Here is a 141,077-nt window from a genome sequence, read left to right on the forward strand (position 1 = left end):
ATGTATACGCGTGCTCACCTAGACACAGAATGTGTGCACTAACACAGGTGTGCCAAAACAGACACACACACACACACCGCCCGCAAGGTACTCCTGACACGCTCACTCACGCTCACCTAGACACATGTACGTGAACACACGCATCCACAGGGAGGAGGCCATGAACACAGCCGGGAGGTGAGGCCGGCACAGCTGGCCCGCATTTAGCCGTGGAGGCGAGGCTGTGTGGGGGGTGGGGGCGGGGGTGGGGTCAGGAAGCAGAGGTCAGGGGCCAGGCGGGGCTGCGCAGGGACAGAGAGGGCCCTGGGCCGGGAGGTCACACCCTGCTGCCACACGCCCTTCTGATGAGTTTGACACCAGCAGGTGACGCCTTTGCCGGGGGCCGGGCGGGGGCCGCATGACCTCAGCCCCCCCAACCCCGGCCGTCAGACTGGCTCCGCGGCCGCCCTGTCCACCTGGCAGCTGGAGGCGGCGGCCCAGTCTAAGGGCCCGCCGTCTCTGCTCGACCAGAGGCCAAGAGCGTGGCGCTCGGGGTGGGCACCAGAGACCACCTCACGGTCTGCGGAGACCAAAGCTGGGGTGGGCTGGGGGAGAGAACTCGAGACACGGCTCTGCCCTGGGGGGCGAGGGAGAAGGAGAAAGGGGCACGGTCTGTCCCCTGGCTCCCCAGCGCTCGGCATGTGCCTGGCGCAAGCGGGGAGCTGCAGGTCACCTTCCGATCTGATTTCCTCTTAGATTTAAAACCTGTAATTTGCTTTAATTTAGTGGTTGGGAAGATCCCTTGGAGAAGGCAATGCCTACCCACTCCAGTAGTCCTGCCTGGAGAATTCCACGGACAGACGAGCCTGGCGGGCCACCGTCCCTGAGTCTCGAAGACTCGGACACGACTGAGCGACTATCACAATCACATTCACAGCGACTGAGAAATTTTTCAAAATATTCGGAACAACTTGAGTGTGTAAATCTACTTCCTCCAGTTGTAAATTTCATGAAACAAAGGCAGATCTCATAGTTCCAGTGAAAACTTAGTAACTGAAGGGAAACGGTCTGGATTTCAAAAACAGTCTATGAAAAAAATGTGAAAAAGTCTTCGTCATCATGACATGTGGATTACGTATCGGAATGATCATCTTTTTTAGATATACCGGGTCACCTAAAAAATGTTAGTAAAAATCATTCCTCTTGTAAAAGGGGGCTAAGGAGGAAATTTTAAATGATACCGGTGGCTCGTATTATGTTCCTACGGGACAGCCAGGCTCCAAGACAAGAGGAGCGTGCGTGCAGGGGTCCAGGGCTGTATCATGTCAGGACGGCAGTTCTGCCTTTCTGGACCTCAGTTTCCTCACTTGTGTAATGGGCACCCCCACCCAACACCCCCTCACAGTTTTCTACAAGTAAGTGGGAGGTCCTTGTGGGGGGGGGCGGTGCTGGGACAGGGAGGGGAGGAGGGCGCCCGGGGCGCCAGGCACTCACTCTGGCCGTACTGGCCGTACTGGTAGCCAGCCACGGGGTCCACGCTGTAGCCGGTGGTGCTGTAGGTGGGCGGACAGTACGACTGCGAGGTGGGCAGGCTGTCTCCCGGCTTGATGGGGTCCGCCCGCTGGCTGCAGCTGGCCGAGATGGAGGTGGCGGAGTCCAGGCCGCCGTGCAGCGGCGAGATGGAGAAGTCGGCCTGGGGCTGCGGCGGCACCGCGCTGGGGTTGCTCAGAATGCTCATCACCTGCGGGGGGGAGAGTGTCAGGGTGGGCGGGGCGAGCGGGGCCCCCGCAGGGGCAAGCAGGGCGCAGGGTCGATGCCAGGCTGGCCTTGAACGGCCTTCGCCGGACTGTCTCCCTTGAGGGCCCTGCAGCCTTGTGATCCTCCGTTTACCTGGCTTGCTTGCCTTTGTGGGAAGATGGTTAGGGGTTTGTCTGGTTAAATCCCGCCCCAGGAGCGTCCCTGCACTGAGAGCTTTGGGGGCAGGGCAGGCCCAGTTCCCTTCTCTGTTCCCGGGCCCTGAGGGGCACCTTGTGCCTGTCTGAATGAATACACATGTGCATGAATGAATGAATGGACCAGCTAATTATGTCTCTTCCATCGGACAGGGAGCTCCCCCAGGAACTGCGTCTCCCCATCAGCCTGGGACGCCCCCATCTTCCAACACAAGGGTTCAAGGCTCTGCATCTGTCAGCGTCACCCCCGGTCCTGTGCTACGCCCACTGCACTCTCGACTTGGAACTTGTGCCCCTACACGGCCGGTGCTTCCAAGTGCTTCAGGTGTCTGTGACCATCACCCCCTTCTCCGCTTGGCACGGTTTGGCAGACAGGAAGTCACTATCGGTGATGGCAAGCCCAGTTCGCGCGGTGAGGCTTGTCTCTAGAAACTCAGCTGAAAGAACCTGGTGTGGGTTCATTGGGGTGCTCACTTATTCATTCAACAAACACAGACGGATGGTGACTATGGCTCCAAGCCTCAGGCCAGGCTCCGGGTCTTCAGAGAAGGAAGAGCCCTGGTTCCTGACCTCAGCCCGGGGAGAGGGTCTGGGTCTGCGGTGGGGGCGGTGTAAGTAGTGTCAGACCATCAGGATCTGGAGTGACGAGGGACATGACAGAGGGGGCTGTGGGTACCCGCAGGAGGGCACTCGGGCATCCCGGGGTCCAGCTCTTGGAGAGAGGGTAGTAAAGGCAGCAGGGGAGGGGAGGGGAGGGGCCAGGGTGACCTGGCCAATCCAGAGAGGAGAGGAGGGGAGGGAGAAGCAGTCCTTGTGGACCTGACCTGCCGGGGGACCCTGGTGACCTCCTGGTAACGCCACCCTTTATGGGAGGGAGACCCCAGGCCCAGGCGAGGTCCGCCTTGCTGACAGCCTGCCCTGCACAGAGCCAAAGGGGCACACTGGCACCCATGCTGGGCACACGGTGTGCTCTCTGATGCGCCCACCCGCCCCCTGGGGAGAAAGCAGACTTTGCACGTTGGAGCGCTGAGCTTTCGGCCGACTGGACACCTTGTGAAAACTTCACCTTCCCGGGTCTGACTCATCCCTGCTCCAGACAGGAGGCACCGATGTGGAATCCTCAGGCCAGGGCCAGATGCTGAGCTCCTCCACATGCGAACCTTTAACCCCTACGATCACCTCTATCCTCAGAGCGGGGCCGGCAGGCCGGGACGTGCTCAGGCATCAGCGGCCCCAGGTCCTCTGATCCTCCTTCTCTTTCCCTCCTCTTAGCAACAGACTCGGCGTGACTCTGCCAGTGCAGAGCCCTCCAGAGACGTGTGGGGCGGAGTCATGACGCCCATTTCTCAGATGAAGAGACCGAGGCCCACCCAGAGGTGCGTCTTCCCCAGATCTCACAGCGGGTGCGCCAGGGCTTGACCCCTCTAGCCTGATGATGTCAAGTCTGACTCTCAAGGATGGGTTTTAGACACGTGACCATGATAGAGGTTCTCACTCCAGATGGGGGTTCCCTGGGGGTGTGGGGTGGGATCCCAGGCCCGCAGGGGGCCTGGCTCCTCAAGAATACCACGAGCACAGCCTCCCCTGACTCTTCCTGCAATGCACCCAGTGTGCACCTCTCAGCCTTTCTCTCAACCCCTCTGTCCTTTCCTCACCCCACCCCCAGAGCTGAAGTCAAGGGCACCAGGCCTACTGGGGCTGGACTTTGTCTCCACCGCAGCTGGTGAGGTTTGGGTGGGACTTTGCAGGGTGCCAGCCCAATGAGATGGCAGAAACACAGGTGGAGCTGGGTTTGTTCTTTCCTGACTGTTGCGGTGGGGTCCTGGGCCTGAGGAGTTTGCTGGGTGTGTGTGTTTGGTGGGTCTGCGGGGCCGGGGGCACTCAGGAGGCTGACACTGCCCTGGGGTTAGGAGACCTGATTCATTGCTAACACTGCTCCTCCTTCAAGGAGCCCTGGCCCCAGGAACAAACTTAGAGGCTCAGGGAAAACACACAGGTCCCATTTCTCTTTCTTTGAAAGGATCGTTGTGGGGTGGGAAGCCTCTCATGAGGGTTTGTCAGCTCTGATGAGCCTCTGGTATAATCCTTCTCTTTACATACCACCAAGATGCCAGGCCCAGCAAGGATGGGATGGAGGAGACAAGTGGGGAGGTATTTGGGGAGAGGAGAAGGATGCTTTGGAGGACAGGCTGGAAGGTGTGCCTAGATCCATACTCATCCTGCAAGGCAACAGCCGCCTAACAAATCTGACTACGTCGCTCAAGAATTATCCGTGGCTCTTTGGAACCTCCCAGATGAACAGGGCGAAGCTTCGTGGGACTGGACCTCCACTTGCCTGTCCCAAATCCCTGCCTCCTTCCTACCTTGCACTTTCTGTCCCAGCTGTCCCAAACCACATAGTGTTTCCTAAAGACATCCTTCCTTCATTCATAAGACACTTCACAGAGCGTTACTATATGCCAGGCGGGAGACAGGGCTCAGCTGTGAGCTCTCTGAGGGCAGAATGAAATTGTGTTTCATCCATCACTGCAGCCCCGGTGGCTACACTGTACCCCCTGCAAACTATAAGCTCAGAAAACCCTGTCAAATACATGCATGTTCACTTAACAAATATTTATTGAGCACCTAATATGTGCCAGACACTGTACCAGGCATTGAAATTCAGGAATGAAGAGTAACAGCTCCATGACCTTCAGGAGCTGCCAGTCAGTCAATTGTAGGAAGATGAAAACAGATAATATAATTTCCAATACTGATAAGTGCTATGGAAGAAAAAATATGTGGAGTAGTCAGGGAAGACCTCACTAGCAAGACCAGAAAGAATCAGCCAGGGGAAGAAAGAACAGAGAGTTGTCCAGGCAGAAGAGCCAGCAAGTGCAAAGGCTGGAACACGCCTAGCAGGTCTGAGACACAGCAAGAAGGTCGATGCTAACCTTCCGGTAATGCTCTGTGAGAAGGTTCGTGTGGTGCCCAGTGGCTTGGGGGGGCTTGGACCCTGCGCCATTAACAGACAGCTCAGAATCTGCTCAGGCCCGGGGAGCTTTCCCTGTACTGGGATTTGTTCAGTGGGATTTGCCCTGCAACATCAAATCAGGTCCACATCTGGGCTGGGTGTGAATGGGGGGTGTGCAGCATCTGCTCGCTCTCTTACAGGGTGCCCGGAAGTCTGGGGATCAGAGGCCTTTGCCTGCGTCCAGCCTCCTGTCTCAAGGCATGCATGAGCGCTTCCAAACTGATGGGGTCAGACCCCTCTAAAGAGAGGTGGAGCGTGGAATGACTTCTCCGGCAAATGAGCTGTTTTACCCCCATTCTACAGATGGGGAAATCAAGGCACAGGGACGTGAAAAGGAGTGCCTGAGACTGCACCGCCAGGTCGTGGCAGACTGGGACTTGAACCCGTGTCTCCTCACCCCTCGCTGTGATCCCTCCCCACAGCAAGCTGAGCCAGAGAGCATGGGGAGAGAGGCCCACGGCAGCCCCGCAGGGCAGAGCTCCACAGGCCTACACGGCCCTCGCCAGTCTCGGGCGGCTGACAGACCCCCACGGGTCCCCCTTCGCCCAGGGAAGCAGGAAGCATTGGCCCACAGTTAGGGGCCCACCAGAGGTCTGGGGCCTGCAAACTTTTGAACTTGAGGAAGTCCTGATCTGATGCGGTCATCACCCCTCTCAAGAATGCCCTGGCCTCTCCCCCAGTGGGTTTTACCTTTTTCCCAGTGACCTTGCTTTCACTAATGTATTACTTCTTGGTACCTTACCGTTACTAACTCAAAATCAATACCGACCTCCACATCTGTAAGGTTTTATCTGAAGGCCGATCTCTGGGCTGTCTGTCAGGCTGAGTGACAGCCGTCCCTTCCTCCCCCTCACCTGCCCCCCCCCCACCCCCGGCCCCTTGGTCTCCCTCTGCTCTCAATCAGTCCCAGCCTCCACCGGACTAAATCAATGAGGGGCCGGCCTCACCTCCCTGCACCCCCACCTTCCGCCCGCTGGGGAGAGGCTTGTAGGTTTTGGGGGGTGGGGGCCACGGGAACCCAGCAGCAGCCCCCCTTCCACATCCTTTGCTCACCGCCCCCTCCCCGGGGACCTGCCGGCACTCCCCTACTTTAAAAGAAGGGGATGGGAAAATGTAATTAATTCCCTCCGTTCCTGAGCTGGCCCTGAGGGCCTGGGACCGGGGAGGCTGAGCTGTGAGATCTGCACCCTCTGTGATAACCGAACGTGGCTTTGGGAGCGAGGCTGCAATTAGAAGGGCGATCACCATCGTGGGCGCTCCATGGCCCGGCTTGGGGTGGGCGAGTGGGGGCCGTGGTGGGATGCAGGCGGGCAGGGAGGGGCAGGGGCCGAGACGCGTCTGGGCAGGACGGCGGACCTCGAGGTGAGACTGACGCCAAGGACCACAGGACCAGCAACCAGGCAGTAGGTCGAGCGCCCCATCTCCTCCATGCCAGGAGACCGAGGCCCGAGGCCCTGGCCGACAGCAGGTTCACCAAGGGCACTCAGCCAATCAGGGCTCCAAGGGGTCTCCCTGCAGCACGGGGAGGCCAGGACGTCTGCATGAGCATCCACGCTCTGCCCCTGACTAGTTCTGACCCTGGGCAATTTCTGTAACCTTCTGTACCTCCGTTTTCTCATCTGTATAATGGGAGTGATAATAACTGTCGCTACCCATAGGGTTATTGGAAGGATTAAATGAGTAAACTCACATAGGATGCTTCAGCCAGTACCTGGCACGTTACTGATTCTTGGTAAATGCAAGCTCTCCCCCACCTCTCCTTCTCCCCGCAACTGTCAACTGGATTATGTGCGCTGAGGCTTGAGAGAGGGCAGATCCAGGAACTCCTCGCTGTCAGGGACCCTGTCTTTTGCCTCTCTTCTGCCCCATGGCGCATGGCAGCCAGCGGGTGCTTTCTAAATGAAGCGCCACTCTGCCTGCACTCTGGAAAGGGGCAAGATGGGCCTTTCTTGCCCAAGGAAAGGCCACACCCGCTCTGGGGGATGGTCTGGGCGGGGGAGGGCAGTTCATGGCCTGCCTTGGTCCCCGAGGGTCCTTGAACCTGCTCACTTGTAGAGAGTGACGGCGAATCCTGAAGTCCCAGCGGAGAACTAGCAAGGCCCAGAACTTACGTTCCTGCACAGCACACGCCATTCACAGGGACGCACGCCTGAACCCCAGAAGGTGAGGCAGCTCAGTGCTTCTCCAGATTGCCAAAAAGCCTTCCATCAAAAGCCCAATAAACCGGCTTGATACACCTCGCGTATGCCCTCCTACCTTTCTTACTCATCAGTGCGCTTGCACAAGGCACGCATGCACGCAGATGCACCCAAATACACACAGGAAAGCCGGGAGACGCCGTGGAGACGGGCCACGGCTTCAGAGGTGGGGAAACTGAGGCTCAAACACTCAGGCCGAGTGTCACAGCCAACGCGCGGCAGGGTGGCCAGGCCCAGGACCCCCACCAGTCACTCCTTTTGGCCCCGGGCTCCAGTCTGGCCCCAAAATGACCAGCTATCTTGGCACACGGAACACTTTTGTCTCCAAGTCTCAGAGCCGACTAGACCTCTGCCTGGCCCACCCTCTTACTAACTCATCCCTCTGACTTCCACAGGAGCTGGGAGGGGCGTGTTTGGGGGGCAGCCTCTCCCTCTGGTCCGGCAGAGAAGGTGAGGGCACAGCTTGCCGGGGAAGCAAAGCAATTTCTCTCTTGGGGCCCCAAACTGACCCGGCTTGGGGCTGAGGTGGGGAAGCCCGGCTCACGACCTGCCCTGGTCCCGCAGGGCCCTGAGTCCATCCCCGTGTCCCGCTAAACGCCACAGGGGCAGGTTAAAGGCCGGGGAGCAGGCACAGGGTGGCCCCACGGGGGTTTGTCTGCTGAGACAGCTGATTCTTCACCTTGGCCGCCCAATGCAAACACCTGCAGAGTCTTCTAAAACACTGATGCCAACATCCCATCCCTGAGAGCTGCGGTCTCCAACCTCTTTGGCACCAGGGACCAGTTCCATGGAAGACAATTTTCCCACAGACCAGGAAGGCGGGTGGTTTCAGGATGATTCAAGCGCATTTGCATTCATTGTGCACTTTATTTCTAAACCAGCGCCTCCACTGATCTGACAGGAAGTACCAGTCCACAGCCCAGAGACTGGGGACCCCTGCCTCAGAGACGCTGAATAGTTGACCCAAGGGTCTGGGAATTGAGATTTTTAAAAGCTCGTTCCCCAGGTGATTCTAAGGCTGCCAAGTTTGAGAATCACCACTCTCAGATCATCACTATTATTGCTACACACACAATATGACTACACACCCACACTCACGTGGGTGAAATCACGGGCTCGCACACAAAACACACTCAGACACGCACACTGAGATAAGCATAGCATTACACAGACGAACCAACACGGACACGCGGAGAAGGACCCGCGTGAACAGCTGCCTGCCCCCGTGCCATCCACACGCTGCACAGACGCGCACGGGCCAACAGACCTGAGCACATTCGCACACGGCAGCCTCTGAACCGCCAGCTCACTAAGGCCAGCTTCCGTGCCACGTTCGCCCCCGCCCCCGCCCCCGACGGACGCGCAGACACGCATCACAGATGTACCCCGCCCGTCCGCCGCCTGTCCCCAGCTCCATGCTGGGATTAGCGCAAGCGAGAAATCACCCACCCAGGCAGCCGCCCCCCACCGCTCCCCCCTCTCCGGAGCTCAGTTCTCCACTAAGAGGATCGGGGCCCCTCCCCGCTCCCTGCCCCCTGTGGACAGCGGTAATGGGCTTCGGGTGCTGACTTTGAGCTTCCCAACAAGATTTCCTGCAGGTCTCCTTGTCCCCACCCGCCTTTCGTTTCCTTCCATCTCTGCTTTATGGCCCTAGCCCGCCACCCCCTCCACCAGACACAACTCACACGGCAGTCCCCCCGCCCCAACCCGGGAGAGCTGGTACCCTGGCAGGCGCCCCTGCCCTGCCCGACTCCGGTGCCCCTCTCAGTTGCCCCACCCAGCCCTCCAGCGAGACCACTCTCTTGCACAAGCACAGAACGTACAGTTCCCAAAGCCATCTCCCTGTAAGCCTCAGGACTATTCTGTGCAACTATTAACCCCATTTCTCAGAGGAGGAAACAGAGGCTCAGGAGGCTCTCAACCAGAATAACCTAGGGGATGAGCGACAGCCCTGGGGCAGGAACGCTTGAGCCCGACTTCTGCTCCAGTACTCTGGCCCTGCACTGCTGTGGTTGTCGTTTACCAGAGATGATTCTGGGTCCTTCTTAACTCTGTGTGTGCTATACCGGCCCTCGTGGGGATACTGCGTGTTTGAGGGCAGTGTGGGAATGCACACGTGTGCGTTCACACGGAAGTACTGTGTGTACGTACACTTGAATTTTGTTCGTGTGTCTGTGAATCCGTGGGCACATATATGTGGGTGTTCTGTGTCGTGTGTGAGTGCCGTGCATGCACACACATGACCCCATGAGAGTACGTGCAGGGATGAGTTCTGTGTGTGTTTGTGAGCTCATGTGAGTGTCGTGTGAGAGTACTTGCGTGCATGTGTGTGAGCACAAGTGAGTCTCATGTGAGTGTTGCTGTGGATACTGCCCGCGTGTCTGGGCACACGTCCAGCCTGCCCCACAGGTGACCTCTCCGAGGGCGCACGCTGGGGTCTGGAGGCCTCAGAGGCTCCCGCGTGCTCAGGAGAACGCCGGGCCATGGAGTGCCACCTCGGGCCCCGCCCCCAGAGCCCAGCGGCTTCTCTCCCCCTCCATGGGGTAGCTCAACATACGTGAGAGTCGCTCAGTCCTGTCCGACCCTTTGTGACCCCATGGACTGTCCATGGGATTCTCCAGGCCAGAATACTGGAGTGGGTAGTCTATCCCTTCTCCAGGGGATCTTCCCGACACAGGGATAGAACCGGGGTGTCCCGCATTGCAGGCGGATTCTTTACCAACTGAGCTATCAGGGAAGCCCAGTTCAACATAGAGGACGCGAAAAGACTTCAGGAGTCAGGCTCTGTTTGATTGGAGAGGAAAGCAGGGAGGGTAATTTCTGCAGAGCGAGGACTCAGCCAAGACCTCCTGTAAGAGCCTCCTGCTGTGTGGAGGGGGACACGCGGACAGAGGAAGCCAAAAAACGGCCTCTCTGAGAGAGGACTTTCAGCCCGACTGGGCTCCCCGTTTCTGCCCTGGCCGCAGAACAACCTCGACCCTGGGTCGGCCAAGAGGTACTAGAGGCGCGCTCACTGTCCTATTCCCACTGCCCGTCGCCCCACTGCCCGTCGCGTGGCGGTGCCCAGCCAGGGCTCTGCGTGTGTGTGTGAGTGCCGTGTGTGTGCACACGTGTACATGTGAGGGAGCGTGCGCAGGTATGAGTTCTGTGCATGTGCTTGTGAGCTCGTGTGAATGTCGTGTGAGAGTCCTGTGTGTGCAAATGTGTGTGAGCATGAATTCACACCTGTGAATGTGTGAGTGACTTTTCTGTTTATCCCCAGCACAAGGCCTGGCATAGACAGGATGGATGAAAAGAAAGGGAAGCTCCCTCCCCTCCCCTCAGCTCTGTGGGTGTCAGAGCCCCCTCTTCACCTCAGGGGTCCTGCAGGCTTAGCTAAAGGCTGTCTAGAAAACGGGGGGTACACATATAACATGGGCAGTGCACATAAATGGGGGTACTCATAGAAAGTGGGTGGGGTGCACAGAATGCCTTCCAAGAAGCTAAAGTGCTCTCTCTCTCACACACATTTCCAATGTTTGGTCAATAAGATGTCACACTGTATCTCTGGAAACATCTAGAAATACCGCTAGGGCGGGGCCGGCTTGGGCTTCCCCCTCCCTCGGTGGACCCCGGGTTGGCCCCAGCCTGAAGGCGCTCGTTGCCAGGATGGGTGCGCGGGCCCCGTGTTCCGCGCCCCGGGCCCCGGCGGGTGCTGGAGCCAAGCGGGTGCGGAGGGTTCAGACACTGTCTCCGATGGCGCGATAATGGGGGGCCGGGATTAGCGCAAGTCCGCTCGGAGCGGCGGCGGGGTTGGAGAAGGAAGGGGCCGATCGCCGGGAAAGATATGACTATTTAAAGATAATGATTGCATAAATTTAATTAGCACACTTTCACGCGGCAAATGGCCGTTTTGTAATTAATGTATCTGGCCTTACTAAGCATGAAAGATGCCATCTCCTCCCCCTCCCCTCCCCTGCTCAGCAGCCCTAATGAAAGACAGAGAGCAAGTGACAGAAGCAGTTTGTCAGCGGCTCCAGGTGTTGGGGGCCTAATTGGCTGAGCTGGGGGGCGGGGGGCAGCCGGGAGGGCCAAGGGGGAGGGGGACGGGGCCTCCCTGCCTTTGGCCGGCGGGTTGGGAGAGGAGGTAGGGGACAGGGTGGCTTGGGCTCTCGGCGCCCCGGCGGGGTGGGGGAGCTCCCTCGCAGTAATTACCCGAGACTGGACGCAGATTGGCCATGGCAGGGAGTGAGTGGTGGCAGGGAGGCCTCGTTAGAGCCTGGGCAGACAAGCTGGCACGTATCACAATGCGTTAGGGACTCGCTGCCCTGATGGCTCAGGCCCTGCTGGCCCTCCGGGAGCAGCAACGCCCTGAACGCGGAAAGAGGGAATGAAAAGAGGAGCAAACCTCAATTTTCTCTTCTACATAAAGCAACCCTTCGTGATCCAGAGGCTCACAAGGAAACCTGATCCAACCCTTCCATCCTTAAGCACCTACTATGTGCCGAGCACCTACTATGGGTGCGGGCAGCACTGCCATTCACTCCTTAGCACAGCTGTCGAATGGTGTGACTTCAGTCTTGGGAGAACTGGAATGCATTTCACCACCCACGGCACCGTGCTACGCCTATCGTGGCAGCCAGGATGCTGGTTCGCGTGAAGCATTTCTTGAGGCCTTCTGAGAAGCAAAAGAAAGGGCCAGCCTCAAATTGTCTTGTTGTTGTTGAATCGCTAAGCCATATTCAACTCTTTGCGACCCCGTGGACTGTAGCCTGCCAGGCTCCTCTGTCCATGGGATTTCCCAGGCCAAAATGTCGGAGTGGGCTGCCATTTCCTCCTCCAGGGGATCTTCTGGACCCAGGCACTGGACCTGTGTCTCTTGCGTTAGCAGGCAGATTCTTTAGCACTGAGCCACCAGGACACCCATCAAACCGTTAGGTTCAATGAAATATGGGTATTGGCTCTTCCGTGTTACAGCCAGGAAACTGAGGCTCAAGGAAACTAAAAAATTCACCCAAGTCTGCACAATCGGGAAGTGGTGGGCTGGGATATGAACTCAGAAAGTCTAACTCCAAAGTTGATTCTCTTTCTAGCATTTTCCTCCTGCAGGGCCAGCTCGGTACCTCGCCCCCACCCCAACCCCATGGTACCATTCTTTGCAGGCTGCCTAAGACGCTTGCGTGGTCCCATGGGAAGCCTGTTTGTTAGAGGGGTACAGCAGTCAATTGCAGTAATGTTCCCCAAAGTTAGAGCTGCCTGGTTTTCTTGTCAGGGGAGCAGCTGATGGGGTGAGAGGGTGTCAGTGGCCCTAACTGAGCCTTGGTGGCTGTGCCGCGCCCACCTCTCTGACAACGACCCTCCGCCCGCTTCATCAGCTGCCCTCTGCCAGCCTCCGCCACCAGCCCCTGCCTGGTTTTCTTGGAGGAGGGCAGGGCAGAGAGGCCTTGAGTCAGCCTCGTCTGGGTGGAGCAGGGCCCAGCCAGCCCTTTCCCGGACCAAATTCAATTTCGAAGCTTAATGAGTTTGCAGAGGAGCCGGGTGAGCTCACGGACGCCACTCCTTGCCGGCTGGGTGGTTCCCGGCCGGGCCACCGAGCGCGCAGCGGCCCGAGCGGGGAGAGCCCTGGGCTCCGTCGAAGAGTGGCGGGGGCACTGAGCGAGTGAAAAATGTCAGAGCAAATTGCTCTTGACAGCGTTAATATCTGCACCTCATAGCAATAATTACATGTAAATAAATAGCAAAATCACACTCAGCTGGAGGCAGCTTGGGGAGGACAGGCACTGCAAAGGACCAGCTGGGGACCCTGGTCGCTCTGCTCCATCCTTTTCTTCCCTTCTGAGAAGAGTCTCTGCTCCCCGCCCCCCTCCAACCAGACTGCACCGCAGCACAGAGCAGAGACTGCAAGATCCTGGCCACCACGCTAAAAATGGAAGGGAAACGCAAACGTTTGGGTCTCCCCATGTCCTCCTCCACCTAGGGGGACAGCTGGACCAAGCGTCCTCCCAGCCTCTCCCTCCTCTCCCTCTGAACATACATTCCGTCTCCTGGTCTCTCTAGAGAGAAGCCGCTGAAATCCACATCTCTGCCCCAACCTCTCTCCTGGGCACCGCCTGCCTCCCCTGAGCCTTGACCTCCACACGTCCGCTTGGACCCAAGTCGTTCTTCTGCACGCCCTGTATCTGCTAGGATTACATTAGCCTCTTGGTCACCCAGACTCCACACGTCCAGTCATCTTTGCTTCTCTCCCAGCCTCGACATCCACTCTGTTGCATGGCATCACATGCCATGCCAAGTCACAAGATGACATGGCACAACTTCCTGGAGCATCGACTTGCCCTGGTGCTAATTAATTTTATTATGATGGCCAGTAAATATGGCTCCACAGTGGCAAAGCAGACAAAATGAGCGTGCATTTTAAAGGTAATCATGAGCAGTCTGTGACATGTTGCACACCACTCCCAGGGCCTTCTCGCGGGGGCACATTTTGGACTTTGGAGTGAACCTCCAGAAGTCCAGTGCGCACCCAGAGTTGCTTCTTGTTGCCATGTGTGGGGACCTCTGGGTTTGGTATGGTCTGTTGTCTATAAAAGCAAAGACTATGTCTCATCTACGACTGGATTCACAACACTTAGCAAAATCCCTTTAGAGGTGGTTGAGGGAAGACAGAAAAGAAATGAAAAGGAAGTAAAAGGCTAGGAGGAAAGGGGGGAGGGAAGAGAAAGGTGTCAGAAGGTGGAAGATGGCGAGAAAGCTGCTGTCCAGGGAGGTGACAGTCCCCAGATGGGCCTGGGGCGACAGGCAGCGGAATGGAACTCAGGGGCCCACCCTCTCCTTCCCAGAGGACCCAGAGGCTGCTTCTGCAGGGGGACCCAATCTCCCTCCACTTCCTGCTCGTGCTGTAGCGAGTTCCCACGAGTCAGCACTCCCCTGCCCTGGGAGAAGGAGCTCAGAGGGCCGGCCCGCCAGCTACTCCTCCGCCCTGCCTGCCTTGCTGCACAGGGCAGGGACGCAAGCTCCATTCTTCGAGAAACAAATATCTTCTCTGGAGCAGCCCCCACGTCCCGCACCATCTTGTTTAGCTCACCGACTAATCCACTTATCGAGGATAAAGCGCCTGTGAATCCCCATTTGATAAAGGCAGCCACAAAATTAGCAGAAACGTGCCCACGGCTCCGATGTACCAAACAAACAAGAGGCTGGGGACGGCCATGGAGAGATGTTGTCTCTTTGCTGGCCCCAGGCTGGGAGAGATGCAGGATGAGATAGGAGCTTTTCGGCTGGCACTCGGGGCCGGGAAGGCGATGCCGTGGGTTGTTTGAAAAGGGGGTGGCGGAAGGAATCAGAATGGAGTGCCCACCCCACCCTCTAAGGCACGCACGCCAATGCAGTGGGTTTCCCAGCTCCCAACACAATCCAACTCCACGACTCTGTGCTGACTGCACTTCCAAAGGTAACCATCCCAGCTAATGCGGCTTCAGTGCTGACTCCACGCCAAGCAACATTCTAAGCGTTTCCTGTGTCAACCTATCTACTGCTCACAACATCCCTGCGAATCAGGCACTGCTGTGATCCACATTTTATAGACGAGGAAACTGAGGCCCAGACAGGTCAAGTCACTTGCCCAAGATCACACAGCTGTAACCTCTGCTCCCACCTGGAGAGTTATCATCTAAAGCACTCACATTCACCACGACCAATCGGAGCCCCACCTGCGTCTCCAAGAAGGGTCCCCGACTCTGACAGTCGTCCCCAAGCCACCGGGCAGTACCCCCAACCAGCCACAGTCCCCTCCTCGGCCACTCGCGTGAGAGCCTTCAAGTGCCTGGAGGCCGTGTGCTCCCAACATGGTTCGACGACTGTCAAGTTGCCTCCTGGGGTAACTGCCAGAGCCACACTTGTTCTTCCACCCAGGCTCAGCTTTAGTGCCTCTGTCTTCGGGGCTGTAGGGACCTCTCCGCAGGCCCTCAGAGGTCTCTGTGCCCTGCCCCAAGGGGCTCTGGGCACTTTGCTGACATGACCTCCTAGCCATGGTTGCAGGGTTAAGGATATCACAGAGACCGGAGAACAGGAGCTTGGATGAAAAGTCGGCTCGTCTGAGTTTAAGTGGCTCCTCCAAGGGTGGCCTTGAGGGAGGGTCTTCCCTGCTCTCGGGTCCAGGAGGAGGGAGGACCAGATGGGGACTCTGGAAGGCTCAGGCCCTGTGCTGCCCACACACCCACCAGCTCTGGGGTGGGGAGCGGGGGCAGGTCCCAGCCTCGGGAGCAGGGAGATTAATCACAGGGGGGCCCCCTGTCAGGGTGGCATCTGGAACTAAAGAGAAACACTCATCAGAAGGCCAAGACTTTTCACCCCTGGTTCCGGGGGCTGGGAGACCAACCACCGCCAGGCCAGGAAGCCAGGGCTGGGAGCGTGGCATTGGGGGCTCAGGCCGGGGCTTGGGGTGAGGTCCCTGCTATGGACATCTGGCCCATCGGTGTCCATGTGAGGGGGAGAGGGAGCCTGGACGGCAGCTGGGCTCAGGCAGGTGCCCACACCCCCTGATGTGGGAACCCAAAGTGCAGCGCCTTCCTTCCCCAAAGCTACGCAGCTAGCAGGTGGCAGGGCTGGGAATCAAACCTGAGTCTGGCTGCAGGGCCAGGTCGGCGCTCCGGCACGCCCTCTGCACCTGCCCCCTCCAGCTCTGGGGTCCCCCTCCTGTCTGGGCTCCGGGGCCCCATCCCACTTCCGTGAGCTCAGCTCCTGCAGCTGCGTCTCTGACGCCATCACTCCTGGCTCCCCGTCATCCCGGCCTCTCCTGGTTTCTGCCTTCTGCTTCCCGTCCTCTCCCCTCTCTGCACAGCTCTGTCCGTGCTATTCTTTCTCCTTTTCTTTTTCTCTCTCTGTCTCCAGGCGTCTCTCTTCCCGTTTCTATTCCTCTGTACTCGTCTCCCCCAGATTCTCTTACCGTCTTCCCACCTCCCTCCCTCAGCCTCCCCTCCTCCCTCTTCCCGACCATCCTGCCTGCCTAGCCAAACCCACCTCCCCTCTCTCCATCAGCATCTCACACCCCGATCCTCTCTAAGGGTCTGTCCACTTCCTCGCCCCTGTGCCCACACACCTCCAGCAGGCAGCGCCCTTTAATCAGCCCTGGAGCTCAGCGTGCCAGAGTCGAGGTTACCAGGTCGGAAAGCGAGGTTTGAACCTGGTCCAGCAGGTTGTCCGCCCGGGCTGGAGGAACCCTCAGCCAACCTCCCCTGCTTCTTCCCCTGAGGGGTTTTTGGCAGCTTTTCCTCCAAAGCCCCTTCCTGTCCCCTTCCTCTGCCGCCCGGGGTGGACCATTCTGAGTCACTCCAGAAGCTCAGGAGGCATCTGAGAGCTGGGAAGGCACAACACGGTCATTTCGGTCAGTGCTTCTCAAACTTGCCTGCACGTGGGAATCCCCTGGGAGCTTGTCAAGGTGCAGAGCAGACCTGGAGAGGCAAGAGTTCTGCTCTGATAGCCTGGCATGGAGGGAAGAATTTAATCTCTGGGATCGGGTGGACCGGGCTTTTGAATTCCGACACTGTCCTTTGCTGCTGACCTTGAGCTTTGCCTCTCTGAGTCTGCAAGATGGGCATGACAATTCTGGGCCCTCAGAGCTCAGTGAGGACCAAACAGTTAACGGGGGTGGAAGCACATCACTGACCCCTCTGCTTCTGAACAGAAGGGGGATTTCTTGTCATTATTGAGGACTGTATAAAGGTGCTGGAAGAAAACCCCATTTCTTTGGGGGTCAAAGCAGAGTGGGACCTCAGCTGGGACAGAGGCTTAGAGAGGGAGACTGGAGTTGGCTGGGGGTGGAGTCAGCATCCAGGGTGTTCAGGGAAGGACCCCCCGGGGGAGTCAGGGGTGGGGATGGGTGTTATGTGTGATGGGGAGGAGAAGGCAGCCCCCGGGGGAAAGCTCAGGAACTTCTGCCCCGGGGCGTCACGTCTCAATTTCGGCCTGGATGCACACTTTTTGTGTAAGATGCTTGCCAGTGTTCTCATAGGACCTTAATCCTCTGGTGCCGCAGGTCAGACCCCCGTCTAGCAGGAGCGTCAGCCTCACACTGAGCTCTCATGCTCTCTGCTGGCCCCCAGCAGCCCAGCAGGGTGGAGGGACAGGAGCTGGGGAAGTGATGGGTCTCCCTGTTCAGTGTGCTCGAAAAGGCTTCCCAGGGTTTTGTGCCAAAGTGGGGATTGTCCATGCAACTTGACTGCATACGCTGTCCATTGATCAGATCTGAAAGGATCTGGGCATGGCCACGCTCACTGTGCCCTAGGAAAAGCCCGGCTAATTCCCGAGTCTTTCTAGGCAGTGACAAGTGTGTAGCGCTATAGCACGTGTCTATCGTAAAAGGTACCGGTGGGTTAATTACTTCAAGGCAGTCGCCTATCCTGGAGACTGCTGAGAGGGGTCTCAGTCCTGCCCCTGAGTCACTTCCTAAAGAAGGGGGCCTGGGGGTCAAGGTGCTGACGAGAGGTTGACAAGGTGAAGGCTCTCTAATCCACTGCTCAGGATGTGCCAAACCTCACAACAGCTGCCTCGGACAGTGCCTTCTTTAAAATATAGACTCCTGTCCCCCTTGGACTGCAAGGTGATCAAACCAGTCCATACTAAAGTAAATCAGCCCTGAATATTCACTGGAAGGACTGATGCTGAAGCTGAAGCTCCAATACTTTGACCACCTGATGCAAAGAGCCAACTCATCGCAAAAGACCCTGATGCTGGGAAAGATTGAAGGCAGGAGGAGAAGGGGGCGACAGAGGATGAGATGGTTGGATGGCATCACTGACTCAATGGACATGGGTTTGAGCAAGGCTCCAGGAGATGGTGAAGGACAGGGAATCCTGGTGTGCTGCACTCCATGGGGTCGCAGAGTCAGACATGACCAAGCAACCGAACAACAACAATTGATCTATCAGGATGGAGCCTGGGAATTTCTATTTTTAACAGGCATTCCCAATCATTCTGATGCACAGCTTTGGGAACTACTAATTGAATCTGCTACCCTTCCAAGAAGCCGCTCTCCAACTTGCCAAAACCAGATCCTGCCTGTACCCCCAAGATGAGGATTTCTGCTGCTGCTGCTGCTGCTGCTAAGTCGCTTCAGTTGTGTCCGACTCTGTGCGACAGTAGCCCACCGGGCTCCCCCATCCCTGGCATTCTCCAGGCAAGAATACTGGAGTGGGTTGCCATTTCCTTAGATGACAGGTTGCCTCCCCTCAACTCTGCCCAGCACCCCCTTCCTGCATCACCTGGGCCCCGGGGGCTCTCCCTGTCCCAAACAGACCAGACAGCCCTGGGGGCTTAGGATGGGATTGTGAAGGTTCCCTTTTGCGCTCAGGTTACATAATCTGACCTCTTGTCATCTCCTGGATTTCCACGGTGGACCGGGGAGCCAAGGAAGGCGGTGGTCCGTCCAGCCCAGCCTGGCGGCTGAGGAAGGCGTGTGCTTGTTCGGTGAGTGCGGGGGCCACAGACGCTTTCCCGCCACCGCTCCCCCTCGTCTGGGGCATCCCTTCCTCTCTGGGGGCTTCTGGCTCTTGTTTTGCCCGCTGGACTATTGCCAAACTAACTGGAAAGCCTCTGAAGGCAGGGGTCACAGAGACAGGCAAACCCGGATGGATGCCCAGCGTCCAGTGCAGCTCCACCCGGGTTTACCGGACCCCGCCACGCGCCAGGCTCTGTGCTTAGCACAGGCCCCCAGAAAAACCTGGTTCTTGCTTAGGGAGAGAGCACAATCCAGAAAGTTAGCATCCAGAGGCAAAAGCGCTATCCCGGGAAGGAGTGCAGGGCACTCGGACTAGAGGAGGGAGGCTTCCCGGAGGAAGTGAAGAGGGGTTGGTAAGTGAAGGGGGCGGTGAGAATGTTCTAGCACGTGCGTCACCGGCTACCCGGGGACCAAAGGAAAGCAGGGTGGGGGAGAGAGGAAGGGAGAAGGGCCCGTCTGCCCGGCGCGCTAACTGCCGGCCCCGGTCCCCCGACCACCGGCCGCCCCGCGCGTTCCGGGGGCGGCTGGGCCCGCCGCTGCTCCCCGACGCCGGCCCCGGCCGCAGGAGTTAAGCGGGCCGCCGAGCCCGCGCGCGTCCTTATCTCGGGGAGACAGTTGTTGGGAATCACTTTGACTGAGTGGTTTTGTCTCCCCGCATTTTCCACTGTCAGGCGGCCTCGGGCCATGGATCAAAGGCGCGGCGGCGGCGGCGGAAGCGGCCGCGCGGATCCGCCGGTCCCCCCTTCCCCGCCCGCGCCCCGCTCCACGCCACCCCCGCCCCCGCCGCGCCCCAGGTCCGCTGGGCCCGGGACGGCGCCTGAACCGCGCGCAGCCCCTGCCCGGAGCCCGCCATCGGCGAGCTGGGTACGGAGAGATGGGGGGGTGGGAGACAGAAACGGGGAGGGGGGCTGGGGGAAGGGCAGGGGAAGGGAAGGGGGTGCAGAGGGGGGAGGGGAGGGGAGGAGCAGCGGGGGAGGAAAAAGAGGTGTTTGCGGAGAAACCGGGAGAGGCGGTGGGAGATTAGGAGTCAGAGCATGGGGGAGGGTCTGGGGGAGGGGGAGGGTCTGGGGGAGGGGGAGGGGAGGGGAGGGGCGGGCGGGTGGAGGATCTGGGGCAGGGGGAGGGGAGGGGGTGCAGGGGGGGAGGGGAGGGAGAGGGGCAGCGGCGGAGGAAAAAGAGGTGTTGGCGCGGGGGGGGGGGGGGGCGGAAACCGGGAGAGGCGGTGGGAGATTAGGGGACAGATCATGGGGGAGGGTCTGGGGGAGGGGGAGGGGAGGGGCGGGGGCAGGGTTTGGGGGAGGGGCAGGTCTGGGGGACGGGGAGGGGAGGGGAGGGGAAGGGGAGGGGAGGGGAGGGGAGGGGCAGCGGGGGAGGATAAAGAGGTGTTTGCGGGGGAAACCCGGGAGAGGTGGTGGGAGATTAGGGGACAGAGCATGGGGGAGGGTCTAGGGGAGGGGGAGGGGGGGAAAAGGAGGTGTTTTCGGGAACCCAACAGGCCTGAGAGATTAGGGGACAGAGCATGGGGGAGGGTCTGGGTTTGAGAGAAGGAGAGATGGAGGAAAGGAGAGTGGGACGCACACAGGGCCAAAATGGGGAAAAGAGCCGGAGAACTAGGGGCTGGAGGGGAGACATGCAAGGCGGAAAGGAGAGCAGCCGCTAATTTCCCATCCCCTGGGCCCGAGGGAAAGTTCTCGGCTGAGCGTGGGCGGGGGGACCTGGAGACCACTCTGGCGGGAGGAAGGCAGGGGGAGGCGGCCTGCACGGGCTGAGGGTGGGGTCGGGGCGCCCTCCTTCCAGAGACCCGGCTGGCCCTCCTGACTCACAAGGACACAGGAGCAGAGTGGCTGTCTCTGGCTAAATCACCCGCGGGAGGTGGGGGCCACGCTCGGGCCTCCTGGGGGACCCTGGCCCAGGTCTCGGATGCTCCCAGAAGCCCCAGGAGCCTCCTCCCCCTGATTCCTCCCCATCAACCCCGAGCCCACAGAAACCCCCCCTGGAGCAGCTCAGAACACCTGTCCCAAGGACCAAGGTATTGGAGAAAGGTTCCCACCTGGGGAGAGGGCTCAGCCAGGAGGGTCTGGAGGCGCGGGAACCCTGGGGCTGAGGTTGGGGCAGGTCAGGAGTCTAGACCCAGGTGCAGGGAGGAGCAGGAAGCCCCAAAGGTGCTGGGAAGAATTAGCCTGGGGCCCCACACCAGCTCCCCCTATGGCCTTGGGAGCCCCCATCTGCAAACAGCTACGCCACAAGGCACCAGATGCCGACTTGCTGTGTGTCTATCAGCACACTTATTCCTCAGACTAGCTCTGAGATGGGAACTATTCATTAGCCCCACTTTACAGAGGGGGTAAACTGAGGCAGAGAAAAACCTGTTCGGAATCGTCCAGGCAGAAGTGACAGTGCTGGGTGGACCCAGGCCCGGGCGTCCCAGAGCTGCTGTCCTGGCGGCTCTGCCCTCCTACCTCTTAGGGCCCCAGGAAAAGCTGAAATCAAAGGGTGTAAGGACCTCAGAGGTCTCACCAGCGAGTGGAAGACAGACCACTTTTGTGACGTGTACTGGCCAACAGCATGGTCTCTGGGGCCAGGTTCCAGTCCAGGCCCCAACACTTGTTAGCAGCTGACCTTGGACAAGTGAATTAAACTGCTTGGTGCCACTGTCCCCCACCTCGTCTGTAAGACAGAAATAATTCCAGGTCTTCCCCATCCAAAGTAGATGTTATGACCATTAAATGGGATAATCCGTATAACGGGCTTATGACAGCATCTGGCCTGTGGTTTAAGTGCCCCCCAAATTGAATTATTATTACTGAATATTTGTCTAGTGACACTTGGCTGACAAGGGTCTGTAAAGTCAGTCAAAGCTATGGCTTTTTCCAGTAGTCATGTATGGATGTGAGAGTCGGACCATAAAGAAGGCTGAGTGCTGAAGGATTGATGCTTTTGAATTGTGGTGTTGGAGAAGACTCTTGAGAGTCCCTCGAACTGCAAGGAGATCAAACCAGTCCATCCTAAAGGAAATCAGCCCTGAATATTTATTGGAAGGACTTATGCTGAAGCTCCAGTACTTTGGCCACCTGATGTGAAGAGCCGACTCACTAGAAAAGACCCTGTTGCTGGGAAAGATTGAAGGCAAGAGGAGAAGGGAGCAGCAGAGGATGAGATGGTTGGATGGTATCACCAACTCAATGGACATGAGTTTGAGCAAACTCTGGGAGATAGTGAAGGACAGGGAAGCCTGGCGTGCTGCAGTCCATGGGGTCGCAAAGACTGAACAACGTTTTTCTAGTAATACAGGTACTTTTAATACCCTGATGAAATGTGGTAAATGCACAAGGAAAGCACAACCAACCCAGCATGAGGGGTGAGGGAAGGCTTCCTGGAAGGGGCCAAGTCCTAAAGTGAGTAGGAGGGGGTCTGAGATGATGACAGGGTTGTGGAGGAGACCCGGGCAGGGGATGCAGCAGGTACAAAGGCTTGGAGGCAGGAGAAGTCTGGCCCTCTGGGGACCCTCCAAGTCTCCCCTGCCTCTCCTGTCTGGGGGCTTGCCTGGCCTCCGAGGTCTAGTATTGTCCTGCCATCTCAGAGTTCTCCTACAGCCAGGGATCCCAGGGATGGACCGGACCAGTCCTGAGTCTGCCTGCTGTATTCACTGCTGATCTCCCTTATTTTCTTCCCTCTATCGGCTGGGACGGTCTGGTTCAGCGCACTCCCTGTGCTAATCAGAAAGAAGGACAGATCCCTCTCTTTGCATTCTCTCCCACCATGCCAGGCAGGTCTGGTTGGCTGAACCCCTGGCCTGGTGGGAAGCCCGCCGGCCTCAGGCTGGGGCCCCAAAGGTTGGGGAGGGCGCGGAGGAGGCACAGGCTGGAGAGAAGGGCTGGCCCCCACCCAGAGACCGAGACGGGGACTCTAAGCTCCTTTTACAAAAACTCCCGGGAATCCCGGACTCTGTGCAGGAAGGATGGTTCCTAACTAGCGCGTGGCCCATCGCGTTCACTGCACAGATGGGGAAACTGAGGCCCAGAGGGGCGAGGCGTCCACCAAGGTCACACAGTGAGTCAGAAGCAAAGTCCAGAGGGAACTCACATTGGCCGACTTTCCAGCCAGTGACCTGGGCTGGGCTGAGCCAGGCCTCCGGTCCCAGAAGAGAATGGCTAATTCAATTTCTTTTTTTTTTTTTTTCCTTTTCCATTATGGTTTATGACCGGATATTGAATATAGTTCCCTGTGCTCTACATGGGACCGCGTTGTTTATCCGTTCTATATATAATGGTTTGCTAATCTCAAAGTCCCGACCCACCCAATTTCTCATCAGGGCTGGGAGACGCAGAGGGAGACGCACTGCCGCTTACTGAGTCCCTCCTCTGCGCCGGGCACGGTGCGTGGTGTGCTGCACGAACCGCCTCGTGTATTTCTCGAAATCCTTCCAGGTGACTAGTGTTGGCCCCATCTTCCGGATGAGGAAACTGAGACGCAGAGAGCTCGTGTAATGTGCCTGTGGTCACACAGCAAGTAAGTACAGACAGCCCGGGATCCAGACCCCGGTCTGTATCATCACCTCACTGAGCCCGTGATGTGTCTGAATTAGACACCGGAGGGCGGGAGGAGAAGGGGACGACAGAGGATGAGACGGCTGGATGGCATCACCGACTCAATGGACATGAGTTTGGGTGAACTCCGGGAGTTGGTGATGGACAGGGAGGCCTGGCGTGCTGCGGTTCATAGGGTCACAGAGAGTCGGACATGACTGCGCGACGGAACTGAACGTCCAGTCTGCACCAGCCTCCTATTCCTTTACTGATTCACTATACTCAGGTATAGCACTGAGCAAGTGCTATACCTACCCCTTTGAGAAGCCTCCTCCAAGAAGCCTTCTTTGACATGCCCTCCCTTTTCCGAACTCCTCTGCTCTTGCTATCCTGTCTTACCAGAAACCGCGCTCAGCTGTCAGTAACTGATTCCCTCATTGGTCTTTGACTCGTCTTGCCCAGAGTAGATTTGGGAAGAGCAGTGCCAGCCACGTGTATTTCTTCTCTGCACCTCCCTGTGCTTTGTCTTGGGCTGCGCACGTGGTGCCAGTGGTAAAGAACCTGCCTGCCATTGCCAGGAGACGTGAGAGTCATGGGTTCCATCCCTGAGTCAGGAAGATCCCCTGGAGGAGGGCATGGCAACCCTCCAGTATTCTGGCCTGGAGAATCCCATGGACAGAGGAGCCTGGTGGGCTACAGTCCACAGGGACGCAAAGAGTCAGACACGACAGAAGCAACTTCAGGCACACGTGCATACTTTGTGTTAGTAACAGGTGGTAAACAAATGAATTTGAAGGGAATTGCGTGTAATGACATTCAGACTAACTCACCAGCTGCCTCAAAAACCTCGGGTACAGACCAAGCGGCGTGTAGTATGGCCTGCAGTACGTGGGGGGCTCAGCAACACTTGTTGGAGGCCCACTGCGGACCAGACACGGGCTTCTGTGTGTCACCAGGATGAATCACCACACACACAGTATGAAGACCTTGGTCCCTCCGTCCCTTGGTGTATGGAAACATCTACATCTCCCCTTCCCTGCTTGATGACACCAGGCCCACGGGGAGGGGCAGAGGTCAGCTCCCACCTATACCTTCTCAAGGAGGGAGGTCTGGATCGCTACAGATGTATCATGGTGGACCAAAAAAAAAAAAAGAGAATCAGAGCATCTGTGGAGGGCAGCCCTGAACCCGCGGCTCTCGTCCAGACTCAGGGAGGCAGGTTCAAGATTCTGTCTTCCCAGAATCCCATTCAGTCCACTAAGAACGGAGAAAAGCCCAGCGTGTGCGTGCTAAGTCACTTTAGTCGCATCCGACTCTTTGGGACCCCATGGACTGTAGCCCACCAGGCTCCTCTGTCCATGGGATTCTCCAGGCCAGAATACTGGAGTGGGTTGCCATGCCCTTCTCCAGGGGATCTTCCTGACCCAGGGATCGAACCTGTGTCTCCTGTAGCTCCTGCACTGCAGGCAGATTCTTTACCGCTGAGCCACAGGGGAAGCCCAAGGCGTGGCCTCCATGATAAAGAGGCAATAAAAAGGCAATAAACCAGGCCCTCCAGTTCCTAGCAGGACCTGCCCATAGGCATGACCTGCTCCCGTCACTAGCGTTCAGGAAAGTTCCTGATCCCGGTCTCGCCTGTCTGTCCCCCACCCTCCTCCCCTCCCCCGTCCCCTCCACCCAGGAAGAAGGGGTGAGAAAAGCAGAGACATAAACACCGGTCTGTTTTCACAGGAGACGAGGGCCTCTCCCTGTGGGCTGGCGCTGGGCTCTGACTGACGTGAGCAGGTGGCTGTGTTTGGCGAGCAGCCTCCAGGGGGGAAATAGCTGAGCCTTTCCCACTGAGGTAGGTTAACCGTGGACAAAGGGAAGCTGGTTGTGAGAGCAGGATCTTGGCAGGGTCTGTCCCCCTGGGGGCTGGGAGGGCTGAAGATGCCTGGGACCCCAAGGCTGACTCTCTGAGCACGCAGCTCATCCTTGTCCTGTGGTGGGCCTGGTTGGGAGTCAGGCGGAAGGGGCACTGGGCTTCGGGAAGGCCTGATTAGCTGAGTGGACACTCCTCACCGCCCCCAGTTGGTACCCCGATCAGGGCTGTGACTAGGGTTGGCAGATCTGTGACTGGTTGGGGCGGAGGGTCTGGGAGCTGGGCTCTTACTGATGCAGTGAAAGCAAGTTGGGGAGGGCAGATACTGGAAAAGGGCATTTGGCTTTAGGTCCAGGAAAATCTGGCCACAGACTCTCGGTCATTTCCACAAGCTGACCGCTGACCCTACACCATCACCACTGGTCATCGTGAGAAATAGGTGTGTGAGTGGGTGGCTGGGGTGACTCAGATAGCTTTCCCCTAATCCTGGGGAAAACCAGTGTCCTTCCAACCGGGGTTGGTCACTCCTTCCATCCCAGCTCATCCTTCCCCAGGGCCCGAGGGCGGAAGGGGACAGATGGTCTTTCCTGTGCTTTCCACTCCCTGCACCCTGGCATCTTCTCTTCCCAAGACTGGAAACCAACTCAGGCATTTTCCAGTACTGAGGGGAAGGGGGGGAAAGACAGAAAAGATGGGGTTCCAGTACAACAGAGCTGGGAGGTGGGTGGAGAATTCATTCGGCACCTGCTGTAAGGCAACCCACTCCAGTACTCTTGCCTGGGAAATCCCATGGACAGAGAAGCCTGGTGGGCTACAGTCCATGGGGTTGCAAGAGTCAGACACAACTTAGCAGCTAAACCCCAACCACCAGCACTCGCCAGGCACCGTACTCAGATTCAGACACAACTTAGCAGCTCAACCCCAACCACCGGCACTCGCCAGGCACTGTGCTCAGATTCTCCTTTAGTCTTCACAGCACCCCCCGGAAAGGTAAGCGTCATCACTCCCATTTTCAGATGATGAAAGGAGGCCCAGAGAGGTTAAGCCAGTGACCCAGGGCCACACAGCAACTTGGAAAGAGGCAGAACCAGAACTCCAACTTGGCTGCTCCCTGGCGGAGGCCGTGCAGCTTCTCTTGCCCCAGGCTTCCCAAGAGAGACCTCCCGGGACAGGGAGAGCCTGGGAGAGACCCTGGGAAGGCAAAAGGAAGGAAGCTGGAGGCAGAGGAGCTGCTGGGAAGGGAGGAGAGGGAAGGGCGGGGCAGGGCCCAGAGGAGCGCTCACTCGGCTGGGGTTAAAGCCCCATGTTCCTACAACCCGCTAAGCCGGAGAAATGAATTCTGATCCCTCCAAAACCCAACCTTGGAAAATGTGCGAGAGAAGGGTCTCCTTTCAGGGGAGCGGGAAATCCTTCACACCTCCTCCCGACGCCCCGGTAATGCCAGGATGTCCCCAATCTGCTTTGAGGAATGGAGAGATTAAGAATAATAAAAAAATTGCAATAAAATATGTGTGAAGGAGGGGGTAATTGTGGACAAACGCAGCATTCAAATTCATTTTTCAGCTCTTTTACACACCATTTCAATCTTATTTTCTGCTTGTTAATGAGATCTTGTTGCCTGGGCTAGGCAAAACCTTCCAATATCAGGACGTAATTGCACATAATTTTCTCTCCTACCAGTGATTTGCATCAGTTTTTTAAAAATTCTGGGCTATTTAACACCCCACGATCCCCCTCCCCGTCGTCCTGCCTACAAATCTCCTACTCCCTCCTCCTTCCTCGTTCCTGGTCCAGCAAGACTCATTTTAAATGCTTATTATAGACGCAGTGTTGCCAATGAAGGGGGAAAAAAAAAACACAGAGAGGAAGTGAGGGGGAGAAAAAGGCGAAAGGGAGTTTCCAGTGGCCACTGCGTGAGGGGCCCAGGCTCAGGGATAAGATCCCGACGAGGGCGAGGGGCAGGTGAGACGCGTGGGTCAGGCGCACCTGCCCGAGAGTCCCATCGCCACCACTCGCCTGCTGTGTGACCTTCAGCGGGTCACTTAACCTCTCTGAGCCTGTCTTCCCAAGTCTCAGGGGGCTGGAGTCACTTCCCAGAAGCCAAGGGCTGATGAGGGACATGGCATCCGTCCATGATCAGCTGATGGATCGTCCTTCCTTGCTGGGTCAGGCCCCCCGGAGGCCTCAACGGATGCCAGAAGGGTCGCGGTGGAGAGGCATTCAGGAGACCCCACCAATAAAGAACTGGAAGGCTCTGAGCTTTGTCCCTGCTGATCTAGGGAGGGGGAAGCTGGGCTTTTTGAAGATGTAGACCATGAACCTGGCCATGCCATTAATTTCCACTGTGGCCTCACAACGCAGTTTTCCCATATGGATCACAGGACCAAGCTTCCGGGGCAGACACGAGAGAACAGCAGAGTGGGCTCTGGAGCCAGACCAGTCGAATCCCGGCTCTGCGACCTTCCCAGAACCTACCGAGGGGCCTGGCAGGTGGTAGGGGCCTAATTAATATCTAGATGGGTGGATGGACGGACGAAAGTTTAAAGTTAGTTGCTCAGTCATGTCTGACTCTTTGTGACCCCATGGACTGTAGCCTGCCAGGCTCCTCTGTCCATGGGATTTCCCAGGCCAGAATACTGGAGTGGGTTGTCATGCCCTCCTCCAGGGGATCTTCCCGACCCAGGGATGGATCCCGGGTCTCCTGCACTGCAGACAGATTCTTTACTATCTGAGCCACCAGGACGACGCTGCGTATCTGCTTTTCCTCATCTGTAAACCGAGGTCACCAAGCCTGGCTGGATGAAGCTGGCGCAACCTTTAGCTCATCCACGGCTGGCCCACGGTAAGCACTGGCTCCGTGGAAGCCGTCAGCATCCCTTACAGGAGATAGGGTGATCGCAACCGTGTGATTAACTTCACACTTAGAGACTGCTTTTCATTTTCCATTAGTTCCGTGGGGGGGAGATTGTAAATATGTAAATCCCTTTACAGGTTCCTCCACGTTAAGCTCCACAGAGGAGCCAAAGGGGATGACGCCCGGGGCAGCATGATGGAGCAGGCGGAGGCGTGGTGGCAGAAACGACCACTTCCCAGGAAGGCGCCCACGGCGGGGGCCACAGGCCTGGGGTCCCAGCTCAGCCCCCACCCCGACGCTGGGATCTGGGCAATTTTCTCCCCCTCTCTGGGCCTCAGTTTCCACCGACTCGGATGAGACGCTGCCTCTAAGAAAGCCTGAAGGAGAAGGCAGCCCCAGCCGCGGGCTGCTCCCCCAGAACACAGCGGCACAGGCCCTGCAGAAGCCCCGGGACAGGCGGCCTGCACGTGTGACCATGAGGGCCTCCAGCCCTCATGGCCCTCGAACCAGCAGATCTTTGCTCCTGATTCTTTGCTCAGAAGCTCAGATAGGTCAGCACTGATTATGAGTCCATGGCCTGTCTCCCCCGTCACACTGGGAGCTCTCCAAGACACAGCTGTGGGTGCTTCCAGCATCAGGCTGGGGCATCCACAGACAAGGGCTTCTCTTTTGTCAGACTCTGGGATCTGAGCACAGAGCTCCCGAGTTGCTCCTCAGGGCGGGGGCTGTGTCTCCCTCATCACGCTGGCAGATCTAAGGACCTAAATGGCCCCTCTTCTCTCCACCCATCACCCTTGAAAGTGTGCTCCACTCACGACTCCAACACAAGGGCTGGTACGAACTGCTCCATCTGCAGGAATCGCATCACCCAAAGGGTCACCTAGGGGTCCTTTGGTCCTAGGCTCTCCTCAGCTGGTTTCTAAGAGCTGCTTCCAAGCAGAGCCGGGCCCATTCACCTGCTGAGTCCCTAATGCTGCCAGGCTGGACCCTGGGGGTGGGTGAGGGCCTGGGCCCCGAGGGAACCAAGCCTCAGGGTCATCTACGCCTCTCAGGAGGCTCTTGCCCATATGACTCAGCCCCGCCTATTGGCCCCTAACCTGAGGTCCCAGCCTCAGTGTTCTCATCCACGATATGGGCTGAAGGAGCTTTTCTGTCCGCTGAGCTGGAAGGACCGGCTTCCCGAGATGATTTCCCCTCACTGCCCGTCAGTCTCTCAAAAAGAGAGCAAGGCTGTGCGTTTCTGCGAGGCAGGAGGGCGTGTGGGTGGGTCAGTCTCAGGCTCTACAAATGAGGGCTGAACCCAGGCTCTGTCCCTGGAGAAGATCAGTGTAGAGGGAGCGCCTCGGGAAGCTCGGCTATCCCTGTCAAACGCGTCCGACGTGTTGGCGTTAGACATGCTGCGCGCCGTGCCGTCTGCTGACGCTTCTTGCCTGCCTGTCTGCTTGCACTGCCAGCCCCACTAGAGTAGAGAGGGTCATCCCCTGCGTTCACTGAGTCACCCCAAGTGCTGAGGACAATGCCTGTGGCAGACCCTCTGTGGCCAGGTGCTGTATCAGAGCCAGGGGACAGCTGACGTGAGAACATGACTTTTGCCATGAGATTCTGCTGGGAAGACTCTCCACGGGGTCTCCAAGGCTTGAGGTACCCACTGCCCTGGCTGGGTCCGGGACCAGCACCCGGTCCCCCCCGCCCCCCCCGGGGAGGAAGCAAGCCAGCTGGCGTGACGAGCAGGTGCCCAGCAGGGCCCCAGCCTCATCCCTTTGGGCTTTTGTAAGAACAAGAGCCAAGGCTCTCTTGGAGGACGCTGAACCTGTGATCTTGGGTCGGGGGAATATGCCTCCATGGCCCAGGTGGGGCCCGTCCTCTCCCCATCACCCTGCAGAGAAACCCCTCCTGTTGGGAAGACGGGACACCACGATGCGTCTGTCTTGGTGGAGAACCCCCGGGCCCACCCGTCCCAGGACCACACAGATAAGCTGGAAGTGCGAAGGCGCTCAGACAGGGGAGGACGTGCATAGAGAATCAGAGCTCAGAAAAGCCAAGAACGTCCACCTGAGACACCGAAACGGCCCCTCACACCTTCAGGAAGCATTTGCAGCGTGACCCCCGCAGGATCCACACCCGGAGGCGCCCCCAGCCTGCCCTGACTGTGTCTGCCCTGCCTGCAGCCCCTACCCCGCCCTCCAGCAGCTGCTCACCTCCCGGTCCCCTCTGCCCCTGTCAGACCCCCCATCTGTCTTCACACCTTTGGTGGGAACCTCCGGACAGGTCTCTGAAGTTTCCTCGATCCATCACGCCCCACACGACTGTCCACCCTGAGGGATGGGGCGGAAGCTGGGGGCCTCTTGGAGGAGGGCAGGGACATGGCCAGCTTTGGTCTGGCTGCCCACAGCAACGGGTCAGGCTCTCCCCTTCCCCCCACCGGCCTCCTGCCCAACGTTTCTGGGCCCAGACAACACCTGGAACCTCCTTACCCTTTAATCTCAGTGCTGAACCACGCTCCCCAAGCTAGGGGCCCCTTAATTTGCTAGTCTCTCCTCTGCCCTGTGACGAAAGTGCTGCTTTAGGGGCTAAAGCTCAGCCCACAATGAGACGGGGGCCTGGGGAGAGCAGCGGAGGGGAGCCAGGTGCCCTCACGTGCGGGTCCAGCCCAGTCAGCGTGTCCTGTGCCCCCTTTGTGAAGGGCGCTGGAGGGCCCGCTCAGACTCAGCACCCCTCTTCAGATTCCTCTGATTTGTTTTGTATCACGAGGCTGGGCCTGGGCCCCATTCTCGGGTACGGACATCCTGGGTCTCTGCAGTTATCCCTACCCGGCCAGCTCCAGGTCCTGTCGTGTCTAAACCTGGCTCTGGAAGGTTAGCTTGGCCAGTTAGTCCTCGGCACCAATGAGATGGAGGTGGTGGCCTTGAACCCCAAAGAGGACGGTTAGGCTCCACTGGGAAGACATTCCGGTGGCAGACTGCCTTACCCCTACTAAGTGGGGCCTGAGAGCCTTGGAGCTTCACCCCGGGGACCTCTGGCTTCAGCTGCTTCTGTCCACTGGGCACTCACAACTCTGCGCTAGACCTGGGCTAAGAGCTTTACCTAGGTCATCTCAGTCAGCCTTGCCAACCCTATGAGGTACGAGCTAGCATCACCCCCATTTCATGGATAAGAAACCTGGCCTGTAGAGAGGGGAAGGGACCTGGCGTGCGTGCTCTCTGCACATCCGTTTTCCTGTCCAGGAGATGGGGCTGATGCTAGCTCCTAGCATACGCAAATGATGGAACTGAAATACAATTAGCCCTCATGCACGCTCCGTCGCTCCCAACTCGTTGCAACTTCATGGCCTGTAGTTCGCCAGGCTCCTCTGTCCATTGTCCATGGGGTTATCCCAGCAAGAATCCTGGAGTTGCCACTTCCTCCTGCAGGGGATCTTCCTGACTCAGGGATTGAACCCATGTCTCCAGTGGCTCTTACATTGGTTGGTGGAATCTTTCCCACTGAGTCATCTGGGAAGCCCCAGTAAGCCCTCAGTGACCCACATTAACTGAGACAAATAGAAAAATCCCCCAAACACGCAGAAAATTAAAGGGTATTAAGCAGGGGAAACATTTTAGACCAACGGTGGCTTACTTTTTCTATTCGGGCCAGATGATGTGATCTCTGTGGAAACCACTCAACTATGCCATCATCACAGCACAAAAACAGCCATAACTATGTAAATGAATGGGCATGGCTGTGTTCCAATAAAACTTTATTTACAAAATCAGGTAGTTGGAAGGAAGTGACTTGCAGGGGTGCAGCTGACCTTCTCTTTGGTCCCCTTTTTTCTTTACGTAACAGATTTCTCATGTTACTGTATTGTCCTGGCAATGCTTGCGGGGGGAGGGAGGGAGAGAACTAACGTTTATTTGACCTCTATTTTATCCCACCTCTATGCTGACTGCTTTGACCTGTTAGCATGCTAAAGGCAGAGAAGGCCCTTCTTAGGAGGTTAGCAACTCTTTATTTAATCACTCTTGTTTAATGGGGGATACCCCAAAGCTCGAAGATGCTCACTAGCCTAACTCCCTGAACAGTGGGGCTGGGATCCCACCCCCACTCCAAGCCTCGCCTGTTCTTACAGCTGTTCAGATAAGTTTGCATCACACATATTCTCACCACAGACACGAGAGAGGTGTCTCAGAAGGTGGGAGGCAGGGTAAAATGAATCTTGGATTTAATTCTTTCCCTGTGGATGTCTGAGAGCCTGTTATAGCAACAAAAATGAACTCAACAGTTCTTCCAGTTCGCTCTGATTTCAAGCATCACTGAGTCCTGCTCCCCGGGCTCACCAATAACCACATCAGCTCCAGCCTGTCTTTCCCGCTTCATCTAAAGATGGTCCCACCACTTCTAACAGCTCCATCAGCCATGGAGTGACTTAGCCAGCAGCCAATCACATGTGAGGGAACAGAGTTCCAAGACCCAGTGGGAGCAGAGCTCCCGCACTAGAATCATGCCTCCGCCCCACATCCCTGCCCGACTGATTCTCTCCACCAGTAGGTCATGGTCTTGCCTTTCACTCTTTGGTCACTCCTGGTGACCAAAGGTGGGAGATGGAGCCCAGGATGGAATCTAAGAAGGACTGCTTCTAGAACAAAGCCGCAACCACAGTTCGCATCCCCTAGGAAACAACGCAAGGCTTCCATCAATGCACTGAAAACGCCTGACTGTTATGGTCTGCACAGTCATGAAGCAGGTGATGGGCCAGATTAACAAGCTCTGGGTGGTGACAAGTATGGAAACCTGCGATGGAAACCTTTTCTCTGCAACTGCCCACTGGGTCACCAGACTTGCAGATGACAAACCCAGGGTGAAAGGCTCACAGAACAATGACAAGTGAAGGCCGGAGGAGCCCACCCCCCACCCCTCCTCCCACGCAAACCCTCTCGAGTTGACCAACAGCCAGCGATGTGGGGGAGACCAAGACTTCCTCCCCAAGAGAGAGCCACCTGTGTCCCCCTGAACCCTCGCTGGATGGGCTGGCAAGCCTCTGGCCCCTGGGACCCTGGACAGAGAGGCGGGGCCCCCTACCTGAGGCGACAGGCCGTTGCTGACGGGGTTCATGTGATTGGAGGCGGCCGCCGGGTTCATGAAGCTGTCGGAGTAGCTGGAGAAGCCGTGGCGGGCTCCGTAGGCAGAGCTGGTGTCCGCGGCTGCAGCCGCCGCGGCCAGGCCCCCCTGGTGCATGGTGGACGGCGGGAGCGGCTGGGGTCGGTGCACGGTGCTGCCCCCGTCTGCAGAGACAGCCAGCAGAGGGCCTGAGCCAGCGGCCTGGCCCCAGAAGGCCAAGCAGGGCAGGCACCGCCCGTCTGGAAGGCAGGTCCCCAGCGCCCTTCTCTGGACCTCCATCCAGCAGAGGCGGTGGGGAGGGGGCTGCCTTCTCTCACTACTGGGGATGGGACAGCTGGCTTCTGAGCAGGACACCAGGAACTGGCAGGTCTCGATCGATAACGAGCAACATTCCAGACAACTTCTCAGCACCTACTGCGCACTGGCCCTGTTCTCCGTGATTGGCACATAGTAGGTGCTCAATAAACCTTATCTGGGCTAAAAGTCAGATCTCCTTGAGGACTCTGTCAGTCTGCTTGGGGCTGCTGGATAACATCTGGTGAGCACCAAAATCACCAGTGCTTTCACAAATCCCATCTAAGGGGATGAAGCAAGAATGATTCCCATTTTACAGATGAAGAAACTGAGGCTCAATGGGCCCAGGGCCCGCCCTTGTGCACGGTGATGTGGCTAGGGAGCAGGGGGCCAGGGTTTGAATCGCCACTCTGATCCCAGCTGCTGGGCTGCTCTTCTCTGTCACAGCCTCGCTACGTGGTCTTCCAGCAGACGGGACCTCCACCGTGGGCGATGGTTCAGTTTCTCATCAGGAATCACAAAGAGGCCTCTCTCCCCAGCTTCTAGAACTCCAGCCTGCCAGTCCTCTAAGAGGAAGCCATGGGGCTCCTCCATGAGACAGAAGTCAAGCAGTGGGTTCCTGCTGTGCTGGCGGGGTGGAGTGGAGGGAGCGGGCAGAGGGCAGACCAGGGGGCATGGGCCAGGGAGGAGGGGTGCTACCCTTCTCTACCTACAGGGCCCACCACCGTCGCTTCTGAAATTTAGTAAGATCCAAGAGATTCATGTGACTTTTATAGTTTGAGAAGCTCTGTTAAACGTGCGCATGGAGGCGACCTTGCTCATCTTCACCTGGATGCAGAGGGAAGAGGTTCAAGAGCAGGACACCATCTCTTTTATCTTCACTGTCCACATCAACGCAGACAAACACGGTCATGAAAGAGCAAGGAAAACCACCTCTCTCCCCTCCTCCCACCAAAGAAAACGCTTTTTATTCCTTCTTTGTTGAGGAGGGAAGGAGTGGGTGGGGGCGGGGTGGGGGGAAGATAAATGGGGGGCGGGTGAAGGGGCGGGGCGGGTGAAAGGGCGGGGCGGGTGAAAGGGCGGGGCGGTGAGGGACGTGGCCCGGATGCAGCTGAGACTCACCTTGGGAGATGGTAGTGGTGGGGTAGGTGGAGTCCGGTAGCTGGTAGGGGGGCAGCGTGGGCATGCCAGTGGGCGGGAAGCCACCTGGCAGAAGGTGGTTGAACGCTGCCAGCTGGTTGGCTCCTGCCTGCTTACGCCAGCGGGCACGGCGGTTACTGAACCAGACCTGGGGGACAGAGAGCCGAGCGTTGAGCCCTCAGCCTGGTTTCCGGCAGGGCGCTGAGGCACAGCTAGAACCGGGCCCCTGCGCCATCACCCTGGGTCCAGCCAGTGTCCTCCTCCGAGGACAGCCCCACCGTCCTGCAGCTCAGGACAGTTTGCAAAGCACGTTCATGGGCAGGATCCCATTCTGTCCTCATGACCTCACTACCCAGGGACGAAGTCATTGTTATGATCCCCATTTTACATAGGGGCAAACTGAGCCCCAGAGAGGGGGTGGGGGGCTTGCCCGCATGACAGCGTGGCCCGAGTGACTCTCAGCCCAGTGCTCTTTCCCTGCAGCTGCTCCTGCCCTGAAGGAAGTCAGTGGGTGACCATCCTTGTTCATCCATGTTGCACACTCCTCATCTCCTCCAGGAAGCCCCCAAGGAAGGCCACACATCCAGAACCCACCTGAATGAGACCCACCTGCCAGACTCAGAAGCAAAAGCTTGTTCTGTGTCTGGAGTCTGAGGCCCTGCTTGGCTTACGCTGCACAGGCCCCCTGAGTTAGGAAAGCCCACCACCCCCACCCCCACCCCCACCCCCAAACACAGGGACTGATTGATAACCTAACATCTTTGAGTCTCCCTTTCCTCCGAGCCCTGTGCTAGCGTTTCCTGCATCTGTCCATACGCAGACCCATGAGGCCCTCCTAGTCCCATTGACCCAGGGGGAAACTGAGGCTCCCAGAGGTGGAATCACGTGCCCACGGCCACATGGCTGGTCTGTAATGATGTGAGGTTCAAAGTTCAGTCAGTCTGACTTTCTAGAACTCTCTGGTCTGGATTTGCAACAAGTTCCCTGGGATGGGCCAGTGAAATATGAGAATGAGTGTGCAAAACGGGGCTCCTGAGAGAAGGTGCTTCTCCACCTTTGGACTTTGCACATGCTGTTCCCTCCATCTCAAACACTCTTCCCTGTGCTGGCTCCTTGGCCTGCAGGGCTCGCAGAAACGCCTCCTCCTGCTCCAGCGCGGACTGCCTGCCTCAAAAGCACTTTAGGCCAGTCCCCACCTCCTTTTCTCAGGAGGCCTCCAACTGTGAGCTCCCTTACCCAAACAATAATTGTCTTTATCTGTTTTTCTTGTCTCCCCTCTGGCCCTAAGCCCCACAGGCAGAGGCCAAGCAATCCTGGCCCCCTGCTCACACCTCTGTAGGAATCCTCATTGAATGAATGAATGGATGGTGGGAGGCAGAGGTGACTCTGGTGTGTCTTTGCTGCTGCTGCCCTCCTCCCTCTGCAAGGCCCAGTGGGGAGTCCTCCCCTTCAAGGGTGAAGACCTAGGCCTCCCCTGGCACAGATCACTTGAGACCCTCAAACCTCTAGTCTGTGTCTGCTGACCTGTGGGAGGGGGAGTCTGAACAGGGGTGTCGGGGTGTTTGTGTCCCCTCGGATCATTTGTCTTTTCTCTGAGGCAAGAGATGGAATTTGGTTTTCTGAGCTGGATGAACAGAGCTGCTGGCTCTGACCCGTTTAGGGTTCACAAAGAAAGGAGATGTGGTGGCCAAATAAAGATAAAAAAACTGGCTTCTGCATAAAATGCAGGTCCTGGCTGCTCCCACCTCCCCAGGGCAGAGAGGGCTTCCTCAGGGGCGTCCGGGGCAGATGAACACTGGCCAGGCTGACTGAGGCCCTCTGAACAGCTCTGTTTTAAATCAGCGTTTCCCAAAGGCTGGGGCTCCTACACTCCAAGGTGGAGACACCTCCCCAGAGGCGAGTGACACAGACATTAGATAACCTTGAACCGCTCCCATCTCTTCCGGGCCTGGGGTGTGTGGAAGAGAAGGTCTCAACTGGGTGCTCAACGTCCTTCATGCCTTCCTAATGCTCATCAGGGCCTCCCTGGGAGCTCAGCTGGTAAGAAATCCGCCTGCAATGCAGGAGACCCCAGTTCGATTCCTGGGTTGAGAAGGTCCCCTGGAGAAGGGAAAGGCTACCCACTCCAGTATTCTGGCCTGGGGAATTCCATGGAGTCGCAAAGAGTCAGGCATGACTGAGCAACTTTCACACACACAACATGCATCAACCTCCCTTTTTAAAGCCCAGGGAGGATGCCCCGCCAGGTGATACTTTCCTGGAAACCGTGCCACATTGTCTAGTGTTCCCTGCATGTTTCTGGTTGCCTTCCTTTCATGAGAGGGATGTGTGTGTGCACGCGTGTGCGCTCAGCTGCTCAGTCCTGACTCTTTGCGACCCCATGGACTGTAACCTGACGGGCTCCTCTGTGTGTGTGATTCTCCAAGCACGAAAACTGGAGTGGGTGGCCATTCCCTTCTCCAGGGGACCTTCCCAACCCAGGGATTGAACGCATGTCTCCTGCACTGGCAGGTGGATTCCTTACCACTGTGCCAACTGGGAGGCCCCTGAGAGTGATATGCATGTTTATTTTAAAATACACTGATTTTATTTTTTTTAAGTAAAGGAAGACATGGATATGCAAAAGTGGCCCAAATCCTGAAGACGGTGGAGAATGGTTTATGTTTGGGACGCTCTGCTGTGGTTTTGTTTGTTCAGCGAGGGTCATCTGCAGATAAAGAGGACTCAGCTAAGGCGGGAACGCTCTCCCGCCTTCTCTCCTTGGCCGCCTCGCTCCTGCTTTCCTTACTTCCCTCCTTCCCATCTCCAGCAGCTCCCGGGACTCCCTCTGCGTCAAGCAGGACAGGAAGGACAGGGGGTGAGCAGGACACGGTCCTGGCCCTCAAGCTGCCCTTGGCCTGGCCACATGACAGACACGTCAAAGGACAGATGCTCTTCAGTACAGTCAGCTTAGATGGGCTGGCATTCGAGGTGCCATGAGGAGGGGCTTCCAACTCCTCCCAGAAGCCAGGAGGACTTCCTGGAGGAGAGGACATGCCTTTTGCTTTCCTCTCTCTCCTCTTCTTCCTCACTGTCCTATTTCCACGGGGTTGCCCCCAGCCCAGCAGGCATCTCCATCCTCACAAAGTGTAACGTGGCACAAGAGGAAGGGCTCTGGAGTCTGATCAGTTGCCTGAATTTGAATCCTGCCTCTGCCTCGTAGCTAAGATGGGCAAATTCTGTTATTCCTCTGAGCCTCACTTTCTTTGCTGCTAATAGGCTCAGTTTTAAAGAATCCACCTGCCAGTGCAGAAGCCACAGGAGACCCGGGTTTGACCCCTGGGTTGGGAAGATCCCCTGGAGGAAGGCACAGCAACCCACTCCAGTGTTCTTGCCTGGAGAATCTCCATGGACACAGGAGACTGGCGGGCTACGGCCCGTAGGGTTGCAGAGAGTCAGACATAGCTGAGCGGCCAAGCACACGCACACATGAGAGCCCCTACCCTCTCGGTGGTTCTGGACCTCAAGGCAGCTAACACAGGCAACGTGCTTATTTAGAACAGCATCTCCAACACTTATTTTGCTGGAAAGCCTCCGACGTCTGAACTGGAAGGGCTCTTAGCCAGTACGGACTGCAGGCTTCCTGTTTACAGGTGGAGAAACGGAGGCTCCCAGAGGGACGGTGGTGGACGCAGAGCCCCACCCAGAATCTTTGATCAGGACTGAGCCGTTTGGAAGCAGAGGCTGAGTTTTACTACTCCTTTTTGGTCCTTCTCCCCACATCCTGCCCTGGGAGCAGGGCGCTATAAGAAGAGGCTGATGACTGAGTTGAACGTCTCATCTGGCCCTTCTTCCAATGCAGCCCCGAGGAAAGGAGCACACAGACAGACTCGGGCTTGGGTCCCAGGACAGCCGCTTATTACCTGTGTCTTTAGGAATTCGCTTCTGCTAGTGAAAGGTCAGGTCTCTCATTTGTAAAATGGAGAGACTGAGTGTCCCTGCCTCTTAGGATCACGGTAAGGATGATGAAGATAACGCATATAGGCGTTGAGCGGTGTGCCTGGCACACGAGAAAGGCATCATGAATGTCATCCAGCGTAACGAAAAGATTCAGTTTAAGTTATTAATTAGAGAGTCCCTCCAGTGCCTCCCAAATGGGATTCAGTTCAGAGCTCCCGCCCGCCCACCCCCAAGCAAACAGCAGGGCTCCAAACTGGGACCAGATGAGCTGCACGCAGCCCTGGCCCCTGGATGCTGCTCATCTGGAGGACGGGATGTTCTCCCAGGCCTTGTGGGAGACACCTGGGCTGGCCTTGGGGCCTCTCAGCTCTCAGCCTCTGTTTCTAGAAGAGACACGCAGACTTCGGAATCTCGGAGCTCAGGACGAATCAGACTTGTTTACCTGCAAGGAAGATGTCTGCGAGGTGGGGGTCGGGCCCTCAGATGTTTAGAAATGAAGACTCCTCCGAGGAAAGGAGTCACCGGTCACCAGGCACGTGTCCTGCCTCATGCGCCTTACCCACCCTTCCCGGTGGCGGGGCTTTCTGCAGACTGAGATGGGCATCTCCGCCCAACATTGGGGGTACCATATAACCCCACACAGTGCCCTGCGGGCTTCCGAGGGAGGTGCCTGACCCTCTGCTGGGGGGCAGGGCTGGAGGGGAGGCAGAAGGGGCGACACAGGAGTGCCAGGGCCCTGCCCGACCTGTGCCTACCAGCTTTCTTGCTGATTTGGACGCCAGCCCTGGGACAGCAGGGATTTCTGTCTGCCGGGTCCCTGGTGCCTAGAACAGCGCCTGGCACACAGGAGGTGCCCAGTATGACTGCTAGATGAATAAGCCTGGAGTTTCGAGGGTGGAGCACTGGGCCCACTAAGAATAGGTGACCTTTACTAATCACAGCCCCTGCGCCGGGCACTCCCTGACTGTGTGAGTCTGTTTCCACGTTATCATGTAGTCCTCAGAACGAAGCGGACCCTGTTACCATCATCTCCGTTTTGCAGAGAAGGAAACCAAGGGCGAGGGAGGAAGTGATGGAGCTGGAATTTGCACCAAGGCATCTGAACCACTCTGGCACCTCCCAGTGCCACTGAAATGAGATGACACAGGATTGTCAAATCCTTGAACTACAGGCTCTTAGAATCAGAGGCCAAGACCGCAGAAGTATCCAGCCCTAAAATCGAAGCAGTGCTCAGAGGGCTTCAAGGCCCCTGCCGCCCCGTCCACAGCAGGAACCCTCTCACCGGGGCCTCCCATCCCCCGGACATCGCACTTTGGCTTGAACACTTCTGGTGACAGGGATCTTATCACCCCCCCAAGGCAGCTCTGACTGTCAGTAAGTCGGGATCCTAGAACTTTAAGGAGCCTTCATGCTCATTTAGTTTGGCCCCTTTATTTATGGATGAGAGATTAAGTATCAGGAGAGGAAACTGATCTGTCAAGGGTGATAGAGCTCATCAGAGGCAGAAACCAGTGGGAACCCAGCCTGCGGCTCCTGGTCTCCCCCTCCCCAGCCCCACTCCAGGGCCTCGCAGAGCAACTGCGTCCTCCAAGCCTTCTCTTCTCCAGGCCAAATGCTCTATTATTCCTGTCTTGATTTGGGGGCGGGGGGGTCAGTCTTTGTTCATTCTTTAAAACTCAACATGTATCGATCCCTTTTTTTCTGGGATCAGGCCCAGTTCTCAGGCCACGAGTAGGGGGAGAGCCAGCCCCGCCCTGGAGCACTGAGGGTCTGCAAGGGGAGCAGCACGTGGAGCATGGCTACCTTGGCCCCCGCGCCGGGGATGTGCCTGGGTTCTGCTGCTCCCCCTGTTCTCAGCCCCCCCCCCTCACCCTTGGACCTTGAGTGACACCTGTTTCTGAGTCCCCTGGGCCAATAAAAGCACTGCCCTGACAGCCAGGATGTTTTACAAGGAGCGGTCAGGCTTCAAGGTGGTGGGAAGCAGCCGTGGCCGCCAGACGCGGGAATGAGAAAGCACCCAGGAATGTGCCCAGGAGAACAGCTGCAGGGGGATCAGAGGCGGAGGAGGGAGGCCCGGCCGGCAGCTCGGGTGTCACCCCAAGGGGAGGGGGCTGGGACGAGCCGAGCTGGCTGTGCCGCCCATCCGCGCCCCCTGGGGTCTCCCTGCGTGGCGGCCCAGGGCCTCCCACTCCGGGAGGGGGGCGGGTGGGCAGAGGGAGGTATGCTGGTCCCCGAAGCGCTGAAATGCCCCTTTGCTTCTAGCACTTTGCTGCTTTCAAATGCCAGGCTCGGAGTCCGTTTCTCCTTCCCAGATGGAAAGAGCCTGGGCTTGGCACCCACAGGCCTGAGCTCTGCGCACACATCCCCAGTGCCATATCACTGCTCAGTCTCTGCCTGTGATGAGTGACCACCCTGGCCTGACAAGGGGGTCTGAGGTTCCCTGGGGTCCCGTGGGAGGAGCCCCCAGCCGCTGCCCCAAGGCAGATGCCCAACAGAAGCTCTCGGATCCCTCTTGGATAAGACAGAAGAGCCCCCAGCAAGCAGCTGGGGGCAGCCCCTCGGCAGACTCAGCTCCCCATTCACAGAGGGGCCAGGCCAAGACGGGCTCCCATAGGAGCTGTTCATCAGCCCCCCATTCCTCCTCCGCTCCTCCCCACCCCCCGACCCAGCCAGGCCCCCAGAGACTCTGCCTTAGAGAACTACAGACATCGTGCAATCTGAGAACTCAGCTCGGGGAGAGGAGGCGGGTCCTCCCCCCATCCCCACTGCAGGCCTTGAACCCTAGACAGACGCGGCTCTTCCTGTGCCCCACCTTCAGCAGGCCCACCGATCGGGCACCGGCACTTTGCGGGCGTGGATGTCCACAGGGTGTTCAAAGTCTGCTCACCCTTCCCCAGATGCTTCTAACTGGCCAGGAATACGTGCCCAGGCAGCTTGCATGCTTCCCATAACCGGAAACTCATTACCCACCCTAGGAAGCTAGGTCTGTTCTGGAAAGTTTTGTCCTGAATCTTTCCTCTCCTCCTCAGAGATTTGGAAGTGTTTATTTCCTGAGCTCCCTCTCTTGTGGCTGAACTCATGTCCTTCTTTCCTCTGTCCCTTGCCCTTTCCTCCTCTCTCTCTATCCCTCCTTCCTTCATCTCCCTGAAGTTCTTGTCGGCAAGAGGAGGGAGGCATTCCAAGTCCTCACAGCCCCTCCTGGCTTCCCTGGGGCTGTCCGAGGATTGGTTAGTCAATCGATTAACACTTGCTGCCCGTTTACTCTGTATCAAGTGCTGGGGCATTACTTGTCTACACAGCCCATGGACTACTTGCCACAAAATCCCCACTCCTACTCCAGGGGGCCCACTAAACACCCTGACCCTGGCCACCGCCTCTCTCAATCCCGGTCTCCAGATGACTTGTGTGCTATGGTGCGTGCTTAGTCACTTCAGTCGTGTCTGACTCTTTGTGACCCCATGGACTGTAGCCCACCAGGCTCCTCTGTCCATGGGATTCTCCAGGCAAGAATACAGGAGTGGGTTGCCACTGCCTCCTCCAGGGATCTTCCCCACCCAGGGATCGAACCCATGTCTCCTGCAGCTCCTGCACTGCAGGCGGGTTCTTTTCCACAGAGCTGCCGGGGAAGCCCCTCCAGATGACGCCCGCAGCGCAAAGCCCGGTGCCCCTCACCTGCACGCGCGCCTCGGTCAGCTTGGTCCTCTGCGCCAGCTCCTCTCGGGTGTAGATGTCTGGGTAGTGGGTCCTCTCGAAGGCCTTCTCCAGCTCCTCCAGCTGCTCGGCCGTGAATGTGGTCCGACTGCGGCGCTGCTTACGCTTCAGAGGGAGGTCGGGTTCTGACTCCACGTCTGAGCCCTCGTCCAGACGGTTCCCTATGGCCAAGCAAGAGGGCAGGAGAGGGCGGGGGCCCAGTGAGACGGACAGGAGCTGTGTGCCCACCTCCAGGCCTCCACGGCACTGAGGGTCAGATCCCTCTGAGTACAGGAAGGACGCCCCTCACGGCGCTGTTTATCAGAGGGAAGACTGGGACGCAACCTCCCTGCCCACCCTAGGGGACGGGTTAAATACCTTATGGTCCAGCCATTAAAAACACAAAACCCTGTAGTTGGGCATCTAGGTTCTTACCACTGACACGAAAGTATGTTCATGACATAGGACTCGGGGGATGGTTTCATGATGAAGCACATTTGTCAAAATTCCTAGCACTGAATTCTCCAAAAAGGGGAGAATTTTTCCCATTTATTCACTGTACCTCAATCAACGTGACTTTTAAAAGAAGACAAGGCACAAACCAGCGTGCAGAACCGAAACCCACTTTTGGAGAAAGCATGCGTAGCACATTATGGAACTCTACACTCGACAGGTGAACAAACGCGAACCTTCAGGATGACAGGACTTTTGTTTTCTTTTTGAAATTTGTTTACAGTTTAATATTTTTTAAATGACAATCACTTAGACAATGATGCGATCGCATTTTGGGAAAACCCTGCAGAGACTAAGGAGAGCAGGAAGAAAGGAGAGGACCAAGGAAGCGGGCAGACGCTTGTGCCCGGAGCTGGCAGCCAGGGAGCGTGGATTCCAGGCTTGGTTCTCTCCCAGATGCCCTGAACTCTGACCTTGGGTCTCGGTTCCCCCATTCTTCTCTATGAAAGGTTAAGACTGTGTGACTTCCACACCCAGGCCCTTGCTGGGACATTCCAGGATCACTGAGTGATCTTCCAGGCTGGAGGGGGAGACCCCACCTGGTGATCTTGGTCATGACTATGACTCCCACCCCATCATCCCCAGTGTTTCCACCCTGGAGCCTAGGAGTGGGTGAAGGCCTTTGCTTCCTTTGCAGAGAGAGCTCAGGGGTCTGGGGCCAGCCCACTTCCTGACTCTGGATGGGCTGTCAGGCCAGGTATCTACTCCTTTTCCACGTCTGGGTGAGGAAGGCTGCAAGAAGGGCTTGATCAAGCTCCTCAACTGTCAGAGCTGAACATACCTTGGGGACTGAACTGACTCTCTGCCCACAAAGCTTGGGCCTCTTGCCCATCCCTGATCTGGCAGAAGGAATGCTAGCAAGGGGCTCGCTGGGGCTCTGAAACTGCACCCTCAGGAGTGCCGGGGGACCTAGAGGGAGCAGGGAGAAGGGGGCTGGTGAGAAGAGGAAACCAAGGACGGGAGGAGAGAAAGCAGGCAGGGACGATTCCCCCCTCCCCACGCCTGCGTCTCCCTTTTCCTGCTTCGCTTTCCTCGCCCTCCTTTTCCATCTCCACCTTCAGTGTTCCTGGAAGTATTCTACGTTTTCTCCTTCCCTCTGCGGAGCACCGATGCAGCACCAGCCGCGTGCCACGCACGGACTATGAACGCAAGCTGTGTTCCAGGAGATAGCCTGAGTCGAGCCTCAGAGTGCATGTGCCTGCACTACAGATGGGAGGAACTGAGTCACAGAGAAGTAACTGAAGCGCCCACAGTCTCAGCGAGCGTCCAGATCCCACCCAGGCCCTGCTTCCCTGGTTCCCGTCCCGTTCCTACCCAGTGGCTTCAAAGGCTGGCGACAGGGACAGGTCGAGGCTCCTCCCACAAGGGACAACCTTCTCCCAACCCTGAAAACAGCACAACGCCTAATGCTGCCTCTTAGGTGCCGAGTGAGGGTGAAGGAACAGGCCTGCCGGGCCGGGGGGAGAGCGTGTGCAAAGGGCACGGTGGGTGATGCTGTCGTAGGGCGGCGCCCACGGCTGGCAGGTCTCGGGCAAAGCCCCCTTTCCCCCAGATCTTCTCTCCCCCGTCCTGCTGACGTGGCCATCTTCCCAGGGGGCGCTGGTGGTGAAGAACCCGCCTGCCGATGCAGGAGACATAAGAGACTTGGGTTCGATCCCTGGGTCAGGAAGATGCCCTGGACGAGGATATGGCACCCCCTCCAGCATTCTTGCCTGGAGAATCCCATGGACTGAGGAGCCTGGTGGGCTAGAGTCCAGGGAGTCACGAAGAGTCGGACAGGACTGAAGGGACTTAGCTAACATGGCCAGTGGGAAGTCATCCCTGCTTTTCACTGGCCACCGATGATGATGCCACGCAGCAAGGAACCAACGGCAAGGGAGACGTGCCTTCATCGCTGCCCGTCTCACCCCTAAAGGCAGGGACCTGGGGTGGGTCCAGCCCCTCCCTCTGCCCTCTCCCAGCTGCCCAGCTCCCCATCACCGAGAGGAGGCCTTGACGGGCACAGCTGGCATCTGGGGTGCCTTCCCCAGCATGGCTGGGGCTCAGAGCCAAATACAACTAATCCCAAGGATTCATTTCCTGAAACTCACTGCATAGCTTCAGTTTTCTGACGTTGACAAGGAGAGAGGGCCCTTGGGGCCTCAGAAGGAGGAAGCAGAGGTTGGCAGGAAGGGAGGCCCGCCCACAGACGGGGAATGGGACAACCGACTCTGTCCTCTCCTGGGGACTTTGGGCTCGGACAGCAGCTGAGGCGAGGAGCAGGGTTGCCCAGGCAACGCCTACAGGCAGAGATTGAACTCAGAGCTGTGAGGTCAGACCGGGGAGGAGATGCGAGCCCCAGTCTGATGGCGGAGGCACAGCCCTGTCCTGGGAGAATCTCCAGCCTGATTAAGTCTCAGTTCAGTTTAAAGCAGTGCCATCTAACACAACTTTTCTGTGATGATGGAGATGTTCCAGGTCTGCGCTGTTCCACAGGCAGGATCAGCCGCCTGTGGTTCTGAGCGCTTGAAATGTGTCTAGCACAAGATCTGAGTTTTTCATGTTATTTCCATTTTTCTGCAAACTTGCATCGCCACACAGGGCTGGTGGCCACCCAAAACGACAGAATGTCTTTAGCACCATTGGTCTCTCTTTTTAACAAGGAGAGGACAGGCTTCAAGTTCTTTCTGCCCACACTAGTCTCCGGTAGAATTTAATGACCTCGTTTGTTTTTAGGATATTGGTTTGTATGGGTCCCAGCTGTCTGTGGGCTTCCCAGGTGGCGCCAGTGGTAAAGAACCTGCCCGCCACTGCAGGAGACACAAGAGAGGCAGGTTCCATCCCTGGGTGGGGAAGATCCCCTGGAGGAGGGCATGGCAACCCGCCCCAGTGTTCTTGCCTGGAGAATCCCATGGACAGAGGAGCCTGGCGGGCTATGGTCCATGGGGTTGCAAAGAGTCAGACACGACTGAAGAGACTTAGCGTGCGCACACCTGTTTATAGGATGTGATACGTGTATTCCCTTTACAAGAAGATCAGTTTCCTTGAATTCGGTTTTTAAAGATAACTTTGTACCGAGAAGAATATTCCTTAATAATAGGGCAGGCTGGAATCAAAGTCATGCACGCAATCAGCAAATGACCGATGGGGGATAGGTTCAAGGTGCTTCTGATACCAGAGCTTGCCCAGCCTCAGAGCCTTGCCACCCAATGACTTCGGGCTTTCTAGGTGTCTCATGGAATTCTGCATTTATTTCTCCCCTTGTCTTCCTGTCCTTCCTGCCCCTTATTCAGCATGGATCTGGGAACTCCACAGGCCCAGAGAGACACCTGGGTGGGAACCTAGACCGGGAAAGGCAGAGCAGGCCCCTACAGGTCTCTGTTGACTGAGAAGACCTAGGGGCTTCCCTGGAGCTCCAGGAGTTAGGGCTCCATGCTTCCACTGCAGGGGGTGCGGGTTCGATCCCTGGTCAGGGAACTAAGATCCCACACGGGCAAAATAAGTAAATAAAAAGGAAAGAAACAAAAATACTCACTTTAAAAAAGAGAAAAGAATGGAGGGTCACACTAGGATGCTGTGGTTGTCATAACAACCTTCTGGATGCTGAGTGGGGAGAGCAAGGCTGGAAGATGCAGAGAGAGCTCTAGAGAGTGGGGCTGGGGCCTGTGACTTAGGCCCTGGAAGGGATCTCCCACCTCCTCTTGGCCCTTCTCAGGGGAAGAATCTCCCACCCCATGTTAGGTCTGTCTCATTCTTCTGTGTGCCAGCCTCATGCAGACCTAGGAAGCGGGCACTGTTGGCTCTTCTACAAACAGGGAAATGGAGCTCAGAGGTTCAGTAACTCGAAAGAGGCCGCACCACTGTGCCACACTCATTCCTGGAGAGGGGTGGGGAGGAAGACACACTGGGAGGGGGTCTGCAGGGCCCCCGGGGCAGCTCTGGTCTGGCCCAGAGTCCTTCCTGGGAGGCCTGACACCTGGATTCTGAGGTCTGTCTCCGCCCTCGCTGCATGGCGTTGGGCCCGTTGCCTTCCCTCTCTGGACTCCACTGTCTCAAGGTGAAAATGAGGACAGTGATGCATCCTTGCATTCCTCACTGGGTGCTTTGAGAACAGAATGGAATAACGACTTTCAGAGGAATCTGGAGCCTGTAAAGGGCACGTGAAGGATTGCTATTATTACTGTTAATTACTGATGATGATGTCATGACGATGATGATAGAGAAAAAGGAGCCTCAGGGCACTGCTGCTCACCCAGCAGGGCCCCCAGGGTCAAGTCCTCCCCTGGCGAGCCTTCCTGGGCCCACCCAGGCCAGGCTGGTTTCTCCGCTCATCCTTGGAGCCCTCAGAGCTCCTCGGAGACAGCAGGCTGGCCTGTGCCTGGTGCTCTGGGTCCCACTGGACCGAGAAGAGGGACACAAAGAACTCAGATGCCACCACTTCGCCTGGGTTCCCCGTATGCTGCCCCTCCCCATCCCCACCCCTGGGAACCCTTGAGCCTCTGAGTTAAATTAATCAAAAGGATTAGGTGGACTTGGCCACAGAGAGGCCCTGCTGGCTGGAGCTGAGTCCTCCACGCACACACTGAAAGCCTCTGGGTGCAGACTGGGCCGCCAGCACGGGGCCGGGGACACGTGGGAAGCACGGGCATGGGCTTGCATCCATTAAAGAGGCTGGATTTGGGGGGCGGGCTGCAGGGGAGCGGTCTCCCAGGCAGCTGCGGCTCTTCCTCTCTGGCTCTGAAGCAGCTGTGGGTGGAAAGGCCCCACAGTGGGCGGGACAGAGCCTGGAACGGGTCTGGAGATGACTCCAGGCGAGGGATATCATGAGGGACCCTCTCTCTGGGTTCCCAGATCCTGTCTCACTTAGGGAGGTGGGGAGTCCAATACAGCTCCTCCCTTGGAGCCCTCCCAGTCTTAGGAGGGTGAAACAGCCTCTGTCTCAGGAAACTCCCGATCGGATGGAGGAGGCATCACCCCTGCACTAGCGACTTCCCCGTCTGATGGAGGAGCACTACTTCCAGATGAGCTGGGGCCAACACTGTCGTAAAACAGGGACACAGCTCCGTGGGATTTGAGAGCAGCCTGAGGACAGAAAAAGAGAGGAGAGGCTTCAACAGGTCTGCTCTGGCCAGAGTCCAGCCCAGGCCGGGCTGATGCAAGTGGCCAGAAAACCACTGGGGGCAGCCCTCTGGTTCTCGCCCCAGCCTCTGCCCCTCGTCCGAAGCTCCCTGGCTTTCACAGCCACTGACCGGGAAGGCCTCCGTTATGCCAGTGAGGCCTCACCACCCTTGGGCCTGCCCACACGTCCAGATTCACCCCCCGCTCCCTGTCCGGCTCCCAGCTTCCTAAACGACCCAGCCAGGCTGCCCCACGCCTCCCTGCCTTTGAATTCCAGCCCCCTCTGCTCGCAACGCCTCGCCCTTCGTTGGCGCACTCCTGCTCATCCGGCAGAACACAGCTGGCGGGTGCCCTCCCCCTCAAGTCTTTCTGGGTCCGTGCAGACCAGGCTGGTTTCACTTGCGTCTCATCCTGGAGCTCTCAGAGCTCCTCAGGAGACATCAAGCTGGGCTGTCACTGCGTCTCTTGGTCCCACTGGACCAGGAGATCGAGGAGTGTAGCAGAGACCGGGCCTGGCACCCAGCAGGGGCTCCGCAAAGCCTTCTTAGATGGATAAGGGTTAGCAGAACGATCACAAAGTTCCTTTCAAACTGACACTCTGGACTAGTCACCATTCTCCCCTTCCACATGCACTCCACAGTTTACACGCCCTTTCAATGTTCCAACACGATCTCTCCCGACAGAGGGTCAAGTAGGCGGGATTAGCCCCATTTTACAGATGGTGGGGGGAATCAAGGTCACTGAAGCCGGGAAGACCACCCAGGACTCAGGACTCCCAGCCGAGTGGAAGCCAACTTTGCTATAATTCCCAGGTGATGGAGAATTCCATTTTGGATCATGAAAGCTAAAGCAGCTTCTGCTCCATCCTACCCCGACCTTCAAACTTTCTCTGTTCTCCCGAAAGTCTGGAAACACGATGGTCACAGTTTCAGGACCTACCCATCTCTCAGAAGGCGGGAGGGACCTGGCCACCTCCAAACCAAATCCTTTTCATCCCAGATCTGCGGAAGGCAGCAGGGAGACCCTGAGACTTGGGGTCCTCATCTCAGCTGCCCCCAGCTCAGAGACGCCTTCCCATCCCACTCCGGAGCCCCCACCCCAACCCGCGCAGCCTCCCAGCCCAACCTTTATTACAGTTTAACATAGGCCGGCCCGGAGCCGCGGCAGAGAAATGAATCACATAATAGCTGATATGCGTTTTAATCGAGTAATTCGGGCAGAGCCGAGAGCCGGCGAGTGCGGGCTGGGTGTCCCTGAATACCAAGCAGGCCTGGGCGCAGGCCTCGGAAAATGGAAAAGTCATTTACAGCTCAGCTGGGGGCCGGCGAGCAGGGGCCGTGGCGGGCGTCCTCCCGGTCCCTCCGCGCGAACTGCTCAGCTGTGACCAGCACATGGTGTGCGCAGCTCCTAGGGTCCCTCTGCGGGGTCCAGGCCAGGCAGCTCACAAGGGGCCGGGGGACCGGGGGTGGATGGAGAGGCAGGGATCGGACCCCAAGTTACGCCTCCCTGGAAGCGACCCCCCCATCCACCTCCTCTGCCCACACTGCTCTGGGGTACCCGTCTCAGACTGTTGGGGTCCTTAATGACCCCCTCGCTCTCCCATCACGCCTCCCAGGCAGCCAGCCCAGCACCCAAACTGGGAGATGCAGCATCCTTCTTATCTGCAAGCCCACCCCCACCCCACCGCGGTCCAGCCCCACAGTCTGTCCATCTCTCCCTGGACTCCCACGGTCGTCTCGTGCCCCAGCGACTGCCAGCCTTTGCATAGGCTGTGCCCTCTGCCTGGAGCACCCCCTCATCTTCCTTCTGGCCTGCCCTTTGCAGCACGCCACCAAAGAGGGGCATTGAAAAGCACAGGCCCCGACACAGTTTGCCTGGATTCTGTAGACTTCACATGTGTAAATATGGATAACAATGGGAATTCCCTCCCCCTGGCCCAAGAGCCACTTGCCTTGCTCTGCGGTTTCCCACAGCGCGCACCACAGACAGATGTGCTAAACGTCCCTTTTCATGCCTGTCCCCACCCCCTCCATCATCCTGGTCATCACTCGAGTCCACGTTCCAAGCAGGTGGGCGTTTTCTCCGCTGAATCTCCAGGGCTTGGCATAAAGTGGACACCCGAATATTTGCTGAATGCCTGAACGAGTAAACGAGTGAGTCTGTTAAGGCCACAGTGCCAGGGACAAGTGAGTGCTCTGCGTGCAGGAGCTGCCGTCAGCTTTGGGCCACTCCTCCAGGAAGCCCTCCAGACACAACCTGTCCGTCTGGAGTGCCTGCTTCTGTGCCCTTGTGGCTGGGGCTCAGCCACGCCGTCCACATGGATTCACTTCAGTTCTGCTCTCCCAGAGGCCTCCCGAGGGGACTGAGGCACTGGTGATATGGGGATCCAAATAGGTTCTATCTGACTCCAAGTGAAGTGAAGTCACCCAGTCGTGTCTGACTCTTTGCGACCCCGTGAACTGTAGCCCGCCAGGCTCCTCTGTCCATGGGATTCTTCAGGCAAGAATGCTGGAGTGGGTTGTCATTTCCTTCTCCAGGGGATCTTCCCAACCCAGGGATTGAACCCAGGTCTCCTGCATTGCAGGCAGACGCTTTATCCTCTGAGCCACCAGGGAAGCATCTGACTCCAAATCTCACGCTATTTCTCGGCGACTGACTGATGCCCCGTGTCACTCTGCCAACTCAAAGAGGAGAGGGAGGGGAGGAAAATGTGACAAAACTTTTTCTTCTTTGGGAAGTGTCCATCTAATCCCAGCAAACTACCTTAGAAAACAAAAGAAAACTCTGAACCTTAAGTAGATGATTTGCATTGTAAACAATTGTGTCCGTTGGGGTATTCTCTGATTGCGGTTTCCGTGGTCACAGTAGAGTCCTGTCCTCGGGCACTAGAGGGCGCTCTTCGTACATTCCTGCCAGGAAGGGGCATCTCCAGGAAGAAGGAAGTAGTACTGCTAGAAATAGCAGTGTGTTGTAGTTCCAGAATTCAGAGCCATGTTTTTTCTCATGGTGGATCCAGAGATCCCGCTGCCCTGAATTGTGAAGCACAAATCACGTTTAGAGGAGAAGGTAGAGTTGGTAAAGGGCTGGAGCCGTCTGAGCCAAGGGCACTCAGTCAAGGAAGACTTCCTGGGGACAGAGTTTAAAACCACGTTCACCTCCTTAAGGCAAGAGGATGAGCTGAAGGTAGGTGCTGGGCAGACAACAGAGTTTGCTCTAACAAGGGGGATCGCCAACGGGGCCTCTTCTCACAGAGTGTGGCCGAGGCTGCAGACACTGAGAGAAGGTGGGCAGAATAGAAGCTGTGGGATCAGATGGACCTGGGTTTGAATTCTGGATCTGTCTCCCACCACTATCGATGCTGAATGTGTAATTGACCTTCTAGCCTCATTTTCATCCTTTCTAAAATAGGGGCAGTGATGCGAGTCAGGGAAGAAGGGAAGACAGAAAGCCGTCTGGAGGCTGAGCTCCGGGAGTGTAGGTGACTGAGCTGAGCTGAGCCATCTCTCCTTTCATTCAGACAGAAGCCTGGCAGGTGGGGAGCTGGCCCTGTGGGCTCAGCCCTCAACCTGCTGTGTGACCTTGAATATGTCACTCACACCCCTGGAATCTCTATTTCCCCATCCGCCCACTGGGAGAAAAGCCATCCACCTGCCCCTTAGGGTACGGATGCAGCTGCATAGATGGAAACTTTGAGAAGTACCACAGGGCACCCTTGACGCAGTGATCACAGCCTGCTCCTCCACTAACTCAGGAAAGTTGCTTCACTCCTCTGGGCCACAATTTCCTCCTCTGCAAAATGAGGGAAATCATAGCACAGACCTCACAGAGTCGTCACACACGAAAATTAGTTGAATTACTGCAAGACAAGGCTTACAACACTGCTATGTATACAGTAAGTGCTCAGTATATGTTAGCTATTATTGTTATTGCTATTACTATCGGTGCCTGAGTACAAGAACTTCATCTATCTCAGTAGCCCTTGGAGGTAAGCTCATTTGCCCAGCACCAAGCACAGAGGCAAGGAATGCATGAATGAATGAACCAGTGAATGAATGAATGAACACCTCTCTGTCATTTCTTCCTTATTCTCCTACGGTGGGGGCTTTGCACAAACACGGTCACACGCACAGAGCCCACATCACACCCGTGGGGGCGGGCCATCGCAGACACTCGTGGTGCCCATGGACAGGAGAGGGCGCAAAGGCCTCAGGTGAGCCGTCCAGCTGGGGCACCAACGCTGGCAGGGCTGAAGGGGCCAAGCAGGGCGGCGGGCCCCCAGGAAGCTGATCCGGGGAGGCCCGGGGTGAGGCCTCAAAACCAGCCGAGGGGAAATGGCCGCAGCTGGGGCCCCAGCGAGCCAGATGCAGCCGCCCTGCGTGGCAGGGAGGGAAAGGCAGCTTGGCCACCCGTCCGCGCCCCACAAAGCCACTGTGAAAAGACCATATGCCCAGGGAGCCAAGCCTGCCGGACCCCCCTTCCCCCACCTCCCAGCTCCCCTCTCCCCCTCCTCAAAGCTGCAGCCGCTAGAAAGCCATCACAGGAAGTGGGGTGGAGAACCTGGGGTTTCAGAGCCTGGTTCCCTCCACCAACCCTCCTGCCTCCGGGCTCAGCCCCGAGAAAGGGCGTAAAGCCAGGGCTCGTGGAACCCCAAAGACTGGGCGCTGTGACCACACAGAGCCTCCTACAGCAGGAGTATACAGTAAGTGCTCAGTATTGTCACTGCATGAAGGCCACAGGAGAATAAACACAAAAAGAGCTGCGCGTGTGTGTTTTGGGCTCTGTGCTGTTCCTGTAGCAAGTCGCGTGGTCCCAGAATAGCCCTAAGAGATGAGCATTTCTCTGAGTCCTGTGTTACAGATGGGGAGGCTCAGGCGGAGTTAGAGCGGACTGATGACTGCACCCGGGCAGCTTGCACCCAAGCCCTGTCTTCACCATCGAGGTGACCCTTGTGAGCCTGGCTTTCAGGGTCCTCCCTGTCCTGGCCCAAACGTGCCCCCCCTGCAGGCTGTGGCAAGGCCTTCGTGTCCTGCGGTGACTTGGGATGCTGCTCTCACACTACTTCTTACTGTCTCACTTCCCCTATCCTTCAGGTCTGACTTGAAGCCCACCTAGTCCAGGAAGCCCTCCATGACTACCACACCCTGAGCACCCTCCTGAAATCCCTGTGCCATTCGCCCCCAGTGGCCTTGACTCCTGCTGGGGACAGACAATTAAGTTTCAAGGCCTGTGTTTTGTTTATGAGTATGCCTTATCTTCCAATTTGTAAGGAGTTTATTTGAACTGCTTGAGAATGGGACCTAGGTCTCCTCCATCAAGCTGGGGACACCCCAGAGTAGAGGTTATGCTTCCAGAATAAGACTGGGGGTTTCTTAAAGCTCTAATCTATTGACATATTTCTTCTACTATAACTGGGCATGACCCCAGGGCGGGGTGACTGGGCACACCTCTGTGTTCCTATCTCTCTAGAATGTTCTTTTTTTTTTTTTTTCCTAGAATGTTCTTAATAACAGTATCCAATACAAACTGCACCCGTCAGTTGAACAAAGCCACAGTGGGCCTTGCCATTGCGGGCAAAACAAGGAGAAACGACTCAAGTTTCCCCCGAGTCACAGGTTCTCTCTCAGGACCCTGGACTGATCCCTTTCCCCTCGGGACTCATTTCTTGCTGTCCAACGTCCATCTGACCCCTCCCTCATCTTTCTTTGAATGGGCCTCCCAGAAACCTCTAACGTCATATGGAACATTAAGGGGCACCCGCAGGGTACCCCACAGACCCCCCCAACAAAAGCCAGGGCAATCCGAGTGCACTGCCATGAAAACGAGCAGATTTCTGAGCATCTCACCCCTCTGGAAGAGAACCGCTCTCTTAGAGGCAGACAGGGCTGTGAGCTGATTCTCGGACGCGGGTTTGAAGGTGAACCAGGATTGCTGGGAAAACAAGCTGCACCTTTAACGTTGCTTCATGGAGGCCGGCCTCCCTCCCTGGAGACAGAAAGCTTTACCTGGGGAGCCCGCCTAACAGGACAGACTCCCCCTCCGCGGGCCAGCAGTAGAGGCCCCACTGAGTCCTGTCTCCCTGTCTCACTGCCCCTGGGGGTTCCAGACTAAAATAAAGAGGGTCCCCTATTAAAAGAGGGTGCCACCTCACCCCTGCCACAGGCAGCTGAGACCACGGCCGGAGGAGGTCTTATTACTTTACCCAGAGCAGGGTCCCCAGGGAGCCTGTGAGCTGTTTGGAAAGACAGGGGGCTTCCAGATTGGAACCCTGACCTGTGTGTGGCTGGCTTTGCCTCCAACTTGCTGTGTGACTCTGGCAAGTCCCAACCCCTTTCTGGGCCTCCTTTTGCCCATCCCTGAAAACCAGAGGTCCTCCTGGGTCTCTGAGAGTGAGCCCTAGAAGGGGGGCTGGACGGCATCTGATTTATGCATCACTTCCCACTCCAGAACCCAGTACAACTCCTGGCATACAGTAGGGCTTAGGACATGCATCTGTGGCTAGATGAGAGAATGCTGGTGGTCGAGGGTAGCAAGGAGCTCCGGGGGGACTGGGCTGCTAAGGAGGGGGTGCAGGGTAGGCTACGGGACCCCCCAAGATCATCTGATTCCTGTGGGGGTGGGGAAGGATGGACCTCGTGGCCCTGGGGTGCACATCACATGCTGCCTGGCCAGTGGTCCCGGACCTTTCTTCCTCTCTTAGGGGAGGGGGGTGGGCAGGCTCGGCCCTCCGTACCCCTTCCCGTCCCTGCCCTCCCCTCCCCGCCTCGCCCCCTCCCCTCTCCCCATCCCGTGTCTCAGGCTGGTCGCTGGGCAGCGGGCCTTTCACGGTGCATTCTCCCGCTGCCCCTCCCCAGCCTCGCTCCCCGGCAACCTCATCCTGTTGTGCCCCCATCAATCTATGGCAGCCCGGCCCCTCCAGCTGGCCTGGCTGGGCCGTTCCCAGGCAAAGTAGGTCCACAGTGGAAGGTGGTGGAAAAATGTGGACAAATTTCTGATTTGCAACACTCTGGGAAAGAGTTTATTGCTATTGTTTGAGGACGAATGTATAAATAAAGCAAGGCGAAGATTGCAGGGGGAGGCTGATGAAAGGCAGAAAACGAGAAATTTTATGGCCATAAGGAGCGCACTCTGATGGTGATTTCTGAGGCACCAGACCATGGCAGTTACTTAGCCAAATGATCGCTGTGAAGCTGGGCAAGGGGCTTATTTCTTAATTACTGTTACGTATCATGTCAGGCGGACGCCCCAGCCCGGGAAAACTTGGCCTTGAAGCAGACACCCGCTCGGAGCCGGGTCCCGGGGTTGGGAGCTGCTGGGTCCGTGGGAGGATATCACTCGCCCCCTCGAGGGCAAGGGGCTTCCCAGGACCTGATGCCCTCTCTCTGTCCAGGCTCCTGCACCCAGACAGTAAATCATCCACTCGACACATAGGGGTCAAACACAAGTAGGTTCTGAACCAGCTCGGGGTGACACAGCAGAGGATGAAATGGACGAGATGTCCAGTTACAGAAGATATCAGCAAAAAGCGGCTGGGGCTCATTTGGGGCTCCTCCCGCAAAATGAGTCAGCAGGCAGGACAGCAGAGGGGAGGAGGCAGGCGGCGGGGCTGGAAGGCGGTGGAGGGGGAAGAGCGATGGCTCGGCTGTACCACCTGGGCCAGGTACCTCTGTGAGCCTGTGTCTTTCCCTGAGAAAAGAGGGGGCAGGACGAATTTCCCTCCTTTTGGTCTCCCTCATGGTTCTGAGATCCTGGGATGCTGTGATTCCATTATTTTTAGAGTTGGTGGGGTTGGTTTTTTTCAAAAGTGAACAGCATCTGTCCTGTGAAGCACTCTAGTCTCTTTCTGGCGGTTCGCGTCAGTCACGTGACGCAGTAACAGAAGGAGCAGGGGAGTTACGGTGTACTCAGGGTCTGCTCCGGGAGTTACGGTGTACTCAGGGTCTGCTCCGTGCCAAGAAGTCAACACGCGTTGCGTCCTCGCGTGAAGTGCTCAGTCATCTCTTGGAGCTGGTGCTCCTTGCTGAACGCTCAGAAAAGGCGAAGACCTGCTCGGATACTAAGTGGCAAAGCCGCCCTTCAGCCCAGGTGGGTCCCACACCAAAGCTAACGAATGCATTTTAAGTAAACCAAACTGCCTCGCCAGCAGCTCCTACAAGGGTGGTTCTCAAGCTTTAGGGCATCAGAATCCTCGGGAAGTGAAACTTGCTCAGTCACGTCCGACTCTTTGAGACCCCACAGACTATGCAGTCCATGGAATTCTCCAGGCCAGAATACTGGAGTGGGTAGCCTTTCCCTTCTCCAGGGGATCTTCCCAACCCAAGTATCAAACCTAGGTCTCCCCCATTGCAGGTGGATTCTTTACCAGCTGAGCCACCAGGGAAGCCCAAGAATATTGCAGTGGGCAGCCTATCCCTTCTCCAGCGGATCTTCCCGACCCAGGAATCAAACCAGGGTCTCCTGCATGGCAGGCAGATTCTTTACCAACTGGGTTATCGGGGGCTCAGATATGAAACAGAGATTGCTGGGTCGCCCAGGGGAGTTTCTGATTCAGTAGGTGGAGCCTAAGAAGCTGCATTTCCAACAGGTTCCCTGGGGAAGCCACCTCTGCTGCTGGGGGCCATGCTTTGAGAACCATTGCTCCACAGAAATTTAGAGAAAAGTAGCAACAGCTAACAAACAAAAACCACACTGCTCCAGGGGAATGGAAAAGCATACAAGTCTTCTTACTGTTATCAGAATGGAAGTAGCCAGGCTGAAAGAGACCGCAGCCTCTCATGGCACCAAAACCCTAGATCTTTTCCAGAATGATGAGGGAGAAGACGGTCAGCCCGAAGAGGACCAGCCAGGGGGTCGGCTCAGCAGATGAACTTTCTTCTCTGTGGTCCGGCAACCTGCCTTGGTGGCTGGGTCATCCATCAGACCCCGGACAGACCACCGGCATGCCTGGAACCCTACACAGGGTCCTGCCTGTCCCGGCTCCACCCCAGCCTCTTCCCACTCCTTCTATCTACCCTGTCCCCCTTCCTAAGCTCCCTTCCTTCTCCCACCATCTCTCCTTTCACCATCAGCAATCGGGTGGGCACTGTTCCTAGTAGGGGAAAGACCTGCCGCCCACCCAAACAGCGACTTTAAAAGGTTTTCAAAGTCAGGGACCCTCCCCACACCTGCCTCCTCCCTGGCCCACCTTCCAGCCTCCCAGCTTGAATTATCTGGAGAGTCATTATTTATTTCCGCTCCAGAATAACAAGGATATTTCTCTGTTTTGTTCACTGCTTTAATTCCCAATGCCCAGAAGAGACCCTGGCCCATTCAAAAAGCTCAACACAGATTTGTTGAATGAATGAATTTATGGAACGAATGCACAGCCCTCTCCAATATGCTCAGATCTCTGCTATGACTTGGAACGCTCCGACAGATGCCAACGAAGGCTTGCTCTTCAGGCCAACGTGCTCATTGGTGACTATGATGACATTGGTGACTATGACAATGATCTCATTAGAGATGTATTTATGCATCGTCAGACACCTGGCACCACGCTGAAAGCCCCAGCTAGCCAGCTGAACAGTTCCAAGAGGTCTGGAGGATCGCTGCTCTGTAAACCAACACACAGGTACTCCATTGAACCCCTTCATCCACATCCAGATGTCTGGTCCACTCAGGGGCGGCCCAGATGCTAACGCACCATCTGAACGATGCTCACAAAACAGCCTCCGAGGCTGCCACCGAACCCCTTGGCCACCCTGGACTGCGAGAGTCTTCCTGCGAAGCATCAGACACCTTTGGAAATGTGTGGCTGGAGGAGCCTGTTTTTAAAGGAGTTAAAATCCAATTTGATCCTGCTGCTTACGCCTTTTCTAGTTTGATGTGTTTTTGATAAAAAAAAATTTTTTTGATCAATAAAAATAAAATCTGTTACTTGCACCCTGGGACAATTATTGCTCTGGGCTCAGTTTGCTGAGTCTTGATAGAATAAATAATGTTATTTTCCCCAAACGTGGCCAGCCACAGGTTAGGTCCATTAAACCAGCAGAGAGGGAGTGGAATCTGAAAACACACTGGTTCTCAGAGGGCTTTGCCCACCCGAAACCATGCTTCGAGGAAGTGGTAAAGGGTTGGGCTTCCCAGCTTCCCAGCTCTGGGGAGCGACTGGGGATAAATCTCTGTGAGGGGGAAGCAGCGATAACAGGCCCTCGCGATGGTCTTACCTGGCCAAGTGCTGTGCTTGGCACACGTAACTGACATCCTCCCACGAGACTCAAAGCAGAACTGAGACGGAACTGATTCTAAGGACAAGACTCAGAAAGAGGCAGTGACTCACCCAAGATCACTCAGCTGGCCATGGCTTGAACCTGGACCACCAGGACCCCGAGCACACGGTCGGACCCCTCTGCCCCCATGTCCCTCTCACTGGGTGAGGGCAGCGACAAGGCCCGGGAAACCGCGGAACAAGTGCAGGCGGATGCCTCTTTCTCACATGCTTGCCTTCTCCCCCTCTCCCCGAAGTGCCATCCTGGGCTCGCTCCAAATCGCCCTGATACAGGGCTGCTGATCAGACCAGCGCCCTCCGTCTGGCCTGGGGTGGCGTTGGGGGAGGGGCTGCAGCCCTTGCCATAGAGGGGAGCGCGGTGGGGAGGTCTGGATCCCGTGCAACGTGGGTCCCGTGGAAGGACCCACATCCACTGTTAGCCACGGTCCTGCTGGGTATGAGCACATGTGCTTACAATTCCTGTGAACTTTACTTCCTGTTAGATATTTCTCAACAAAAGAATTGATCTTTTACTGAAAGAACCTGACGTATCCTACAAGAGGTCAGGGGCGGGTGCATTAAAGAGCAGGGATGGCTTGGCAACCTCAAAGGCTGAACTAGACAAGTAATACCAGGCGCCTAGGGCACCCAGCGGAGAAGGCAATGGCAACCCACTCCAATACTCTTGCCTGGAAAATCCCATGGATGGAGGAGCCTGGTGGGTTGCAGTCCATGGGGTCGATAAGAGTCGGGCATAACTGAAGTGACTGAGCAGCAGCAGCAGCAGGGCACCCGGTGGCAACCTTCAGAGGGTCAGTGGTGAAAGAGAGGGAGATGGTCCAGGGATTCTGAAAGTGAGGGGCTCGATCAAGGTGCCTGGAGAGTTGGAAGGCGTCAGTGACCGTGGTGTGGAGATGGACACTGGTGGCAGATGAAGGACAGAAATATACAACCCAGCGGGCCCAGTGTGTGTCCAGCTTGTGTGCTGTGTGCTAAGTTGCTTCAGTCACTTCCAACTCTTTGGAGCCTTATGGACTGTAGCCTGAAGATTCATTGGAAGGACTGATGCTCACACTGAAACTCTAATACTTTGACCACCTGATGTGAAGAACTGACTCATTTGAAAAGACCCTGACGCTGGGAAAGATTGAGGGCAGGAGGAGAAGGGGACGACAGAGGATGAGATGGTTGGATGGCATCACCGACTCAATGGACATGAGTTTGAGTAAACTCCGGGAGTTGGCGATGGACAGGGAGGCCTGGTGTGCTGCGGTCCATGGGGTTGCAAAGAGTCAGACACGACTGAGCGACTGAACTGAACTGAACTGGACTGTAGCCTACCAGGCTCCTCTGTCCATGGGATTTCCCAGGCAAGAACAGTGGAGTGTGTTGCCAGGCCCTCCCCCATGGGACGTTCCTGACCCAGGGATAGAACCCACGTTTCTTACACCTCCTGCATTTCCGGCTCGTTCTTTACCACTAGCGCCGCCTGGGAAGCCCTTGGGGGATCTTTCCCACCCAGGGATCGAACCTGAGTCTCTGGCACGGCAGGCAGATTCTTTACCCTCTGAACCACCAGGGCGGCCCCGTGTCCAGCTTGGATGGTATTAAATACATTGCCTCCTTCCATCCTGACAACTTGAGCAGAAAGGAACTGTATCGTTCCCATTCTGAAATGAGGAGACAGATGATCCCACGAAGGCTCTAACTCAGAGACAAGGCAGAGCCTGGATGCAAGATTCGAACCCAAGCCAGCCGAGCCCCGGTCACGCTGGGAAGGGGAGGCCTCCCCCAGAGTCCGACTGTTACCCTCACAGCCCTCCTCGCACACGGCCACGGCCCCCCCCGCCCCGGCCCCCTACAGGCTGGGCCGCCTGCCCTCTAATTAGATTCCCCTGGAAATAAGAGTGTATTGTGCCGTTCTGCTGAAGGCAAACGGATTTTACAATTTCTTTTCTTTCCTCCTCTTTAATAACTCGCAACGTCTCAAGGAGGTTTTACTTAGGGCCTGCACACTGGAAAATTATTCTCTCATGCACTCGCTTTTCTCTTGAGGAAAATTGAAAACTGGATTTCTCCTCCACCGCTGGCTCCTGCTCCTGGCCGATCATGAGCCCAGAATATGCGAGTCCGTTCCTCAAACCCTCCTTGGAACCTTCTTGACCTCAAAAGCAAGGGCCCCCCTGCCTTCCTGCCCCACAGCCTGGAAAGCCTGGCAGCCCCGCTCATCCCGGGAACAGCGAGCAGCCTTTCAAAGCTGAGCGAGCGGGCCGGGGGCGGGCGGGGCACAGCTCCACTTTGAGGTGCTTTTTGCCCCTGGAGAGCTGGACGGGCTCCAGCCACTTCTGAGGTGGGAGCGGGTGAGGCAGGGCTTTTATTGGTCCCATCGGGTTCCCGTTAAGTGTCAGGGAATAAATCATAAACAAATGGGTCCCATTTCCATTTCTGAAAGCATCAGCCCTGCCTTGGCCCTCCGCATCGAAGGGTACATCCCTTTAAGTGGTGCCTGATGGCATGGGGAGCCAGGTGGATGGTGTCACCTCAGCGGCCGGCGGGCACCCAGTCTTCAGCCGGACCGGCGGCCACGTGTGGCGGACGGACAGATGGGCAGACAGAAGGGTGCCCCTGGGGGATGGCGGATCTGGGCTCCGAGTGGACAGGTTTCATAAATTAGCGTTTGAGAGCTCTTGCCCAAGGGGAGGCAGGAGGGTGGAAGGGAGGCTGAGGTGCAGAACACGGCCAGGGCTGGGCTGGGCTGGGGTGAGGGTGTGGCTGGTACGACCACCGCTGGGGGCTGAGAGGGTGGAGATGGGCACGGCGGGGCCTTGGGGCCGGGCACTCAGGGCTTGTGGGACAGAATGTCTCTGGCATCATAAGCATGGTGACACCCCCTACACCCCCACCTCCCAGCTCCTACCGCCCCGCTCCCACAGTGGGGGGTGGAGACGGGAAAGCGACTCAGCTACACCCGTGCACATAATTCATCTGACAACAACCGGGACCATTTGCCAGGTACCCAGGTCCAGGCACTTACGGTGGTCTCATTTAAGCCTGGCAGTATTCCCACCAGGTAGGCACCATTACCCTCACTGTACAGAGGAGGGCTCTGGAAGGCGGAAACACCATTCCCAGCAGTTATTACCGCCCCCAGGAAGCACTTCCTACGCACTTCCTGGCACTGTTCAAATGTGTTGCAACGACTCTCATTCCATTTACAGAAGACCCCAAGGCTCAGAAAGGCAGAGCGTGAGGATCCCAGGTCCAGGGCAGGCACCAACCTGTGTGGGGAGGGGAGGCTTTCCCAGACGAACTCGGACTCTAATGTTTGAAATCTTTTTGTCAAGAGAGCTGTTGGTTCAAGCTAGGAGACCCGAGAGTCCCAACTCATTAGGATTCAACTTATAGTTGGAAAAAAGGAAGACCAGAGAGGGGGTGTGACTCGCCTGAGGCCACACAGCAAGTCTGTGGGAGAGCTGGACTGGCCCTCCTCTAGAGACCCCTGGGCACTCTCGGGTACGTGAGCAATGGGGAGAAGGGTTCCCAACAGCAGGCCTCCCAGACAGGGCTCTGCAAAGGGTGCTGCCAGTACGGCCACTGTGTAGTTAAGCCCTGGGGTCACTGACCCAGGACGCATGCTCTGAGTTCTGACCACGCCCTGATCCCTCCCAGCCCTCCCCTGCAAACCTGGAAGCAATTCTATTGGCTGCCACCACCCCCCCGCCCCACCCCACCCCCGCCCCCCACCCCCCCGGCCCCGCTCCGCCCTCCCCCCCGCCCCCCACCATCCCCACCACCCCCCTGGCTGCAGACCTGCAGACCTGGGAGTTGGGAAGGAGAAAAAAAGAGAGAAGGAGGCCAAGGGCCAGGAACTGACTGGTGTCAGCCAGGCTGGGGCCAGAGCGCCCTTCTTGTGCTCCCCACGTGGAACTAGAGGTGGCCAGCAAGACGCAGCTTCGGAGACCAGCAAGCCGGGAGTCTGAATCCTGGGCGAGCTCACGCTGGCCCCGCGACCTCTCTGAGCTCCAACAGCTGGGAGGCAGGCGGGCGCCCAAGTGACGCAAGTGTGTGAGGACAGGAAGGCGAGGGAGACGCTTGCCCTCCCTCACCCCATCCATCCCGAGGGCCCCCGAGGAAGATGGACACAGGCACTGGCTGCCTCCTCGTGGGCCCCGACATGCTGCAGGAAGAGACTCAAGGAAGACGGGCCTGGCTGGGGAAGGGACTCCACGACGGCTGAGTCATTATTTGCTGACGGTTACCTAAGATGTGCCCAAACAAGAACCAGGCAGGGTCCTCCTCCAGGGCCGCCAGACACACCTGCCCATTTCAAAACCAAGACAAAGGCAACCCTCCTCGTGGAAAAAGACGTGCCAACCCAGCACCAAGCACGTGCTCCATGATGGGAGCCGCGATTATTTTCACGAGCACTTAACGAGCACCTACTCAGCCCCAGGAACCTTCTCGCATGCTCTCCCTCCTAAGCTGCCATCCGGGCTAAGAGACTTCTCACAGTTCCCGGTTTTGCAGGTGAAGAGGCTGAAGCTGGGAGCCTGTGGCTCGGGCATCCGTGTGATGGAATACCCACAGCTCTGATTCTGGGCTCTCAGCCTGGGCCACTCACTAGAATCCTCTCGGGAGCTTTTTAAAAAAATACTGTTCCCTTCTGATGTAATGGTCTGAAGATGCAACTTGGGCAGGTTTTTTTAAAGCTCCCCCATGTGACTCTTCCATGCAGCCAGGGCTGAGAACCGTTGCTCTAGGGCTCCTGGTCCTTGCTCCAGAATTTCCCATCTCCTAGTTAGCTCTGGAGTTGAAGAGACGGATGGTTAAGAGAGTTCAGAGGACTGGCATGAAGTGGGAGCATGTATGCCAGTGACCTGGGCTGGAGGAAGAAAGGAGCAAAGTTTGGACTCTCCCTAACTAACCCCTGGTGCTGGCTGGGTTGGCTCAGGGGGCCCAGCCGAAGGTAACAGGTGGGCAGGAGCTCCTGGGACTAGACTGGGGAGGTCATTCACACCATCCTCCTGCCTCCACCACATTCTTGGAGTAAATCCCACCCTGGCCCCTAGCTAATCTTCCTCCCTGCCACCCCCCACCCAGGACCTCATGACTTGTAGAGACTAGTGGGTGGGCATCTCCTTAAGTCTGACCTCAATCCTTCTAGCTGCACCCTCCAGAACCTGTCTCCTGGAACCTGTCCTCCCTGGGCGCCACTGTCGTGGGGGAATCCAGCTATGCTTCTTGGGAAAAGGGTTTCCCTTTATGGGGCCGCTGCAAGCTGAGGGATGTATCTAGTCCAGAGACTCTTTCCTTCCCTTGCAAGTCTCTAACAGAGGGCGGAGGTGAAGGCCGGTCGCAGAACAAGCTTCTCCGCAGCCCTTCCCTTTCCGTAAGACCTAACAGCTGACCATCTGAGAGTGGGTGTTTTTGCTGCCCCATTTACCAACGGGGAGCAGGCACAGGGAAGTCCAGCGGTTTGCCCCACTGCACACTTGGCTAGCTGTGGCAGGGTCAGGACCTGGACCCAGCTCCTCAACTCAGCCACTGAATCAAGGGCAAGCAGTCAAGGACCTGTCATCTTTGGATCTGCAGCAGGAAGGAAGAGAGTCAGACCAAAAGAAGGACTGCCCAACCTTAGACGCCCCCAGTCCTAGAACCAGCTGCTACGGGAGAGCGGTAGGATGTCTCTTCTGAATGAACCCCAAAGCATGCCTGCCTCCGAAGCCTACCACTGGAGCCAGGCTCCCAGATGCCCCCCCGACCAAGCAGCCTGACTCTCCCCCAGGTGAGCCCGAGAGGAAATTCAATCCTGTTTCCTTTTCTCTGAACTTGCCAGGAGCTTGTTTGCTCTGAGAGGCCCTTGAGGCCTTGGCTTCCCCGGTTTCAAATAATTGACTTTCACAGCCTGTCTTCAGGTGGAACGCTGCCACACACCACCTAGGCGAAAGGTTGAACCCCAAGGACTTTGCCAGGGATTGAATGGGGAGGTATCCTAGCTCCGAGATTGGGTGGGTGCCTCCCAGAGTCAGCTCGGGGCCCCGTTGTGCCCTTCCCCCACCCAAAGCCTTGCCACAGTCATTGGCTGCCACGGAGTTGACTCCGACTGGGGGCCTGAGATGGGCAGAGCACGCTGAAGGGCCCTTGCACCCTGGAGGGTCCTACCAGGCAGCTCTTAGAGGGAACGTGTGTTCACCTGTGCCGCTTGCCCTGCTGGGGCTGGAGGCAGAGAGTACACTTCCCCGCACCCAACAACCTCTTCTCTGCAGGGCCTGTGGTCCCCACAGGCCAGAGTGCTCAGGTCCCCCTGGACTGAAACCAGACCGCTGTGTGCAATGGGATGGGGCGGGGGACAGGCCTGAGGTCTGGAGTTGCAAAGCTGGGGGCTCTTCTCCTCCAGATTAAATCATCATTTCGAAACAGAATCATTATTCTGAATTGGCAGAAAATAGGTGCAAATTTTCTGCACCTATTGGGGCTTCCCTGATAGCTTAGTTGGTGAAGAATCCACCTGCAATGCAGGAGACCCTGGTTCGATTCCTGGGTCGGGAAGATCCCCTGGAGAAGGGAATGGCTACCCACTCCAGTATTCTGGCCTGGAGAATTCCATGGACTGCATAGTTCATGGGGTCACAAAGAGTCAGACACGACTGAGCGACTTTCACTTCGGGCGCAAATAACCACTCCTTGCTTTCTCCTGCAGGAAACCCCATCATTTCTGCAGCTGAAACGCCCCGCTCCCCGAACCTGCCCATGCCCTCGTCTGTCTAGCTCCAGACACAAGACACCTGGTCCCTCAGCCTTCCGTGTTGGCTGGAGTCCTGGGAAGGACACACGCCATAGGTGTGCTGTCAAGGCTACTGGGGCCGGGAGCTCCAGTTTCAACCCCTCTCAGTCTGCCCCAGAAATAAAAATAATCAGCTGCCACATTTATCCAGAGCTGCGTCCAGGCTCCCTGCTGCATGCGTGCGTCCGCCATCCAACTTGCTCAGCCACTGTCTGTGGTGGAACCGCGTCACGTGAAGGAGTGAGTGGACATGAGGGAACTCAGGCCCAGAGAGATGAGGTCACCGTCCCAAGGACACACAGCAGAGTCAGGATTGGAGTTCAGGTCCAGCTGACTCTGGAGCCTGGGAGCTCAGCTACCACCCTGCACTGCCATGTTAGAATCCCTGGAAGCAAGAGGTGGTATCTCAGGCTGAGCACGGTCAAGAGCCTGGCGTGGCCCCTGGGGAAGGCAATACACTGTCCTATTTCCCCCAGGATTTGGGGTTCACCTGTCACATGTTCAGGGGAACAATATGTGTCCAGGGGAGCAGATCGCAGAATAGGAGCTCCTGGCCTGCCCTCCTCTGGGCCTTACACTTTTCATCTGTATAATGGGGGCAGAGAGCTAGCTGACCCCAAGGCTCCCTGCCCCAGCCCCGGTCTGACACTCTGTCACTTCCTGTGAGGCTCTGAGCTACTGATGTCGCCCTTCAGGCCTCAATCTCCCCTTATGTAAAACAGAGTGACACCCCACAGAGGGTAGCGAGGATCACAGCCTTGGACGAGCTTTGTAAACTGTAAAGGGAAAGTGAAAGTCTCTCAGTCGTGTCCAACTCTGCGACCCCATGGACTCTACAGTCCATGGAATTCTCCAGGCCAGAATACTGGAGTGGGTAGCCTATCCCTTCTCCAGGGGAACTTCCCGACCCAGGAATTGAACCAGAGTCTCCTGCATTGCAGGCGGATTCTTTACCAGCTGAGCCACAGGGGAAGTGCTGGCCAACGGAGAAGCCGGTGGTTACTTCGTAAGTGGACTCCGGGCATGGCTAGCTCACCCTCAGCCCCGGGAGCACCTCCTCTCCCCCTCCCCCTCAAGCTTTGTCTTCCCTTTTCCAGGTCACTGGCTCCCCATTTGTCATGCCTCCTGCTCTCCTCCGGGTTTGGAGGACTCTCAACAGTTGGGAAGGGGAAACCCAGATGTGGCTGTAGGCCATCAGGGGGGCCAGGAGAGGGGTCACCACCGCCTCAGAGGAACGAGATCATCTTTCCAGCAAGATGGAATCGGTCCCGGCCCTGCCACTAATTAGCTGTGTGACCTTGGGCAAGTCACTTAACCTTCCTGGGGCCTTTGCCCCTCCATCTGTGAAAGTGAGAGGGTCAGACTAGATGCCTCCCGAGCTGACACATGAGATGGAGCCGGTGCTGGGGAAGCTCCTTTCTGCTCCAAATCACAATCCTAGTGCAATGACCGGGGGGAGCTGGGAGTCTCCCGATCCTGGATGGGAAAGGGAATCAAAGCCCCAGGACGCCACATTCCTCATGACGGGTGAGGGGCGGGTGGATATCTCTCTTTCTCTGCCCTCTCTTTAGCGGGAGGGAGAAGGAAAGGCCGTGGTACTATGTACAAGCCACTGAGGATGGGCTGGTAGCAGCCGGCCCTAACGTCAAGGCCACGTTAAAGTCTTGCAGCAGTTCCTGGCCTGTCGGGAGAACGTCGGCACTGCTTATCTTTCCCATGGGGCCAGGCAATTCTTATCTGGAGTCTGTCCTCTGAACTTAGCAGTTGTATTTTAGGATGGGGCCTATTCCTCCGCACACCCCAGAATATTCCAGAGGACTTAGAAAATTCAAATTCCAGCTCAGCTACTTTCTATCAAGAGGCTTGATGGAACATTCTATTTCTCTGGTCCTCAGTCTTGCTGTCTGTAAAATAGGGGCAGCAGTGGCTCCTGGAGTTAGCAGGTGAGAGCCACAGGCCCAGAGCTAGGCACATCAGCTCTCACCTGTCAGATCAACAGGGACAAAGCAACTGACAAAGCCCGCGGCTCGTGAGGCATCGTGAAGGAAGCAGCTTCTGTACCAGCCTCCAGAAAATGATGTCCTTGACACACGAACTGTTTGAGCCTAGAACAGGGCTTGCTGCTCATTTAGTCAAAATAAATACACGTGTGGGTGTGCACATTTCCCTGGAGAGAAATACCTAGAAGATCAGACTCCCAAATTATTCACCATATTTAACTCTGGGGGACAGAAAGAAGGAGATAACTTTCTACTTCCTTCCTATGTTTGACTTCTGTTTTCACATGAAGCAGCTAATTTTTTATAATGAAGAACTAACAGGTGCTTCGCTGGCGGTCCAGAGGTTGAGAATTCACCTGCCAATGCAGGGGACATAGGTTTGACTCCTGCTCCAGGAACATTCCTGAAGCCTGCAGGCCCCGGAGCCTCGGCTCTGCAACGAGGAGCCACTGCAGTGAGAAGCCCGCACCCACCGCGAGGAGCAGCCCCTGCTCGATGCGGCCAAAGAAAGTCGGAGAGCAGCAGTGAAGACCCAGCGCAGTGAAAAAGTAAAATAAATAAATCTATGTTAAAAAAAAAAAAGAGAGAGAAAGAACTAATAAGAGGTTAGAAACCAGCTTTCTTTTTTCTCATTCCAAGCAGAAGTCTGACCTGCAACCACCACCTCTCTTCCAGGGCAAGAGAACACGCGAACCAAAGCAAGAACAGAGACGTGGCTACAACCCCACAACTTGACGATGGTCGCCTGATGTTTTCACATCGTCACGGAGCATCACTTAGGGCGTCCTACAAGGCTGCTGGGACGCGGCCATCATCTTTGGGTCTGTTTTGAGGACAAGGTCGCCAAAGAGAGAACGAGAGGCTTGGCCAGGGCCCCATGCTTCAGAGGGCTCACTTCAGGCTCTGGGAGGTCAACCCCGCCCCCAGTCCCCAACTCAGGGAGCGCATGGAAGAAAGGCCGCGTCTCTGGCCCTTGAGTGCCCACCCTGTCCCTGGCAAAGCACCCATCCCCGTCATCCAGTCCCAGGGCAGCCTCTGAGGACATCGGTGCTCGCCGAGACCAGGCTGTGCTCGACCAGGGACCCAAAAATAAAGAAGCCACTCTCCGGGCTCCGGGAGGCTGGCTTCCACCCGCTCCCTGGAAACGTTCCTTGACTTCAAAACAGGCTGGAGTGTAAAACCAACAACGCGTCCTGTGCCCATAAACAAATAGGCAGCCGCTTGGCCCCCTCCTCCCAGCGCCCTCCGCTCACCCCCTGCCACTTGAAGGCGCGGGCAGAGGGCAGGGCTGCGTGCCATTGTCCCGGGTAATTAATTGCGGTAATAAGGAGCTGCCCTCCGCTTCAAAGGCCAGCCGGCCGGGAGCCCAGCCCTGGCTCCTGCGTGTGGCCGGAAGGCAGCGTGGACCCGGCGGGCCACTGCGCCTGCACCCTGAAGACCCACTGTGTGCCGGCTCCGCACTAGGCCGTTGGCTTTTTCTAAACTGTCCACTGGGCCATTCATCCTATTTTACAGATGAGAAGACTGAGGGTTAGAAAGATTCTGGAAAGATGCATAGGAAGCGTGAGCTTGAAGAAAAGAAAGACAAACTCATCTCCCTCCCCTCTCAGCCTGCGTGCCCCACCTCAGGCACCGCTCACACCATGGGAGGGGCATATCCTGTCTGTCTGTCTGTCCCCCACACCAAACAAGGGGCCCCCGAGGGCAGGGATGTGCCCAGGTCGTTCTCTGCTCCAGCCCAGCGCCTGGCATCTAGTCAGAGCTCAACAAAGACCAACTGATGGGACTGACAACAGGGCACCGACGATTTCCACTCTCAATCACAACCCCCTCATTCTGTGACCCCTGCTCTATCACATTCTTCTTTCGCTCCTTCCCCTGCAGCGTTCCTGAGCCCCTAATCTGCTCCAAGCTCATGCAGGCTGCCTTCACCCACACTATCTCACGGAATCCTTGTAAAATCCCCGAGAGGACAGAATTCTTAGCTCCATTTTACAGGTGAGAAAACTGAGGGTCGGAGAGAAGAAACACCTTCTTCTCTGGGGGGAGCTGGCTGACCACTGCTTCTCCCCTAATTCTTTCTACCTCCCGATTACCCTCCCGGCCCTCCACCTTCACCCAGCCCCTCCTCGGCTGGCGTGCTTCCAGCCTGGGTCCGCCCCACCTCTGAGCGCCCTTCTGTTTTTTCGCTCAGGATTCCTAAGTCCAAGGAGCCGGGCTTGTTTATAGCCCTGCCTGCCCTGTTGCCTGGGTCCCAGCTCAGGTCAGCTCTCTGGGGCTAGGAGGGACTTTTGAACGTGCTAAATACAGGTTACATGGGTCAGAAGGTCACAGCCCTTCCTTGGGGGACGTTTGACTTGAACCATCCATGAAATAGCGACTGTTATCTCGGGGGGCGGGCTGTGGGGAGGAGAGGCAGATTTCTTAAATTATGATGATGCTTCGACCACCTCCCCGTCTTGCCCCCCCTCCCCAGGCAGGCCTCACTCACCCCCACCCCGCTTTGGTCTCTCTGGGTAGATTCAGCATCTGGATTTCCCGTTTGCTTCCCTCGAATTCCGCCCTTCAGCCAGAAAGGCATACGGGGTCTGGGGGACCCGCAGAGCAGAAGTGAAGGGAGGAGGGGATATTCGCTGGAGGCCTGCTTTGCTCTGGGCAGACGGGGGTTGGAGGGGGTCTCAACTCCCTTTCACAGGCCGGGTGACTCGGCAGAAATCACTGGTTGGTGAGGGGCAGAGCCAGGACTGGAGCTCGGTCTGAAACTAAGTGTCAGGACCCCCAGGGCGGGCCGCTTGGTCGACACTGCGCATTTCCACTGCAGGGCGCACGGCTTCCATTGCTGGTCGGGGAACTAAGGCCCCACGAGCCACCCAGTGTGACCAAATAAAGTCAGGACCGAACCACCACGTCAGAATCGGGCCCACCCTGGCGACCCCTCCGCTGGTGGAAACTCCCCCGCCCCGAGGCCCTAGCCCCAAGCTCCACTTCCAGGAGCAGCCAGAACCCTCCTCAGCCACCCAGCACAAGTACGCACACCAAGAGGGCTCCCCAGACGCTGCCTCAAAATACAGAGCCCTCCCTGCTTTTCCAGAGAGGAAAAGTCCCTCTTCCCTTCCCACCCCGCCCTTTCACAAAGCCAGGATGAGGCTGAGATGACCCCACTCGACGGTGACATAGCTGAGCCTCAAAGAGACTTGTCCCCGCACCCCAGGGAGGAGGGTGACCAGCCACCCCAGTCTGCCTAGGACTCAAGTTTCCCTGGGAATGTGAGAGCCCCAGTGCTGACCCAGGACAGCTCCATGCAAATCAGGGCAGCCTAGGCCCCATCCCACCCCCCCCCACCCCCCCGAGAGGGGAGATGCAGAGGCTCCGAGGCAGCGGTGTTTTCCTGCCACCTGTCTCACTCAGCTTCCCACTCTTCCCCTGTCCATCCCTTTCTCCAGGGAACAACCAGCAGGGAGGAGGACTGCCAAGGCCCCTCCCGGCGCTGCCACGAGGGAGTTACTCAGAAGGTGAAGGCAAGCCACCCGGCTCTGACTCTCCAGCCGCGATCATGAGGGTCCCTTTTTGGGCCCCCTCAGTACTCAGGCTGAGACAGGTGTGGGAGGGAGCGAGGGGGAGAGGGGAAGGGGAGGCAGGGTGGGAGAGACCGGCCTCACTCCCAGCAGACGCCCGGTGCCCCTTTCGCCTCCACTGTCCACCTGTCTCAGGAAAGTTCCAGGTTTAGGGGGCAGGTCTTGAGCACCTACTCTGCCTACGGTATTGAACCGAGCAGAGGGGGTCAAAACAAAATAGAATGCAGTTAACTAGTCCTGGCCCTCCAAAATGTTCTAATCTGGCACAGGAAATGGAAGCACAGAACTATACCCACTAGGACAGTGAAATCTTCAGGACACACACACACACACAAGTACACACACACACTATTGCCCACGTGTACTCGCATATGCACACACATGCACACACATAAACACAAGTGCACACACTATTGCCCACGTGTACTCACACATGCACACATATGGACACATGTGTACACATATAAACACACACGTGCACATAGTATTGCCCATGTGTGCTTGCATACGCACACATGCACACATGTGTACACACACAACACACTTGTGCACACACTACTGCTCACACATACTCGCATATCCACACACGTGTACACACACAACACACAAGTGCAGACACACTATTGCCCATGTACTCGCATATGCACACATGTGTACACATACACAACACACACGTGCACACACTATTGCCCACATGTACTTGCACACACACACGCACACACATGTACACATGCACAGCACACCCAAGTGGATGCACTATTGCCCGTGTGTGCTCGCATATGCACACACATGCACACATACACAACACACACAAACACAAGTGCGCACACACTATAGCCCACGTGTACTATGTACACACATCCAGACCCATACACAAACACACACACACTCCCCACCCTAGTCCGAGGGAACCTGGAGCTCTCCCCCTTCCAGTGGCTGATCTGGGTGACAGTCAGGAAGGGGTTCTGGCCCCACTTCCAGTCCAGCGCCCCCGCCAGCTCTTCTCCCACAGCCCGGCGCCCCAAGATTCAGGCCTCTTCCAGACGACTGCTCTCCCAAAACAACACGGATTCTCTCTGATCTGAGTCACAGCCAGCCCGCTCAGAAGCCTGCTTATCACTGGGACTAAGATTCGCTTTCGGCTTCAAACTGCGTCCTGAACGCAGACCCTGGAAAACAGGGAGAGGCCTCAAGCGTCAGCCAGGCTCAGAGTACATCCCAGCGGCATCCTCCTTCTCTCGTCTCACTTCCCACCCACGACTGGGGGTGAGTAACCCCATCCTCGACATGAAGGCTCCCCTGAGGGATGACACACACCCGCACCCCCTCCAGCCCCCAGGACGCAGTAAGTGCTCAATAAACGCGGTTAGGAGGAGGCAGCGAGCTGGGAGGAGACCCCAGTCTCTCGCTTTTCTCCAGAACTGCCCACCCTGGGGTCCCTGGAAGACTCCAGCAGGCTGTGCTGGGCAACATATGGCGGGGGGAGGGGCGGGCAGGCAGGTGGGGGCAGGGAGGAGGAGGAGGAAGGCTGCAGTTAGGAGAAAAGAAAAACCCACACAAAACCGGTGAATTCCAGCCGATTATTTCTACTGCTGCAGATGCACATTAATGCAGGAGGAGCGGGACGGAGCTCCGGGCTGGGGGAAGAGAGACAGCGCCTTTTAACAAGCCGTTGTCTGGCTTGATCTTGTCACTCTGAAGAGGGCCATTGAGGGGTATTCATGCGTCGGCCCTGGGGGACAAAAGGGGCCGGGACACGTACTGACTGCTCAGTTGCCCGCGGGCCTCGGGGCCTTTGTCTAACCTTCCCTTAATAAACTTTTGGGAAGAGTTCATCAATCCGCCTCAATAGCTGATGTTCTCATTTTCAGAGAGGGAAGAAAAATAGCAGAAGGCTGGCGTGGCTTTTTTTTTTTTTTTTTTTTTTTAGGAGGCATTCTCAATGAGAAGGGGAATGGAAAAGAGAGAGAAAAGGAGAAAGCCGGCAGACACCCCACTTTAAAGGGAAAAAGAACACATCACAACCACAGCCACAAATCCTAGATGGGCGCCCAGACAAAACCGCTATTCACAGGGGCCCCAGGCCGCCTGCATCTGAGCCTCTCTGGGCCACTGGCGCTGGGTGCCCTCGGCTGGAAAGGCTGAGGTCGCCGCTGCAGGGAGTCGGGGTGAGAGGAGACATTTCTTAGAAGGAACGTGTGGCTCAGAACGGATGATAGGCAGGCGCCTTCTGTCCAGTTTCTGTGTGAGATCTGGGGTCACGTGGTCCTTCCCATTAGGTGGTTTTTAAAAGCGGGAGGAGGTGTGTGTTTATTTTTTTTAATTAATCAAGACAGTGATGGGATGAGGTGGGTGGGCAGTTTTTTCTCTTCTGAGCAGTGTTTCCTTCTGCAGTTTCAATCCCCAGCCCCATTTCCCTCTAAAGCTCTGCTGAGGCTGTAGGGAGTGCCCCCGTGCGTGCGTGCGGCTCAGTCACTTTGGTGGTGGCCGACTCTTTGTGACCCCACGGACTGTTGCCCACCAGGCTCCTCTGTCCATGAAATTCTCCAAGCAAGAATACTGGAGTGGGTTGCCCTCCTCCAGGGGATCTTCCCGACCCAGGGATTGAACCCGCGTCTCTTACGTCTCCTGCGTTGGCAGGCGGGTTCTTTACCACTGGCTCCACCTGGGCAGCCCAGAAAGTGCTCCCCCTGCTCCTCCCCAAAGGCGTAAGACCTAGAAATCCCCCCCCCCCATTTCCATGATGCATGGTGAGGTAAGGGGAGTGGGCTGAATTGGGGGGAACAGGAAAGACAGGATATTCCAACGTGTCTACCATGCTGGACGCTATATGAATTTTGACTCTGTATGTGTTAACTCACTTCTCACCACTGTGCTACTTTCTAACACACATTTTTTTTTTTCTCATTTTACTTGGGGAAACCAAGGCTCAGAGAAATGATCTCTGACCCAAGGTCCAAACTCAAGTCTTCTCTAATCCACATTTTCAAGTGTTAAACAAAGCTGCCTCTTACATTTTAAGGTGTTATTTAAAGTCATAATAGCTAGAGAAGTCACACTTTTAAAGGTGCTGGGCATTATCATAAGACTTTATGGACATTATTTTCCCAAGAGCCCAGTGAGATGGGTGCTTTTATTATAATGCCCATAATACAGAAGTGGTGACTGAGGCACAGAGGAGAAAGAACTGGCAGGCAGCCCAGTGGGCAGAGTCAGATCAGAACCCAAGCCTGTCCTGACTCTGGGGCTCCACCAGGGTCCCCACACTGCTGTGAGTGCAATGAAGGCAGAAGCAGGAAGACAGAAGCAGATGACCAGACGGACCTGACTTCTACCCCGGCAAGTTGTCGTCTCCAAGGTCCTGGTTCAGTTTTGCAGTGCAGGCTCCCAGACACACACACACACACACACACACACACACACACACACACACACACCCCTCCTCAAAGTCTCCCCAGTGGCTCTAGTTCAATGTTTTACAGGCCTAATGAGTGTTGACAAGTTTAATGAGTTTGTTTTAAAGAGGGGAGGGGGGACCTGGTCAAACTGAGATTTCCGAGTCAAATGAATTAGTGGAGGCCGCCAGACTTCAGCTGACAGGCCTGGAAACCCTCCCGCAGCCCGCAGCCTTGAGCCACAGACCCTGGCTCCCTCAATGGGAGCAGGGCCCACACCAGCCAGACACCGGGGGCTTCGGGGGCCTCGGAGCAGCCCTCGGGTGCCCGGGTCCCTTTCCACAGCCCCGCTCCCGGCCAGCCCACCCCAGAGGGCCTCCCTTCTGCAGGACTCTCCTCGCCCACTGAGGCCCCAGTGAGAAATTTGATTCAAGCCCAGTTTGGCAGTTGTTTGCATATTGATTGCGTGGTAATTAAGTGGCTTCATCTGAGGAGGGGACGCGCCACCTGCATTTCTAAGCTTCCCAGTCAAGGGCTGGGACAGGGCGGTAGCCCTTGTTTCTGACCATGCAAACTGGAATCCAGGGAGACCAGCTTCTGGCTGCTAGAAGGGACTTCTGTCATCCTCCTTTAAAACAGCTTTTTTTCTTTCTTTCTTTTTTGTGCTGTTGAATTGGGAAGGAGCTTGCACAAACCTGACCAGCTCCAGATGAAAGAGCAGAGTTAAAATTAAATCATAATAATTATGCCAAAAAGAAAGGAATACATATGCGCTTCTGATGTGACTGTGTCACGGTAAGCCTGTGCAAAGCGAGTTCAGTTCTCCCTTTGATTGGCCCCTCTTGAGCCATGGCTGGGGAAGGTGGTCGGGGGGCTGACCTGAAAGCCAGAGAGGCTGGGATCAAATTCCTTCCACTTCTTTTTCTAGACCTGATCTTATGCAAGTGACTTTAACCTTTCTGGGCCTCAGTTCCTTCATCTGTAAAGTGGGTTTAATAAAACCTGTGATACTCAACAGGGTTGTGGGCACTTTAAGGAGGGCAGCTGCCCGGCACACACTGAGTCCTCCACCCTGCTGAGGTTGTCTTCCAGAGCTGCATCGGGGTTTGATCCCTGGGTTGGGAAGATCCCCTGGAGGAGAGAATGGCAACCCACCCCGGTATTCTGGCCTGCAGAATCTCAAGGACAGAAGAGCCCGGCAGGCTACAGTCCACGGGGTCACAAACAGTCAGACATGACTGAGCAAGTGACACTTCATCTTAGCTGGAGAAGGGCCCGACCTGTCCACCTGGAACTGTCGCAGCCTTGCAATCTAGTCCTGCTACCTCCCAGCCCACCCAACCTTGCTGTTTTCTCTCCACCAGCCCTGTCGCCTGTGAAGTTCCCCAGGGGCACCTGGTCACCTCCCGGCTTGCCAGGAAGAAGTGGGTGAGCAGAGATTCGGGAAGGAGAAAGGCCCTGCATCCCGGCGAGCTGGTTTCGCTTTATTCTGCTGTGCTCTGTCGCCCACTAAGGAGATCAGAGCTGGAGCTGATGCATCTCAGGCTGGGATCCCAGCCCCCCGGCCCCTGCCCAGCTTTCTCCTCTCTCCCACACGTGATTATTTACTGGATATTCCCCTGGAAGGGGTGCCCCTCCCCTTCTTTAACTTCCCCCTAATCTCTGGTCTGAGGCGGTGAACTTGTGAGCAGTGTTCTCTGGAGTGAGAATTTCTTTACAGGCTGTTTTCCCTTTCCAGCTGGGAGGAGGAGGGGGCAGGGCGCAGGGGGAGGGCTGGGGGGATGGGTCACTCCAAGTCAAGTGGGCAGACCCTGCTGACCGCCTCTCTGGACAGAACTGTGGTGCCTCTCTGGTGATTTCTTCACTTCCTAGGTCTTGCCATTGTTCAGGGCTGTAGCCAGCTGCGGGCGTTAATCTTCGGCATATTTGCAATCCCCAGAAAGAAAGGCCCCGCGTGCAACAGGGCTGGGCCCGGGGCCCAGGGAGTGGGCAGAGGCTGAGACGCCAGGGTGAGGAGGGGGACAGGCATGTGACTGCACACACGTCCACCCGCCAGGCCCCAGGACAGAGGCTGCCGCCATGCATGCTGGCTTGTGAACCTTTTGTTGTCCCTTAAACCCATCCTGGGGACCGGAGGAGAGAGGCTGGAACTCAGGGCAACCCTGGTTTTCCTTCTCGGCTCAGCCACTAACTAGCTAGGCGGCTTCTGGTCCCTCAAGTCTCTGAGCCTCAGTTGCCATCTGTAAGATGGGGGCAGGTGCGCTTAGACCCCAGAGAAACTCACTGACCTCTCCCATGCACAGCAGAAATGACATACTCACGCACACCCAGGGCCGGCCCCCTGATATCGCCAACAGATGCACACCCATATCTACACATCCACACACCCCTGAACACACTCACACGCCGTCCTCACACCTCACATCACAAGGACATACTCACACATACCAACATCCCAAGACAAAGCCCCTGCCCTGACTTTCCTGGAGGCCTAGTGGCTAAGACTCTGCACTTCCAATGCAGGCACCTGGGTTCAATCCCTGGTTGGGGAACTAAGAATCCACATACCGAGCAGTGTGGCCAAAAAATACACTGATTTAAAAAGAAAAAAAAACCCACCCAATCTAACCAGAGCCAACTCTACCTCACCCTGACTCATAAACATGATCCATCAGCAGCCGTGTGTGCACAGAAGAGCCGCAACAACAAAACGCACACGTGGAAAAACACTCCCCGAACGGATCGCGGCGTCTACCTTCTAACACACTCCCGAGGCCACCTCCGATTTCTCAGTTCAGGATCCCAAATGCAGATCAGAAATGTGGGCAGGGTACCCCATTAAAAACACAGATCATCAAGCCGTCTTCTTGCTCAGTCTTCTGTTAATGACAAGCCACTGGCTCTAGAGACGGGGGAGCCACTCCCCAGGGACACAGGACCCTGCGAATCAGTGCAGGGCATTCCAGAGTCAGATGCCTGCCAAACGCTGGTGCACCAGAGCAGGAAGAGTTCGCGGCGCCCAGATTCTGTTTCTGGCTCTGCCGCCTGCTGGCTGTGTGTCTCTGGGGAATCCAGCGAGCCTCTCTGAGCTCTACTTTTGTCTTCAAAATCGGGATAATAAATACCCACAGGGCAGGGTTTGGGGTTAAGTGAGATGAGGCGCCTGACGAAGCATCATGAGGGGGGCGGGCCGACAACGTAGTTTTCCAGTGAGACACCCCTGCCTGTCTGTGCCCCAAAGGCTGAATACATCCTGTGCCTCACATTTTGAATCTATAAGCGGGCATCGCAATAATCCCTCCTTCAAGGTGCTCTTGGGAGGATTTCATGCATTCATTCCTGTAAAGGGCTTAACCCAGTGCCTGACCCATAGTTGGCTTCCAGTGGGCTATTCTCCCAAGTAGATGTTCAATAAATGGCTGCCTCTCTTCTGCCATCTAGGCCTCAGGTCAAATATCACCTCCTCCAGGCAGGCCGCCCTGATAATCACTCTCCCACCCCACCCGACCCCATCAGTCACTTTCTCTTAGGACTCTGCTTTATCCTCCTCAAACCTTTGTCCACCTTCTGAAAGTATTTCCTTACTTGAGGATGTGCGTGTTGCCTCCCTTCCCCCAAGGTGCAAGATCCAGGAAACCAGGGCTTTGTGTGGTTCTAGGTTGTTGTCCCAGCCCCTGGCACAGTGCCCAGCGCACAGCAGGTGCTCAGCACATCGCTGTGGGAATAAAGTGGTAGTTCTAGCTCCGTCCCCTGGGGCACCGGTGGTGAGGGAGAGGAAGGAGGATGGTGGAGGTTGCAGGCCCTTCCTTCTCCTCCCATCCTCCGCCCCCCCTTGCACCCCGCCGCCCCCCTTCCCAACCTGACCTGCCGGCCCAGCCTTTCCGCTGCCTGCTGCCAAGGGGCCCAGTGAGCCTTGATGGGTTTACCTGGGTGTTAATCCCCCAACAATCCCCCCTGGCCTGACCCTAGAGCCAGCCTCCATTCTTGTCCTGGGTCTAATTAAGTGCCTGAAATGCCACTTCCCCTTTCAAACCAGGCTGCTTTTCTCCGAGGCGAGGCAGGTAAAGCCCAGCCTGCTGCTTTGAAGCCGAGGAGGCCGGAAGCCCAGGCAGGTGCATGAAGGGGAGGGGGGAGCACTGAGGGCCCGGGGGGAGGGGGCACCTCTGTCTGCCCCTCATCAGAGAGGACAGACGCCTGAAAAGCCCCCACCTTGGAACGCTCAACCTTTCGAGGCTCTTGAGCGCTAGCAGACCCAGGAAACCTGAGTTTCTCCCTCAGGGAAATGCATAGACACAGACAGTACCCATGAGTGAAGACTCAGTTCGGGGGCTCCATGGCCCCTTCTGAAGCCTCTGTAGTCCTTGGGTTAAGTTGACGTGATGTCACTTTCCTTTAAATATACGTCTGTATCTAGATGGATGGATCGATGCATACTGATATAATCTAGATATGTGTATATACCCTGAGATAGCTATACCCCCAGTCTCAACAAAGTTATCTCTAGGGAAGTAGATTCTCTCTAGAGAAGTAGAGGATTTTTTATATATTAAAAAATATATTTTTTATTTTATATACTTTTTTCTGCTTTGAAATATTATGAGTATTTTGTGGCTTTTGTAATGTATTTTAAAATTCATTTGAAAAAACATGCATACCTATTTTCCAGCCCCTGATAAAATGACGTGTGTTTGGCTCAGGAAACTCTCTTCTCAGCCACGTTTAGGGATCCCCTATGCCACACAAATTACTTTCAGGCCTGTTATCTCGTGTTAATCACACACTCCCTGGGTGCCAACCATCTTTTCTCTCTTTTCACTCATTCACTCCTGTTGTAATTCTCGCTGTCCACTGGCTGGGCGGGAAAACGAAGCCTCAGGGAGGTGAAGCGACTCTCTCAGGGGACACAGGGCAGGGGGCTGGGTCTGGGTCTCACCGGCTCCTTTCACGGCCCAGCAGTGTCTGCCTCAGGATGCAAGGGCTGGGGGCCCGGAGCTGAGACGAAGGTCAGTGTCCGGAGGCCATCCCTGCAGCGTGGGCAGAGCTGGGCACAGGGCAGGCAGGGGGTGCCCTCAGCCCCGTGGCTCTCGGCACGGTGCCTTGGCAGGATGCCCCTCAGTGGGGGCAGGAGACAGTAATCAAAGGTGAGGCACCCAGAGACTTAGAAGAGTGTTCCCTGCACGGTGTCTGGGCTCCCAGTCTGGAGGTCGGGTCTCTGTTCCGACTCTGTTCTCAATTTGCTGTGTGACAGGAAACAGGTCTCTTTCCCTCTCTGGGCCTGAGTTTTTCCATCTATAAACAGGGCGCTGCACTACACCAACGGCTCTCAACTGGGGTGGCCATCAGAATGACCCAAACCCCACTCCCCTCAGAAGTCGCAAATCGAGAAAGCACCAGGCGTGTAGGCTTGGCAAAAATGCCTGGGTGACATGGGCACAGCCTTCTGCCCTCCTGGCCTTCCATCTCCCCTACCCTATATTGAATCCTCCTTCCAGGACCAAGCCGAGACGGCGCTGCAACCCAGCCACACCACCAGTGTCCCAAGGAAGCACAGAGAGGGCAACCGCCTCCCCGTGGCCACACAGCAGGCTGGGCAGGGACTCCAGAGGTAGAGGCCACGGTCTGGAATCCAGCCCAGCTCTGCCTGCGCTCCCAGAGAGACCTCCCAGCCAGGAGAGAAAGTTCCCTCATCAGGGCAATAGAAGAGGAGGGGGAACCATTTGTCACCGGATAAGCAATATCAGCTTATCTCTGAAGACCAATGACCACAGCCTGGGGCTTGATCCCAGGCATAAACAGAGCTCCTCCCTCCTCCCCTCCAGAATAGCCAGGACAGTGGTCCAGGCTAGTCTCCAGGACAAAGCCCCATCTCACCAGAGTTTCCTCTATCAATAATTCTGACTTCCTCCCCCACCACCTCCCAGTGCAGACATGCTCAGAGCATCAGCGCTTGGAGGATCCTCACAGACTGTGTCACCCCTGAAGCTCCTGCATGGAACCCCGAGGCTCCACGGAGCAGCGTTAGAGAACCGCTAGGCTGGCTGCGCCTTGCCATGGCTCAGACAGGACCAGGGACCAGAGGAACTGTGTCCAGTTACATGGCAGTTAGTGCTGAAGCCAGGGCCTCTCCATGGGAGGATCTGAATTCCGGCCCTAGCCAGGATACAGTGGTTACTTTCCCTTGGGGCTTTATTTTCTCTTGCTGCTAAAAGGACTCTTCCCAGACCCTCAGAAGGCCAAATCGGGGGCATCCCTCAAGACTCAAGATCCCAGTAGGTGCTCATGGGAAGCAGTGAGGGGTACCAGCTTAAGCCACAGTCTCCCCGCGCCTGAGGATGAAGGGTTCCTGAAGGATGGGGAGGCTGCTGGGGGCTGCATTGTTCAGAAGTGGCAGGAAGCACAGCGGGGTTTGTGCCCTTCAGGCTTCTTGGGGGAAAAGGCATCAAAGTCCTGCAGACCCTACTAGGGAAGAAGCCCCCATGGCCTTCTTCCTTGGGCACATTTCTCCGTGCCTCAGTTTCCCCCTCTGAAATAGAACTTGAAAGCATGCATCACGTTAGAGACAAAGAATGAAACAGATGGGAAAGGGCTGTATTTCCACGCCCTTCCCCAAAGCCTTCAATTCCTGGAGATGAGATTTCCACCAGCTCATTTTACCAAAGCAACCCCCAGCAGACCAGGTTATTTCTTCCTCCTTTGGGCTCTCTCTGGCTATGACCTCTGGACCTCAGCTTTCCCATCTGTGAAATGACCTGATGGCCATTTTAGATGTACAGGCTCAACCGTCTTACCCTTTGGGATCTCAGCCTAGAGAGGAATTCCAAGCTCCCTTGAATTCACCCAGCCAGCCATGGGCTCAGCACACATGGGCATCAGGAGGGAAGAATCTGGAAACAACTGCTTCTCTCCCTGCCTCTCCATCGAGGCTGGGGCTCCCCTCTCCTAAAACCCCTCTGCTCATCCTCTGTGCCTCTGTCTCACATTAGCCTCCCGGCTGGTCTCTGCACACCTTCCCGTACACACTCTGCTCAGTCCATCTCTGCCCGCCCTGGCTCCCTGCTGCCCTGGGAGTGAGGCCTAACTCCTTCACTCTGCCTTGAGGAGTCTACGCTCGGGGCTCTGGTGGGATCACCCCCAGCACAGCTGGCAGGAAGGAGGACTTCATTAACACTTGTGGAATGAAGGGATGGACAGCCCTCAAGCTCTCCCGTGTCATTTGGGTCAGAGTGTGGACCTACTCCATTTCAGAAGCGAGGAGCTGGGATTGGGGAGGGGAGGTGTTTGGGGGCCTGCTCCCTTTACTCCTGGAAGGTGCTTCCGCCATCTCCCCAGTCACTGCGTGCTGCCCACCTTCCTCCCTTACCTGCCAAAGCTGCCCTTCTCTGGGAGTGGGAGCAGGGCAGCGCTCCTCAGGAAGGGAAGTCTGTCTGCACATCTGACAAGGCTGTGGAGTTCTATTTTTACCTTCTCTGGCCTCTGTTGAATGAGGAGTGGCCCTCTGACCGCTGATTTCTTTCAGTTAAGGAAGAGCTCTATTTGTTGGCGCCCAGCTGAGTACCTGCCCTCACCCCCACACACCCCAGTCCAAATACAGTAATCGCTTGTAGATTTCTAGCCCCCATTGTTTCTGAAGCCAAAGGACAGTGGGCTGTGGATGGAAAGAAGCCTTGGAGAAGAAGAGGTGGAAAGGATTGGAGAAAAATATCAATTCAGCCCCTCAGTCGGCTTTGTGATTTATGACATTATATTGACTCTTTCCAGAGCACTTCACAGGTGTCATCCACGGGGCCATTTTACAGATGGGGCCACTGAGGCTCTCAGGGGAACTCACTCAAAGTTATGCAGACCGTGCGGAAGTCCAGGACTTACCCTTTCTTCTCCTCCCTCCCCGGCCTCTCACTCAGGCCCCTCCTCCAGGGCCTCTCCCAGGAGTGGCCTCCGCCCACCAGACGTCACTCATCACAGGCCGCAGGTGGACCCAAGCCCTTCCGTTCAGGAGGAGGAAGGCAAGGCCTGAGAGTCAGGGCCGCATTGCTAGCCAGCAGTGCTTCACCCTAGACACCTCTCCCTTCTTCCGAGCCCCCTCGCAAGACAGCCAGCGACACCAGGCTCCAGTGGGACATCCCCAGCCCCGGGGGCCGCCGGGGCGGCTGACCCAGCAGAAGCCCCCCAGCCCACCGGGGCCTGGCGCGCCCCGGCCCGGGGCTCGGGCTCGCGCTGGGGTTTTGCGCGTCCTGTTTTGTTCGGCCCGGGCCCCCCCCGCCCGTCCCGGGCTCCCAGCGCGCCGGTTCTTGACTTCATCCACTAAGTCAATAGCCCGGGCGCGGGCGGGCCGCTCCCCCCGCGCCGCCCCCCGGTTTTCTTCTCGGGATAATGGGGGCTCTTTGTGGCCTAATCAGCCTCCTGAGGGGCCGGGAGGCCGGGAGCGCTTCCCCCGCGGCCGTCGGTGAAAATGAAAGCGGGATTAGGCCGGGGCCTCGGCCCACACCATAGTAAAGCGCCACCAGGCATTCGCCCCTTCAAAGCCCCTTTCGGGGGTTTGGTTACTTTATTTCTAAAGTTGTTTGTATTTCTAAAGTGGCCATTGAGGCGCGAGCGGGACGGGGCCGACAGGGTGCTGGGAGGAGGGGGCGGCCGGGGCGGGGGAGGAACTCCCGCTCCTCGCTCTCCCCCTCCTTCCTCCCCCGCTCCTCGGACCCGCGGACCGGTTTCTAAAGAGCCTTTCCCGGCCCTGCTTCCCGCCCGCCTCGCGAGGTGGGGAGGGGTCTTAGCCCACTAATCAGATCGGGAAACCGAGGCTCCGCGCTAGAAGATGCGCTCCTGGCATTCAAACCCACCGCGCAGCCAGGGGCGGAAAGGGGGATTTGTGTGATTTCGTTTTGGTTTTTTTTGGTCGGGGGGAGACGCCTAGGGCTCTCAGCTCCGAGCGCACCAGCTAAATCTCTTGCTGTCGCCTGCCTGTGCAGGCCACCAAAAGGAAAGTCCAGACCCAAACACGAGGCGACCCCCTGAAGGAGGGAAACTCTGCCCCACCTATTCAAGAAAGTCCCAGGACCTCCTGTCTTAGGATTCACTCTCCACACTTCGGATAAACCCCAGAAATGGGGGCGCAGTAATTCAGAATCTTCCCCCGTCGCTGAAGATGGGAGGGGTGGCAGAGATTCTGCACGTGGACTTTCCCGGCAGCTGGAGGAGGAACAGAGAAGGGGCAGAGACGGGGGTCGGGGCAGAGACGGGGGTCGGGGCAGAGATGGGGGTGGGAGCAGAGATGGGGGTGGGGGGCAGCAGAAGAAAGGAGACTAGCTGCGCCCCTTTCCCCAAGTGCAGACGCTGGGATTTCTTTATTTCGGCCGGACTTTTAGACCCTACGAAGGGTGAGTCCGCGCTCAAAAAGTCCAGACTAGGAGGAAAACTGTAAGGATGAGGGTCGCCAGAAGGGGAAGGGAGGGGGAGCTTAGTGCAGATTCTGGGGTCAGGTTCTAGTCCTGCAGCTGGACCAGCCGTGGGTCAGTTGTACCCGTGGATACAAGAGAGATCCTGAGATACAGGCTTTTTATAGGTTTTCACTGGGAACCAGAGAGTTCCAGAAGCTTCCTTAAGACCCCGAGAACGTTCGTTAAGACGCCCCCAACCCCTCCCAACGCCGAAACTGTCGCTCTAGAAAAACTCTAGCGTGAATCCCATGTTCTTGTCTAGACAGCTCAGAAAATTCGGCGCGGGCTTCCAGGATCAACTTGCAGGCAACAGGAAGGTCTGGCCCCCACCTCCACGCGCAAGTAGAGACAACACTGAACCCAAATCCACGGACGCCCACTCTTGCCGTCTCTCCACCTTCCCCTGCTGTCCAGAGTCCGGCGGTCTGAATTCCAGCCCCAAGCCATCACATCCTCTCCACCTGTCACCCCGGGCGACCCGAGTGGAGATGGCCCCGCGGAAGAATGGCCGCCCACTCGGCTGGAGCTCTGGTTGGTACGGGTCCCCCGGAAAGGACCCCAGAGGGGTTCAGGGGGAGTTTCCAAGCTACTTCTCAGTGCCGGCGCCCCACCCCCTTTTCAGTCCGGCCGGGGCCTCTTTGATCTCCGGTCAGACAAAGAGCACTGGGAAGGCCGGCAGGTCCTCCTCCCGCTCGAACCCGCGGCGGGCTTGGAGGCACCGGCGGATGCCTGCGGCTGCCCAGATGAGCTTGGAGGCTGCGTGCCAAATTCAGCCACGGCCCCCAAACACATCCTGCTGTTGTGCCCACCCGTCCACCTACCCCCCCCCCCCACACACACACTTCATCCCCCCCTCTGCCAGCATCCACGAACACCCAGACATACACAGGTAACCAGGCAGGTAGGTAAACACTCACACGAACACACGCACTGAAGCGTGTCTGTTTCTCACCAACCTTTAATTTTGTGTCTCTGCCACCTGGCTCAGAACTCCACCAAGGCAGGGGGCCTTCCTGATGTGTCAGGTATCCTTGGCACTTAACACAAAGTCTGGCACATAGTAGATGCTCAATAATTTTTAATAGAATGAAGACTTGGGCCCCCTGAAAAGATGTCTTCCCCCCGCCCTCTTTTTTCTCTCCCTTTCTTTTTCTCTCTTTCCCAGGGACAAAAGAGGAGCACAGCATTTGGGTTCAGTTTTGCACGTAACAGCCTCCTAAGGACCCCTCCAACAACCAAACAGGGGTGGGATGGTGGGAGTCACTACCTCTGTTTTGGAAAGAGGAGGAAGCAGCGACGGCCAGAGGCGAGCAGGCACTCAGCCTCACCTCTCGACCCACCCCACCCCATCCACCATCCATTTCCTCCTCCTGGACGCCTCCTCCTGGAATCCGATGCTCCCTCAAGAATACCGGAGTCACCAGAAAACACGTGTATGTGAAGTTCTTACTGGGGTGTGGCCTCTAGCAGCCCAGAGAGAGATCCTTTATGTTCTGTCTGTAAAATACCTCCTGTGTGAACCTCTGTGAATGGCCAATTTCTCAGGGTGCTATCCGATTCTCAAAGGGGTCCAGGGTCCCCCAGAGGATGAGAATCTTTGACTTGGTGCAATTCTCTGGTTTTCTCATGAAAACAAAAAAGACCCAGAGGGGGCTAAGAGAGTTGCTTAGGATTTCATTGCTAGTGAGTTGGGGGGTGGGGGTGGCAGAACCCTTACTCCCTTGGTCCACAGTAGCGCTCCTGGCCCCTCCCGGATTCGCCCTGCTGGGTTCAGGCGGAGATTGGGAGAGCAGGCCCTTGGAGGCGGGAATCCAGCTATTAGCCGCCGGGAGCCGGTGGGTGAGAACTGAATCCAGAGCAGCGCGAAGCCGGCAGCTCGTGCAGTTCTGTAACTCACTCTGCTCACCCTCCAGTCTGCGCGTCCGAAGCTGCGAGTGGAGATGATGGCCTGGACGCCATCTCCTCTCCAAGCTGGGAATTTCGAAGGGGCGGCTGCTGAAAACCGGAAGGCGGTGCGCCTCCGTCTCCGGGCTGCGCAGCCCGGACTGGGACGTTTCTCTAGCAACGCTCCAAGGAAGGGTTCTTCGCCCCCTCTCGCTCGCGGCGAGTCCCGGAGGGGCCAGGCTTGCGGGCCGGCCTCTTTCCAGCACCCGGGTCGGCCTCCCGCCCGCCCCGCCGGCCCGACTTGCTCGCCTCTAATTAAGCGGCGGGATCTCAGCGAGCCGCCGGGCTGCGCTGTAATATGATGAACTGCCTTTGTGCCAGTGTCACCGAAAGCTCTTCTGATAAGGGCAGGCCGCGGAGGATCAAAAGGACGGCAGCGGCTCGCCCGCCTCCCGCCGCCGCCCGGCCCTGCGCGCTCGCCCTCGCAGCCCGCGCTCGCCCGCGGGCTGTCTCCGGGCCCCGCGGTCCCTCCTGATCCGCCCGGCCCAGGCCCGCCTTTTGGTGCCTAGGCGCCTCTTTGTCTTTCGTCCTGCTGCTGCGCGCCTCCCTCGCCCTGCACGAACGCTCTAAGCAAGGTTCTCTCCTCCCGCGCTGGTCTTTCTCTGAATTTTTCTCTCGCGCGCTCTCTGTTCCGACGCTTTCCACCCTTTTCCAGACTGTCTTTCGTCCCCCCGCCCTTCCGTGGCTCTGGGTCTCCCGGGTCTCTACTCATTCCTCCTTTCCTCTCGACCCGGGCTCGGGCCCAGCACACCCCGAAGCCCTGGGCGACCGCATCTTGGAAATGTCCACGGGCTGACCCGCAGCCCCAAGGAAGTTGAACCAATTCATCCCCAGCCCCTGGCAACCCGCGCTCACTCAGTTGCCCAAGAGAGCAGCCCAAGGCGCCCTGGAATGCCCTCGGGGCCTCTGGGGAGCAAGACTTGGGGTGTACGCAACTTCCCCTCATAGCTCCCTCGCTGCTGTGGTCAGAGACGCCTCACCGCTCCCCGGGGGCTGAAGATTCAAGTGCAGCCCCCACCCCTGGCGCCCCCTTCCCTACACCCCTTCCTTTGGCCCCCACCTCCCCTTTGCCCTCGACCCCTTCTCTTCCTCTTGCAGGCCCCTCCCCTTGGCTAGCTCCTAGTCCCCCCTGCGCGCTCTCCGGACTGCCCCCCTGCCTCGCCTCTCCCTTCCCCCCACTTTGTTTGAAGTTCTGGAGAGATCCATCTACTAATGGGGAAGTTTCCCCCTTAGGTCACCGTTCTGCCTTGATTCGATTTGGGAAGGCGCGTTCCCTCCCTCCCCCTACCCGACCCCAGCCGGGGCCAATCGCTCCGGAGCGGGTCAGAAAGCGCTGACCCCATTTCCACCTTTCCTCTTTCAGCCAGAGCTGGGGGAAGGGGGGGTGGTGGTGGTGGAAAGAAGCAGAAAGGCCCGCGACAGCAAAAACTGAGAAGGGAGGGGGGATTGTCCCAACCTTCCAATCCCTCTTACCCCCAACCCCAACTGGGTTTCCTAATTACCTCCTTAGTCTGGAGTGGGAGAGGAACTATTTTTATGGAATTTCTGGAATGTGCCCCCCTTAGTCATGGCCTTCAAGGCCCCAAAGTCCCTGGAGAACGTCCCCTTTGGGGTGTCTCTTCTATGTCCCTCTTTATAGCAGGAAGGCTTCCCCTCACCAGGGACCGTCTATGTGGTGTGAGCTCTCTCTGGCTTTGGACTCTGCTTGTCCCAGGGCCAGAGCCCGGGACCCTGTGCATTTCATGTTTATGTCCTTAGTCCCCATTAGGAATGAAGCTTCATCAACTTTGCTGATGATGGTAAATAGAAACGCCAAATAGGCAACCTAGAAGGCAATCTCATTTGCTCAGTGCTCTCTCCCTATATAAAAGTATGTATGTTTGTAAATAACATTATTTATATAAAATGTAGTGTGTGACAACTATCATTTTCAGAAAGAAGTCCTTAAAAAAAAAAAAAAAAAAAAGCCCAAATAATCACCTTACTGCTTTAAGGCTACTGTTATATGTGCTTTTAAATCCTTCCATGTAAATTCCACTGAAAAATTTGGAAAGCTGTGAAAGGGGAGGGGGCCGCGGGGGTGGGAGGGGGGAGGTTAATCCGGGTTTAACGCTGCGATGCCGTCTTAGGACCAGGGTTAGCCTGATTGCGTTATCTCTTCCCAACATTTGAGACGCCCATATTTCACCCAGCCAAATAGCTCGGAGAACAGCGCAGATGGCCGCCGTGGTCGCGCCTCAGGAAAATGTGTTATTAATATCTAAATAACTTCCCAATACTGTCTGGTAAATCTCCTCTCCACCATTCCAAATGATGAATTCGTTTGAAGTCTTCCCCCAGCCTCATCTTTTCAATGTCTCTCTCTTCTCTCTTCTTCTTAGCCAGGCTTATTTCAAACTGGTAAATATCTAATTCCTTTAACGGCTGTGCCGTGCACACCAAGTCTTTTAGGTACAAACGCCTGGAAACAGCCGGTGCGTGGCGGTGCGCGCCCGGGGGTGAACAGAAAACCCGCGTGCCCTCGCAGCGGGGGATCCCAACCTGCTCCGAAACGCGTTCAGAGACGGGGGGCGGCGCGGGAGCCTCAGTCTGGGAGCCGAGCCCCTTCCTTGGCGCGCCCGGGGGACCTTCTCCTGGTTCCCTGCGGAGTCCCGAAGGCCTCCCTCCTCCGCAGCGCGCGGCTCTCGGCGGCTAGCGTTTCCGAGACCCCTTCCGCAGCCCTCCGAAGGCGTCCCTCGCTCTCTGGGGCGGGTAATTACCCTCCGCTCGCCTGTTCTCGCTTGTTTCAAGTTTGTTTTCTAAATGTCTTCTATTAGATTATGTTCGTTCATTCCCCCTCCAACCTTATCTCCTTCTGTCTCTTCTCTCTTTGCCCGTCACACTCGATTTAGGCACGAGTTTATCTGGCAAACAGTTGGCCGACTCTGTTTGTTTACCGTGGGTTCCGGGGCTGCGAGCGCGCGCGCCAGGGTTCGCCTTTGTAATAGCTATCTCACTGTTGTTCTTCGTTAGTCCCAGCTCCCTCCGCCCCTCTCTCGTCTTCGGTTGGGGGGAGTAGAGCAAAGACAGGGGGAGTCTTGTCATCCCAGTGTGGGTTCGCCCCTCGCCCGGGGCCCCCTCCGCCGGGGTAGATCCCCCCTCGCCCCGCGCGCCCCCTCTCCGCTCCCCCCCATCCCCCCAGCGCCCCGGCGCGGCACAGCCCTCGCCCCCTCCCTCTCCCCCTCCGGTCTCACTGAATATCCACCGCCGAGCGCTGCCTAAAGCCGGGGAATTGCCTGACACCCTCCCATCTTCCTCCGAGCCCCCATTATGCGAAGCTGATCCCACTCTGAACAGCCTCAAATCCCGCCTGGACTCTGTTTGATTAGATTGCCAACCCGGGGTAATCCTTTGATTTGGTGGAGTGTCAATTACCTTTCTCTAAACACACATTTACAGAGGAGGGAACTTGTTGGTTTAAATCAATGCAGATTGTTTCTTGATAAATGGACTCTCTTCGACCCCTCCCTCGCTCGCTCTTCCAAGGGCCCCTCTCCCTGGGGGCCCCTCCCTCCCCTTTCCCCTTCTCGCTTATCCAGTAAACAATGCCCCTTCCAGGTGTGAAGCCGAAAAAACGGTGTGGGCTGAGGGGAGCCCTGCCCCCCTCCCGCTATTCATTCGCTCCCCCGGAGCCTAATTAAATTTGGCAGGTCCTTGTACACACAATCAAAACAGCTTCCTCCGGTGTAGCAAACGACCGAAAACCGCATTAGCAGCTATCGCTGCTGCCAAATTAAATTGTTTCCCACCTCCTTTTACAAGTGTCTAAAACCGAGACTTCGGGCTCTCCCCTCCTTCCCCGTCCTTCTCCGTCATTTCTCACTCCACACCTGTAAGTCTGCTGCTTTAAAAATGAATTAAGGAAGAACGCAAAGAAATACAAATCTGCCTCTCACACACACCCTTGGCCCCCCACTTCAGATGTCAACAGATTCTCAGATGGACTTCGCCCCCTCTCCGCAGGAGAATGCACACTCTTTTTTTTAATCTTGTGACTTTTCCCCCTTATTTCACATTAATTGTGACCCAGCTGGGCTTTCCACCCTAGAGACCAACCGCGTGGTCTGATCTGGTCAGTTTCAGCCTAAACTTGTCAGATGCAAGAGGCCTCCTACTGATTAGTACTGTGGTCATTCTTGTTGTAAATAATGTCTTCACACCCACCCCCTCGGCTCTCACAGGAGGACGGTTTGACTCTGCAAACCCCTATCAAATTTCCCACAAGCATCTCCCTGGACTCAGGTTGGGAAAATCTTTTTCTTTCCCTGTCCCTCCTCAAATCCTTTTCCAGGCGGTCCCTGCCTGGGTCTGCCCTGATTCTCCTCGAAGGGGTGAGGAGGAGAGAGGCCAAGTGGCTGAGGGCAAGGAACCTTTCCAGGTGTGCTGAGTGTGGCCGGAGCCCCTATCCACAGTGGTCTGAGAATTCTCACAACCAACAATCCTAATAACTCAGTCTTAACAAGGATAAGAGCAAAAAAAAAAAAATATATGAACAGCCTCATGAATATCAGCCCAAGGGGAGCAGGAGTGAGCTGTTCAGAGATGAAAGTGCACAGAAATAAAAGCTCAATTTAATCTGCTTTAAAACCCTTCAACTTAACGTTTGTGCTTCAAACTCTGAGAGTGAGGACTGATTGCGGATAAATAGTTTCTTACCATGCCTGGAAGCTATTACACCCCTCTCCAACACAGTTTCCTATTCAGCAGTCCCAGTTTTCATTACCAGCTCTAATAAGTCTTAACATTATTAAATGCCAAGCGGACGATAGGAAAAAACGGACTCAGGGAGGGATCTCTCTTTAGTGCTTAAAGAGGAGAGCTCTTAAACCCCTTCTTGGGCGACTCCCCGCCATGAGAGGGGCAACCCCCGGAGAAAGCATTTGTCAAGAGCAAGAAGCCAAAACAAAGTTTGTGGGTGTGCACCCCTCCCCCTGCTCTGCCCAAGGGGATCTCTGCCTCTCCCCACCTGGCCCACTTGGGTGGAGGTTGGGAGGTCTTTTCACCTTTAACTTGGCCATGAAACTGACACCCGGGGCCTGGGAGAGAGATGAGAGTTTCCAACTGGGTGGTTCAGCAGGATGCCAGTCCCTGGCCAAGGTACTCGAATCCAGAGCTGATAGACACCCTTTGTCCACAGATGGAAAGACAGCTCCGTCTTCCCCACTCTCACATCATCCATTCCGCCCGTCTGCGATCGCACCACACATCCACGCAGAATCCCACGATTCCATTCCAAAGTCCGGTGGGCAGACAGCCACCCTGAGACACAGGCACTTTCACAGCCATCCAGCTCCCAGCCACCGCGCGCCGCACGCCCACTGTCGCTCCAAAACCACACAGCCTGCTGGATGCCGGGCCCACCACTTTCGTTTCATTTCTGCAACTCCACTCCTAGACTCCCAGAGCGCTAGGACTCTGCAACTGCCAGCCTCCTCCTGAAACCCTCGGGGACCTGGAGCTTCCCGGTTCCACTCAGGGAAAACCTCTGTCCAGCGAAACTGCTTGTCCGCTGGTTCTGTAAGCCAGGTCAGCACTAGAACCCCTGGATTCCTTTGAGCCAAAGGCATCGTCAGAGCGGACTTGCTACCCTCTTCCTTCCTTTCTCTTCGGTTTCAGGAGAAATGTATCTGTTGTGCTTCCTCACAGACTGAACTGGACATTCCCCTGCTGCACACACACATATACACCTAAAAGTCTCTCCGAACAAAACCATGCCTCCTCTTTCCTCCCAGGGTACCTCTCAGAAGATGCATCTGCAGTGCTGTATTTGGCCAGGAAAGATTATTCGAGTTCTCTGTCCCCTCCCAGCCCCCCACAAAGGAAGTCCAACTAAGTCCCTTTTTATTCCAAACTGAAACATGGAGTGGGTCCCCACGCAGGGGTCCCGGGCTGCCTCCTCCCAGCCAGGGGCTGCTTGGCAGGCAGCCCCCGCCCCCGCCCCTCCGCAGACCCCAGGCCCTCCGCAGGCCCGGCACAGCGGGGTGCCGGGCACAGCCCGCTCCCTTTCTTTCCTGCCCTTTTGTCCCGGTGGGACTGGGCTCTACTAGGGGCCCTGAATGTCAATAGCCCGCCCCTTCCCCAGCCCCAGCCTGCTCTCACACTGGGCTGCCCCTGCTCCCCCCTCCCCTCTTAGACCAGGCCTGTGGGGGCTGGGCCTCGCTGGGACTTGTCTTTGGAAGCGGGGCTTTGTCTGTGAAGTTCATCTTCAAGGTTGGGAGAGACTACTGAAAACCAGAGGGAGACCCCGGTAGAAGTTCCAGGGAGGCGAGGAGAGGACAACCTCAGTAACCCCTTGGAAGGAAACTCAAACAGAACTGTGCGCTTGAACAAGTTTCGGGGTTCAAGACACTCCTCCCCCACTTTTTCCAAAGCCACTTTTTTTTTTTAGAGGTTATTTAGAGGTTTGCCTGCTGCCTCCCTGCGTTGTGTGTCTGGGGGTTTAGCTTCTTTCCCCGGTCCATCTTTGTGACTTTGGGTCTTACGTTTTTCTTTCTTTTTCCACGCCCTCCCTACCCCCACCGCCACCCCCGAAGCACACTGACCAAGTCTCAAAGAGACCTAGGGAGGCAGTGGTGATGGGGAACGACTTTCCTTTCCCCTGAAAATAACCCGTCAGTAAACAAAAGCACACCCCCTTTCCTGGGCGTGCAGGCGCTTGAAAGAGAAATGCCTTCCCTAGCTCACCTCCAAAATACAGCCCCGCTAAAAGCGGGGAGAGGCATCTGGGAACCTGGCCTCCACCCCTGGGCCCACCGGCGCGTGCCCGAGAGGAAAGCGCCTTAAAAATGTACGCTTCTGCCTCCGCGCTGTCTGTGCGGCCCTGGCGTCGCGGGTCGGAGAGTGAGGCGGCGGCCCACGCGGCCCGCGCTAATTTTTATTGATTGCAGCGGTCAGTCAACTGTCAGGCGGGGTTTCAAGGGACCATTTAAAGAGCGTGTGCGGGTCTGGTTAACAAATTCATTTAGGGAGCCGCGGGCCGGCTCCTCCTTCTTCGCCCCCCGCCCCTTTGCCCAAGTTTCCTATAAATAATAGATCGACACCGGGACTACCAGCCAAAACGCCAGCCCCGGAGGACTCACGGCCCGGAGCCCTCGGCTGGAGGGGGCGCGTCAGGGTGCGAGGTTCGCGGCCCCCAGAGCCCCCACGTGCTGCCGGGGTCCCCGGGGACGGCTGGACCCCGCTCTGCCGCGCAACGGCGTCGCGGGAGCCGCTCCCGGGCGCACCGAGGGGGCGCTCCCCGCACACCCCGACAGGCTCTCGTTCCGCCCGCCGGTCCGGTGGGACGGCGCCGCCACTGGCCCGCACGCTGGCGCACGAGGAGCCCCGCGGGCTCGGGCGTTCCCGGCCCCGGGCGGCCCCCTACCTTTGTCGCCCAGGATGCCGTCGATGCTGTGCTTGGCTTTCTTCTCGCCGTCCTCCTCCTTCTTGTCCGCTTCGTCCTCCTCCTCCTTCTTCCCGAACTTGATTCTGAGCACTCGGCTAATCGAACTCACTAAACCTCAGAAATTCAAAGGCAAAAGAGCGGGTATAAGTCGTTGGGGCCGCGGAGGCCGGCCGCCTGGGGCGCTGGGAGAAGTCAGGAAGCGGGTTTCCCCCCTAAACACACTCAGGGGACTCACACCCACCCCAGCCCTGTCGCAGGTAAACACCTACACTTATTGGGAGGCACAGGTACGGTCACCCACGTGGAGACTCACCGGGCCGGGCCCCCCAAGGCTGCGACAGAGGCCCCCCCCCCAAGTGCCACCCTGCCCTGCCTGTGCACGCCTGGACTTTGCACTATCACATACCCTCAGTCAGTCGGTCAGTGAGAGTCGCTCAGGCATGTCTGACCCTGTGCGATCCCGTGGACTCCACGGAAGTCTCCAGTACAGGATACTGGAGTGGGGAGCCTTGCCCTTCTCCAGGGGATCTTCCCAACCCAGGGAGAACCACGCTCTCCCGCATGGCAGGCGGATTCTTTACCAGCTGAGCCACCAGGAAAGCCTGAGAACACTGGAGTGGGTAGCCTACCTTCCCCTAGACACACTCATACCCACCCTCCAGGACCTCCCTGGAGCCCTTCCAGCCCGCTCGCTGCTCCCCACACTCAGATGTGCATCCCAGTGGTATGCCTGAATGCTCAGGTACACACACACACACCCCTGAATGCTCAGGTACAGACACACACACACCCCTGAATGCTCAGGTACACACACACACCCCCCCCCCGAATGCTCAGGTACACACACACACACCCCTGAATGCTCAGGTACACACACACAGCACCCTGAATGCTCAAGTACACACACACACACCCCTGAATGCTCAGGTACACACACACACACACCCCCCTGAATGCTCAGGTACACACACACACACACACCCCTGAATGCTCAGGTACACACACACACACACACCCCCCTGAATGCTCAGGTACACACACACACCCCTGAATGCTCAGGTACACACACACACACCCCTGAATGCTCAGGTACACACACACAACACCCCTGAATGCTCAGGTACACACACATATACCCCTGGGGGCACCTTCCCACCCACAGGCAGCAAAATCCAGGGCCTCCACACTTGGGACCCACTGGTGGCTGGGGTCAGCAATAGCACAGAAATGGTGACTGACTCGGAGAAAAGAAGTCCAGGGAGCTTGTGACCGACCCTTCTAGGATGGACTCAGCCCTGTAGGCCACTCTCTGCGAAGGTGCCAAGGGAATGTCCCTTGTTATCCAACTTCATAACTTTCTGCTCAACTCCTTCCTCCCCCCTCCCGTCCTTCCTCCCTTCCTTCCTTCTGCTCCTCTCTCCCTTCCTAACTTCTTTTCCTCTTCTTCCCTGCTCCCATCTTCCTTTCGGTTTTAACTCCCTCCTGTGCCCTGCCTCCTTTGCGCTCTGGCTCTTTTTCTCCCAGCTGTTCTCCAAGTTCCCTGGCTTCCATCACCTCCCCTGCCCCTCAGTGCCAGCCTCACATGGCCGAGCCCTGGCCCTGGTGACTTGGAGAAAGAACACACAGGGTGGGGACTGGGTGCGCTCTGCGGGCTCAGCTGCCTTCTCACCTGAGGGCACGGTGCTGCGGTCGCAGTGCCCGTCCTTCAGCAGTCGGTCTCGGATCTCCCAGCTAAACATGCCCGGGTTTTCCCTCTTGTACTCCTCGATCTTTTTCTCCACATCCGGAGTCGCCACCTGCTTCAGAGGTGGAGGTGGGAGAGTCGGAGTGGAAAGATGGGGTGGGGGGAGGGAGACACTTTTAATATCAACCTCCCAGGAGCCCCAGGGCCAGGCTGATGGCTCTGGTCACCATGCCTCCATTCTGAGATTGGCTTCATCCTTTCCAGAAACCTGTTCCTGGCTCCCAGGAAGGCTGCTGGGGTTGGGGAATGTAGAATAGGATAGGTAATAAACTAGAAACCTAATTAGGACCCCCTTCTCCGCCGCCACTATTCCAGGCAAGACTGAAGGAAGATTTCCCTCATTTGGGATGGCAACGGGGTTCTGGGCAGATGTAGGGACAACACAGGAATGACTCACTGGCCTTTTGGGAAATCTGGACCCCCAGTTATCCCCATCTTTGAGAAATTCAAATAATGGAGGAGGTCTGGGCGTGGGGACCTTCTTCCACTGTACTGCCCATAGGTAGCATGTAGACTGACTCCCTACTGCTACGGGATGGCACAGGGGAGAGCCGGGCTCCAGCCAGGACCCCCAGCCACGGGAAGGCTGGCTGTCAGCTCTGCGGCAAAGACACTCACTCTGGGCTTGCTGCCGCCGATGGCCCCAGGCCGGATGGACCCGGTCTCCTGGTAGCGGCAGAGGATCTTGGAGACGCAGCCGTGGGAGACCCGCAGCTGGCGAGAGATGACGCAGGGCCGGATGCCATGGTGGGCCATCTCCACGATCTTGTGGCGGATGTGGTTAGGCAGGGGTCGCCCGTTGATGAAGACCCCACCCAGCTGATTAACCCGGCCTTGGCCAAGCGGGGTGGACACTGGAGAGGGAAGGGGGAGATGAGGAAAAAGAGAGACATGGGGTGAGGATGGGGATACTGAGTACCGCCCTTTGGACTTCAGTTTTGTTTGAGCTCCAAGACCCCTGCAAACAGATCTCCGTCCCCCACATTTGGAGCTGCGGCAGTTCAGATGTCCGGGGGAAAGCTGCCATGAAGCCAAGGGAAGGCCCAGCAGGGATGGGGAGAGTGGTCAGGGCTGGCTGCCAGAGTCCTCCCAGATGCCGCGAGTCCCCAGTCCTGCCACACTACGGAAAATGAGGATACACCTGGGGGATCTGTGTCTGAGAAGGGGAGGGAGAGACGCAGAGGGGACAGCCTAGAGACCGGTGGAGCCTGGGTACTCGAAGTGATGGCTCTCTGGACTGGCAGCTTGGGCGGAGGGTCTGCTTGCCTTCTAGAGACGCTGATAACCGGTGAGATGGGGCCCATCTGGTCGGTTCCATGCTCTAAGTGGTCAAGTCTGATCCATTTGATATTGGCCCCGGAAAGGCTGGTTGATTACTAGTATTTACAGCTCTGGCTTGTGCAGCAGAACTGTCCTACCCATAACTGGATGGTCGAGGCACAGCAGAGGGACCGGCCACAGAAAGCTGTTGGCTGCTGCCCCCGGGGGCTCCTGGCTGCCCCTCGAGGGACTCCCCTTCCTTCCAACCTCTCTCGAAGTTCAGATTTCGTTTGGGGATGATTTGGGGGTGATCTGCTCCACTATCAGCAAGCTCCTAAATCAAATACTCATTCGGCCTCAGACACCCGTGAACTGTCCCTGCAGCTTCGAAGAGGCCGGTGCACAGATGGGCCAGAGTCCCCTCTGGGAACCAGGAAGACAGAAGCCCTTCGCCGTGTGAGCCGGGGAGGGGAGCACGCGGAGGAAGCTTTAATGCAGAGTCCACACAATTTCTTCCCAGAAGGTTGGGGGTGGGGGGGACACCCGGTGCACTAATCCAGCCTCGATCCCCCCAATTTGGGGACTCGGCGGCTGCGGAGATCTGGTAGATTAGAACGATTTCACAGCCCTGGGAGTGGAGGGAGCTGACAGTGTAATTGCAAGAAAGGAGGCGAGCAGAGGCTCGGTAGCTGAGCTGTTCCTACCGCCTCCTCCCCTCGCTCTGCCGTCCCCCCCCCACCCCCGCCCCACGGAAAAGTGGGTGCCTGAAGCCACCCTCGGATTTAATCAGAAATCGTGCGTCGCCAAGTCAGAGTCACTCGGTCTCCGTGGCGGGATATGCCATTAGCGCTGAAGAGCTCTCGAGCGCCCAACTTTATATTCAAGAGCCTCTTTAGCGACCGGCACTCGGCTCTCCTCAGTATTCTCCGTCATGTTGGGCAAATATTGTCCTAATCCGCTGCGCGGCCGCGGCCGCCTGTTTTACTTGCGTTCGCTACAAGAGAGCGCTGCGACAAATCCCCAGGCCGGCGCGCTCTCCCGCCTGCGTGGCTGCTCGCGCGCACTTGATCACGGAGCCGCTCTCATCGCCGCGGTCTAATTCCAGGGCCCGCGCCGTCTAGCTGCCGGAGGGACACCCCCCTCCCCGGATCGCAGGCTGCCTGCCCGTCCTTCCCCTCCTTGCCTTGTTTCCCCTCCTCGCGCACAAGTGGCTCATACAATCATAAGAAGAGTAATTAAAAAATAAAAGTCGCACCTATCTCTAACCACGTCTGACATCCTGGGCTACCTACCCCCAGAAGCCAAGGGATCCCTCAGTTGACAGGTCGAAGGCCTAATATTAGTTTACAAAGAAAACAAAACAAGAACGCAGGAAAGGGTCTTGGTGCGCTCCAGCCCTTGCTGGAGCCAAGAACCGGTTAACCCCCGCCAGTCCCTTCGGCTCATCCCCGGTGCTGGATGTTTAGGGAGGAGACCTTAGAAAACTAACACTCTCCCCTTGTCTGGGCATTTCCATGCCCTCTCGCCGTCTTGAGGTCTCTCCCGAGGGATTTCTAGAGTTCGGAAGCCCGAGTGGAAAGTTTCCGGGGGGCGGAAACCGTTACTGTTTATTATTTCACATTAGTTTGTTTCCAGGCTCGAAGGCGAGGTCCTAGTTAAGAGATATAAAACATCACACACTCTTGGTATTTCGAAATAAAAGGGATTGTTAAACCATCCCAGGGTGAAAAGAACTATTCAAAACAAGAGTAGAAAGCCCCGTAGCTGGCAGGACACAGGGGAGCCGAGAAAGTATTAGGTGGAAAGTATCTGAAAATAGTGGAATGAGTTGAGATCCACTAGGACTTGAAATTGACTAGGAGTCGAGATCGACTCGGAGTTCAGCCCGGCGGGGAAAGGCCGCAACCCAGGACCCGTGACGCTGGGGCCGCTGGTCGGTGAAACCCACGCGGAGACGGACGAGTGTGGGTCCCCAGAAACTTCCTGGGTCGGGTGCCGGGACTCGGACTCAAAAGCGAAGGGAACCCCCCGGCTGCTCCCTTGCTGGCGCCGCCGCCACCCCGCGAAGATTGCCACCTCCCCGAGGACTCGGAGGCCCCGGCGGAGGAGGGAGGCCACCCCGGGCGCTCTTACCTTCCAGGGGAAACCCCGTGCGAGGGTAGTTCTGCCCGGGAGCCGGCCGCACCATCCTGGGTACCGTGCCGGGGAGCGCCGCCATTCTTCGCGCACGCCGGCGGCGGGTCCCGAGTCGGCGAAAACCGCTTTCCGTCCGCTCCCCTTCCCCCTGCCGCGATCTCTTTCTTTCCTCTTCTTCTTCTTCGTCTTTTTTTTTTTTTTAAACCTCCTCCCCCTCCCCTCGGCAAACACTCCCCACCCCCAACCCCCGGCAGCAGCCGCTCGCGTCCAGAAGCTGGGGAGGGCGGGGTGGGGGTGAGGTTGGGGGGCGGAGGTCGGGAGGCTGGGGAAAGAGGGGAGGTGGCGACGAGGAAGTTCAAACAAACAAACACAGCCACCCCGAGGCCTCCTCTGCCCGCCCCGCTCGGCCAGAAGTTGTGCGGGCGGATGCGCGGGGCAGCAGCGGGGCCCGCGGCCTGGACGCCGAACGAGGCTGGCGGGGGTGGCGGGGGGGATCGGGGCCGGAGTCCGGGCCCCCAGCCTCGGACTGGCGAGGGCCGCGCTCCCGCGCTGCGGGCCAAAGTTTCTGAGCCGAGCGGCTGCGGACTGGATTCCTGTTTCCGTATTTATTTATATATTTATCCTCTCGCTCCCCCGCCCTCTCCTCTCCTGCTCTTCTCCACGCCTTCTTTCTCCGACCACACTCGCTCCTCGCGGACACGCCAGCTTTCACACTCCCGCCCCCCTCCCGGAAGATCTGGGGAGGGAAGAAGGAACCTCTTGGGTTGCGGGGGCCGAAGCAGGGGCGACAAGGGGGTGGCGGGGTCGGGGGGAGACGAGGGGAGGCGAGGGGAGAGCTATCCGCCGGGTAAGTTGCGGAGAAGTGCTGGTTGTAGCGCGCGCGGGAGGCGGCGGCGGCGGCGAATGGGACGTGATGGATTCGGACTTTTCTTTTATTCATGAGGAGGGCAGGGGGCCAGGGCGGAAGGCAGCCGAGGACCAATAACGAGAAGAAATCTACGAATTTATTTTTTTTTCCCCTCTGTTTTTTAATCCTCGACTCACCTCGCTTTGGGGGGAGCGTCTGAACCGCGCGTTAAAACAGAGGGAGCAAAGGGCGGGGGCGTGGTGGGGGCTGGGGGGTGCGAGGGAGAAGGGGAGGGGGCCCTCCAGTCCCGGTGTCTTCCCCTGACGGATGGGCCGGGTCGGCCGAGCCCACAGCCCCGCGGTCGCCCACAGCCCGGCTCTGCAGTCCGGCTGCATGGGAATGCCTGCCTCCCGTCGGTGGTTGCCTCGAATTCTCGCCTCAGCTCTAGCCTCCCAGAGTCGGAGCCCAGCTGGATCTCACGTCTTCTCCCTGGTCTCACTCACACATTCTGACATTCCTGCCATTGGGGTCCACCTGGAATAGGCCTAGGTGACCTGGGGGTGGGGGTATGACTTTGTGAAACTGCCTCTGAGCCCCGGTGTCCTGTTCTTGCCCGGCCTCCTGCAGCTCTGGGAAGCCCAGAAGGATGGCGGGGTCTGGGGCTCGGAAAGCCCTATGCTCAGTGTTAGGGACCCACCCCCTCCTCCCCTCCCCTTCCGGCCCCCCAGCCCTCACCCATCTCCAGCCAGGATTAAACTCCTGCCCCTGTTCAGGCCACACCCAGAAGCCCTCTCCAGCAGGTACTTCGCTGCCTTGAGGCGACCCGCAAGGAGGTGCCCAGGATCTGGGGGTCCAAAGGGCTGGGACGTGGGGAGGAGGGTACCCCCCGAGAACCCCAGTCCCGAGGTCCTCTGCTGGTGGGGAGGAGGGAGCCCCATTTAATCACTGAGTGTGGGAGAGAGGTCCTGCTGTTCTGCGCTCTCCCCACCTTCCCCAGGGCCGGAGTGACCGGACCCTTCTGCCAGGGGGGATGCCGAGTCCTGGGGGCGAAACGCCCTCCCAGCGGGGCAGGACGCCACGACTGCGGGTCTTTTGTCTCCCCCGAGAAAGAGTGTCTCCGGCCCAGCGCTGGAGGCCAGATACAATAAAATAAACCCAGCCCCCAAACTCGCCCCCACCCCTAGCCTGCCCCCTGCCCGCCCTCTCCCCTTGCTGGGGTCAGCCCCCTCCGGGCCTGGCCTGGGAGCCTCCTCCGGCTGGCCCCGTGCGCCCCCTCCCCTCCCCCTTGCCTCACCTGTGACCTTTGCCCCTCTAAGCCTGTGACAGTCTCCTTCCTCTCCCCTCTATTCCAGGACTGGGGGCTCCTCCGGCCGGAGGTGGGGGTGGGTGGGTGGGGGAGACCCTCTAGAAATGGGGGCCTGCTGAAAAGCTGTTACACTCATGCCCCCCTCGGGGCCCCAGAATTGAGGGGGGAAGGCCACGTAGCTTTAAAATTGGAAAGCCGGCCCCCCCCCCCCAGTCCCTTTAGGAAACCAGGGTGCCCGGCTGCCTGAGTTACAGGGGCCCTGCAAGGTTTTCTGTGACCCTTTCCTTTCTGGAGATGCTGCCCCACTGAGAGTAGATGCTTGCCCCCAAGAGAGATGAGAAGGTGGCATTTTATGCCGCAGTGTGTGAGTCTGGGGACGATGAGTCAGCCTTGAGTCAGTCCCTTTTCCATCTCATCTCGCTGGAGGGTCTGGCCTGCCTTGACCTCCTGAGGTGGCTGCATATACACACACAGGTATACATACAGACATACCTGTGTAACACACACACACGCATTGTTCATCCATTCATGCGGCCATCAGTACTTTCCATCATGGTGAGGAAGCATTTAAGCCTCCCCGCCTCTGCGTGTGTGGCCACCCATGGTGTGGTCCGTGTGTCTGTGTGTGGACAGGTTTGTGTCCACATCTGTGTGTAGGTCTGCGGTGGGTGTGTGGGTGTGTGCCCACTCTGTGTGTGCTTCTAAGTGAGGGTCAGAGCCAGGGTTTAGGCTCTGCCGTCTCTTCCGTGTCCTAGCGTAGCTCTAAGCACCCATCAGGAAGGTGTGAGTGGGATTTGGTCGATCCCCTGGGGTGAGAGAAGCCCTCTGGAGCGCGCTGAGCTCTGTCTCCCGCGCACTTCAGGGCCCCTACTGGTAGCTGCCAAGGACGTTGGAACCCCAGGCGGCCCACTCAGGGCCATCTAACTCTTGGCCTGGTCCCAGCCCTCCGCTGCTGCAGAAGACTCAGCGGGGTGGGTTCAGTCAGTCGCGAAGGAGACCCCTCAGCTGGCGCCCCTAAACCCTGGCGGCTCCAACTCTGGGTTTCCGTGGCTGGGGGATCCCGTGGGCTCCCGCGGGGCGGGTGGAGGGGGAGAAAGAGGGGGGTGTCTGTCGGAATAAGCGTGGCCGTTCTCGCCTGTTGGAGACCAATTTCACAAATGATTTTTGCAACAATTAAGAAGTGTGTCGGGGTGAAATGGCGATTTCACATCCAGCAGGGGAAAAGGGGGGTGGTTCACCTGGGCTCGGGGCGGCACCGCTGAACAGGGAGGGAACACTCCCCTCCTCTTGGCCCGGAAAGTGTTCCCTCCAGCCCCTCACCCCAGTCTCTCTTTCCCTGTTTCTTCCGCTCCTCTTCCGCTGTCCCTCTCACACACTTCTCTGCCCCTCCCTGCCCCCGCAGTCTGTGTCACGGGTTCTTCTGTCTTCCCCCAGTCCCCTCTCCTTTCCCCTCGGCCTTTCTGACTTCTCCCGGGCTATCTCCTCCCCGCCTCTGCCCAGTTTGTCCGCCGCGTCCCCCATCGCCATGGTTTCCCGAAGTATGTATGGTCCTCCTTGGCTCTCTGAGCCTGAGTCCCAGGGCAGGGGGCCCTTTGGTTAGATGGGGATCCACAACGACCTTTGGGAAGACACCTTCCTCTGTTTGGCATCCACCTTAAACTCTCGAAAGGAGGTTGTCCAGGCCCGGCCCAGTGTGGTTGAGCACCCCATTCCCTGCAGGAACCAGTGTCTCCCAGACGTTCTAAAGGCTTCAACAGTGGTTCTCTACTGCCCCCTTGTCTGGTCTGAGAGCTCCTCCACCTCTTTATTAAGGGCCACAACAATGCTAAAATAAGGAATCCCCACTCCCCACGTTCCCAAATGGAACCCTCCAACCCCAATTAAAAGGGGAACGACAAAGGCCCAAGGGTTAGGGGCAAGACCTCAGGTTGACTTCAGCTGGGGAAGTTGGTCTTTGGCTGTGAATTGATGAGACGGTGAGATCAGTTGTGGCCACCACTGGGGCTCCTTTCCCCAGGGGGCCAGGGGTCTCTCCCCAGCCCAAGGGAGAGGACACTCTTTCAGATCCCTGTGCAATGAGCACTTTTTGAAGGCGATTACCCAATAAATCTTCCTTTAAAGGATGATAAATCCACCTTGAAAACCAAGGGTTTTGATTTTGGCTGGGCCTTTTGCATTTTCTAGGCTCCAGCCGAAGACATCGACAAATGGAATTATTCAGTCTTCAAATGTTTGATAATGAGGGAGGTGGGGGCGGGGAGAGAAATGGAATATCCGGGAACAAAGGCCCCTCCGGTGGCAGCCCCAGGCTCTCTCCAGGTTCCTGAGGCCAGAATTACTCAGGGCCGTTGGAAGAGGCACCTTTCCCCCCAACTCCCCAGAATCTTTTATTATTTTTTATTCCTCTTAAGAAGGAACACTCTTCTCAGAGTGACCTTGAAATATTTGTCCAAACCCGAGGAAGAAGAAAAGGAAAACGGGGGTGTTTCTGGGCTTGACATTTTAATTTCCCCCAGAAAAAACGAATGGGGTGCCTTGGATTCCAGTTCCCAAGGTAAAGACGGCAACACGCTCCTAAGGAGGCTTCTCCCAGGCCCGCTGTTCCTTCAGCTTCAGGCGGCCTCCTCCTTCCTTCCTTCTTCCTGGGGCTCAGTCCTCCTCCTCCTCCTCCTCCTCCCTCTCTTCTTTCTCCTTATTCTCAGGCTGGTCCTGAGGGCCTCCTGAAAACTTGGAAGGAAAGGCAGTGAGGCCGAGACGCCCGGGCCCCTCGCTGGCTGGTGGCTTGGCCGCTGGGGCCCCCCTCGTCCTGTTCTTCCGCCTCTGGATGTCCCTGTCTTGTCACTGCCTTCCCACTGACTTTCAGAAGTGCAGTCCCCATATCTGTACACACCTGTCCTCTGCCCGTGAGTCTCTCTTTCCTTGCCATTTCTGGGGTGGGCAAAGGACCTCCCCAGGAAGAGGAAAGTGTCCCTCCGATCGGGTCCCAGTGGCCTAAGGAGCATGGAGTGGGTGTTGGTGACTGCGTGTCAGAGTGTGTGCGTGAGGACAAGTGAGCTGAGTGCGTGTATGAGAGCGCGTCGGGACGTCTGTATGTGGGCACATGTGCCTCTGTGTGCATGCACACACACAGATCCGAGGAGGTGGAAGTGAGTGTGCAACAGAAAGCCCTGTGCGCTGGATCCACGGAGGAGCCTGGGGAGGGACGTCTCCTCCCAAGCCCCTGGCTGCCTGAACAAAAGACCACGTGTCGGCTGAAGATGGGCTGCCATCACTGACCGCTTCAGTTCATTTCTCCAAGTTCAACTTGCCCTGAGTCCAGCGTTAACGGGTTGTCTACCATGCTCAGACAGTTACCTTATCACAGCTGAGCATCTGTGAAACCGGCAAAGCGTTTTCATTAAACATATTCAAAAGGGTTGGCAGCAGTCTGCTCCAGCCAGCCTGGAGCTTGTGGCTCTGCACACATTCCAGGGAAGCCCACAAGCCCAGGGAACTTTCCTTCCAGGCCCCCAGGCCTTGGAAGGCTGGGGTGGGACCGGACTGAGGATGCAAACATCAGACGCTGCTGGGGTCCCACCTCAGATGGGCTTGTTGCTAAGGGGAAGCTGGTGGAATTGAGTTCCTCGGGTGCCCAGGGTTTCTCTGTCCTCTCCTGGAGAAGGCCCCTCCTCTGCCACGTGGGGAGGGGTCTTCCTTCTCCTGCATGCAGGAGCACTTACTTGTATTTCCTGGTGTCAGCTAAGTTCCTTAGTGGATGTTCAGTAAATGCTCATTGGATAAATGGGTGGGTGAGTGAATGACTCTGGCACAAGCAGGGTGTCTGGCCTCGAGAAAAGGCTGGGAGGCCTGGGCTTGAATCTCGTGAGGCCAGTGATGTGTAGGGATATTGAACCTTTGGAGTGGCTTCTGTGCGCCAAGGCTTTCTCAGTCTCTTGGAGCGTGAGAAGGGTGACTAGCCACACGTGCAGAGAGAAAGAAGCCCAAATGGAGCTTGAAGCCTGGCTGATCCGTACCATCTTGAGCAGCAGTGGTGAGTTGGGTCCAAACACCCAGGCTAGCGTTTGATCTGCAGTCGGCACTCAGCGGGTGCTGGCTCCATTCCTTCCCGCTTCCTCCGTACAGTTGGCCGCTGGGTTCCTTTTGCGTTTATCTCTGGGGCTGAGCTAGAGCACAGGGTGCTCAAGAAAGGGCCAAACTGAGTGACCATGTTACTCGTTGACCATGAGCCCCAGTGTGAGTAACTACAGTGTTGAACGGTAGCCCCGTGCCAGGCACTCAGGAAAGCCTGTTTCATCTGAAAGCCACTCCTGGTGGTAGATGGCAGCGTCTGTGCTGTACAGAGGGGGAGGCTGAGTTTCAGGAGGTCCAAGGTCAGATTCTTTCCAGAGCTATTTTTCCTCTCTTCCCCAATGGCGTATTGGATGCCTGCTGACCTGGAGGGGCTCATCTGGTGTCATCTTTTTTGCCTTTTCAAACGAGTCGATCCTAAAGGAAACCAACACTGAATATTTACTGGAAGGACTGATGCTGAAGTTAAAGCTCCAATACTTTGGTCACTGGCTGTGAAGAGCTGACTCCTTGGAAAAGACCCTGATGCTGGGAAAGATTGAGGGCAGGAGGAGAAGGGGGTGGCAGAGGGTGAGATGGCTGGATGGCATCACCGACTCACTGGACGTGAGTTTGGGCAAACTCCAGGAGACAGTGAAGGACAGGGAAGCCTGATGTGCTGAGTCCATGGGGTCTCAAACAGTCGGACGTGACTCAGCGATTGAACAACAGAGGTCAAACTGAGACTGGTTCCAGGTCAAGGAGCCATCAGGTGAAAGGGAAAGGATTTTAACTTAGTCCTCCTTGACTCTAAAGGCTGCTCTCTTTCTCGCTCCCATTTCTTTTCCTGCTGCCTCAGTTTCCCCTTTGGTAAACTGGATGATCGCCAGCTCTAAGCACAGAGACTGGTACTTGGCGGGTGTTCAGAGACGCTACTGAATGAATAAATGCATGAGATTGAAACATCCTAATGACCATAGGGCATTATGTCCCGTACGAGAGTCCGTGGGGGTGAGGTGGGGTGGGGAGGGGATGGCAGGACCAGACCAGAGCATGCCAGAGCTGGGAGGAGTCTTTGTCCATGCAATTCGCAGGTTCAGGAGACCAGCCCCTCCTGGGGGCCCTGGGAACCCGGAAGATGCTTAGACCAAGGGAGGAGGTGGCCAGTCTTGAGGGGGCGTTACTCTGCAGCCCTGGCAAGTGCCGGTCTTCACCGGAATGCATAGATGGAAGGGAGAGAGCACTGCATATTTGTCTAGGTGAATTAAAAGCACAATCCCCATTTCCCAGAGGGAGCGGTTGGTTCATATTTATACATTTAGTTTTACAGGTGTAAAATAGGTTTCCTTTATGCTTATATAATAATTTTTCATTTGAATTTCAAGGCTTTATTCCCTTCTTTGGATTCAAGTCTTCCACCTGAACCCAATTCTCTCCATAACCATTAATTCCTTCATCATAGAAATGAATTCCATCTAATTCTCTATAGTGGCAGTTAGAGGAGATCAAAAAGGGCCTTTGCACAGGGCCCCCCTCCCACCCCTGCCTCTACCACCGTGGTTTCAGCTCTCCTGCTCACCCCACCCCCACCAACGCTGGGTTTCAGAAACCAGAGCTTGGAGCAGAAAAACTTATTTCTCTCACTCAGTAAGAGTGTGTGTGTGAGTGTGTGCCTGCGCCCATGAGTGTGCTGTAGAAAATGCTGCTCAGTTCCAGAAAGGCAACAACAGCAGTAATAATAATGATGGCTTATGATGCACCAGACACCTGCTAGGCACTTCATAAACATGATAGTTTTGAAAGCGCCTACACTCTCGCGAAGGAGGGATCGATATCTTCATATTACAGAAGAGGAGATGAAAGCCCAGAAATGCGAAATAAATTGCCCAGGGTCACACTGCTCGGAGGTGGCAGGGTTTTAAATTTTTTTTTTTAAATTATTAAGTATTTCACACAGATATAATAGAGTGGGCGCCTATAGACAGCTTCCTTATGCTCTCCTCTACTGAATTATTCCCCATCTTTTCCTTTAGAAGAAACGCAGTCATGACTGCTGTTACTTCTGTACACGCTGAAGGAGGCTGAATAACAGCCCCCAAAGATTGTTGTTGTTCATTCTCTCAGTCATGTCTGACTCTTTGTGAGCCCATGGACTGCAGCATGCCAGGCTTCCCTGTCTTTCACTATCTCCTGGAGTTTGCTCAAACTCACGTCCACTGAGTCAGTGATGCCATCCAACCATCTCATCCTCTGTTGTCCCCTTCTCCTCCTGCCTTCAATCTTTCCCAGCATCAGGGTCTTTTCCAATGAGTCGGCTCTTCACATCAGGTGGCCAAAGTAATGGAGCTCCAGCTTCAGCATCAGTCCTTCCAATAAATATTCAGGGTTGATTTTCTTTAGGATGGACTGGTTTGATCTCCTTGCAGTCCAGGGGATATCAGGTCCTAATTCCTGGAACCTGTAAATGTTACCTTAAAATCAAAAAGGATCTTTGCAGATGAGACTAAGCTAAGGATCTTGAGACAGAGAGATTATCCTGGATTTTCTAGGAGGGTCCTAAATGCCATACCATGTGTTCTTCAAAGAGACGGCAAGAAAGAGATTTGACACAGACAGAGGAGGAAGGGTTGCTGTGACCGTGGAGACAGAGACTGGAGCGATACGGCCGTAAACCAAGGAACGCTGACAGCCACCGGAAGCCGAAGGAAGTAAGGGATGGATTCTCCCACAAAGCTTCCAGGGAGAACGGAGTTTATGACACCTTGGTTTCGGCCTGGTGGCCGTGTGATTCCCAGAACCATGAAAGAATAAATTCCTGTTGTCCTAAGCCACCAAGTCTGTAGAAATCTGTTACCACAATCACAGGGAAGCAAAATACATCCTTTTATAATCTTACAACCTTTTACATTGAAATATGTAGTCTTTACAGTTTATATAATGGTATGCTATAAGTAGGTTTCATCCTGAAACTTGCTTTTATTTCCCAACATAATGTTTTTGAAATTCATCCTTATTGACATAAGTAGTCGTCAGTAATTTTTGGTTTGGGGCGGCCGTGCTGACTCCTCATTGCTTTTGTCGTGCGGGCTTTTCTCTGGCTGTGGTGAGCGGGGCTGCTCTCCGCTGCAGTGCGGGGGCGTCTCATGCGGTGGTTTCTCCTGTTGATGAGGTTCTAGGACCCGAGGGCTCTGGGATGCGTGGGCTCAGCTGCTCCGAGGCACGTGGAATCTTCCCAGACCTTGGATCGAACCCGTGTCTCCTGCATTGCCAGGTGAATTCTTATCCCCTGCACCACCAAAGAAGTTCCAAATAGTGTTAGTTCAAAGACAGAGAAGCATCTAATATGCTGGGCAAATACACTTGGATCTGGAGAGGCCTGATTTTCGCCTCTGTGAAGTGTTCTGCTGGGTAGAAGCTGAGAGGTCTCTGGCTCCCGTGCTCTGTAAGGCCAGGCCCACACTCGCCCTCCCTGTACCTCAGGTAGGGGGACCCAGACGAACACAGGTTTGCCATGTGTTGGCAAGGCTGGGACCATTGCAGCAGGCAGAAGCTATGCGAACCTGATTTCAAGTGAACTTAAGGATTCCGTGCCTCTGAGACCTCAGAAGAGGCTATGTTCCCAGACATGAAGAGCAAGACACTCAACAGGAACACTCAAGTGGAGACAAGAATGTGTGTGCACGTGCGTGTGTGAGTGTGAGCTCCTTGAGGTCACAGATACAGTCTGCCTACCCCACCACCCCGACCAGGACCTAGGAAACGGTGATTATTTGTTGAGCAAATGAATGAGTGTGATTGTGAGGGTAGGAACTGGCTGGATATCTGTCCTGTATGTTTATAGTATGTATGATGAATTTAAGTTGATACATGTTGGTATAAATTGTAAGGTTGTGAGTAAGCGCTTCTGTGAAATTCATCTAGGATTTGCACCTCATTTGAACACTTTTACAATTTATGGAGTTTTCGTGACCGTGTTTTAAAAACTTGATTCTCTGCTCAGAACCACCACCAGCGGGTGGGCTGAAGAGGATGGAGCAGCTTCCTGCCCGTCCCAGGCTTCTCGGGAGCTTGGGATCCAAGCCACATACTCTCGAATAAGAAAACCAGGAGACTGGCTCAAGACGGCAGAGTAGAAGGACGTGTGCTCATCTTCTCTGGCCAGAGTACCAAAATCACAACTGGCTGTTGAACAGCCATCGACGGGAAGACACTGGAAGCCACCACTTGATTCTCTCCTAATGTGGCGTGATACAGAGGCAGGCTATTATTCTCCCGAGATGAGGAAAGCTGAGGATGAAGGCATGAAGCGACTTTCCTGGGGTCACAGAGCAAGCAGGTGGCAAAGTGAAAGTGAAGTGAAAGTGAAAGCCGCTCAGTCATGTCCGACTCTTTGCAACCCCACGGACTACACAGTCCATGGGATTCTCCAGGCCAGAATACTGGAGTGGGTAGCCTTTTCCTTCTCCAGGGGCTCTTCCCAACCCACGGATCGAACCCAGGACTCCCGCATTGCAGGTGGATTCTTTGCCAGCTGAGCCACAAGGGAAGCCCAAGAATACAGGAGTGGGTGGATTAATCCTTTCTCCAGCAGATCTTCCTGACTCAGGAATCGAACTGGGGCCTCTGGTGTTGAAGGCAGATTCTTTATCAACTGAGCTATGAGGGAAGCCAGTTTGCAGAATCCAGGTAGGTCCAGTGAGTGGGATTCTGCACGAGGACATAAGCTTTATATCTTGATGAGCTCCACTTTCATCTAGGTTTTGGTCCTCAGGAGCTGTGTTTCCTGGGGGAGTGACATAACCTTTCTGAACTTTGGTTTCTTCATTTTAAAAATGAGCACAGAAACACTTAGCTTGTGGGGATTCTGGGGAGAGAAGCCGGTCAGCAGGGCTTGGTAAGGGCGGCTCTCCTTGCTTTTTTCAACTGAATGGTTTTCCCTCTTTCAGTCCTGGGTTATAACCTACATTCCACCAAAAATTATCAGGGAAATTTAGAGACACAAGCCGCCAAACCAGTTGGCTGGCATCAACTGCTGTCACCAAGGGGCCTGAGTTATCCCTTTTTTGGGGATCACTGGGGCGTGATGACCTGTGACCTATGCAGCCAGCAGGGGTGGGAGCCCAGGAGATTTGGGGTCATCTAGGACTTCTGGAAAGATCTGAGAGACCACTTTCCAATCTGGGTTTTTTCATTATGTAGGGGGCAGTAAATCAAAGGGACTGCCCCAGGCTACAAACTTAAAAGGGCCCTAGGCTGACGGCACTGGGCAGGGAAGACGCGGATGGGGAGGAAGCTATAGCCCCCTGGCTTGTTACCAAACGGATCCGAGGAGAACAAAGTAACACACAGGTGGGAAAACCCACCAAAAATCAAGCCAAGTAAATGACAAGCTGAAGGAAACACTGTCAACGTCTCTGCTGTTCTCGTCTTTGCTATACAAAGAGCTCCTACAAATCACTAAGGATGACGAACAGCCCCGGTCGACGGACACGGGCAGGCAATTTATTAGAGACATGCATGTGAGCTGTTAAGTGTCAGCTGCTCAGTCGTGTCTGACTCTTTGCGACCCCACGGACTGTACTGTCCATGGAATTCTCCAGACAAGAAACAATGGAGTGGGTAGCCATTTCCTTCTCTAGGGGATCTTCTGATCCAGGGATCAAACCTGGGTCTCCCACTTCGCAGGCAGATTCTTTCCTGTCTGAGCCATCAGTTGCTGGTCTTACCAGATACCCAGTCAGTTCAGTTCAGTTGCTCAGTTGTGTCCAACTCTTTGAGATCCCATGGACTACCAGATACCCAAGAAACGAAATTAAGAAGTTACCATGCTCACCCATCACAGTGGCAGCCGTGAGGGGGAAAATGATGCTGTCCAGGGTTACTGAGGGTTCTGGAAGCTGGGACTCACATGTACCTTTGTGGCAGACTGTACTGCTATCAGTTTTCTGAAGGACAACTTGGAAAGCATGTTTCTAAAGCTTTAGGAATGTTTAGAACCATCCTCTGGCTATCGCTTTATACTTTTAGGAATTTATCATGCATATGGGCAAAGATGTAAGTGTGTTCGTTTTTTTTTTTTTTTTACAATAGGAAAAACAGGAAAAGAAACTTCTAACAAGAGGATATTGCCAGTATGTTACGAAACATCTGTATAGTGGCACACTCTGGAACCATCACAGGCACACACGGTCAAGGGAGTAACATTTGCATATTTCTTTCACTCCACGCTAGCAACCCCTCTAAATGCTTAGCTCATTTAATACCTACAACTGTTTGAGACAGCTGCTAGCATTATTACCCCAGCTGAGGAAGAACGTGATGCACAGTGACATTAACTCTTCTTGGTCTCTTACCTGGTCAGCGGCAGACCTCCGTGTGAACTCAGGTCACCCGGAAGCAAGGTCTGTCTTAACTGAACTATGCTGCGTCTCAGAATTTTTAATAACTTGGCAAAACGTTTATGACATATTGAGTGAAAAAAGTCACTTCCAAAAAGGCGTGATACTACATTAAAAAAAAAAAAAAAAGCAAAACTTATGCATAGAAAAGTAACCCCAGAGGAATGTTGACCCAAATAATGAATATGTACTACTAAAGGGTAAGTCAGGAGCTTCGGCTCCCGGGCTTAGTTGCTCTGCGGCCTGTAGGGTCTTCCCAGATCAGGGATTGAACCCGTGTCTCCTGCATTGGCAGGTGGACTCTGCTGAGCCTCCAGGGAAGCCCCTCAGGTCACTCTTAATGTTCTCCTAGATGATGTTCCCCTAGACCCTTGTGCTGTGACTCCCTTCCTTTCCACGTAGGGAGTGGGGAAACACTTGCTTGATTCACCTCCACCCAGCAACCAAGACAGCACCCCAGCACCTCTTTCCCTGACACCCACGATATGCTGGCCCCAGACAGCAGGGAGCAGTGTGGACAGACGGTGCTCCTGCAGTTAGGGATGTCAGGTGCCAGAACCTCTGTTTGACTTGGAGTCTTTGGCCTGACCGCTGTGTTATTCGGCTCCCAGATAATAACATATTTCCCCGCCCCCACTCTTGTCTGGACTGTCCCAGCAGCTTCAGGAGCAGAGAACACTGGCTCTCCAAGCATGGTTCCCTGGACCAGCGGCATTAGATCACTTGTTAGCAATGCAACTTCTCGGGCTCCACACCAGACCTGCTCCATCAGAAGCTCTGGGTGGGTGGGTGTCTGGGGAGGGGGTGGCAAGGATCTGTGCTTTAATAGCCTTCCAGATGATTCATGTAAAAGGTGAAGGTCGCTAAGTCAGGACCGTGGTGCCGGGCTAGAGTATTTGGGGGCGTGAGGGGGGCCATGGTGCCAGTATTGGGGGACATGTATTTGGGGGTGTGAGAGGGATTTCTCATCTTTTTTAGATGCCCCCAAAGTGACTGGCTCTGCTAAACTCGTTTTTGAAATCCTGAAGCCAGGCTCTGGGAAATGAGTTAGTCTCCCCTCCCCTCCTCCTCCGTCCCTCAGAACGCTGCTGACAGCTGATTAATGGGGAATGACTCTCCAAAGATTTCTTTACATATATTAGGTTCAGAAAGGCTTTGAAAACTTTTTGTGGCAATTGTGCCTGTGAAGACTCCCTCCATTGGCTCTCCTCGGGGATGGGGAAGTGTATTCGTCTCCTTGCGATTTAGACAATGACCTTGGTTCTTGAACCTCTCTGGGCAGTGCTGGGCTGGGAGCCACGGGGCCTGGGGCCCACTTGGGCTCCAGCACAGATTCACGTGATGACCTTGGCCAAGTCACTTCCCCTCTGGGCCTCAGTGGGCTCCTCAGTTTAATTACAGGGTCTGAGGGTCCCTAGAAGCTTGTATCCAGGATTTGGAACCTGAAAGTTATTTTCTGCTCTGAATGTCCAGAGCTCGGTCTGGTTGAGAAGATTCACAGAGCTGTGTTCCTGTATTGACTAATTCTAGGGAAGAAACATATAATTGTAAGGTGAGAATGTGTGTGTGTGGGCTTGTGTGTTTGCTGTTGTTCAGCAGCTAAGTGGTGTCTGACTCTTCATGGCCTCATGGACTACAGCACGCTAGGCTTCCGTCTTTCCCGGTCTCCTGGTGTTCGTTCAAGCTCATGTCCACTGAGTCAGTGCTGCCATCCAACCATCTCATCCTCTGTCGTCTCCTTCTCCTGCCCTCAGTCTTTCCCAGCATCAGGGTCTTTTCCAATGAGTTGACTCTTTGCATCAGGTGGCCAAAGTATTGGTGCTTCAACTTGAGCATCAGCCCTTCCAATGAATATTCAGGGCTGATTTCCTTTAGGATTGACTGGTTTGATCTCCTTGCTGTTCAAAGGACTCTCAACAATCTTCTCCAATACTACAGTTCAAAAGCATCAATTCTTTGGTGCTCAGTCTTTATGGCCCAACTCTCACATCCATACATGACTGCTTGAAAAACCTTTGTTGGCAAAGTGATGTCTCTGCTTTTTTAAGTGCTGCCTAGGTTTGTCATAGCTTTTCTTCTGAGGAGCAAGCGTCTTTTAATTTCATGGCTGCAGTGCATGTCTGTGCCCTGAAGACGGCTGTGGGCTGGAACTCATAGGAGATGTAGACAGATACAGATAAAAGGAAAAGACTTCAGTTGTCTTTATTCCCTGAAAGATACATTAACCAAAAAGTGTTGACTGATCCTGGGTTGGTTGCTGTGAGTTGCAAGACGTGAGCCATTCAAATGTGCTCACTGGAAAGTCAAACATTTCTTCAAGTGCTCATGGACACCGAAGCTTTTGTAGGAAAACTGGGAGTTGGCATGAAAGCAGAGCTTCCTTGGAAAGAACTGGGAGTCCTTTAAGAGCCCTCCAGAGGCAAATTCTTTATTTTCCCTTCAAGTGCAAAGTAAACCCTAGACGGCCGGAATGGGAGAGGGCAGCGGAGGGAGCTCCCTGAACCAAGCCTCCCACTCTGTGTACCAAGATCTGGATCCCCAAACCTGGGGGGCGAATGGGGGTGGCTGAGCCAGTTGCCTCCAGCTGCAAGCCGGATTCATCCCAGGTATTACCAGTCTCTGTGCATGCCATGATGTGTGAAAGGTTGGGAAGTGAACACCTACACTTTGTCAGCGGGGCACGTGCTTAGGCTGCAAAGTGAAGAGTGTCGTAGCTTGTCTTTGCCAACCCGCTGATGTCCGCTGACCTATAGCCGGGTCCCAGCATCCACCAGTCCACAGCAGGTGCTCGCTGCCGCCGGTCTCTGCTGAGCGATGGGAGACCCAAGGTACCAGCAGTGTTAGACCGGGGCACTGCTGCCCAGCTCGAAGCCAGAACCCGGGCTCAAGGTTTCCAGTGGCCTTACTGTCTGAACCTACCCAGGGCGGTCAGTATAGACGGCCCATTACCCACGGTCCTGTTTATTAATAGGGTGTATGTGTGTGTGTGTGTGTGTGCGCGCGCGTGTGTGTGCTCAGTCGTGCCCGACTCTGTGTGACACCATGGACCGTAGCCTGCCAGGCTCCTCTGTCCATGGGATGTCCCAGGTAAGAATACTGGAGGAGATAACCATTTCCTCCTTCAGGGGATCTTCCCTACCTAGGGATTGAACCTGAGTCTCTTGCGTCTCTTGTATTGGCACGCAGGTTCGTAACCGCTGAGCCACCTATACAGATCCCAGCTGTAAATCCCAAGCCGTACAGCTAGTAAACTTCCGCACATCCAGCCCTCGGGTTCAGACACCCTGGCTCCCCAAGAGTGTGACCCTGGGTGCCGCTGTTTCTTCATCTCTTTGTCTGTGAAACGGGGCTGATAACCCAACTGATGAAACGTGAGACGAGGTGGTGCGTGACCCTGGGTGCCGCTGTTTCTTCATCTCTTTGTCTGTGAAACGGGGCTGATAACCCACCTGATGAAACGTGAGACGAGGTGGTGCACGAGAGGACTTAGCGAGGCCGCTGCACTCGTAGTTGCATAATAAATGTTTATTGTTATTAAAGATTCGTCACACATGTTTACTGAGCCAGATATGACATTTATTGCCAAGCCACACTGTAGCCAGAGGGACAGCGTGGGCACAAAAACGAGAAACAGTTCAAAGTGGCTTTGGCCCTGAGCCTAAGGTCTGTGTTCAAACCCCGACTCTGCCATTTTCCAGCTGTGTGGCTTTCCTCGCTGGTAGAGGCCTGTCTGCCCCAGGGAGCTGTCCAGATAGGTGACTAGGTAGACCGGAGTGGCCTGAATGCAGGGTTAAAGTCCCAGGCAGGACTGGAGCGCTGAGGACGTGCTCATCTGAATCTCACTGAGATAACCTCGTTTATCTCTCTTCAGCATACTTGGGGGATTGGTTCCAGCAGCCCTCGTGGGCACCGAAACTGCGGATGCTCGAGTCCCTTATGTGAAATGGCACAGCGCAGCAGAGTACAGCTCACCCTCCGTACCCATGGGTTCAGCACCCACGGCGGCAGAGTGGGTTTCTCCTTTGCTTATTTATTTGGCCGCGTGGGGTCTTAGTTGCTGTGCTGGGGATCTTTGGTTGGCGCACGGGCTCTCTAGCTGTGGCCCGCATTCAGAGTGTGTGGGCTCACTTAGCTCCCCTGCAGCCCATGGGATCTTAGTTCCCCAACCAGGAATTGAACCCGAGTCCCCCGCATTGCAAGGATCACTGGACCACCGGGGAAGTCCCTGTATTTCCCGTCAATAGTGGTGATTCAAATGACTTGCTCAAGGACACAGGACCAGTTACGTGAAGGAGGGGTGGAGAGCACGCAAGAGAGAAGGCAGGATGGGAGGCGGAAGGGGAGGACCACCGACGCTCAGGTGGAAGAGGATGGTGCTGGTTCTGAGAAGTCCAGCAGGGGCGGAGCCAGGGAAGGGAGAGGGCCGCGTTCCCCTGGAGGGGCTGTGTGCCCCTCGCCTGCCCACCCCCCGCGCCCCAGCCCTCAAACACCGGGCCTCCCTAGCACCTGTTCTCTCTGCCGCTCTCTGCCGAGGCAGCATCTCTGGGAGGTGGCTTCTCCGCCTGTGATCTGAATCCCCCCCGCCGCTGCCGTGACAGGCGGGGAGCAGAGAGGAGTTTAGGCCATTTGCAAGCTGGAAACCATTTCAAAGGGAAGGCTGGTCCTTGATATTCCCTGAAAATGTTTGGAAAAAAATGGTTTTGGATTATAAAAGCAACACCCGCTCTTTGCGATGTAGGACGAAATAAAGACTGCCCATCACGAAATCATTCACTGCGTTTCCTTCTTTCCACGTGTTTGTTTCCAGTATTTTCCCTGTACCTACATTTGCCATCCTACTCTGTGCTGTTTTACTCAAATCTATAGGAAAGTATATCTTCATGCTCACAGTTGCTTTTTCATCCAGACGGCATCACCTTCCATTGTATGGATATAGTGCAGTCCCATTAGCTATTCCCAGCTGACACTTACGCGGTTGCTTCCCCCTTCCCCCAGGAGAAATAGGGCTGTGATGAGCCCCCCGGCACACCTGTTATATAAACCCTCCGCTCTCGGCCCCAGGGAAGAGCCCAGCCCCTTGCATCGTTTTCCCACCGCTTGGAGAGGGACCAACAGTCACTCCGACTCCAAATGCCTGAGGCCAGGTCCTTCAAAGAGAGGTCTCTCCCTCCTCTATTAATTGGGCAATTTGGAAACCTGGGCTTGGGTGAAAATATTATTTTTCCCCAGTCATTCTCAAATTGCTTATTCACCAAGTTAAGGCAGCCAGTCAAAGCGAGGGAAAAGCAAACAGAGCCCCAAACTTGGAACCAGCTGTGCCGTGCTGTGCAGACAAAATATCCCCCTGACAGACTGATCGCATCACCTCTTTGACCTGCTGATTCCCCACCCCGTCAGCGAGACTTCAGCTGCTCCGGTGGTTGGGCCGTTTGTTTCTCCCTTCTCCTTCTCTCCCCCCTCCTCCTCCGTTGATTCGTTTGTTGTACAAAGGACATTCCCAAACAGAAAGACGGAGGAGGAAGGAACAGCCGCCCACACATACTCCTGGCCCAGAGGAGCCAGACTAGTCCTGCCCTCCCTCTCTTCCTCCCTTCTTTCCTTCCTTTCTAAGTCTCTTTCTCCTCTTTCTCCTCTTCCATTCTTTCTTTACATTTAAAACAATTGTGGGAACACGCATGCATGTATATGAACCACGTAAGGGCTTCCCTGGTGGCTCAGCGGTGAAGAACCTGCCTGCCAAATGCAGGAGGTGTGGGTTCGATCCCTGGGCCAGGAAGAGCCCCTGGAGAAGGAAATGGCAAACCACTTCAGTATTCTTGTCTAGGAAATCCCATGGCAGAGGAGCCTGGCGGGCTACAGTCCATGAGTTGCGAAAGAGTTGGACATGACCTAGTGACTGAGCAGCAACAACATACAAAGTACGCCACGTTTAACCATTTTAAACTGGACAGTACGGCGGCGTTCAGGACATTCACAGCACTGCGTGACCATCACCACTGTATAGTTCTGGAATATTCTCCCTCCTCGGAAGGAAACCGCATACCCAGTAGCAGCCATCTCTCATTCCTCCCCTGACCGCAGCCCTTGTGTCTGTGCATACTAAGTCGCTCAGCCGTGTCCGACTGTGTGTGACCCCATGGACTGTAGCCCTCCAGGCTCCTCCGTCCATGGGATTCTCCAGGCCAGAATACTGGAGTGGTTGCCTTGCCGTCCTCCAGGGGATCTTCCCTCCGCAGGGATCGAACCTGCGTCTCTTACGTCTCCTAAGAGACAGACGGGTTCTTTACCACTGGTGCTCCCTGGGAAGCCTGACCCCAGCCCTTAGCAACCACTAATTGACTTTCCATATCTATAGGTTTGCCTACTGCAAATGCTTCCTCTCAGTGGAATCATACAGTATGTCTCCATTAGTGTCTGGCATCCCTCACTTAGCATGACGCTTTCCCAGTTCCTCTGTGTTGTAGCAGGAATCAGGACTTCAGTCCTTTTTATGGCTGAATAATATTCCATTGTACGGATACACTTACTTTGGCGGTTTTGAGTCTGGTGTTCCCATCAGGCAGCCTGGTGGCACGGAAGGGAGGGTGATGCTGGTGGAGGACTGTGATGACGGGGCTGGCTCATCAGAACTTTGCTCTGAGCTTCTTGGTGGCCAGTGCAAAAAGGGGAAGCAAGTGGGTTTAATCAGTCTGATGCAGGGTCTCTCAGCCTGGGCGGCAGTGGCACGCTGGGCTGATCGCTCTTTGTTGTGAAGGGCTGTTCTGTGCTGTGTGGTGTCTTTAGCAGCACCCCCAGCCAGAAACAACCCCCACCCTCCACCCCCCTCAGTTGGGATAATTAGCAATATCTCCAGACAATGCCAAATGTCTTTTGGGGGTTAAAACTGCCCTGGTTAGGTGCTGATGATCTAGTGAAAGGAAACCATCCCTGATGTGGGTGGGGTCTTTGGAGAAAGGACTGGACAATGTGACCAGCAGAGGCTTCAGGATCAAGTCGCAAAGTCCACACATTTTTCAGCCTGTGCTGTTCCCAGCTGGCTCTGGTGACTTCCATCATTGATGTTAATCTCTGGGTGACGCACTCTGCTCCTCCCATCCTGGGACCATTTCCTTGGTGAAGCACATTTGCCAGCTGCCCGCTAAGCTCCTCACGTACGCTTCACAGGTTTTATCTCATGGGCTCCTCGGTCAGTGTCCCTGTGTGTCTTTACCACCCACCTTTTACAGAGACGGGGCTTTAGAGAGGACAACCAAATGGGGTCCTCTCAGTGGCAGAGGGACAGCCGTGGCCCCTGTACTTTTAGCAACCGGAGCAATAGATCTCCACTGGGGCATACTTTTGTCCCCCAGAGGGCATTCAGCAATACCTGAAAACATTTGCAGCTGTCACAATGATGGGGGCAGGGATAAGTGAGGGGAAGCCACTCGTGTCTCGTGGGCAGAGGCCAGAGATGCCGTTCAATGTCCTGCAACGTACCAGACAGCCTCCTCTAACGCAGCGTCGCCAGCCCAGTGGGTCTGTGGTTCTGAGCTGAGAAGCCCGCTGTAGATGCTGGTCCAGTGGGAGGAGAGGAGAGCCCGGTGGGATGGGGGCATCCTGGAGGAGGAGAGGAGATGGGGAGGGCGATAACACGAGCCGTGGGCAGGTGGCGCTTCCGCTCACAGGGTTTGGGGGCCTTCTCTGAACCCTCCCCACCTCCGAGAATGAAGACCCGGACCTGGAGTTCCCATCTTTCAGCTGATGTTTGCATAGGCAGGGCTCAGTGCCATCCGCCCAGGAAGGCCTCTGGAAGGCCTAGGGCAGGGCTCAGTGCCGTCCGCCCAGGAAGGCCTCTGGAAGGCCTAAGATGTTTGCATAGGCAGGGCTCAGTACCATCCGCCCAGGAAAGCCTCTGGAAGGCCTAAGATTCTAGACACATATCTGTCTTTGTTTTTAATTGAGGAGGAAAAGTCGGAAGATAAACGGATCATCCTAGACCTGCAGAACTACCCAAGGTAGTTATACTGAGAGAGTCGTGAGACGGGGATTTGGAGTCAGGCAGGGTGGGCGCCTGGATATTGCCTGCCTGATGACAAAGTGCCCTCTATCTCGTGGGCCACTGAACTTGCTGCTTCAGCTCTGCGCCCTCGTCTCAGGGATGAGGATAATAATGCCCAGCCCACCGTGTTGCTGGAGAATCCCATGAGATACTATAAAGTGACGGCACGGCACTGGCTCCCGGTCAGCTCTCACCGCGTGGCGCTTGTTACCACTGTTGTTACTGTTACTATTTAATGATTATTATGATCAGAATCGGGCTTCCCAGGTAGCACCTGTGGTAAAGAACCTGCCTGCCAATGCAGGAGACATAAGAGACGTGGGTTTGATCCCTGGGCCAGGAAGATCCCCTGGAGAAGGAAAGGGCAACCCACGCCAGTTTTCTTGCCTGGAGAATCCCATGGACAGAGGAGCTTGGTGGGCTACAGTCCATGGGGTCACAAAGAGTCAGATACAACTGAGCGACTATCACAGATGTGTGAGTCAAATTCTGGAAGATGATGCTGTGAAAGTGCTGCACTCAATATGCCAGCAAATTTGGAAAACTCAGCAGTGGCCATAGGACTGGAAAAAGTCAGTTTTCATTCTAATCCCAAAGAAAGGCAATGCCAAAGAATGCTCAAACTACTGCACAATTGCACTCATCTCACACGCTAGTAAAGTGATGCTTAAAATTCTCTAAGCCAGGCTTCAGCAATACATGAACTGTGAACTTCCAGATGTTCAAGCTGGTTTTAGAAAAGGCAGAGGAAAGTGAAAGTGAAGTCACTCAGTCGTGTCCGACTCTTTGTGACCCCATGGACACCAGGCTCCTCTGTCCATGGGATTTTCTAGGCAAGAGTACTGGAGTGGGTTGCCATTTCCTTCTCCAGGGAACTTCCCAACCCAGGGATCGAACCCAGGTCTCCCACATTGTAGACAGAAGCTTTATCGTCTGAGCTAAAAAGGCAGAGGAACCAGAGATCAAATTGCCAACATCCGCTGGATCATGGAAAAAGCAAGACAGTTCCAGAAAAACATCTATTTCTGCTTTATTGACTATGCCAAAGCCTTTGACTGTGTGGATCACAATAAACTGTGGACAATTCTGAAAGAGATGGGAATACCAGACCACCTGACCTGCCTCTTGAGAAATCTGTATGCAGGTCTGGAAGCAACAGTTAGAACTGGACATGGAACAACAGACTGGTTCCAAATAGGAAAAGGAGTACGTCAAGGCTGTATATTGTCACCCTGCTTATTTAACCTATATGCAGAGTACATCATGAGAAACGCTGGGCTGGATGAAGCACAAGCTGGAATCAAGATTGCCGGGAGAAATATCAATAACCTCAGATATGCAGATGACACCACTCTTATGGCAGAAAGTGAAGAGGAACTAAAGAGCCTCTTGATGAAGGTGAAAGTGGAGAGTGAAAAAGTTGGCTTAAAGCTCAACATTCAGAAAACTAAGATCGTGGCATCTGGTCCCATCACTTCATGGAAAATAGATGGGAAACAGTGTCAGACTTTATTTTGGGGGGCTCCAAAATCACTGCAGATGGTGACTGCAGCCATGAAATTAAAAGACGCTTACTCCTTGGAAGAAAAGTTATGACCAACCTAGACAGCATATAGAAAATCAGAGACATTACTTTGCCAACAAAGGTCCGTCTAGTCAAGGCTATGGTTTTTCCAGTGGTCATGTGTGGTTGTGAGTTGGACCATAAAGAAAGCTGAGCACCGAAGAATTGATGCTTTTGAACTGTGGTGATGGAGAAGACTCTTGAGAGTTCTTTGGACTGCTAGGGGATCCAACCAGTCCATCCTAAAGGCGATCAGTCCTGGGTGTTCATTAGTAGGACTGATTTTGAAGCTGCAATTCCAATACTTTGGCCACCTGATGCGAAGAGCTGATTCATTTGAAAAGACCCTGATGCTGGGAAAGATTGAGGGCTGGAGGAGAAGGGGACGACAGAGGAAGAGATGATTGGATGGCATCACTGACTCAATGGACGTGGGTTTGGGTGGACTGATGGACAGGGAAGCCTGGCGTGCTGCGGCTCATGGGGTTGCAAAGAGTCGGACACGACTGAGCGACTGGACTGAACTGAACTGAACACAGACATGATCAGAGTCAGGAATACTGCTAGAGCCAATCTAATCCAACAGCTTGGTTGCCAGATGGGGAAAAGTGAGGCTCAGAGGGCCACTGGACATCACCCAGCAAACAAAAGGAGATGCTGTTCCCAGCCCAGTGCTTACTCTGGGCCCGTCCTGACTGGAGTAGAGAATTTCCACCTGAGGTTGGGGCGGGGGGCGGGGGGTAGTGGTGGTGGTGGGAGGGGGGGTGGGGGTGTGTGTAAATAACTTCTCCAGTCTTGCCCTCCCTGAACCAATTTGTAATGAATGGCTTGTGGCCACGCTTCTCCCCGCCTCCAGGGCAGACCTGTAAAACCTGTATGGGAAGGCGCTGTGGGCAGGGTGGTGGCGGCCAGCCTCCGTGTTCCGGTCCTTTGTCCGCACCCCCCCCTCCCCGGCCCCCGCTCTTCAGAAGGGGGCAGACGGGCCACCTCCCCTTCCTGCGCGCCCCACCAGCACTTCCCTGCTGGCCAGGAATCTGTGCTCGTCTGGGCTGTAATTTGCGGCTAGTACTGAGGCCATCCTGGGGTGTGGTACCCTGCTGGGGATGGGTGGGGAGACCCCGAGGGGCGGCAGCCCCCTGTGGCCGTCTGAAGAATTTGGGGTGCCCATGCCGGGGTGGGGCGGGGTGGACGGCCGTGGGGGCCGGGTCCAGTGGGCTCCCTGTTCCCCACGCCTCCGTGGGCCAGGCCACCGCTACCGCTGGAGCTCTGGGAGTTGGGGCGTCTCTGCTCTAGCTGCTGACTTTGGCAAAAAAGAAATCCTCCTACTTAATACACTCTCCTTCCAGACAGACGGGGGTTTGAAGTCGGCTCTGGGAAGGGAAGACAATCTCATTGCTAATGCACCATAAAGTACAGTAAGTATTCTGCTGACAGCCTCCAAACCCAGGAAACAATTCTGAAACTCTAAAAAATAATAATAATCAAGACAGAGAACCCAAACCCTCCTGAAGCCTCTTTCTCTTTTTGTTAAGATGGGATGTGAAGTCACGCCTCCTCCCTGCCCACCCCTCCACCTGGCACCTCTCTTTTGGGTCAAGATCTTCCTCCTGAGTCGAGGAGTGATGTCTGATGTTACAATTTTGAGGTCAGAGCATCCGGCCCGTGGGTCGGGACGTGGTGCCCTTACCCCAAACCCTCCGGATGGAGCAGGGCCTCCTCAGAACCAACCCAAGAAACGCCTCCCAGTCCTCTTCTCTCTCTCTCCTCCGCATCCCACAAGCACCCCTGGCTTCAAAATCGTCTCCATTTTTTCATTAAATCCGAGAGTCCTCGGGAGGGAATGACCTGGCTACTTCAATTAATTTTTTTTTTCCTCTTTCAAATCAGAAGATTCAATTTTCTTTGGAGGAGGTGGTATCTTGTAGGAGGTTGGGGGGGGGTTAGTTTAAAACGGAGGGCTGCATTTGAATGTTTGGTCTTGATAGCAGATAGGGACCGGCATGGAAAATCATCTTTATCACCCCAATATGGAAGGGAGAGCGTGTGGCCTGGGCTGGCATACCAAACGGCCTGCCAGCCCTTATCGTAATCCCAGGAGTCGCCCCCCGCCCTCGTCACCTCTGCTATTTCAGGCAAGTGTCAGACGTCTTCGCTGCTGTAGGGAGCCAGATAGCAAGAGCTGGGCCGGCGCAGCGGGCATAATAAGAAGTGGAAATTGCTCCCAAGGAAAGTTTTCCGAGGAATTAACTTCTGATGGGTGGAGGAGGTGCGGTGGGGGTGGGTGGGCAAAGGCAGGGAGCACGCTGGCAGCGCTGGCCGCATCCGAGGAAGCAAGAGGGAAGAGCTTAGGTTCATCTGCAAGGGATGCGAGGCTCCAGTGGGAAAGCCTGGTGGGGCGGTCAGTCCTGGGCAAGGAGCAGTGGGCGGCGAGGGGCTCTGGGGCCCCAGCCCCCGAGCTGCCCGTGGGGAGGGGCTTTGAGGTCCCCTCTGGCTGCAAATCTCGCTGCACGTTTGTCCCAGAAATCTCACCGCTTCGGGTGGGAGGCATCTCTGCTCTGATGATTCTGTTGACGGTCCCCCTCTGAGCAGGCTCATCCCCGTCCCAGCCTCCTTCCCTCGCTCAAGGCCAAGTCTAAGGTTCCCACCCCTGTGCATAGGGCGCCCAGGACTATACAATGCTTCCTCTCAGCCTTTAGTCATAGTAAGGGGTTGGCCAACAAGTTCGTTTGGGTTTGCCATAAGCCGGCATGGAAAACCTGAGTGAACTCTTTGGCCACCCGTGTTTGTTGAGCGCCTACTATGTACCTTGGGCTTCCCTGGTGGCTCAGCTGCTAAAGAATCTGCCTGCAATGTGGGAGACCCGGGTTCAATCCCTGGGTTGGGAAGGTCCCCTGGAGAAGGGAAAGGCTACCCACTCTGGTATTCTGGCCTGGAAAATGCCATGGACTGCATAGTCCATGGGGTCACAAAGAGTCGGGCACGCTTGAGTGACTTTCACTTCCACGTCACTTTACTAGGCACCTGGCACAGTTCCTGGCACTGGGGGCACAGCAGGGAATAGGACGGGCGCGGGCAGATGAGGACGCAAAGTCAGGGCCAGCCAAAATAAACGCCTTCCAGCAAATGAACACGCGAACAGGTGAAGTGAGAGGAAGCCCTGTGAAGGGCGTGAGGGTGCGTGGGGCCGTAGACGATGGAGCGGTCGCCCTGCAGCTGTGAGACCAGGGGCGCGGGGACTGCTCCCTGCGCCTCAGATCCTGCACCTGTCAGCTGGCGATGAAGCGCCCCATTTTCCAGGAGGTGAGTTTGGTATAAAAGGGCGAGCGCTCAGCACAGAACCTGGTCCGCAGTAGAGGCTCAGTACAGCTTTGTTCATGTTTCATCAGCAAGGGTGAGTGCAAAGCTGGCAGCGGTTCCGGCGCGAAGTCCTGAGCACGGAACGTGGGGTGAACCGTGCGGGCCTGCTTCCCAGCGTGGGAACCTGGGCGAGGACGCGGCCTCAGCTTCCCCGTCCATAGACTGGGGACGCCGTTGGTAGGTACTTTATAGAGCTGCGGTGAGGATTAAATGTGTTGCTATGAGAGACTCTTGAAAGGTCTATGAAAGACCCTGATGCTGGGCAAGACTGAAGGCGGGAAGAGAAGGGGATGAGAGGATGAGGTGGTTGGATGGCATCACCGACGCCATGGACATGAGTTTGCGTGAATTCCGGGAGTTGGTGATGGACAGGGAGGCCTGGCGTGCTGCGGTCCATGGGGTCGTGAAGAGTCAGACACGAATGAGCGACTGGACTGACCTGAACGGATGAAAGGTACTCAGTGGCAGTGTGCTAAGTGAAAGGTATTCTGTCATAGATTCAGGGACCCATTTGACCATGTATCCTCAGGGGATGTCTAAGGTGGAGGGGTGGGGAAGGAACCTGGGCTGGGAGCCAGCTTCCCGGCTTCCATCCTGGGTGGACACCCAGGTACTACCTACGTGGCCTGGTCTAGCGCTATGGGGCCACCCGGGGGGCAGAGGAGCAGGCTCAGTGCATTACTGGCCTGTTCATTTGCAGGGACCCTCAGGGCAGGTAATGAGGCTAGACACCCAGAGAGGGTGTGGGCACTTCCTAGGGCCACAGAGCCTGCAGATGGGCACCTTTCTGCCCCCGCCTGGTCCTGGCCAGGGTGATGGAGGGGGTCCTGGAGCGGATGGCTCTTCCGGTTTTAGCTCCAGGAGAGCTGGAGTGATCATCCTGGAGTAATTGGGTGCTAATAGCATTATGCCTCCTATTTCATACTTTCCACATCCCCAGGGCCCTCTCTCCAAGGATCTCAAAGCCCTTTACATGACAATGCCGCCATTAACTCATAAATCCTCCCCGGCCTGCTGGGAGGAGAGGTGGGTGGTATGTGTGAGATGCTGAGGAATTAACCTCAATTATTTCCTCAGATGCAGACTTCCCCGAGTTGTCAGGTTGGTTCTGGGGTTTGGCGGGCCCCTGTTGGTGGTCGTGGGGCAGAGGCCGAGAGGCTGCGAGAGGCTGCTGGGGTTTGCTGAGCAGAGCTCTGTTTTCCGACTGAACTGGGGGTCCAGGATTTCACGTCCTAATGTTTAGAACAGCCTTGGGGGGTTTGGGAACAATATTCCCATTTTTGCAGTTGGAGAGATTCAGAGAGGGCAAGGATGCACTTAAGGTCACACAGCGAGCAAAGAGCAGGGCGGGAGTTTAACCCCCAGCCTGTGCTGGGTCGCCAAGCACAGGGTCGGTTCAGAGAGGGGCAGGCCTGAGGGAGGAGATGTCTGTCCGCCAACCACCAGGCTGTGTGGCTCAGGACCCTTGATGCCTGTCTCTGAGCAGGACCCATGAGCTGATGCTCCAAGGTCAGGGTCTTAGGTCTAGTTCTTGCCTCCAGATTTCAAGGGGTTACTTTGCCCCACGACGCTGAAAAAGCACAGGCCACCTAAGGGGACGAGGTGAGAAGGAAGGGCAGGGCATTCACGCATTCATTCATTCCCACTGCGTGTGCTCAGTTGGCTTTGCACTCCCACCGTACAGGGTGGGGGCTGATAGGATGCGTTGGAGTCAGGATGCCGGGGTTCACTGGATCCTCCCCCAGGCCTGAAAGACCGCAGTGAACAGCAGAGTGGAGGGTTGGCCACAGGCCCCGAGTGACCCCGTGGAGGAGGCAGACGGGCCCTGAGCAGGTAAATCTCTCACCATCAGGTGACGGCCACACTCGGGGGGTGTGGGGTGGTTGTGGGGATTAGGCTGGATAATCCTCACAGAACTCTTCGTGTGGGGTTTGGGGCCCGGAGTGTGTTTAACCGGTGTTAGTGGGGGTTTTGATGCACTGACCCTCCACTAGGGGCTGGGGGCAGGTGACGCACACGGGCGGGTCCATCAGAGCCCACCTGCCCACCGGAAAGTGAGGCAGAAGCGGTGAGAGGTGAGGGCTGTGCTCACTGGCCTGCCTGGACCGCTGCCTCAGCCAGCCCGCCGCCCCCTGCCCCGCGGCCCAGGCCCGCTCTGTGGCCTCCGGTCCTCGTCTCTCTGGCTGCCCTGACTCGCTCTGTCCTGTGTCTCTGCCCCCCTCTCTCTCTCTCCCTGTCCCCCTCTCCCACCTTGCCTCTCTGCCTTCCCTCCTTTCCAGCCCTCCCCTCTCTCCCTTCCCCTCCTTCTCTTCTCTCACTGCTGGGTCTGTTTATCCCTGAACCACTTCTCCTGCAGGGAGACGCTGGAAAGCCCTGGCTCCAAACCAGTGCGATCCTAATCTTCCCAGCAGACCGCCTGAAATGGAATTTATGAGCAAGCCTCTCCGGACTCCCAGCCGTCAGAGGGGCGGGGGGCACGGGAGTAGGGCTGGGGGCTGGCATCACCGGGTCATGGCACACGGTGCTCTATCTGCCCATCCAGGGGGAACTGGTCCAAAGCCGGGCTGGCGAAGCTCTTGACGTGGAACCAACTTCGGTTCTGGGTTTGCAGGACACAGTCACCCTTGAAGCAGCAATAGATTGCTCCTCTCCTGTGGGCGCAGCAGCGCTCGGGGGAAGAAGGGACACCTCGAGGAGGACGCAGGATCAGGCCAGGGCAGCGCGCTGCGGTCACTCATTCACGGATGCTCATTCGTGCTTCCTAAGCACCTCTCTAGGGCCACACCTGGGCCTGGGAGATGAGGCTACAATTTGCAGCTCAAAGAGACCAACTCCTTTCTTCCGGGAGCTAACACGTAGAGAGAGAGAGAGAGAGAGAGTGAGAAAGAGAGATATTAATCCAATAGTTACTTAAGAGGATGTCAGTGGGGTCCTTGAGATGGTGATAATGGAGAGGTACACCGTGCCTGGTGGTACAGGGTTTGACTGGGTTGACAGGGGAAGGCATTTATAGGGAGCCACACCCTCTTTTTTGAGTGATTAAACAAATACCATTAATTGTTTATAAAGACAACGGTGGGTGCTCAGTCATGTCTGACTCCTTGCGACGCTCATGGATGGCAGCCCACCAGGCTCCTCTGTCCGTGGAATTTTCCAAGCAAGAATACTGGCGTGTGTGGCTCAGTTGTGCCTGACTCTCCGCGATCCCATGGCTTCTCCGGCCATGGGATTCTCCAGGTAAGAATATTGGAGTGGGTTTCTCCAAAAGACATGTCCTTCTCCAAAAGACAGCTAGGCGATCACAAACATAATTTCTGCTGCTTTGCCATCACGTTTGATCCCATTTTGATTTTACATGGGTTGACGTTAGCTACCCCTCCAAGCTGATGTGCTGAGGTTCTGATTGTCCCCTCATCCTCAGAAGTGCTTAAGCCCCTTGGACCCACAAACCGTGGCAAGTAAAGGCAGCTTTCCCTACTTCCTCTGAGCCCACGGCTCACACCGCCACTGCTTTAGATTCCGGGAGGCGTGAGAGGATCAGAGGAGAGCAAGGCTCTGCCGGTGGAGGGTCTTGAGATCTTTCTACCTCCATTCTCACTGCTGTCTCAGACGGTAAAGCATCTGCCTGCGATGCAAGAGATGCAGATTCAGTCCCTGGGTTGGGAAGATCCCCTGGAGGAGGGCATGGCAACCCACTCCAGTATTCTTGCCTGGAGAATCCCCTGGACAGAGGAGCCTGGCTGGCTGCACTCCATGGGGTCACAACGAGTGGGACAGGACTGAGCGACTTTCACTTTTCTCCCCTGTAAAATGGACAGCTAGGGCCCCATAGGGTGATCTCACAGAATTTTCCATGAGTCAGTAGAAGCGATTGTGGTGAAAGGTTTCTACCGTTGTGGAAACCCCTGGAGTAATCCCCACCCTCACTGCCGTCGTCGCCATCCTGGAAGGCGCGCGGAGGGCCAGGGCGAGGTTTTGCTCCCTTCTCCCCCGGACGGAAGCGCCAGCTCTTGGAAGCGGAGACCTAGCTTCTCAGCGGAGCAATGCTGACCCCTAGTGGTCACCCTGTGCCTTTCTCGTCTGGAAACCGAGGCTCAGCCAGACATCAGTGGCCCCTCTACAAACAATGCCCCCGCCCTAAGCTCCCAGGGGTCAGGGCGTCTGTATCCAATCATTGGAGGGCAAATAGGAGCGAGCAGTGAAGGTGTAGGGCCCTCGCCCTTGTTGGTTGGTGTTCAGTCGCTCAGTCGTGTCTGACCCTTTGCAACCCCATGGACTGCAGCACGCCAGGCCTCCCTGTCCATCACCAACTCCTGGAGTTCACTCAAACTCAAGTCCATCGAGTCGGTGATGCCATCCAACCATCTTGTCCTCTTTGTCCCCTTCTCCTCCTGCCCCCAATCCCTCCCAGCATCAGGGTCTTTTCCAGTGAGTCAGCTCTTCACATCAGGTGGCCAAAGTATTGGAGTTTCAGCTTCAGCATCAGTCCTTCCAATGAATATTCAGGACTGATGTCCTTTAGGATGGACTGGTTGGATCTCCTTGCAGTCCAAGGGACTCTCAAGAGTCTTCTCCAACTCCACAGTTCAAAAGCATCAATTCTTTGGTGCTCGGCTTTCTTTATGGTCCAACTCTCACATCCATACATGACCTCTGTCCTTAGAATAATTGCTCATTAGCTGGGACTCCATGGGGTGAGGAGAGAGTAGAGGTCTCAGGTTCTCAGACCTCAGCTGGACGTCAGCTGCTGGATGCCTGTCAGTGTCAAAGGCAAGAAACTCATTCCAGAGAGCTTGACTCTGCTTCTACTTCCCGCCTTTCTACAGTCTGTTCTCTCCATGGGTTCCAGGCTGATCCTTTGAAAGGTAATTCAGGTTAGGTCAGAGGATTTCCTGATAGCTCGCTTGGTAAAGAAGCCGCCCGCAATGCAGGAGGCCCTCGTTTGATTCCTGGGTCGGGAAGATCCACTGGAGAAGGGATAGCCTACCCACTCCAGTATTCTTGAGCTTCTCTTCTGGCTCAGCTGGTAAAGAATCTGCCTGCAATGCCGGAGACCTGGGTTCGATCACTTTCACTTTCTCTGCTCAAAATCCTTCAGGTTGCCATGCCCTCCTCCCGGGGAATCTTCCTGACCCGGGGATTGAACCCGCGTGTCTTATGTCTCCTGCATCGACAGGCAGATTCTTTACCACAAGCGCCCCCTGGGAAGCCCAACAGAGTGTACACTGTAATTTTATGTGTGACAACAGAAGACGACGCCTCTCCCTTTGGAAGTTTTCTGATCTGAAGAGGGAGCTGTCGCTTGGGTCCTTTAAGAACTCCCAGTATGAGGGGGGAGAAGCAGCGTCTGCCGCTGGGGGCCTCCGGCTCGGTGGGGCAGGGGAGACAGGCAGCACCTTGTTGAGGTGGGAGCTGGAGCCCTGCAGAGCAACAGTGGAGGGAGGGGAGCCGCTGGGATGACTTGACAGGATGCTGAGGTGTGCCGTTGGCACGAGACGGCAGTTTTCTTCCAGCGGGTTTATGCTTTAACTTTTTACTTGATATTGGAGTATAGCCGACTGGCAGTGTTGTGATAGTTTCAGCTGGATGGCAAAGGGACTCAGCCATACGTATCCATTCTCCCTGAAACTCCCCTCCCGTCCAGGCTGCCACATGATATTGAGCAGAGTCCCCTGAGCTCTACAGTAGGTCCATTTTAAACACGGCGGAGTGTACATGTCTACCCCAAACTCCCTATCCATCCCTTCCCGCATCCTTCTCCCACCTCCCCCAAACCATGAGTTTGTTCTCTAAATCTGTGAGTTTGTATCTGTTCTGTAAATGGATTCATTTGTATCATTTCTTTTCAGATTCCACATAAGAGACATCATACAATATTTCTCCTTCTCTGTCTGACTTCACTCAACAGGACAATCTCTAGGCCCGGCGATGCTGCTGCAAATGGCATTATTTCATTCTTTTTAATGGCTGAGTGACATCCCATTGTATCATGCATACCACATCGTCTTTACCCATCTTCTGCTGACGGGCATTTAGGTTGCCTCCACGTCTTGGCTACTGTAAACAGTGCTGCAGCGAACACTGGAGTTCATGCATCTTTTCGGACCACGTTTTTCTCTGGATACGTGGCCAGGAGTGGGATTGCAGGGTCATATGGTAGTGCTATTGTTAGGGTTTAAGGACCCGCCATGCTGTTCTCCATAGTGGCTGTTCCAATTTACAGTCCACCAGCAGCGTAGGACGGAGAAGGCAGTGGCACCCACTCCAGTGCTCTTGCCTGGAAAATCCATGGACGGAGAAGCCTGGTGGGCTGCAGTCCATGGGGTCGCTAAGAGTCGGACACGACTGAGCGACTTCACTTTCACTTTTCTCTTTCATGCATTGGAGAAGGAAATGACAACCCACTCCAGTGTTCTTGCCTGAAGAATCCCAGGGATGGCGGAGCCTGGTGGGCTGCTGTCTATGGGGTCGCACAGAGTCGGACACAACTGAAGCGACTTAGCATAGCATAGGATAGCATAGCAGTGTAGGAGGAGTCCCTTCTGAGGGGGCAATGTTCATTTGTCTTCCTGGAAACCATGCAAAAGGCGAACAAAGGTCTCCACAGACACCATCTGCAGCAGAGCTAGAAATCAGACCGTGCAGACTCAGAATGCACGATGGCTGCCCACTGCAGCTCCGATTGGTAAGGTTGCGGGGGTGAAGGGTCATAGAAACCACACGGGATGTTCTAGATGCGAGATTGTTGGCTACTAGAGGGCTCAGAAAACATGAGCAAAAACACACTTCCTGCCAGCCAGGGACTCGCCCTGCAGGGAGAGCACCTCTCTCTCAAATATCGCAGGGGCAGGTGTTGCCTGCAGTCAGACCAGGAGAACACGACTCTTTCCCCAGTCTGTAATAAAGAGGGCCATGGGCCCCGGGGTCGGGAAGCCAGATCCCACCCAGCATCTCCTCTGCCCTCCCAAGCTGTGTTGCCATCATTTGCGTGGCTGACGTGGGTCCCTGTGGATTCCAGAGAGAGGGAAGGGGGAGGGGAGCATGGAGGAGGTTGGCTTACTCTTTTGGAGCTTGGAAGGGACACACAGGGCCCTTAAATGAGTGCTTAGCATCACATGACTTATTTAACCACAAGGGAGGTTGGGAGATGTAGTCTCAGTATGTCCAGGAAAAGGGAAGGGATTTAAGTAGACAACTCATGGGGTAGAAATGAGTACCAGTACTTTGTTTATTTATTAAAAATATATGTGTTTATTTATTTGGCTGCCTCAGGTCTGTAAGCTGTGGCATGCAAGTTCTTTCTCTGCAGCACACACACTCTCTAGCTGGGACGCGTGGGCTTAGCTGCCTTGCAGTGTGTGGGATCTTAGTTCCCTGACCAGGGATTGGACCCACCTGCCCTGCACGGGAAGGCAGATTTTTAACCCTGGACCCGGGGGAGTCCTGAGTCCCAGTATTTCAGAAAACCATTGGCTGGTGTCTGGCAAAGCTCTCGAACACACGCGCTGTGGCCCAGCCACGCCTCTCCCTGGAGGGCCAACAGGAACGAGCTGGTACGTGTGCCAACGCACACGGGCTAGAGTCTCAGAGCAACACTCGTCTGCATAGCCCGGAACTGGAAACGACCCAAACACCCACCAGGTGTGGAATGCGTGAGCGCAGCGAGAAACGACACAGGAACGAGACTGAAGAGAGTTCTGCCGTGCAGAACGGCGGGAACGAATCTTGCCAACAAACTATTGAGCGAAAGAAGTCAGACGCCAAAGACCACAGGCCGTGCGATCTACATGGCGACGTTCAAAACCAGGAAAAGCACTCCTGAGGGTAGAGCTGGGGCAAGCGGCCCCTCCGCGGGAAACAGACGCAGAGACCCTGCTGCCGTTTCCGTTTCTCAGTCCGGGGGGAAGCTTCGTGGGGTGTTCTCTTTGTGAAAATGCACCCAGCTGTACCCCTAACGATTTGTGACTTTTCTGTATCCATGTTCTGTTTCAATATGTAGTTTAATTAACACAGCTCTTAAAAGACAGGATGTGAAAGAGTGGACAGATGCATCGTGTATGGGGAAGGAGACTCAGCACCATGAAGTTCTAATTCTTTCTAAGTGACTTGATAAATATACTTTGATCAACAGTTCTCAGTGAACTGGGTGTTTATCCCAAAGTGTGCATGAAAAATTAACCAGTGAGTATAGCCAAGGAAACCCTGGAAAAAAGGAGGGCCCTGAAGAAAAGACCCATATTATGTATGATGCTTCAGCCACTACGACAGTGTGATTTTGGCCCAGGAGTTTTCACATGGACCAACGAAACAGAACAGAAACCCAGAAATTGGCCTCAACTCAGACAGGTGTTATTTAACATTTGGTCATGTTACCACATCACCAATGGGGAAAGACTGAATTATTCAATAAATAGTACTGGGACGATTGGATGGCCATCTCAAAAACAATTTTTGGATCCTTACTCTTTCCCTGAACTAAATTACAAATGATGCCATTTACAGCAACATGGATGGTCCTAGAGATGATCATACTGAGTGAAGTAAGTCAAAGACAAATGTCCTATGCTGTCACTTATACGAGGAATCTAAAAGCCAGTACAAATTAACTTATTTGCAAAAGAGAAACAGACTCACAGACACAGAAAACAAACTTATGGTTACCAAAGGGGAAGGGAGGGAGGGGTGAGTTAGGTGTAAGGGATTAACCAGCACACACGTTAAATAGCTAAACAACCAGGATTTGCTAGGGAGTAGCATAGGGCACTGTGCGGCATCTCATAGTAACCTATAATGGGAAAGAACGGAGAAAAGATTGCATATAAATATTAAACTAAACCACTTTTCTGTACACCAGGAACTAACATAGTATTGTAAATCAACTTCAATTAAAAAAATTAAACAGAGCAAACAAACCCCAAAGGAATCAAAGATTTAAACGTGAAAATGAAACATGAACATTTTAGAAGGAAACATGGACGAATCCCTCTATAATTTTAAAGTGCAAGGACTTTCTTCTGCATTATTTTCTTTTCCTTTTTTACACTTAAATTTTTCTTCTTGTGCTGAGAACGTCGAAGACCTACTCCCTTAGCAACCTTCGATATGTAATACGGTATACGGCTCAGATGGCAAAGCGTCTGCCTACAATGCGGGAGACCCGGATTTGATCCCTGGGTCAGGAAGATCCCCTGGAGAAGGCAATGGCAACCCACTCCAGTGTTCTTGCCTGGAAAACCCCATGGGCGGAGGAGCCTGGTTGGCTACTGCCCATGGGGTCACAAAGAGTCGGACACGACTGAGCAACTGAACTGAACTGAACTGATAATTAACTACAGTCATCTTGCTGTATATTACATCCTCGTGATTTATTTATAACTGGAAACTTGTACCTTTGACATCTTCATCCATTTTGCCTACTCCCTATCAATCTGTTCTCTCTGTGAGCTCAGGGTTGTTATTGTTTAAGATTCTACATGTAAGTGAGATCGTATGGTATTTGTCTTTCTCTGTCTGATTCACTTCACTTAGCATAATACCCTCAAGGTCCATCCGTGTGGCTTCAAATAGCAAGATTTCCTTCTTTTTTATGGCTGCGTACTAGTCCATCGGCTTCCCAGGTGGCTCAGTGGTTAAAGAATCCGCCTGCAATACAAGAGACGCAGGAGATGTCGGTTTGATCCCTGGGTGGGGAAGATCCCCTGGAGGAGGGCATGGCAACCCACTCCAGTATTCCTGCCTGAAGAATCCCATGGTCAGAGGAGCCTGGTGGGCTACAGTCCATGCGGTCACAGTCAGACATGACTGAAGCGACTGAACAAGCGGGCATGCACTCTCCATTGATGTGTGTACCACACTTCCTTCCTTCATTCACCCATCAATGGATGCGCAGGTTGCTTCCTTGTCTCGAGTATTGTGAAAAGCACCGCAGTGAACAAGGCTGGAGGGAGGGGTGCACAGGGACTTTCTGTTTATGATTCAAAAATCTAGGAGCCTTTAAAAAAGACTGATGAATCTACTTACAGGCTTCCCAGGTGGCGCTAGTGGTAAAGAACCCGCCTGCCAATGCAGGAGACATAAGAGAAGCAGGTTCGATCCCTGGGTCGGGAAGATCCTCTGGAGAAGGGCATGGCCACCGACCCCAGTATTCCTGCCTGGAGAATCCCATGGACAGAGGAACCCGGTGAGCTATAGTCTGTGGAGTCACAAAGAGTCAGACAATGTGAAGCGAATGAGCACATACACAATCTACTTATACAAAAATAAAAAATATTCTGCATGCTGAAAAAATCTTATCACGAGCAAAGTCAAATGACAGTCGGGGGAAAATGTTTGTAATTCATATCAGAGGCACAGGGCTAATCTCTCTCCAGAAGAACTTGCAGAAATTGATTAAAGTCAAACAACGCAGCATAAGGCAGATAATCGTATGAACAGACAGTTCAGAAAGGAAAGGAAGGGCAGAAAAGGAAGTCCTGATTTGCCTAAAGGTACACAAAGAGTTTAGCCTGCTTGTAGCGGGATCTGCATCCGTGGAGATGACACCCACAGGTTGCTTTCCCTCATCAACTTGCAAGACTCTGAAGGTAAGATCCCTTCTATCCTCGCGTCTGTGGGAGAAACGGACCCTCTCCACCTTTGCTGGTGGGCCAGTGTCTGAGTGTCTGGGCTCTGTGACAGCTTAGCAGTATCCATCAAAATTTCGAATGCATGGTCTCTGTGACCCAGAAATTCCTCCGCCTTTGGGGAAGTCCTCTTACAGAAATACTTGCAGGCACATGAGATGGCAACTGTTTACAGAGATGCTCACTGCTGCATCGTTTACAGTAGCAAATAATTGGAAACAGTCTACACCCACCAATCAGAGGCTGGTTAATGAAATTATGGTCCATCCATACAAGGGAAAACCATGGTCAAGGGGGAAAATAAACTAGAGACACAGCACGTTCGACAGTTTACATCTTGTATCAGAAGAGTCAAGACTGAGAGTGGACATTCTCATTTGCCTGGACAGGCAGAAGGAATGTTGGGAAGATACCTAAGAAGCTGTGATCAGTGGTTACCTGTGGGGAAAGGGGCTGCGGGGCGACAGATGTGGGCAGAGGTGGAAGACAGTGTACTGTGTACATTGTTAAGGCTTTTGGTTTTTGAAGCAAGTTAATGAGATTGCTGTTCGAAAATTAAAGTGAAATGAAATTTAAAATAAAACTGCCCAAGGACGCACATTATGTTTTATACACTAGTCTCAGTTCTCAGATGCACTCTGTCAGACTGAAGAAGAAAAACCTTGAGAGTGGTTTCTGTCTGGCTCAGCCATCCTCCTCTCACGAATTGGAAATGCCCATTTATTCCAGGGAACCCTCCTGGATTAACCAGACACCTGGCTGTGGCCGGTTACGGCTGCTGCTTCTGCTTGCCCTCCATGCTTCGCTTTCCTGTTCCTCAGGGCCCCCAGCCCACTGTCTCCCTCCCCTGCCCTCCATTCCTAGGACCCTGCCCTTTAGTCCCAGCAGACAGGGGTACTTGAGACTGGCACCTGCCCAGACAGCGGTGTTGCCCCATTAGGGAACGTAATGCCTTCCCTCTTGGGCTGGAGCAAAGACGCCTTCTTGCTGTGCAGGGCATGAACAAGGATGCCTACAGCTGCTGGCCTATCGCTGGCCACTCTTGGGACCACGTGGTGGCCAGCTTGTGGGGAAATCTCACCGCAAGAGGCAGAGAACAAGATGGAGAGAAACCAGCGTGGTGGTCGTATCTCTAAGCCGCTGCCGGATCAGAGCTCATCTGATCAGACAACCTGGGCGGCGGTTATGTGAGCCAATGGGTTCCCTTTATGGTCGAAGGCAGTGAGAGGTGGGTTTCCCGAAAGCCTCCTCAGAAAGCCGTCCCACATTCTCACCCCCATTTGCACATGAAGAACTGAAGCTCAGGGCGACCGGTGCAGTGACCACTGAGGGGCCCTGTGCGAGCCCCGTGCCCAGGGCCGGCATGGGCTGTTCTACTGCCAGCGCTAAAGGTGGGGGTGCCCAGGACGCACCGTCGTGCTGAACCTGGAGACAGCTGTGGCGTATCAGACAGGCCTCGGTGCCCCTTCTGTAACGTAAGGGGTGGGGCTACTTAACTTCAGGCTCCTCCTGAAACCCCAGGCTTTGTGGGTTGGGGTTGTGTGGGTCACGAGGGTCTGTAGGAACCTTCCTCAGATCACCTTGGTGCAGGGGGCATCTTTCTGTTCTTCTGGACTGCTTAACACCACACTATTTACTTAAAGAGCTTTACTGAGATACAATGGACTTACCATGAATGCACATCTGAAACATTAATTTTTATTGGAGCGTAGTTGCTTTGGGGCCCCCCAGGTGGCGCTAGTGGTCAAGAACCCACTTGCCGAGGCAGGAGACATAAGAGATGTGAGCTCGCTCCCTGGGTCAGGAAGACCCCCTGAAGGAGGAAAAGACTGCCCACTCCAGCATTCTTAAGTAGAGAATCCTGTGGACAGAGGAGCCTGGTGGGCTACAGCCCATGGGGTCCCCAAAGCGTCGGACGCGACTGAGCGACTTGGCGCTTTACGATGTGTTGGCTTCTGCCGTGCAGCAAAGTGAAGCAACTCCACACACACACACACACACATCCCCTTTTCTGGATTTCCTTCCTGTTGAGGTCACCACGGTGCAGAGTCGAATTCCCTGAGCTGTATAGCAGTTTCTCACTAGTTATCTGTTTTATGCAGAGTATCAGTAGGGTGTATGTGTCAGTTCCCATCTCCCCATTTAAAGCGTGCCACTTGGCAGGTTTTGCTATTCGTATACATTGTTGGGCTTCCCTGGTGGCTCCGACGGTAAAAGCGTCTGCCTGCAATGCGGGAGACCCGGGTCGGGAAGATCCTCTGGAGAAGGAAATGGCAACCTACTCCAGTATTCTTTCCCGGAGAACCTCATGGATGGAGCCTGGTAGGCTGCAGTCCATGGGGTCGCAAAGAGTCGGACATGACTGAGCAACTTCACTTCACTTCACTTCATACACTGTTGAAACCATCTCCAGCCTCATGATGGTGAACACACAGTGAGGTGAGAGTCACTCAGGCGTGTCCGACTCTTTGCGACCCCATGCACTACACAGTCCGTGGAATTCTCCAGGCCAGGATACTGGAATGGGTAGCCTTTCCCTCCTCCAGGGGCTCTCCCCAACCCAGGGATCGAACCCAGGTCTTCTGCATTGCAGGCAGAATCTTTACCAGCTGAGCCACAAGGGAAGCCCAAGAATACTGGAGTGGGTAGCCTATTCCTTCTCTAGGGGATCTTCCCACTCCAGGAATCGAACCAGGGTCTCCTGCATTGCAGGGGGTTTCTTTACCAGCTGAGCCACCAGGGAAGCCGGATGAACACACACGTCACCTCTGAAAGTTTCCCTGTGCCCCGGCCATCCTCCCCTGCCCCCACAGGCAACCACTAGTCTGCTCTGTCGTATTGATTAGTTCCCATGCCTTAGAATTTTATATAGATGGAATCATACAGGATTTTCTCTAGCTTATTTCTGTAGCATAACTATTTTGCAATTCACCCATGTCATCGTGTACATTAACAGTTTGTACCTTTATGCTGCCGAGTCTTCCATTCTCTGGATGCATCACAGTTCATCCATCACCTGCTGGTGGATCTCCGGGTTGTCTCCAGTTTGGGGCCAGTTGTATAAAGCTTCAGTGAACATTTGCTTTCGTTTCTTGTAGGTAAACAGCAAGGATGAAATGGCCGGATCACATAGTAGGTGCTAATTTAACTTTTAAGCAACTGCCAGATGTTTCCAAAGTGACTGTGCCATCTTGCCCTGCTCCCAGCAGTGTCTGAGGGTCCGACCTCCCCTCCAGCACTCGGGATGGCCGGGCTTCTGATTCATAGCTGTCCTAATAGGTGTACAGTGGTATCTCATTGAGGTTTTAATCACTGTTTCCTTAATGTCTAATGAGGCTGAGCGTCTTTTCATTTGCTTATCTCTTGTCCGTATACCTTCTTTGGTGAAATGTCATCTAAATCTTTTGCTGTTTTAAGAAGTTAGCGTGAGAGAGGCTTCCCTGGTGTTCCGGTGGTAAAGTATCCACCTTCCAGCTGAGGGGACATGGGTTCAACCCCACCTGCCACAGCACAATTAAGCCTGCATGCTGCGACTAGCGGAGAAGGCGATGGCACCCCACTCCAGTACTCTTGCCTGGAAAATCCCATGGACGGAGGAGCCTAGAAGGCTGCAGTCCAAGGGGGTCGCTGAGGGTCGGACACGACTGAGCGACTTCACTTTCACTTTTCACTTTCATGCATTGGAGAAGGAAATGGCAACCCACTCCAGTGTTCTTGCCTGGAGAATCCCAGGGACAGGGGAGCCTGTGGGCTGCCGTCTATGGGGTCCCACAGAGTCGGACATGACTGAAGCGACTTAGCAGCAGCAGCTGCGACTAGAGAAGCCTGAGCACCATAACAAAGACTCAGAACAGCAGCCCCCCCAAAAAATTCAAAAAAATAACTTAACATGAAACGATGTTAAACTTCTGGCAGATAGCTGCTGCGTGCGGGTCTAAAACTTCCTCAGCAAGGCTGCCTTTCCCTCCCTGCAATCCCTCCTCATCTCTCGTGCCAGCCTACCCCACCTCCACACCCTCCCTGGATCAACTGGGTCTAGAGAAGACTGACCTTCCTGTGTTAATGTCCTTTCCCTGTCTTGTGGTCAGGAAGCCAGAACCTCAGCCCCCATTCTGGCCCTGGCCCCAGTGAGCAAATTCCTGCCCGTCTCTGGGCCTTAGGGGTCATCTGTAACAGAGAGGTTAAATGGGGTCATTCCTTAGAAGCTTCCTAGCTTCACCAGTACTGCCTGCGTGACTTCAGGCAAGTTACTTAGCCTCTCTGTGCTTCAGCTGCCTCATCTTAGCCTGAGGATGACAACATGTTAGCACCTGGCTCACACGGCTGCTGTGAGGACCAGATGATACCTGTGGAGCCCCTAGAAACAGCCAGCACACAGTTAAGTGCTCCGTAAAGCTTGGCTCTTCTCTGATGGTCTGAGATGGGCCCCTCAGCATCTCAACCACCCGCTTTTGCATGGTCTGTACTAATCCCAGGGTTTGAGCTTTCACACGGGCTGTTCCTCCGTCTAGATGCTCGCCCTCATTCTTTCGGCCAGTCGTTACTTTCCTTTGCTCACAGCCTCCTGCTGTGATTGCTGCCCCCACGGAGCCGGCTGTGACTGATTCCAAACCCTCGTCAAACTCTCAACTCACACGGCCCAGCCTCCATTTTCTGGACATCTATTTGCCTTTGTCTATCTGTAGCTTTTTAAAATGCTGTTTTCATCTTGTGGTCCTGCCTCCTTGAGGCTGAAGCTGCCAAAGGTGGAAGCTAGGTCTGTCCCACCTTCCTGGGGGCTCTGCTGGGGAAGGAGCCAGGCCATCCCATTTCATAAGGGCCTGGCCAACTCCTCTGCTGGCTGAAGGGTTCGCATGCCCCCATTCCTGATGGCTTCGCTAGAGTTTGTACTGGGTCAGTCCCCAGGGGCCCCATGGGAGGCCCGGGCGGAACTGCACTCACACCTGGCTCTGCCCCTCTCTGCCAGGCAGCCTGGCCCTGGGCTAAAGAAAGACAGCCTGGGTGCCCCAGGGCTCCCAAAGGAGGGGGCTTCAGCAGTGACAGAGCACTATGGAGCTGGCAATTAAATGTTTTCCAATCCAGGAACAAACCCATGTATTGACTGGAGGTCAGAAGAATGAGATCCCCCAGAAAGAGCAAAGGCTTGCCCCAGGGTCTCTAAATGGGCCAATCCATCTCTGCGATGGGGGCTGTGTGGGCGGCCTGGGAGGCAGTGATGGGCTTTGCCAGAACCCCACGGGCCTGGCGAGGTGAGGCAGGCGGCTTCCCTCGGCCCCTGCCTCTTCGGAGACCGAAGTCTCAGACTCACAGACAGCGGGAGGGGACTAAATGGGCATGAAGCGCTGTGCTAGGGGCCAGAGGCTGGTTGACACTCCAGGGACAAGCTGAGTTTCCTTGGCGAAGTCAGGCTGAGAACGTTATTACCAGAAAAGACCTTGGAGATGACTCCATGCTGCTCTGTTACTGACCGGCTGTGTGACTTTGGACAAGTCACTGAACCTCTCAGTTTATTTCCTCATTCGTAATACGGGAATAACAGCAGTGCTTGCTGTAAAGGGTTTATGTGAGGACAATGGAGGTTAGCTGTTACTATTGTACACTCTTACTATTTCACAGATGAGGAGACTGAGGTTCACAGAGGGGCAATGACATGCTCAGATTTGCTCAGCAAGTCCGTGCTAAGTCAAGCATTACTTCCAGGTGTCCTGATTTAAGTCCACAAGAGTAAGCGTTGGGGCGCTAGTGAGAGGCAGCCTGGTGGAGAGCGAGGCCACAGACACCGAGTTTATGTGCCCATCCTGGCTCTGAACAGCTGCGCGACTGTGGGAAGGTAACTCAGCATCTCTGAAACTCAGTGTCCTCGGCTTGGAAACGGGCATCCTGGGAGCAAAACTGCATGGTTACCAGGATGAAAGGGGCATAGACCAAAAGCCGGTGGCAGTGCTGAGGATGTGGGTGAGTGAGTGAGGCTGGAGCTGAGGGCCAGGGACGCGAAGGAAGAAGGCTACATCTGCAGAAGTCCCACTCTGTGGGCAGGGAGCCAAGCTTCAAGGCGAAGACTAAGAACTCATGGGAAAGGCTCCCTTCCTGCCTCAGGGATCTTGCAAACGCTGGTCCTTCTGCCCAGAACACTCTTTCTTTCCCTCTTGACTCAGTTTTTTCTCTTCTTCCTTCAGGTCTCAAGTCCCACCTCCTCTGGGAAGCCCTCCTTAACTTCCCCAATCAGATCAAATCCCTTAAATGTGGACTTACCCAGTGTTTCCCATTTCCTCATAGCAAACGGATTTTATAATGCAATAACATTAAGTCATAACTTTACCTTTGCGAGTCTTTGGTTAACGTCTGGCTCTGCTCCTGGACTGCAGGTTGGGGGAGGCCTGGGACCGTCCCTGGGGGTCGGGGAGGCGCTCCACCCTCTGCGATGGAACCAGCGCCAGCTGCGGTCAGCTCTGGAGCGGGGGCTGTTGTCCAACGTGCGAGGCGGGAGGCGATTTTATGAGGCACACGGAGACGGTTTTTGAAATTGTGGATTTAATATTTACTTTATAGCGTACTTGGAAAAAAGCAGCGCACGAGACTTGGAGTCTGATGGACTAGGTTAAATGAGACACGTGGGTTGCTTTAAAGGACGACGTACGGAATACAGCACAGTTCGGAGGGCACGCGGGCGAGCAGAAACCGGAGTCCGGCCGGGCGGGCGGCCGCGCGGCCGGGTGCGGGGCCGCGGAAGAGCACGAGGGGGCGCTCGGACCACGCCTGTCGCAGGTGCCCGGCGAACCGCGCCTCCTGGGGCCCCGATGCCCGCGCCCCTCGGGACGTCCCTCCTGCTGCCCTGGGGGGCGCTGCTGAGCGGCGGCGCCTCCGCTGGGGGTCACCCGGGGGTGGGAGCAGAGCCAAACCCGTCCCTGGGGCTGGGGGTGGGGGCCGCCCAGCCAGCGCTCTCCCGGGGCCTCGCCCAGGAGCCAGTGGGGAGTCTCTGGGGATGAGCGGCCTAGACCCGGGAGAGGGGCCGGCCGTGCGGCCCCGTGGGTTCAGGATGGAAAGGCAGGAGTTCAAAGCCTCTCCCACCAGCCGGGTGCCGCGGGGGCAGCAAGCTCCTGAACCTTTGGTGCCTCAGTTTCCTACACCTCTCATGAAATTGCTGGGCGAGTTAAATGAGTGAACAGGAGCTTGGAATTGAGCCTGGCAGTGGAGAAAGTGCTGGGTGTTGGCAGAGCACACCACCAACGCTGGCTGAGTGAGTGGGTGGGTAGCAGATACCCCAGGAAAAGCTGAAAATTCAGTCCCAGCTGGATTCTGGTGCCGACTGCTGTGGGTCCCTGCAACCAGGGTGTCAG

At 55.7% G+C, this 141,077-nt stretch overlaps 2 protein-coding genes across 2 annotated transcripts in view; both read right to left on the reverse strand.

The window, feature by feature from the left end:
* LOC133234537 (paired box protein Pax-7-like) overlaps positions 1–1,776 on the reverse strand; it is an 11,033-nt gene extending 9,257 nt beyond the window's left edge. The window contains exon 1 of the mRNA XM_061395211.1: positions 1,474–1,776. Within this exon, the coding sequence (XP_061251195.1) occupies positions 1,474–1,717 (244 nt within the window). The 5' untranslated portion in view covers positions 1,718–1,776. The remainder of the gene's footprint in view (positions 1–1,473) is intronic.
* Positions 1,777–30,725: 28,949 nt separating this feature from the next.
* LOC133256463 (paired box protein Pax-7) lies at positions 30,726–98,215 on the reverse strand. The gene is made up of 8 exons (XM_061431303.1): positions 97,559–98,215; positions 94,784–95,019; positions 94,091–94,220; positions 92,401–92,529; positions 41,999–42,198; positions 34,370–34,535; positions 32,915–33,117; positions 30,726–30,791 (listed from the first exon to the last, which is right to left on the reverse strand). Exons 1-8 carry the CDS (start codon positions 97,641–97,643, stop codon positions 30,726–30,728), a joined length of 1,215 nt encoding a protein of 404 aa, XP_061287287.1. The 5' UTR covers positions 97,644–98,215.
* Between the last annotated feature and the right edge of the window lie 42,862 nt (positions 98,216–141,077).

Source organism: Bos javanicus, chromosome 2 (genome assembly GCF_032452875.1).
Source record: "Bos javanicus breed banteng chromosome 2, ARS-OSU_banteng_1.0, whole genome shotgun sequence".
Lineage (NCBI taxonomy): Eukaryota > Metazoa > Chordata > Mammalia > Artiodactyla > Bovidae > Bos > Bos javanicus.

What these genes read in the sequence shown, in the direction of transcription:
- LOC133256463 (XM_061431303.1), bottom strand. Translation starts at nt 97,643, where the DNA reads ATGGCGGCGCTCCCCGGCACGGTACCCAGGATGGTGCGGCCGGCTCCC. An exon ending in CGGCATCCTGGGCGACAAAG is followed by an intron (nt 42,199 to 92,400) that starts GTAGGGGGCCGC and finishes GCTTGGCCATAG; the next exon opens with GGAACCGTCTGGACGAGGGC. An exon ending in TGACCGAGGCGCGCGTGCAG is followed by an intron (nt 34,536 to 41,998) that starts GTGAGGGGCACC and finishes TCTGTCCCCCAG; the next exon opens with GTCTGGTTCAGTAACCGCCG.